Genomic DNA, 144,179 nt, shown 5'->3' on the forward strand with positions numbered 1-144,179 from the left:
ATCTACATCATGTCATGAAGAGAATGTGTAGAAATCTCTATGCGCATTAGGCAAGGCCCAAAATCAATACTGGATCTTCGGGCCCTCACACAGCACTGTATTAAATCATGGGAATAAGTGCAAGGGCCAAAGAAAACTTCCAGGAATCACTGTCTGTGCGTACAATTTATACTGCCATCCACAAATTCAGGTTAAAGCTCTATCGTGCACAGGAGAAGCCATTCCTGATCATGATCAGAAAATTCTGCCATCTTCTCTGAGCCAAGGTTCATTTAAAATCCACCGAGGTAAAGTAGAAAACTGGTCTGTGATCAGACAAATAAAAATCTCAAATTCTTGTGTCATCTGGACTAAAGAGAAGACAGACCATCCTGCTTGTTATCAGTTTTCAATTCAAAATCTCTGATGGTATGGAGGTGCATTAGGGGGATGAGAAGCTGGCACATCTGAAAAGGCACCATCAATGCTAAAAGGTATATACAGATTTTAGAGCAACATATGCTCTCATCCAGATAACCTCTTTTTCCTGGAACGCTTTTCATTTTTCAGCAAGACAACGCTAAACCGCTACTGCGCTTATTACAACAGCAAGTCCAGCTGCTGATGTGGTCTGCCAGCAGACATTTAAAGCATGATAAAAGGAAAAAAGGATGACAAATAAGACCCTGGACTGCACTTAGAATTTCCTATTAAACAAGAATGAAAGAGTCCTCTCCCCAAAGTCCCACAGCTGCCTTTCCTCAGTTCCCAGATTCTTACAGACTGTTGTTAAAAGAAGAGGGATGCTACACAGTAGAAAACATGATCCCGTCCCAACATTTCTACATAATGTTGCATCAAATTGAAAACAAGCTTTTTTTTTTCTCTTAAAATTGTACATTTTCTCAGTTTAAATATTGGATATGATTTTTAGATTCTTTCATGAATCAAATGTGAGTTTATGAGATTTGCAAATCATTGCATGCTGTTTTTATTTACATTTTACACAGCATGCTAACTTTTTGGAATTGGGATAGTAAATGGAATAGACAACATGAGCTAACATGAGCTAAAATAACTTTGTGAGTAATATATATTAGGGGTTGAGCTTTTTCTTTTTTTTTCCACTTATAACTACAGTTAGTGCACCCAAATCATAACACAACCATTTCCTGGCTCACCTCTAATTGTGCAAAGCAGATTCCAGCATGCAACTCAAATTCTGCTGAGGTATCCCCCCCACCCCCTCATATAAGACATTTCTAATAGGTCATGGCAATAAAAGACGTGTGAAAAAATAGTCATTTTTAATGTTTCTTTATTAGAACCGCTTCCAATGAAACCTCTTTGCAGAAGGTCTGTGGATTATTCTGCGTGAGATGGAGGAAGCTGCTCGAGATATTTGTTCCATGGGACTTTATCCAGATACACCTGAACTCTGTATGTTTGTGGGGGAAAAAACTCAGTCATAACGATTGTTTCTTTATGATTTGATGATTTGGGAGGAAATGACACATAGATAAGTACCCAGCAACACTTATCACTTATGTGCAGGAGGTTTGCCTGGCTAGCACGATTTGTAATTATAAATGATGCAAGCATTGTCTTTGTGAGATGAGAGGACAAGCTTATTTATGCTTCACGCTATGCCGCTTTATTAGCCTCGTTCAGAGTTTGTTACATTACAATAAGAGAAGCACATAAATAACCCAGTGAGGATCTAAACGAGTCGTGTGTGTGTGTGTGGGGGGGGGGGTTTAAATAGCCACCTGGAAGCAAAAGAAACGTGTCAGGAGATGGCTCATGCATTCACGTTTTAATAAAGATGCAATTCATTATAAGCTTCTGAGAAGTGCAAACGTGTGAGTGTCCCATTCCCCAGCTATTATAGTCCCTGTGATTGGCCGCCACATGGAGCCAGGCGGCTGGTCTGAAGAGAGAGGGAGAGAGGGAGACAGAAAGGGGGACGCCTCGTCCCTCGGCGGAGCTCGCCAACAAAAGCGAGCCGAGACAGCTGCTCTCTCCACAGTCCACACCATTAAAGCTCTCTGGAACAAGAGATCTGGGGGTGGCGAGGTGCCAAAAAAAAAAAACTTCACTTCAAAGGTCTGAAGGGCTTCATTCATTCATTCATTCATTCGGGGCACGGGGCTTCAGTGGCGCGTCTTAGCGGAAATGCTGCTGCGCAATTATGGAAACAGCGCGTAAAACACGAACTTAACACGCAGCCCTGCATTTACCTGGAAGCTTTCACAGATGCACGCTGACCCAGCCGCTCTGCTCTGCTGTGAGGGTGATCTGAATAAAAATGACGTCAACAAAGCATGTAATAACCAGGCCAGAGGGCTCTGTCAATGCGCCATATGCACGCTCACCAGCAAAGCACCCTAACGAATTCCAGGCGAATGAAATCATCAAAATTGGTATCATGAGAACAGCTTTTTTTTTTTTTTAACTTATTCACAGTAGTGCAAATGTGTATATTGCAGCGTGTTTGCACACAGTTAAAAAAAAAGGGGGGGGGGGGGAAACGTTGCACAGCAGCCAATGTGAGAATGCAGTTGCGCACAAATCAGAAGTCACAACAACAACGGGGAGAACAAACGAGGCGCAGGCCAACACCTGTCGCTTTCTTTGGAGAAGGGCCCTTAATTCCCCGAACTGATTCAGTTTTGGCCGAGGGGCCGCCAGCAGCAGCAGCTGCCAACTGAAGGCATCGCGTTACATCCGCCAAACAGACGGGTAAATCTGCTGAGGCTCGGACACAAAAGCCAGCAGAGAGGAAAAGAGGTCGGGCAGAAAAGAGACGGGGGCAGGGTTTAAATGCCTCGATGTGGTGTAGAATAGCATCGTGCTGCAATAATTTTGGTTGGACTGGTTTGAATAAGTAACTGACTGGTTTATATTTGATAGCCTAAAGAGTTTCATTTTTTTCTTCAGTTAAACTTATATTTGAGGCTTCTTCTAACATATGAACAGTCATACTTAAAATGAAAATAAAAATCAACGGCACTACTCTAGCACTCTACTCTGTGTCTGTGTGCTGATTAATTTTGTGCAGCTGAATTATAAGTGCGAGCAGTTCACTGAAATTAACTGAAAGGGGGACAAAAAAAACGAGCGTTCGCTCCCCTAACCCAAAAAATTGTCTGATTAAAGCCAGTCCAGCTCCTCGGGGCGCAGACCTGGGCTGACCGCAGACAAAGGGGGAGAGCGCTCATTGGCTCCGACCGTGTGCGCTCTGTTGTCCCCCAGCGAGAGCAGCACAGCCCCTATTCACATGTTAATAAGCCCCTATAAATACTAACAACAGCCACTCAGCGCCAGCAGCACGTCTGACTAGGATTACACAATAAACAGAGGGCGCCTCGCCTCGCCTACGAGTTTGTCGATTTTTTTTTTCTGCCTCTAACCGGTTCCGTTTGCCAGCTGCCCCTCGAGGACCACTCAGGAGGTACGAGCAGCGGTGGGAGAAGCCACAGTAACGGCGATCCAACCAACATGGCCCCCTCGGCTCGGCCAAACGGCCTCGGACTTGATGTGAAAGATGAAGATGAGTCCTACTGCGGGAAACAGAAAGCGGATAGAAAGGTGGGGGACCGGTCGAGGCACTGTCCGGAGACACTTGGCAGTGACGCACTTGTCACCCCGCTTTAACGCTGCGTGTGCACAGTTATGAGGCAGGGATGGTTATTTTGAGAGGAAACCCTCAATGATTCAAAGTTAGTTACATGCTTTAGTGAGAGAAGAATGACGCTGGGTTGCCTTTGCGCACCAACCGCGGACAGGTGGACGCTTATGGCTTTGAATGGTGCTTCTTTCCTCATGTCACTGAAGTGCTTTCTTTCTGTGCTCCCGCAGACGAGGAAACCTCTGGTGGAGAAGAAGAGGCGAGCTCGCATCAACGAGAGTTTGCAGGAGCTGCGGACTTTGCTGGCAGACACAGACGTGAGTACGGAGCGCACACAGCTCCTGCACTGGAGTTTCACTTTTGCTCTGCGCCACAATGAAGGCGTAAACTGTTGTCTTGGTGGTGCTCATCTGTTTTCTTTCCTACAGTTTCATTCCAAGATGGAGAACGCAGAGGTGCTGGAGCTGACCGTGAAAAAGGTGGAGGATATACTGAAGAACCGGAAGCAAGGTGTGCCCAAATTTATTCAGCCTGTGTAACTATAAAAGAGTAAAGCTCTGTTTTGTTGCGCGCTCAGAGTGCCAAATAATGCAATACTCAAGCGTTTTATTATTGATAGAGTTACTGTCATTATGGCAAGACAGGCGTTCATTTTCACCCTGCTCTAATACAAGAGCATGTGAAGAGTCAGGAAATGTTTGATTAAAAATATAGACAGTGATGAGCAAACAAGGGCTCAGTGGGGTCTTTTAAATCACAATGTCCGTGTGTCTCATACCATTAACTCTCATCTAAATATCTTATACAGTATTTTATAAGAAAAAGCACTTTTTCTGCAGAATGGTCACCGTCAGAGGTTTGTATCAACATGCTTATATGTAGAGCTAGAGCAATTTGCAATTATCTTATAAGAGGAAGTCATATTTTATCACACAAAAGCTGAAAAGTAACATTTCTAGCTGTTAAGTAATTGTAGTGTAGTGAAGGAGAAACATTTAGCTGTCACGTGTCTGTACTCAATAAAGTAGGAGTCCTTCAGTCTTGTATTATCAATGCTTTGGATGCTGAGCAGTCGTGTCTCTCCTCTCACAGAGGCAGAGACACTAAACCGAGAAGCCAACGAGCGGTTTGCAGCTGGTTACATCCAGTGCATGCACGAGGTCCACATGTTTGTGTCCAGCTGTCCTGGGATAGATGCGACGGTGGCGGCTGAGCTCCTCAACCATCTCCTGGAGTGCATGCCCCTCAATGAGGACCACCTCCAGGACATGCTGACGGATCTAATCACGGACACTTCTGAGGGCAACAGCAGCAGCAGCACTTGGCACGGAGGCAGCGAGGCGCTCTGCGCTTCTCTCGCTTCTCCTGGTGAACGAAGTTTCTCCTGTGGGTCATCTTCTGCCCTCTCCCCGGCCCCTTCCTCCATGTCCAGTGAAGACTTGTGCTCTGACCTGGATGAGACTGACAGTGATCACAACCAGAGCTCTACAGAGGGCATGGAGAACAGGGAGCCTCCCAGCATGCCCACCATGACCTACCCCCGGTCTATGTGGAGACCTTGGTAGAGTAGTGGTGGTAGTTTGGATGGAACACAGTTGGGATGTGTTGAAAAGGGGATTATGGGCTTTCATTTTTATGGTGTGACACAGCACGTCCCACTGAAAGAGAAAATTCTACCCTACAATACAAGAGGATTTTGTGGCTGTACCAGTTTTGGCCTCCTGTAAGACCAGCTAAGAAGGCTGACTACATGCATGGATTTTTTTCTTAGGCCTCCTGAACTCATGGCACTGATGTCCAATAATTAAAGTGTGTTCTATAAGAGACCAACTGAGGCATCAACAAAAGCCTCAGCTGTTCACTCTGCAGTGATTCTGAATACCGGCGTACAGATGGATTTTCTTCACAGTCACAGATGAATACAAGTTTACAGAGATTTCCCCCAATTCTTGGAAATGTTTGGAATCAGAAAATGTAAGAGAACATTTCATCAGAAGTCATTCCTGGAGTACTTTGGACATTTATATATATTTAAAATTAAAAGTGGATTCTCCTTTATGCCATCAGAGGGATCTGCTACTCTCGGGTCCCTTTCAGCTGGAGGCTCAGAAAAATAGCCCTCCTTTTCTTTTCAGTAGTAACACCCTGGCTTTGAGTCCTCTTGTGACTTCTCTTTACACCTGGAGAAACAAAAAGCAATCCCTCTCAACACACTCACCGCCCGACAAAGCACAGAAAAGGCAACAGTGCAGGACTCTCCCTCTTGTTTGGTCTATACTTCAGTGTAAATAGGATTTGTACAAGGAGAAAAGCTCTTTTTAGAAACTGAGAAGTCTGGCGATGCCCCAATTAATATAAATATTTCTATTGTATTTCAGAGGTTCCTGTAGTTTATCGGACCAGTAGTTCCTTTAAGAATGACCATTTTATGTTGTAAAGGTGTTTAGAAATGTCTTGCGAATAAAATGTCTGAATTTTTCTAAATAAAATAACGTAACTAAAAACTTCTTTGTCTGACATGACTCCAGCTTTAGGACAGAAGAGATAAACTGGGTCAACGTGTTTGTGTCTGAAAATACTGATAAAGCAAACCATTTCTGTAAGCAGCAGCAAACCGAAACACTTGAATAAGTAGCCCAGTGGATTCAAAAGGAAAAGTATGTCCTCCACATACACTTTCATGGATTCATACAGTGCGTGCATGCGGGGCTGCGCGCGTAAAGCAGTCGCACCTCTCCGAAAGTGTCTTCGCTCTCACCTCGGTCACAATGACCGTGTTAACAAATGCGTGTTAGATCCTGTCTGGACCAGTCACCCAGACGCACCGTCGGAGGTCCTCACAAAGCGGCACGTCCCCTCACCCGTCCGCATGCAGTAAGAGCCGGGTGTTGTGCCAGAAAGCGATTTCCGGTATTTGCCAAAAAAAAAAAAAAAGATTTTCCCCATTTAAACAGCTGTAAATGACTTGCTGGCGCATCATCTGTCAAACATATCTGTCATCACACCAACAACAACAACAAGTCATTCTTAGCCACAATCAACGTTTCTGTCACCAGGTAGAAGCTGAAATAGGTTTTTGGCAAAGTGATATTTATATATCCTTTATTTATGCAGCTAAAAAAAAAAAAAAGTCTCGTTGACATGAAAATGCCTTTTTAACGAGTGATCTGGCCAAAAGGGCAGCAAAAATTGCAACAGATATAACACAAGACTTCTATAAAGATATTTTCATCCGCCAAAAACGACTGGATTGATTATAGTATAGGTATAATTACGCAGAGCCATAAAGATACTTGCACCTGTTTCTACTCGTAAAAGTAAATAACATCTCTTATTTCACAACGTTGCGACCATTAGGTTAGAGCTAATAACCTGGGGGCGGGGGCGCACGTTGAGCACGTTGTTCACTGTCTGATGATCCTGGATTACTGGAGGAGGAGGCAGGCTAATTATCAACCCCCGGTGGAGTAGGTGGAAGGGGCTTGGAGGCTCAGGGTGTGAGCGTCGGAGGAAACAAATGCGAAGAGGAGCTGATCAAAGCTTTGAGCCACTGTTTGACAGAGGAGCGTCAAAGTGTGTGGAGGTTTGGGGGGGGGGGTTACTAAAAGGGTCCAAGTGTATACTCAGATTCTTCACCAGGGCTCAGCCATCACACACACACACACACACACACACACACACACACACACACACACACTTGCAGGGATATCTGTGTGAGGACGTCTTTTGACACAGTGCACTCCTTTCCCCAGTCGTAGCAAATGCCATATTCTAACCCTAAAACCTTCTAATTCTCAAAGACGAGGTGTGGAACAGGAAAATGATCTAACAATGTTATGATCTAAAGGTTATAGACCGAAATGAAACAAATGAATCACACTAGAATCAAACTCAGACAACTGCACTTGTGCTAGTTAGCTTTCACTTTACTGGTTTCACTCCCTGTTGTCTGGTATTTCTGTTCCTCTCAGTATTATTTTGTGTGATCTAACAGATTCAGCTAAAACATGATGAGGGGGTCAAATTATCTTTAAAATAAGGAAAATTAGGAGCAGGCTGTTTCACAAGCTAGCTAGCACAAAAATGGCTTTAAGATATTCAATATACAGAAAATGTTTCTGTGCTTGTGACTTATGTTTAACAGACCAAAACCTATCATGTTATGATAAATCCAGTGCCTGTCTAATGTAGGACTGTTAGCCAGTCATATCTGGTTTCAGACAGTCCATAAATGTATGCTTGTTACCCAAACACACCTTTAAGATGTTATCAAAGGCACTTAGACACATTAAATTACACCCACACACCCATTCTGTCTACCACAGGACTCCACAGAAATCCCCAAAGCCTTCAGTTAAACAAAACGTACCTGATGCAAACTCACAGCATCATAGGAAATGTACATTTTTAGTCAGATATTTCCAGTAATGAGGTCAGTGTACGTACGAGTAACCACTGTGAATCAAAAGCTCAGACTTAAGACTTTGTCCTTGGGCAAGATACTAACCCCAGGTTTCTCTCTAATGCATCCATCAGAGTTTGAATGTGTGTGAATGTTAGACAGAAGTACTTGCATAGAAAAAAAAGCATAGAAAAAGTGCTTGCATGAACAGGTGTGAGTGGGTGTAAGAGGAAAGTTGCATAAAGCACTTTTGAGTGCTGAATTAGAGTAGGGGAAAAAAGAACCAGTCCACGTACCATTCAGATATTACACATCGTGAATGTGTGGTAGGATTTTATGCTGACACCAGAATTAACCCCTGCACACTGCCTCAATCTGCTAACGGAAAATGACAGCTGATAGGCCGACAACATTAAGGGAGGGGAGGGAAGGCGATCAGTCATGAGGAAGACTTATCTGACCAAATCCATCAGCTGTGGGTTTGCGACTGCGCTTATGAATTCTGAGGTTAAAGGTCAGTGCAGTGCAACAGTTGGTGTGAGAGAGGTTCAACAGCAGAAGAGAGCATATGGTGCTGAAACAGATCCCAGGGGACCCTGAAAAACACCCTCAGGAGTCTCAACTGTTTTTGACTGTTTGAGAGAACAATCGCCTCTGTGTCCCATGTAAGACACAAATTTATCACATTATGTATTTGCTTTTTAAAATAAATGTCAAAATGTCCTTGGAGCCCTTATGCTGCTACGATCAAACCTAATTATTCAGATTTCCAGCTCTAATAGAGGATTGTTACATGAGTTACAGACCCCCTCTCTTCCCTCCCAAATTCACCTGCTTGTCTGAAATGATGCATTTCAGCTTCTCTCCATTTAATACAGTTTGCTTGGCTGCCCTTTGCAAGTTAAAGGTTTGAACAGCAAGTGGTTGGAGCTGTGAAGCTGAGATGAACGTATTAGGGCAGTGGTTCCCAAACTTTTTTTGCCAGGCCCCCTTTTTTACAAGAAAATGTTCGCCCCCCACACACACACACACACAAACACATCCTCCAAACACACACACCCATATTTTGTTTACAAACTCCATTGCAGTTTATTTCACACCTCAAACATTTAGTAAACAATTAAGCAAATACAAGTAAACGGCAATAAATTACAGGTAGTAATAAAATATACTAACTCTTTTACGCTACGTCCACACCTACACGGGTATTTTTGAAAACTCAGCTGTTTCTATGCGTTTGGGCTTTTCGTCAACACGTAAACGGCGTTGCGATTCACCGAAAACGGAGATTATTTAAAACTCCTTTTTTGCGTTTACGTGTGGACGAGGAATACAGAGTTCGTCACGCAACGTCAAAGGTATGTGCCTCTTTTCACGTCACGCTGTGCGCCACGTTATTGTTTACATGAGCTGGATTGCAGAATGGCAGATAGAGACAAAATACTGTTAATCTGACTATCTTCAGGTTTTACACGCTTACATATACACACGCAGTTACTGTCCCTCCATTTAGAAAGGCAGAGGCGTCACGGTGTAATTAATTTACGTGTAGTTGTTTTTTTTTTCCCTGTGTAATAATATTCAACATTGCTATCAATACATTTTTCAAAAAATGTCTCTCTTAAACAGATAAACAGCTGTGGGATACTGTTTGTCCGTGATTTGAACCGGGGGAACAAATTACGGCAGAATCAGCCTGATATTATTTGTGTAAAGTGTAGAAGTAAATTTAAATCTAATTTGATATACAAAGGTTATAAAGCTAGTTATGTAGCTAGTTGGTGGTTACGTGTTTTGATATTTACATGTTTACGCGTTTGAATGTTTAGACATGCATGTTCAAACCAGTAATAAGTATGTGTTATATCTACCTAGTTGTTTTCCCTGTTTTGATCTGAGTATAAGATTTCCTGGCTTCTGAGAGGCCAGTGAAGTATTCATGAGGGCGGTACACAGGAAGTGTTTTGTTGTTGTTGCGGTGTGCTAAGAGTAAAGAGGCTGCTAAAAAGTTATCCGTCTCTCTCTTGCTGTTCCTAATTATTCAGAGAGATTCCAAACCATCTAGTGAACCCTCACGTTACATTTGTATCCCACTGTAACTTTACTGCATAAAGAGCTAACATGTCCAAAATGTCAGGAGTAGTTAGTTATTACAAGAAGTGTTTGTGAACTAAAAATCAAGAATGTGGGATCCTGTTTGTCCGTGATTTGGAGAGCCCAGCCCGTGCTCCCGACGCAGGGAAACTAATTTTGCAGGGGAGACCTACCTTGGCACTTGTGCAGGTGAAGCCAAAGGGAAGATATGCTTCACCATATTTTCTAGTCTTTGGCTTGGAAGGAAGTTGGTTTGGAAACATATTTGGCGATGCTTCATCTCCTGCTTTGCGTTTGTGTGGGAGCCCCGTCAAAAACCTGTCCACAGTGTCCAAGCGCTTTTTTTTTTTTTCCTTTTCATACCGCGCCCCCCCTGCAATGGCTCTGCGCCCCCCCTAGGGGGCGGGCCCCACACTTAGGGAACCTCACTCTTCCTGACATTATACAGAGCCAGGAGTAGGAAAAAAAAACTTGGTGTTAAGAGCAGAGGTGTGGACTCGAGTCACATGACTTGGACTCGAGTCAGACTCGAGTCATTAATTTTATGACTTTAGACTTGACTTGAAAAAAGGTTGTAAGACTTGGACTTTTACACCAGTGACTTGGGACTTGAATTGGACTTGAACCTGTTTACTTGAAAAGACTTGATATTTTACCCAAATCTAAAATTTAACATACATATTATATAAAAAGTGCGGACCATTAATTCACTTTATTCATTCATTCATTCTTACCACACTCCGTATGTATGTGAGCGTGGGCTGTAGCACAGCCAATCAAATTAACCAGATTTGAAAAAAACAAGAACAAAAACGCTCGAGCCAAAAATGCTTCCAAGAGTAATTTCTTTCGGTACATAAACTACGAAGTAGTCAACAAAAACGAAATGCAATATGCAAAACATGCAAGAAGAGAATCACAGACGGAGATGGAACAACTTCCAACTTTGTCCGACATTTGAAGTTGCATAAAGAACGGTAGGTGGTGCTTTTTTTTTTTTTTTTTTTTTTTTTTTTTTTTTTTGCTATGATGACACTACTTAGCTAACTTCATCTTATTAGCAAATGTTCTTCGGGCTACGTTGGTGATACTGTTTGGCTTTAACAGGTATGATATGTTTGTCATGCTATTTTAAATCCGGTCCTGCAAGCGCATCCAAGAATAACATGCAACTTGTTAGCTCAGAATTGTCGGTGAATGGTGAGCAGGGTCCGTTTCAGAAAGTGGGTTCTGTAGCTGTACTCAGTCTCTCTCCGTCTCCTCCCCATCATTAACCCCGTAGATTTAACCCAGTTTAGACTGACAAATATTTATTTTACCATCACATCACAATTCAAAATCACTGTGTTTAATTTGCAATTAGTGTATGGTCGTGTTTAACTTTTGCATGTCTGAGCCAGGAAATTTTTTTTTTTGTTAGAAAATCTGGCCCACCTTAGTGTGTAATTGAGTAGTCCTGCTATACATGGCCTTTTTCTTCTGTCATTTATGTCAATACATCAAATAAAATACTTTGATCTTATATTATTAGCTGTTGTTTATTTGCAAAGGTTATTCTCAAAAGGGATGCTAGACAAAAACGGCGTTTTCTACAGACAGCCTAGCATACGCTCTTCACTTGCGAGTGAAAAGAAAAGAAAACACCCTTCCCTATTGGTGTTAGAGTTTACCATGTCAGCCAATCAAAAAAATGATAAGGCAACATGTGACATTTGGTTGTTTAGGGAGAAGGGGAAGTTTTTAGGAGTGACACCCGCGACGGAAAGCGGGCGAGCGAAAGAAAGAGAGAGAGAGTTTTCATATGTGAGACATTAGTGACGTTTAGCGTGTTTGGAGGCTATAGTTAGTTTGTTGTGTAGTTATTGTTTTGTATTGTGTGTCGGTTAGACTGCTGAATTTCATATTTGATCTAAAAAAGCTGTCAAAGGCAGATTCCAGTGTAAACGCTGTTCCCACATAGAAAACTGGACTGTTGCACCTCCAGTTGTCAGACCTGCAGGGTTTAGGCCTGTGGTGTTCTCCTCTGTCTTATACTGAACACAAACTACATTTTTTGGACTGGCACAAATAATTTGTGTGCCTTCTTATTTGATGCAGCACACCTGATTGTTCTGTAAATAGATTTAAATGGTTATATAAAAAACGCCTGAGGCCTTGGCTGCATTTTTAGGTAAATAGTACCATATAACTTTGTTGTTTGCAAAACTTGTGCATAATTTTTAGAAATGTACAATTTCTATTTGCATTTCAAGTTATGAAAATGATTCGTTAAACATGTAAAAAAATATAACTTTTTTCTACTCGGATTCTGAATTTTTGTCTGAATTTAGATCAACTGTGCTAATATAGTATACCAAAATGAAAAAATAACTCAAATTTCAGATATTTGAGGTTGTGCTGTAAATAATGATACCAAACAAGGCAAGAAAAACATATTTTAAAAGTGAAATACAGAAGTAAAATCAAAAGTAGTCAAGAACGGCCAATTATACCCGGGACCCCAGAGGGTTAAAAAAAAAGACTTGAAAGGACTTGAAATTCAAAGTTTCGGACTTGGGACTTGACTTGAAAGTTGTCTGTCTTGACTTGCGACTTGACTCTGACTTGAGACTTGACTTGTGACTTGAGGATAAAGACTTGGGACTTACTTGAGACTTGCAAAACAATGACTTGGTCCCACCTCTGGTTAAGAGCAGTCTAAACTCTTAAGTTTGAGCTTTTGATTCACAGGGGTTACTCGTACATACACAGACCTCATTACTGAACATTTTAGACATGCTTAATATGAGCATCCACCACCGTAACAGCATGTTTATTACAGGAAATAAGGAAACACATAGGTCCCCTTCAAATTACTTAACTTTTACAGGCTCAAGTAGGATATTTTGGAGTAATCGTACAGTGTGTCATGATGAGAACAGTGCATATATATGTATTTATCCAACTTCTGGAGGGTTGGAGCCTGTTTAAGCTGTCAGCGTGGCAACACAATGCAAAGATAAAATTTTTACTTTCTCTACTTAAAAAAAAAAAAAAAAAAAAAGGATTTTAAGTCATTCAACATTTTGCAACAAGTGAATTTTGATGCACGTTTGTTTCAAGTGTTCACTGAAGCATTAAAAAGGGGTCAAACAATATTTTTTCGAGAATTTAAATGTGATTTGTGTGAATGCCAAACACGAAAAGCCATTTAACTGGGCTCCATGTGCCCTCTTTAGTGTTTAGCTTTATGTATAATAAAGGAACACAGAAAACAGAGTGGTTCCATTTTTGCAGCTTTATTACACAATCCCACTTTCCAAAAATGTTCGAACACTGCATAAAACAAAATAAAAACAAAAGCTACACATTTAAATTTTCTCTCTCTCTCGAGATATATATATATATATATATAAAAAGAGTACAAAGACAACATATTTAATGTTCAAACGGACACATATCATAGTTCAGAAAAGAAAATGCAACATTTTGAATTTGTCTCTAGGATTTGCAGGTCCGTGCTTTAAGTTTTTATTTTAAATTTTAAGCCACATCCCAACGTTTTTGGAAATGGGGCTGTTCAGCATCTGTCAAACAAGGCATCTCACCTCAAAATAAAAAAAAATAAAAAAAAAAAAAAAAAAAATAGAAGCACAGAAATGTGCCAGATTCTTATACCACAGACTCACAGTGGTAATGAGACAGATTTATATAACCATACACGACATCACGTGCCGGTACTGTGTGTACGCATTTACAGGTCAAGGAACGTCCAACAGGTCACCAGTGTTTAAAATCCGTCTCCCTCTTTATGGAGACTTATGAAACAAAGTCAGTTTTAAACATGACTTGAGACATATCCGGTCTTTTATACACAGGTGAGCGTTGCAGGCTCCTTGGAGATATTTTGCACAGAAAAAGAGATTAATGACAGAGAAAGATGCAGTTACTAAAGGTGGTGAGAGGCGCCGGTACTCTCCTCAGGAGCAGTCCATAAACCTCTGCCAGTCCGAGGCAAAGAGTCTCCGTACGAGCCCTCAGTCACTGGAATCACTCAAAGTATCTGACCACTCTGTCCATTGCGCTTTGCCCACAGGTGCACACACATTCCACATACGCTCTGCTTACAGTAACATAAACCTGGGATTTATAAGAGGTAGGGTTCGTCCCCAATGACACTCAAAAAAGCGCTTCCCCAAAGTCACACAAACAAAATAAAGACACACAAATAAGAAAAAAAAAATAGAAAAACAGAATAATATTACATTAAAAAAAAAAAAAAAAAGACTGCCAAGTTAATGTGAAACCAAAAACCATGAAGAAAAACTAAGTTGGTGAGATGTTCTTGGTCCAGGTACACTTGCAAGCCCTGCCAACAGTTTCTCTGCCTTAGCACCAGAGTGGTCTCTACTTCTTGTACGGTTTGTGTCAATTAAGCAGAGGCAGGGTGGACCTGTTTACTTAATACTTCAGGAGCCGATGTTTCTCGGGCCAAAGTGTAAAAACCCCACTTTCACCAAAAAAATAAAAAAAATATTTAAAAAAAGAAGGAAAAACTAGCAGGGAAATATCATCCCTCTTATTTGCTACACATGTAATACTGCCTTCCCACCTTCATGCAGACGTCAGTGCCGATGCTGAGCAATGATGTCAGCGTCGTGCATCTGCTCTGGCCAATAGGCTTCACAGTACTCCAGGATCTGTATTGCTGCACCTGTAGAGACTCATGATTTGAAGTCCTTTCGACATGCATGACAAGCATTATTAAAAAAAAAAAAAAAAAAAAACAAAGAAGAAGAAAAAGGAGGCATTGGGTTCTAATTTTTGATGCAAAAATAGATCCAGAAAAGAAGGAAAAAGGGCTGCATTAAAAAAAAAAAAAAAAAAAAATCCCATAAAATGTAGTTATTTGTTCTAAAAGTGAAATTATGTAGTGGAGCTGCACCACACTGACAGAAAAGACATTACTCATCTTTCTAGAAAATGTATGGCTGCAAGTTTCTCTTTAAAAAGAAACAAAAAAAGAAGAAGAAACTGAGCTTGATTTGGAGTTTGAAGTTTCTACAAGTCCTCGCTCTTAGTGCATCGCTCCTTTGTCATTTGCTTTGTTTTACAAAAATATTTTGGCAGCTTCTTGATCTTTGATGATGCCCACTTTTTGTCATAGCACCTGAGCTGCAGAGGCCTGCAACACTTACAGACTGTGCTGTGAAAAAAGGAGAGGCTAGCTCTGCTGCTTAAGTGACTTTAAAAATCCTGTAGCGTTTCCAAGCTTTTAGAAATGCAATACATTAGTCTTTCAGCTGAACAGATTTGGCTTAAAAATATTCTGGGCAGATCGTTTGCTGGATAATAAATAACACCCATAAACGGATAGCTTTTATCAGGTATAAGATTGTCAGAGTTGAGGAAAGTTCCGGCCAGCCTACGCATGTCGCTCTGCTGGCTGTTGTCTGGTGCTAACACTGCTGCGCCTGCATACTTTGAGTACTCAGGTCCAGGGCGAGCAGTGACATTAAAAACTCATTCAAAATACAAAAAGTGCCAATCCCCGCCCACTGACCTTCATCATCCAATAAGAATCCCCACTATTCTACTATTCCTAACAAGAAAATGATGTGGATCCTGGGCTTTGAAGTTTTTTTTGTCATTTTCCGTTTTTGTTTTTTTTTTTGTTTTTAAATGGGATCATGTGGTGAGTCAGGAATAAACAAACAAAATTGGGCAGAAGAAACTTCTAACAGCAAAGCCCGGCTGATTCTGACAGCTTGACACTTAGAATAATAATAATTAAAAAAAAACATTTAAAAACCTTACATATTTAAAAGTAGTATCTCTCAGTCATTAGCTTTAGTTTTGTACTGTGCTCTGCATTTAACAGAGAAATAAATAAAAAAATAGAGACAAGTCTTTTCAAAGAATGTGTGTGAGAGAGATGGAAAAAGTGACTTGCTGTATGGTGGTCTTTCACACAAAAACCCCCATACAGCACTACTGCCTCCTATTGGGGCGCATTAGGAACTGGACCACAGTAGCAGTCCAACACCCACACACACAAGCAGCGTACACCCTCCTAACCATCACACTCACAACACAAAGTTCTGCTTGTAGTGTGCATGTATGTGTTCTTCAGGATGGTCAGGCACACAGCTGTTTGTCACATCCATAGTGTCTATGTATGCACACGCCCTCTGCTGGCCGTTCAGGAGCCGGATTCCGGTTGAGGCTGAGGCTCCCCGGACTGGCTCTGGGTGTTCTGACCCTCTCGGCTCAGCTCCTCGCCCAGCTCACCCATGTCCATGTCGGGAAGATCCTCCTCGATGGGTGCCGCTGCCGCATCCTCGCAGTACACACACTCCTGAACACAAACACATGCCGTCGTTACCTTACAACATTTATAGATATACATTTGAATCCATTTTACGGTTATATTTTCAATTGTTTTGCTTCATTACATTTGTTTTGTCTCATTATTGGCTTGTCAGTTATCTGTAATGACTTTGAGCAGCATTAACCTGCATGAAAACTGCATGAAATCTTCCCTTTCAAGTTCATTTGCAGAAAATAGTGCACAACTATTGTGTTTTTGCAGAACACAAGTCATGTCATTTTTCATGTGTCAGGTGTACTTTTTCAAATTATTTGAAATGGGAGTGCTGTGTTTTTTAACACTACGCTAAAAGCGTGTTGAGAAACAGTGTCTGTCCCCCACCTTAACGTTGATGGCAGCAGGCAGGCCTCCCCTCCTCATCCAGGGGTGTTCCTCCACTAGCTCTCGTCGCTGGTCTGACGTAAAGTGAGGCTGGCTCTTCTGCATCTGCCTCAGCCTCTCCTTGTCTTCCCTCAAAACCCTTTGAATATCTCTGATGGTCGGAAAACACAAATACATTTGTGTGAACGATATTTAATGGAGTTAAAAGGTTAATACTTCATACAAGTGGTGAAGCTTAAAATATTTAATTCCACTTAGTGACTCACCTGGATGGCATTTGATATGTCATCATGACCTTGTCGTCAACGTTGGCCATCAGCAGCCAGAGGGGCTCCTGTAGGGCATACTTGATGAAATGCTCTCCCTCCCCTTGAGATGAGACTTTGTCCTGCGGCTTGCCGCCTTCAGACCCTCCCTCTCCCCTCATCTTGTTTTTAGACTTGGGGTCGTGCTCAAGAGAGTCGACACTGCCAAAGTATTTGCTGGTGTTGCTGCTCCCTGTTGGGGAAACAGAGACAGAGTCACAAAAAAATAAAAAACATGTATTTATGTGGAAACTCTTGTCAAACTTCAGTGTTCAACTACTGACCTGTTCTGCTGCCAGAGCCGCCGCTAGCTGAGGTACCACAGCCAATGCAGCCTGAGCCTAATCCCGAGCCCAGTCCAGAGCCTGACCCTGAGCCCATGGAGCCAGACGTGGCTGATCCGGTACCAGAGTGAGAGTCTTCCTGCTCCTGCAGCAAGATGTCCAGCAGGTCGCAGGATGATGAGTTCCCGTCACTGTGAGCCCTGTCTCCTGGAGACTCCACCTAAGACACAAGGTGGTGCACACATCAGAGATAATTAATTCCACACTCACTCTCCACTGGCACACTGTGACAAAGTTTGTGTTTAAGTGCTGGCACCTGTACAAGTTAGTAACTTCTTTTTGATTCACTGTGTTAGTATTTGTAAATGTCCTGTGACTCCTACCTGCTGTTGGCTATCAGACTTGGCTGCGCCTCCGTTCTTCTCCCCTGTTGTTCCCACTCCTACAGACGCTGTCGCCGCACTGCCACCCTGTCCTCCAGCAGAGGCTACTGTAGTGTCCTGACGCTCCACTGAGCGCTGCCCCTCCTCCATGCTCAGCAGATTGAGCTGCAGGGGCGAGCTACAGCGGGACTCAAACAGCGGCGGTGATGTGGGGGGCTCTCTCGCCCCAGAAGCAGGGGTTGAAGATCGTGACGCCGCACCCTCTCGAGGCTCCGCTGCAGGAGTCTTGGGAGGCTCGCTGGAGAGAGTGTAGGGGAAAGGTTGAGGTGGAAAGGGGGCTTGAGCCACAAACTGGGCCTGCATTGGGAAAGACGGCTGGGCGGTGAACGGCTGCTGAGTAGCGAAGGCGGCCTGAGCAGCCTGGAAAGGCTGCTGGGTAGTATAAGGGGTCTGGGCAGCTTGGAATGGCTGCTGGGGGGTGAAGGCAGTCTGCACAGGAAATGGCTGTTGACTGGTGAAGGGGGGTTGCGTCTGTATGGTGTAGGCTGGCTGAGGGGGCTGAAAGGGTTGCTGGGTAGCGAATGAAGGCTGCGGCTGGGCCTGCTCAGGGAAAAATGCTGGTCTCGGAGCAGCTCCTATTTGTCCTATTTGGGGGAAGAGGTAATTGGGTAGCACCAGAGCTACCACAGGTGTAACAATGGGTGCAGGAAACGGAGGGGCAGTAGGCGGGGCTTGGGTGCTCTGCCCCTCTCCAAATCCTGTAGAGAGAGAGGGGTCAGGTCGGGGAGCCTGAGCTGGAGCAGCAGGTGTTGGTGGGTAGAGCGGATATGCAGGCACCATGGTGGGGTAGGACACATTAAAAGCGGATTGCGATGCTTCTGACGGGGACCAAGAGGTCTGGTTGAGGCCCTGGAGAGGGGGCCGTGGTTTACGGTTTGACACAGCGCTATCAGATGAATCAGGATGCTTCATCCGTGGCTTCTTGGACTTCCTGTTGCGGTTACCCTTCTTGGCAGTAGTTTCTGGCCTAACGGTGCCTTGTTTAGCAGTGCCTCGTGGTCCAGGTGATTCTGAGATGAGGATATAGACGCAGAGGTCAGAACGCCATTTTTGTTGAGTTGGAGAATTAAAAAAAATTGCAAGTAGATGTGCACTGACTGGAGACCAGGAATTCAAGTATACTCGCCATAAGAACTGGGAATTTGGTAAAATCATCTTAAACAATTATATATATATGTGTTAACTTAATTACATTTACCACTGAAGAACATTTAAATGTAGAATCAACCATGGTGCGAGTCCTCCAAGAGATAAGAAAAAAAAGATAAATTTCAGTCTAAAGGTGAGCCTTATTTCCTCTTTGTAGAACTTTCTTTGTGTTTGGTAGCCTCAGTTATTAATCTTCTCCCACAAAGCAGAAAAGCTAACTGTGAAGCTTACATTACCTTCAACATTGGGTGGACCTCTGTGCTTGTGCAGGTATGTGGAACAGTCCCTCTGGAAGCTCCTGGAACTACGGAGCTCTCTGCATCGGTTCAGGAAGGCCTGCTCCTCTTTCTGGGTATGTGCTGCCAGCACCTGCTTGGTCAGGCCCAGCCTCTTGTAGGCCTCCTTTTCTTGGCTGGGTGGAGACACCATACTGACAGGCAGCGCAGGGGGTGCTGGGCTCTCTGCAACATCTTCAATTATCTCTGTACAAAGCAGTGCCATAAACATCAGTCACATAAAGTCATTAAAACACGGATAATGACAGTCCTGCTGTGTTCTTGTGGACACAGAAACTCACCAGACTCTGGCTGAGGTTTCTTGTCTCCCACATGTACGATGGTGCTGCTATAGCTGCACTGAGAAGTGATGGACACCACACTCTCAGCCTTACTGGGCAGAGTGAGGGGTGCCAGGGGGCCTCCCACCACAGCAGCTGCCCCAGATGGAGGCTTCTTTAGTGCTTTCATGTTTGACAGGCCTGACTGAGAATCCAACATCAAGGGATCTAAATGAGAAAGATTTTGTTATTGCTGAGCCAGTACCTTAGACTGAGTTTGTGTGCACAGATGGCACAGATGCATGATTACTACATGCCTGCATTTGTATCCTGAGGGACTTGCATGCCATCCTCTGAGCCCTTCTTGTCATTATCAGAGTTGGAGGAGGTGGTGTTTGAGGAGAACTGGTATTTTCTTTTCACTGTGATGGGTATATTACAACTCTCCAGATACCTAGGAAACAAGAAGGAGTGTTAAATGAGAGAGCTTTGATATTGTGCAAACAGAGCATGATCTCTCTGCCTTTGCACAGGGATTACTGTGCAAATGACTTCATCCATCAAATCTATGCCTGACCTGATGACACTATCCAGGCAGCTAATCTGCTGGTAGGAGCACACAGTCTGGTCTTTGTAGGTAAAGTCCTCCATGCTGGCTGCAGTACTGTCTCTGGCCTGCAGAGGGAGCGCCGAGTCTTTTGGACGCACAGTTGAACATCTTTGAGCTGCCAATGCTAAAGAGAAGCGGAGATAATATGAGAAACACACACGAGAAGACAGGCAGGAGAACTAAAAGACATTTTGCATGTGTTTTGCTTTTTGCACCGATGTACTTAAATGAATAATCACTTTGTTTATTTTGAAATTAATAGCTGCCAACTGGACTCACTCTCAGAGGTCTTCTTCTGCTCATGTTTGGGGAGAGACGGTGACGGCGTGGGAGATGGGGAATGCAGGCTGATCTGAGGGTCCTGATTCCTGAGCATGTGGACACCTTTACAGACCTCCTGGAAAGTCCTGGCGGGCTTGGTCTTGCCCGTGTCCTCTGCTGTGTTCCCTGCTGTAATGTTCCCATTGCTTTCACTGGATGAGCTGATGCTCACCAGCTGCTCGTGGGAGCCATTGCTGCCATGGCTACCATAACCACTGGAGCCCATGTTGTGGACCGGCTGCAAAAAGAGTGGCTGTTAGAGGAGCTGTCAAATGCCTCGTGTGTGTGTAAAAGTGAACCGTGTGCGTGTGTGTGCATACTTGAAGAAGCAGCCGGTGAATCTGTTCACTGATTTCCTGGACGTCTGAATCCATGATCTTCCCTCCATGGAAAGCCGGTGCTGCAAAAACATCTTCGTTCACAGGACCCCTGAAACACGCAGACATACAGCTGTCACCTAATGTCCTCATAAATACAGATGTCCAAAAAACAACAAAAAGCCTCACCATAGTGGGAGTACTCACATGCGCACTTTGTGCCTGCCAATGACGAAAGAGACCTTGCGGCTCCAGGGATTGACAAAGCTGGACCAGCTGGTGTCGATGGTGATGTACTCTCCGTTTCTTGCACAGAAACGTATTGAAGAATGATCGAACGGCTGACCAGCGTACTGCAGAACTGTTGGTAACAGAAGGTAAAGCGTGAGTGGAAGAGCTGAGAGTATAAGAACGCAGTGAGACAGTCCAGGTATGAATGCAAATTGTTTGTACTTTTGCGATGTATAGCCAGCATTAAGGGTCGGTCGTTTGGGTGTAGGTTGAGCAGCACGGGGGTCCCTATCAGGTCCTGAGGGAGGTACCCCAATAAAGGCACAGCCCTATGGGGAAAACAGTAATTACTTTAGTAGAAAACAGGGCAGCAGGGTGACTTCACACATGGCACCACTGTAAGGATTATGGAAGGATTCAGTCCACTCACCTCTCATCAACATCCTGGAACACACAGTTAGGGGTGTGTGTCGTGGTGAAAATACGCTTGTCTGAAGGTATTCTGGGAGCTAGGTGTGAGAAGGGAAGGAAAAAAAAATGCCAGTAAGCAAAATGATTGTACACTAATCCCCTGAAACATAAAATGGATGATAGCATCTCTTGGTTCACATTAAAAGGATTAAACTCACACTAGCTGGTTTTGAACTTTCAAAACATGAGCAACGGGATTGATCAGAAATAAACTAATTTGATTAAAAAAAAAAGAAAGAAAAGAAAAACAAAGAAAATAAAAACTATGAAACAGTGAACCCATTATTGAATCTTAAGCACTTTCTGGAGGCTGCGTTTGGTATTAAAAGGGACCTGGACCCTTGACCAACTAATGAGATTAATTAAAACCTAATTTAAAAATATGACACATAAAAAAATGTTAATCAGATTAAAATGGCATTGTAGAAAAATTTTAATGCCATTTCCTTGTTTTTCGGGTGATCAGTTTTTATAGTGGCGACAGTATTGGATGGATGATAATTTGTTTATAGAGATAAGGCTCAACATCTGTTCAAGTACATAACATGGATAAAAACAATAACTAAATAAAAATCCCATAAGCATCTTTCTCTGGACTTGGTACATTTCAGGCTGTCATCTCTGATTAACTATACCTTAGTTATACATTCTGTTGCATAGTATAACTAGTATAACCAGTATAACAGTTTTAGACACTATGGTGTCTAAAACTGTGCCAACTATGGTTCAACTTCTGAACGTATGAAACAAATGACATTTTCCATCTGATACATGTCAGAAGTAACTGGTAAACAAAATAAAACTGCATTCATTATTGGGTGATACACTTGAGTGCTTTATTAAAACAGTGCACAGTTCTCACCTTCATATCCAGAGTGCACCCTCTCAGCCAGCAGGAGGCAGCAGAACTGCTCCTCAGCCAGCTCAGTGTCCTGGACCTTCATCAGGTATGGAGTCATACGGAAAGGATAGTATTGGAGGTCTCCTTTGCGGTCCTTGCCACCACTAGAATGCAAACACACAATGTCAAGACCCTTTCATAATAACGAATGATGATTCTTTTTTGGCTTTCAAAATAGAAAAAATAATTTAAAAAATGAAAAATGAGCTAAAAGCTGAACATTAAGAGATCCTTTTACCAGTTTATCTACTAATCATGGAGTGTAATTACTGTAATTATTTAGTTAACTGTGGTTTTAGTCCTTAGCTCATTATTCCTTTCATAAAAACAACATTTGCGGTAGAAAACACTGCATTTTGTAGAAAAATTAACTCAAACTTAAAGGTACAATGCTCAGTCTAACTCTCTTCTGTCACACCAACAATCTTCTTTCTACATCCATGAACCTTTCTTTTGAATCTCCTGTTATTCATGTTCAGCATATTCCTCCTCTATGCGTGTCCAAACCAGCTCAAACTATATTATATAAATATACAACTTTAAAGTTTAAATGAGCAATAGCAGGTAACCCATCTGGCCACTAGATGGAGATGCAGTTCAAAAGCTCAAAGCTGCCGACTTCCTCCCTCCTCTCACTTTTCCCCTCTCCTACCCACCATCCCTCCTCTGACTCAGAGCTTGGACAGGAAACCGTGGATCAAAGCAGCGGCCGGCTGCTGTCACTCACCTGATGCGGCAAAAGAAGGATTTCTCCTGCATGCACTCCGTGGGAGATGACTCTGAATAAAAAGAAGAGGGGAAAAAGGTGGGATGAATAATTGAATTAGCATGAGTACTTCCCACTCAGCCATCTGTCAGTCATCAATATTCAAAATACTCTTCAGCAGACCTGAGAAGTTTGCCTCTCATGTAATAGATAAGAATGCCTCTCATAGATAAGAATGCAAGAGATGCAATTATACTACAAAAGTTAATAAAAAAGTCATTTTCGAGACAATTTAAAAAAAATTATAGACACTTATGAGTGGAAATGCTGGAATTCACTGGACTGATACCAGCTTCCAGTTATTAAAGTGGGAGTGCAATCAACTATAGAACATAAAAGTCCCTTTGGAGAAAATGTTTGAAAGATAATGCACAATTTGTAATCTCTGAAATGAGTTTTTAGTGGAATTTGTACGACTGCTGGACAGAAAATTAACATTACAGCCCAATAATTCACCAACTCTGGGATAAGAAGAATCTAAATGCAATGAAACATGTTTGCAATACAACCTGAAGGTGTACACATCATCAGTTAACACAGACCTTCTGACTGCCAAACATGCCACATTTGTTAGTGTCATACGTTTATTAATGTGTGATTGAGAACGCTAATGAAATATGTGCTATGCGTGTATGAACATGAGTATGTGGAGGAAAAACGTCCATGTGCAGGTGGTGCATGTGTTTCATGTGGGTTTTCCGCATGACCCTATTTTGGAAATTTTACCATCCGTGTCTTTTGTGTGTTTGTGCAGCTCAAACCTGCACTCGTCATCCTTACCTGCTCCTGTGCACATGCTCCATGAGGGCAGGCGGTATGGTGTGGTGAAGCTGTAGAACACGCTGACATCCTGAGGAGTCAAGAACTCCACAAACTTGGCATTGTCGAACACTTCCCGCTTGCAGTTCAAGATGGATGCTGCCTGGTCAGAGATGTAAACAATCTTCCCCGTGATGAGAGACACTGCTACAGCGAATATATCCTAAAGGCAAAAACAAAAGGATATTAATCAATCATTTAGGATTATTCTCACTTTACAAAAATGTCAAAGAATTCTATGGCATACATTTTTAAAAGTTAAAGTTTCTAACAAATTGTACTGCACTGTACAATTTGTTTTTTAATAAGTCTGATCAAATCGCAACACAACTTGTTTTAGTTTTTTTTTTTTTTCTTTAAAAACAACATTCAAATCAGTCCACTGGCTAAGACAAATACAAACATTTGGTACACAAATCAGTGATTTCTCAATATTTTAAATACCTGATTTTCTTTGTACTTCATGAGCACAATTAGAAGTACCTTAGACCAAATGTCCACAATGACCAAATTAGGTAGTTCTAGCCCTCTCAGAAGATTTAAAAACACATCTTCAAACTGACTACTACTAGTACTACAACAGATCGGCTGATCCTTGTCATCCACCCATTGTATTCTTTATCTTACGTCTGTTATTCTTTTTTTCTACATCAACTTCAAGAATCAATAAACAATAAAGTGTGTTATTTTTCTTTTTTATAAAAGAAAAGGAGAAATCTCTGCCTATTCTGGCTTCCGTCTTCGATGTTATAATTAGGTTTCTTGAGACAGACTTTCTCCTGCTTTTGTTGCCTTAACAGTGCAGGGAAATGGGAGTTGTGGTGGTATCCAAATAAAACTGTAAGATTGTAGGTAGTGAGCCTAGAGTCTTAGGCTCACTACCTACGAGTCTATGAATGCATCTGATGTACTAACATACATACATGCACAGCTGTAAGTACAAAATTGACTACTACACATGTGTTCTGAATGTGAAAGTGGTTTTCCATGTGAACTTTGTTCGTGCGCAGGGTAAGACACACACAGATACACGAATAAAAGTGTTGGGCCACAACTCTTAATCCGTAAATTCAGGTGTTTTCAGTCTCATGGCTACGAGTATATATAATCAAGCATCTAGTTATGCAGTTATGCAACTAGATCTTCCTGAATTTGAGTCTGGCTGAGTGTTACTGGACTAGGATGCCACTGTTGTAACAAGTCAGCTTGTTAAATGTCTTCCCTCTAAAGATCTTCCATGATCAGCTGTAAGTGGTATTACTGCAATGGGCGAGTCACAGCATATCAGCCAGAAAGCAGTAGACCACATAAAGTTAGAGAGCTGTATTGACTGTAAGTGCTGAGGTGCATAGTGCAAAAGTAAAAGCCGTCAACAATGTGCTGATTCCATAACTGCAGACTTCCATAACTGCTCTGGTATGAACATCAGCACACAAACTGTGGTCCAAGAGCTTCATGCACAAGCTTTTATGGCTGAGCAGCTGCATGCAAACTTTACATCAACAAGCACAAACTCAACCGTTGGATGGAGCGGTGTAGAAAGTGAGTGATAAATTGCACCTCTCTATCCTGCAGTCTGACACACGAACCTGGATTTTTCAATTACCAGGAAAAAGCGACCGGGTTGACTGCATGGTTTCAACCGTAAGGTTTAGTGAAAAAACTTTGACTGGTCTGCACAAAGCCCTGACCTGAACCCCATCTAACATCTATGGGAAGAACTAGAAATTGCAAGTTGGATCCAATATTGCTATCTAACCTCACAAAGGCACTTCTGGATGAATGGGGAAAAAATTATAGCTTCTCTGCTAACAAGTTAAAAAAAATTCTAAGTCTTTAAAAGACAAAGACTGGTTTAGCTGTTTATCCTTTAAGATGTGAAAAAAGAGCGGTGGTACTTACTGTGTTTTTAAGGGTGTATTCCGAGGTGATGCTGTTGATTTCCTCAATGGTGTAAGATGTTACATCAAACCCTGGTGGCTGACTGTCGTTAATCATCAGCATCTGGTAGTACTCCTCATTGGCTGCAACCAAGACAATATGGATAAGTGCACACATCAGATAAAAGTTTATTTTAATTATGTAAGTAGGTATAATATTCAATTCAATTCAATTCAATTTCAATTCAATTTTATTTATATAGCGCCAAATCACAACAAAAGTCACCTCAAGGATAATATCAGCCATACAACATGAAAACACAGATGAAAACAATGCACATGAGGCAAGTCTTACCTTTCACCTGTTTGATACAGCGCAGTGCATACTTGAGCGTATTGACAGTGCTCGACTTGCCCTTGCTCCTTTTTTCTGACGGCAAGTGCATCTTCAGCTCCTTGAGCGTCTTGAAGAGCTCCTTCTGTGTCTTAGCTTTGGCTGACTGTTCGCTGCTGCAGGACCCAAATGAGACAGAGACACGTGTGTCAAAATGACAAGATCTCACCATTGATGTCACACTCGGCTTTCCAGCAAAGGAAGCAGAACAGGAGGGGAACGTACTGACAAGGGGTTCTAGACCTTTCTGCTCACATTTCTAATTGTTGCTGCATTAAATACCAGTAAATCTGGGCTGGGCTTTTTTTCAGAAGTGTACTAACCTGCAGCCACTGGTTGATGGGTTGTCCTGCTCGGAGCTCACCAGACTGAAAGCGTTGGAGCTGCTTGGCGGGGAGGGGCTATGAGAGTTTGAGCTGGAATCACAAGGACAATGTCATGTTATGAACAAAGGTGTGCAGGAAACCCAGAAAACACATAACAAAAATGAAGAGCAAACATTTTAAGTGATTCAAGAATTTGATGCTATAGGCTGTTCTTAGAGTTGCAGTCATATGAGCTACTCTTTTTTTAAATATGGGGAGGACAAATAAAGAAAGTGAACAAGTGTTAAGTGTAATTAACCAATTATAACCATGTGTGCTTTTCAAGTCACATGAAAATTAATATTTAAAAAGAAAATGTCAAGATGTCCTTAATTCATTTAGTTACCTCTGAGGCAAATACTAAACCTTGACAAGAAGACTACTAGGATAATGTATAGTGGAAAAGAAGAAAGGAAAAAAACGAAGCATTCAAGAAACGCAAAGTGCAATGGAAAATTCTGTGGGCGGTTAAACAACCAGGTCAAGCCACCCACCAAAAGCTTTTTTTGAACAAGTTATAAACTGACTTTTGACATAGACTTTTTACAAACGTGCATTGTAGTCACTTTTATTTCTCTTGGATGTTTGCCTCAAATTTAAATCGTGACACAAAGGTTCACAAAGTTTGTTCTCAAATGTGATAAAGTCCTATTTTGAAACAGAGTATGAAGAGTATGCCAAACGGATGTGGTTCTGTGGACGTAGTACAGTCGATGCACAGACAGTATAAAAGATGGATGCAGTTACCGGGATGTCATCCACTGGTTTCTGATGTACCATTTAATCTCTTAAGTCTCAAGATTAGCACTTTCACCTTTGCCATCTTCTTTTTCTTTTTAAATTTTAGATGACATGAAATTCGTCACTGAAGCAATAAACTCATTAAGAAGGACATTAAGTTAGAAAGACATTTTCTCATATACCTCTAAGGAATAGCGCTTCTAAGCAAGCCCTATTATGAATCCCAAGTTCAATCTATCAGAGTCAGTGGAAAGAAGGAAACACAGTATTCGGTGTTGAGTCTAATCAAGATGAGGAGTCACTGTTGCAAGTATAGCTGACAAGTGCTTCCAGTATTTTTTCCCCCCTTGTGGATGTAAATGGAGATGGAGAAAGCATCAGCATTGGTTATGTAACAACAACCTTCACCAAGTGTGCCATTTTCTTCAAACAAGACTAATATTTAAAGGATTATATCTCAGAATCCCATATGGTTAATCAAAAAAAGATGAGGCCACCAGAAAACTATAAGTGGGAACCGAATTGAAATCAAATTTAATGACATGTAATTATCAGGTCCAATAATGTGAGTGTGAGCTGAGTATTTTACACCCTGATGAGTATGGGAATTAGTGAAATGTCAATAGACTTGAGAGAGTCTGAATGATATTCACTTTTCCTGCAGTTTCTCTTCTTAAAAAACAAACAAACCCCAAAACAAAACACTATGATATGAACTATACAGACACTTATTGTCACTTTTGATTAGTCATGATTAGGAATAAAACACCAATTCCCAGCTTGCTTTCCTGCAGCTTAAGCAGTCTATTGGACTGTAGCAGTGACTCAGCCCAGCAAAACCCAAACTGCCCTTCAATGACTTTAATGAACCTTACTTCCGTGACCCAGTTGGTCCGCTCCCCCACCGTGGTGGGGGGAAAAAAAAAAAAAAAACAACAAAAACAAACTTCATTTATCACGATTCAGTGATTTCAATGAGTTCTCACCTCTTGTTGCTCCCCGAGGACTCCATGAGAGCGGAATCCTTGCCATTGCCATTTGAGCTGCCCACCGACTCGTTGCCGTGGGACTCATTGCCGTGCGACTCGTTGCCATGGGATTCTGTCCCGCTCCCGCTCGAGCCACTGCCACCCATCTCCACATCCTCGTGCAAAGGTGGGCGCGGTCTCTTCCTGTCATCATGCGGGGACCCCAGTGAGGCCGGGTGCTCATGGCTGCTGTCGCTCCCTTCGGAGGCCAATCCTAACTCTGGTTCGAGTTCGACCCCATCTTGCCCGCCACAACCCTCACTGTAGCTGGCCATGCGGTGAAGCTGGCTAACGGAGCTGCAGGGAGTGCCCTGCGCTTCCTCCACGTGCAAGCCTGCCCTTTCCCGGTTCCGTTCACGCCCGTCCAGGGTTGAGTACAGGTAGTGCTTTGGATCACTATCCTCAGACATGGGACAGGTTAGTGATGGAAGATTAAGTTACCTTCCACATGGCAATGCCACAAAGTTGATGGCACTGGAGCATAAATGGGGTTGTCGTCTCAGGAGTGGAAATGCAGTCTGAAGAAGAGGAAAACAAACAAGACAAAAAAAAAAAAAAGAAACAGGTGAAATTACTCATACCAACACTTTACAGCACAGTGCACTTCTAATGATAGAAAATCAATAGCAGAAGGAACACAACTCTAATATTAGAAGCAATCAATGTGGATTAAATCAAAGTACAGTAGCCATGACTTTGATCTGATCAACCTGTGTGGCCTCACATCTCCACATTTTCAAAAGTCAACCATAAATAAAAAGGGCACCGCAGCACAGATAAAATGATCTTGCTGTTACACAAACACTAACACACAGTCACACCAAAGGAGCTGCCATGCATCTTTCAAAAGGTTTGCACAGTAAATAGGCCAGTCGTTTGCCCTTTCCAGGTAGACATCAGTCCCAGACCAGCTTAATCTGGTTCAGTTTTTCTAAAGTGCTTCTTCAAATAAAAGGTGAGTCTACAGAGATGAAACACAGCTCTGCTGACACAGTACAAACAAAAACCTCCGCCGCCTGCACATAATCAGGACCAACTTGGATGTGAGAAGCAGAAACAAAACAAAAGCATGAAAATTGGGTTTTATTGTTCAAGTAGTCTCCTGTATGGATGGCTGCATCACAAATTACATGATGAAGCGGTAGGAGGAAAACCTGACAAGCAGTCTTTAAGAGAAACAGTCGTATCATTAATGTTAAAGATAAAAGGTCCCACACATACACATTAACTGTCCATATTAAAAATCAAAGATAGCCTTATGTAACACAGTACAGTGCCCGTGGATGCACAGTCCTTTTAGCAATTACCTTTATAAAAAACACATTATATTTCGTAATTATTTAAGTGAATATATATGGCCTGTGCTCTCATTCAAGTCAGTGTTAGAACTGACCTGGGCATTGTGTGGCCCCTAGAACACATTAGGCCCTTTAATTGTACCTGAGCAGCAGCTTTCTAACTTTCATTAGAAAGTTGCAGTTTCTTTCAAGCCGTCTGCAGAGCAGCATTCTTACTCACATTCCAACATTGAAGATGCTTCTCTTTGGATTTACCTTCATATGTGAACAAACATTCTCAGTGACAAAGTCCTTTGCATTTCCACCTCAGACATTGAACCTGATATTAATGCACTTTTTCAAGCCCAACACACACTCGAGAACCTGCAGATGAAGTCATTAAATTACAAGCAAAATAGCAATAGCACTTTATACTATATAATATTGAGCAAAACTAAGTTCAGCTTATTGGTGTGGCCCTCCAAAACAGTGGCAGTTTCTCATGTGACCCCTTGAGAAAACTAATTGTCCACTTCTGTGTTAGAAGTTCAGCCATGCTGTAAATAGAGACCTTTTTTCACTTGCTTCTGAAAAGCCGCAATTAGATAAGAGCCTTTAGAAGATCTTGGGGAGTAAAATCTGTCTCCAAACGACAAATACAAGATCCAGTTTTATCAGTTTTTATCCTCCTACACCCACCTCAGCAGTGGTTGGAGCTATTCGTGTCTCTTAAAGCTGAACAGGAAATACCGGCAACAGGTACTGAAGCCAAATCCAAACTATTTTACTGTTTTGCTGCTCTCCAGTGTCAGGTTGCAGCTATTTATGTAAGCGTGCACATTCAGCAGCCTGTCTATTCTTCTCTCTTTACATAAGCACTTTTACATAACTTCTCAAAGTTTTAGGAATATGTTCTTCACATTTTTTTTAAAACAAACCTAGAATATATATATATATATAAAAAAAAAAAAAAAAAAAAACACAACCCAGCAGACTTTCCAAAAACCCACTCCACTTAGAAAATGACCCACTCTTGTTTAAAGGAGGCAACAGCCAGGCGCTGTGAAGAGATGTTTTATTGGCTGCTGGAAATGACCAATCGGCAGAGAGCAAGGAGTTACAACTGGTTAGAATAATGTCACCCAAACAAAAAAGAGACCACAGCTTGTAATCATGGCAACAAACTATTTATTCCTATCATTATTATTATTTACGTTCTCTTTAAGGAAATAAGACCAGCATTTCCTAGAATTGTGTCCTCTAGCTACTTTCTATACATGTCAGCACATATCTCATAAAATCACAAGGGTAAATTTTGTTTACAATATATGAGCTAAAGTTAGTTTTATCGCTTAGATTATTTCACATGGGGAGCCTGAAGAGCTAATAATAAATGCACAAAAAGAGAAGAAAAAAAATTAGGTTAACAGACAAAAAAGTTTAAGTAGTTAAAGTATGTTTATGTAAATCATTCCCCACATGTGCTTATGTGGGAGCGGTACACTATGGATAAACTGAAGCTTTACTAAACTATAAATCGCACACAAACATGACCATATGTTAAGCACTGATCCCTGAAACTCGTGCAAACTGTCATAACACCAGCTTGCCTGTAGACATAACACAGAACAAACCATACATGAAACTGCTGAAGAAAATCTGACCACTATCCTGTACTTTAAAGTGTGTTCAAATTCAATGAAAGACCTTCAATGAAAGACCATGCAGTGCAGACGTGAGCTTACCAGCGACCCCCTTCCTCCATTAACATCGCAAGAAACACCAGCATCCAACAACATCCAAGCGCAAAATTACAACTTAAACCACCAGAAAGTCTTCCCAAACTCTCCGCATCACTGCCAAACACGTCGCTGAGCAGAATAATGACATAATGAAACTGAACTCCCTCTGCTTCCAGCTCAGCCCTCAACTAGAGGGCTCATACAGCCAGCACACTAGCACAGATCTCAGGCATTATACAACCCTGCTCCAGTCACATGGATTTGGCCATAGCGCAGCACAAAGCTATGGTAGCCTTGTTTCATAAAACCACATGGTTTGTCTTGTAAGCAGCTCCTCCTGAAGTGCACTTTTAACTGACATGCGAAACTGAAATCACATGAAGACCAATAAAGGCATAATGTTACACTTTTGACAGAAATAAACTCATCTGACAATCCACACAAAGTTAAAACAGGGGAAAACATGGCTTAACAAATATTACTGGGAGACAACATCAGTATAGATGTAAAAAGATGCTGCACATATGGTGGCAATTTGGCAAAACTTAGAATTTTTACATAACCCCCTACTGTTATGGCCCATCTCAATATGTAATAAAATGACATCAGACTGAGTGAGTTACATCACAGTGTATGCCACCAACTTAAGATATTACTTATTAATGATGACTGCTGACTTTAAGTTGACATCTGACATATAAGTTGTAAAAATTGTTAAAAGAAGACACTGGGGAAAAAAGAATTTGCTAGAATTAATTTTCTTTGATTGTTGTCACACACACAATTTTTTATTTTATTTTTTTACTGTAGCTGCATGTTGCCATGGTATAATCACTGTTTTGGCCTTGTGGGAAACTGCTTTGTAATATGAAAGCCACACGTTTGGGGTGAAAAATAATAAAACAGCTCAAGTGCCATTTTTAGGTTTCAAATAAATGCCTTTGAATAACATGCGCGGTATATATATATATATATAATTTTTTTTTTTATTTTTTTTTTGAATCTCTCAAAAATGTGCAAATGACAAACAATTGTAATTGTGTATGTGTGTGGAGTAGGCCTCTAACAAGACCTAAATAGTTTTGGGTAGAAATAATCTTAATCTGATTATTCTTCTTCCCCAGGTTTGTCAATCCAAACATTTAACAAACACTTTAAAAAAAAAATCTTATGTAAAGAAATTAAACCACTTCCTCCGGCCATAATTGTGCCAACAATTCAAAGCCATTTTGTAAAAGTGTTTCGAGTGCGAGCAGCTGAAAAGTAAAACCTGACGAAGAGCCTTTTTTATACGTCTAATATTACACTTCCTTGCATATGACATTTCTCACATAGATACCCTTACATTAGGTAATGTTTATATTAAAGGAAAAAACATTTAAAATGACCCCCCTTCCCCCATCTAACTCCCATTGACCTGCTATTCGAAATCCACACACACGTTGACCTGCAATCCAGTGCACGGTACACTGACACAGTTATGTAAAAGTAGCCGAATCGTTAAAAAGCCGCCACAAATCCACTGCGAGATGCCCGCAGACGATATATTTCACAAAAGGTAACAATTATCTACCTGTGTGACTGAACAGAAAAAATATAACCGGCATTTTTTGGTTTTAAAAGTACAATAAGTAGAGCAACCCGGGGTTCGCGCATGCGCAGACCGGATTTTTGTTATGCAACTTATTTTTTTCGCTCGTCAATCTTTTTGCTAAAACGAAAGGGCGCAAATGAAAGCAGACCAACCTGAGCAGTAGTTGGAAAAATCCTCTCTCCGGTGGTCTCCAGTGAGATGTAAAATCAAAAGCGACACGTTAAATTCATCCACTTATAACGTTCAGTATTCCTCAATGGGAGCAGAGCGTCAGACGGCTTGACACAGTAGCGAACGGATCCTCCCCGGTTCTCTCCCGCACAGGCCTACCAGCGAATCGCCGAGCCCGGCTCGCGACCTCAATTTAGACTCCTCCCTGTGCGTTTTCCGATTGGCTGGAAGCAAGGGGTTTCCATGGAGAACGTGACGGAACTGCGATAGCGGAAGCTCATTGGCCTAGAGTGCTGTCCGTCGTTTTATATAAACAAGGCTTTGACTGCACGTGGAATCTCATGTTGTGTGAGAGTGGGGCAGTTACGACTGCGTGAGTAGCAGAATCCACAACAACCTATCAAATGTTGAAATTACATAAATGCAAAAAATGCAAGAAGGAAACGAACAGGAACTGATGATGACAGAGAGAAAAAAAGTGTCACAGAAAATGAAAGTCAGTCTAAGTGTTAGAAACTCATTTCGGTAAAGTAAGTGCGAGTTATTGCGTGATTGCTGTTGAAAGCCTTGAAATGTTTCACCTGTGTGAAACATTTCAAGGCATCGATAATGCAATGAAAGTGTTTATCGAAGCAAAGGGTCAGGTCTGTGGTGGGGCAGCTAGACACATTTTCCATTCTTACTTGCGTCACATCTATTTCTATCCTTCAGTTGTGGCGAGTTTTTTCTTTCTTTCAGAGACCACAGATAAACTATGCCCACATATATTTGTTAGTTAACGTACAGATGTGTATCACATGTCATGCAAACAAACCAAAGCAACCTACATTTTAAAAACGGCCTTTACGTCTTGATTGCGCCATTATGCTTTGAAATAAAAGGTTTGCAGTCTTTTATTACTCCTTACATTTTTTCAATGGGATGATAAACGGGACCGTGCCAAGCTTATTCATCACTGTTTTTCTGGGACTGGACAGCACCTGCTGGATATTTTTTCCCACAAGCTGGCATGATAGCCACAACACCATATTTTCTCTTCTCTAGCCAAGATCCTCCACAGAGCAGTTTACCTGCGTAAGCAGGACTCTGAGCTTTGTAACTGCTTGTCAAGTGGCAGCCACCCACCCTGGCTCAGGTAGCAACACAGCATGCAAAAGCCTGCACTCCTTAGAACATGTGAGAATGAACACCCTCCTTCTCAGCCTACACTTTGTAAAGCCCCTTTTATGATATCACCCAGAGCCCAGCATGTGAGGCTCTCCTGTTGGCATGTTTGCTTTGTGTTTTTCTCAGGACATCTTTGGTTATAAGTATAGGTGTATCTGACTCTGACTCTCTGTATAATTAGACTGATTCATGGATCACCCCTCCTTTCACTCCTCCCTAAACTACGCACATTTGCTGGCAGTGGGAGCAGGCTTGGAGATCCTGGAGGTGGGTGGAAGTCCCTAAACAAGAGTGAATCATGCTGTGTATAGCTTCATCTGCTTTGACTGTGGTTCATGATTATCTAACCAGAAATCCTCTTCATTTATTGTCCCACATGTGAAACTACACAGTTCATATTAGCCATTTGTCTGCTTTAAATTTTTTTAAGATGTATATATTTGGATTCTTAAAGATATGGCTAATGAATAAGACAATAAAGTGAGGCTTGAAAAGTGTAGAACTTAACTGTTTTGCCCTGAAATATCTGTTTGGATGCAAATGTAATTTTGTATACAGTGATATCAGGGTGTAAAGGATGACACCACAGCAAACTTTCTAAAAACTGCAGTACCCCTAACTGCCACACGGGCTGGCTCCAAAAGCTATTAGCTCCACTAATCATATAATCTCACGTGAAAATGTCCAGTTTTACAGAATTTAAAAGCATTAAGCATTAGTTTACAGCTAGGCCATCGTACCTAATCCTCTTCTTCATGTACAGGTGGGGAACTCATCCAACTGCATCCATCATGCTGGGCATGGCTGTAACAAGCTATGAAGTCACAGAGGCCTGGATTTTGGACCCTTTTCAAAACAAGACAGGAAAGGCAGGAAAAAATGGCATGAATCAGTGGGTGACACTTTCAATGGCTTTTACTTTGAAAAGTTTATGGTACTCCTACAAAATTATGGCTTTGACTAGAGTCCCTCTTACTGGGTTTAGGGGGCTAAGCTGAAAACTAGGGAGGATGAAGTCCTTTCAAAATTTCTAGTTCTTATTGTGTTGCGACTCTAGTCCATAAGTCTCTTCAGAAGTGTTGCCATTTGTACTGATAGGTGCTACACCTGTTCAGTTCTGGACTTAAGTAGTTCAGTGTCCTGAACTGGACCTCTTCACTGTGTGCTTTTTGGAGCATTTCTAATAGAAGTATATGATAAACAGCGTGGCTTGCTGTGTGGTGCAACCTATCTAAAAGGTTTGTGCTTTAAATTTTGGTAAGAAAATCTACTATTTTATTAGTCTGATACTTGGCACCAATTTGTCTGTGTACTGAATTTATATAATTTATTAATGCAGCTTGCTAACATGGCTAGCTAGCCTTAGCTGATAACATAGCAAGCCACCATCCCATATAAATATGGTCACACATTTGTCTCCAAAAAAACTACCATGGTGGCAGGACAAAATGCTAATGTTGAGCCTCTAAATGCCCACAAACAGTAACATCGAAGTAGCTACATCTATAGTGGCTTGCAAAAGTATTCGGCCCCCTTGAACTTTCCCACATTTTGTCACATTACAGCCACAAACATGAATCAATTTTATTGGAATTCCACGTGAAAGACCAATACAAAGTGGTGTACACATGAGAAGTGGAACGAAAATCATACATGATTCCAAACATTTTTTAGAAATAAATAACTGAAAAGTGGGGTGTGTGTAATTATTCAGCCCCCTGAGTCAATACTTTGTAGAACCACCTTTTGCTGCAATTACAGCTGCCAGTCTTTTAGGGTATGTCTCTACCAGCTTTGCACATCTAGAGACTGAAATTCTTGCCCATTCTGCTTTGCAAAACAGCTCCACAACTGCCCTGTGACAGCCTCAGAAGTTGTCTAAGAGAATATTGGGAGTAACAACACCATGAAGTCCAAAGAACACACCAGACAGGTCAGGGATAAAGTTATTGAGAAATTTAAAGCAGGCTTAGGCTACAAAAACATTTCCCAAGCCTTGAACATCCCACGGAGCACTGTTCAAGCTATCATTCAGAAATGGAAGGAGTATGGCACGACTGTAAACCTACCAAGACAAGGCCGTCCACCTAAACTCACAGGCCGAACAAGGAGAGCGCTGATCAGAAATGCAGCCAAGAGGCCCATGGTGACTCTGGACGAGCTGCAGAGATCTACAGCTCAGGTGGGGGAATTTGTCCATAGGACAACTATTAGTCGTGCACTGCACAAAGTTGGCCTTTATGGAAGAGTCGCAAGAAGAAAGTCATTGTTAACAGAAAACCATAAGAAGTCCCGTTTGCAGTTTGCCACAAGCCATGTGGGGGACACAGCAAACATGTGGAAGAAGGTGCTCTGCTCAGATGAGACCAAAATGGAACTTTTTGGCCAAAATGCAAAACGCTATGTGTGGCAGAAAACTAACACTGCACATCACTCTGAACACCCCATCCCCACTGTCAAATATGGTGGTGGCAGCATCATGCTCTGGGGGTGCTTCTCTTCAGCAGGGACAGGGAAGCTGGTCAGAGTTGATGGGAAGATGGATGGAGCCAAATACAGGGCAATCTTGGAAGAAAACCTCATGGAGTCTGCAAAAGACTTGAGACTGGGGCAGAGGTTCACCTTCCAGCAGGACAACGACCCTAAACATAAAGCCAGGGCAACAATGGAATGGTTTAAAACAAAACATATCCATGTGTTAGAATGGCCCAGTCAAAGTCCAGATCTAAATCCAATCAAGAATCTGTGGCAAGATCTGAAAACTGCTGTTCACAAACGCTGTCCATCTAATCTGACTGAGCTGGAGCTGTTTTGCAAAGAACAATGGGCAAGAATTTCGGTCTCTAGATGTGCAAAGCTGGTAGAGACATACCCTAAAAGACTGGCAGCTGTAACTGCAGCAAAAGGTGGTTCTACAAAGTATTGACTCAGGGGGCTGAATAATTACACACACCCCACTTTGCAGTTATTTATTTGTAAAAAATGTTTGGAATCATGTATGATTTTCGTTCCACTTCTCACGTGTGCACCACTTTGTATTGGTCTTTCACGTGGAATTCCAATAAAATTGATTCATGTTTGTGGCTGTAATGTGACAAAATGTGGAAAAGTTCAAGGGGGCCAAATACTTTTGCAAGCCACTGTATGTGTAATATACAGTCTGTGGTGTAGTGTGAAGTCATCAGTGATGTAATACTAATTAGATTAATATGCAGCTGCTAATACAGATTTGTTCCTTACAAATAGGAGGAGAAAAAAGTCACTTGTTCATATTTTAAGTTGAAAATTTGAGCTTCATTCTATTTGCATTATATATAAATATATATATACACACACACTACCAGTCAAAAGTTTGGACACACCTTCTTTATTTTCATGACTGTTTGCACACTCTTGGCATTGGATGAGCTTCATTATGTAGTCACCTGAAGTGGTTTTCTAACGATTTTGAATAAATCCCCAACAGTGTCACCAGCAACTCCCCCCCATCACACCACCTCCTCCATGCTTCATGGTGGCCCATGCATGTAGAGTCCATCCATTCACTTTTTCTGCATCGCAAAAAGACGGGGGGTGTAACCAAAGATCTCAAATTTGGACTCATCAAACCAAAGCACAGATTTCCACCGGTCTAATGTCCATTCCTTATGTTTCTTGGCCCAGACAAATCTCTTGTGCTTGTTGCTTTTCCTTAGTAGTGCTTTCTTAGCAGCTATTTGAACATGGAGGTCTGATTCACGCAGTCTCCTCTGAACAGCTGATGTGTCTGCTACTGGAACTCTGTGTGGCATTTATCTGGGCTCTAATCTGAGGTGCTGTAAACTTGTGATTTGTGAGGTTGGTGACTTGGATGAATTTGTCCACATGTGAGCCAGTTTTGTTGTGGCGCTTGATGGTTTTTGTGACTGCACTTGGGGACACATTCAAAGTTTAAGCAATTTTCGGGACTGACTGACCTTCATTTCTCTTTATTTAGCTGATTAGTTCTTATAATAATATGAATTCTAACAGTTGTCAAACAGAGCTGTTGGCTGTGTACCAGCCTGACCCCAATAAGGCAAAAAATATCCACAAATGAACCCTGACAAGGCCCACCTGTGAAGTGAAAACCATTTTAGTACATAAGTAACAGGAAGCAGAGAGCTGATTGCTTCATCATCCAGAGGAAGAACACTTATTGCACTCTGCTGCAAACTGAACACGAGATGAAACTGTCTTTGAAAGTCAAATAAGAGCAGAACAGCTTTAGTTATTGGCAGCCAAAGCAACTGTTCTTTTTGTTGTTTTGTGGAAAAGGGTATGGGTGTTGGACACAAAGCAGATACAGGTATGTTATTTGCCCAAATTGTAGACAAAGTTTTGAAACTGTATATGCTTAAATAGAGTGATCTGGAAATTTGTTGAAGGTATATCCCATCAGTTTCTCTTTGGAGATTATCTTCCATTTTTACTTTATATCTTATGTTTTCAACAAGTATACACGATATCTGACACTGTGCCTACAGTCCCTACGACCAAAGCTTCTACAGGTTACTGTATTATGTAACTGCAGTAAAGAACAACACACGTACAGCAGATGAGTCACACAGAGCACTGATTGTAGCCTGAGTGAAAGGGAATCAATAATTGATGATTGCTGGAGGTAGTGACTTTGTTAGCATTGCCCACAGAGCAAAATAAAAATCAGTCCGTGAGTCATCCAAACAGCAATAAAGAGCATTTTTGTACCACTCAGACACAAAAGGAGCTTCATGGTGAGCAGGGTGGCATTTATAAAAATCCCTATTGTCCTCGAACTGTAGAGATAGGAGGTGAAAAACAGCACTACTGACATGTGCAAGTTTGATGGCTGAATTCTATTTAGCTGCTTTTGTTTTTCCACAACAAGAAGCCAAAAAAAAAAAAAAAAAAAAAAAAAATACAGCCTCAGAGGGTAATTTAACATTTAATTTCACTAGCGGAAATATTAATTTTTTAACTACGTGCAAATTTATGCATGCAGCCAGATCATTAAAGCCACCTATACCTAAATTAAGCTCGCCTGCCAGAAAAGCTCTCACTTTTCAAGGTATGTCCTTAAGACCTTGGAGTTGATCTGTTGGGTGAGTCACCAAGAAGTTAATGGCAGATAAGTTGAAAGGTGCAGTGAGACACTTCTGCAGATTACCAGTTCAATCTAATTGAGAGCTGGGGAATTTGGAAACTAAAGCAGCATTAACACAGTCATGTTCCTATAGCTGTTTTTGAACGTTTTATTCAGTGCAGTAAGGGCTATTTTCCTACTAAAACAAGTTTCTGCAGTGGACACGCACCAGCATGGGAACATGGGATGATTCATAATACACAAACTAGTCTACAAAAAGTTTCCTGTAGTTTTTGCAAGAGAGGCCATCACATTTTTGTAAAATTTCAAAGGGTTTGAAACCTTCTGCCCTTTTGACATGTTTCATTTAAATTAAAATAGAGGACAATATTAAATAGTAAGGGGGCTTACCATTTATGTACATACAACTCTCAGAAAAGAGGGAAACTTCTCTTATAACTAGACTCGCTCATTTCTGGATGTATACAAACTGGTTTGACTTTTATATTTTCTAGCAAAAATAGCTGTCGAAAATAGGCCTGTGTATATTTCTGGTTTAGAATCAAAAAGTTCTTGCCTCTTAGAAGAAGAAAAAAATCCATAGGCCTATGTAGGCGCAGAAATCACACAGCCCACATCGAGCAGCAGAATAGAAAAAGACCACAGACAGAAATGCAGCACAGTGGAAAATAAATTTAATAAAACTCCTATGAAAACAGAAACCAGCAAAACATTAAAAGCCTGTACATTTGACAATATCCAGTGTCTGAGACTTCTGAAGGCAGGTAGTGCAAAATGCAGCTGCATCACACATAAACCAGCAGGCAAAACCATTACAGGCTTGGGCCCGGGACCAATGTTTCATATGATTAGATATGGTTCATATACTGGGATATTGCACCAAAAAAAAAAAAAAAAAAAAAAAAAAAAAAATCCAAACAGACACAGATGCTGGTAGAGCACCATCTGTTGAAACAAGGAAATAGCTTTACATTGCAGTGTAATGTCCCTACTGATAAATCCCACCCACACAGGCCCAGACTCCGCCCACATCTGCTTATAAAACCCCGTTCAGAAATGCACTCCTTTCTATTAACCTGTGGGCACCTGAACAGGCCACCATCATGTCTGCTCACTTTACTGGAAAAGTTGAGATACCAGTCTCACCAGAAGCATTTGTGCATCATTATTAACACTTCAGTCACATGACATAACTGGGCTCGTCTTTTAAGCATCCTTGTGAGTTGCTCCGTCAGTAGAGAATGCCCTTAAATGATGAATTTCATGTTTGCCGGTCCAGAAGACACATCTTCCCCACTGGAGCCTGTGTGGGAGGGGTGGGGGCAGCTCACTCAGCAGTACCATGCAGCTTGTCTCACTGACAAGTCAGTCAGTAATGTTACTCATCCCATGTCTGAAAGGGGCTAAATACACTTAAATAGAGCGGCACATATCTGCACATTCGATGGAAACAGACTGTTAAAAATACAGTAGAAAAAAAATAAAGAAACTGCTAAACATTTTTTTCCTGTTTTGGTCCTACCATGTTAAAAGCATCAGTTATTTCTCAGTGTACTTGGTGGCTGTAATGCGTTGAATTCTTTAAAAAGGAGGACAATCTGGGGTAGTGGTAACTGGCAGGCAATAACACTTTGGCCAACAATGCTTTTGATTTGACAAAGAGACTACGCGCATTGTCAATTCAGAATAAAATAAACTAGACTAAACTGTTTAGTTTATTAAAAGACTATTTAAAATTTCTTATACATGCCTCTCTATAAACATTCCAGTGTTCAATGGTCCAAGTGAAGTGAGATTCAGACAGTGGACCAGTAGGCTCAGAGCATCTCTCGCATCAGTCCTTCTCTTTCATCATTTCCCTCACAAGTTGACTTTGTGGACTTGTACTCTGGCACATCCACATCCTGGGATAAATTCTTAAATGGCAGAGGAAAAAGAAATGTCCGAAACGATACAATCTTCCTGAATTTTCTTTTAGGCACACTGAGACGGGAAGCGAGTGTTAAGATGCACTTCCTGTGGCTGTGGTGCACACCATTTTAAGACACAGAGTCAGATGTTTTTTTTCTTGTCTATTTCATTCTGTCCTTTCTACACCCATCTCTTATCTCAGCTCTACTTAAAACAAGTTCAGGGGTGTGGGCACAATATGCACTCCGTCAGGGTCTGTTCAGGCAGAGTTCAAATCCATCTGACATAATTCAGCCACTCCTAAATTTTATTTTGTTAGCCAGTAGTTCAGCCTGTTTTGTGTGGAGTTTTGTCTGAGAAGGTTTAGCGTGGGCACAGTGGGTGCTTCAGTTCCCTTCCTTTGGCTGCGTGCTCCATCGGCTTTCGTGCCTGTGCAAAATCTGCAATGACGTTACCCACCATGATTCCACTGAAATGTCACAAGACCGTGAATGAAGATGGCTCACGGGGCACCGTGCCACTGTGATGCAAGGCGAGGAGGGATACAGCAAGTAAGGATGCAGAGTAGCTTAACTGAAGAATGTAGGGGGCAGGTTTTATTCGGTATGTACAGTACAGGAGGGGGCGACTGCTCAAGTTTTGGATATTCTGCTAGATTCCCTTCTTTAAATTAGGGTCTCTGTCACCCCGTCTCCTTGGCACATCCTGCCCCTTCCCTCACACTCTCACGTTCCCTCACTGCGTCCTCTTGGCACCTCTCCCCTAGCCTTTGAATGGTTACAGCTGCCCTAAGACCGGTTGTCTTTGGCCACATTGTGGGCCATCCAGTTGACTTTGGTTGTCCAGCTCTCTCTCAAGGCTTCATCAAACTTCTGGCGGAACTGCTTGAGGGCCTCCTCATCAGTTTTACCCAGAGCCAGAGAGTCCTGAAGAAGGGGCGGAAAGTAAGACAGGATAAGTCATGGGAGCAGGAGGATGAAGATGTAATCTCCCTGCATACATGCCGACACTCAGTTATTTAAAATGTTATAGATATGTGTTTTTGTAGAGTTCCAATTTGGAGAATATTAATATTTTTATAAAAAGATTCTACGCAAGACAAATCACCCCTATATGACTTTACTTATGACGACATAATGGTCGAAAAAAAGCAAGGTTTAGGAACAATGACTGAATTGCTGACACTGAAGAAATATGTTAGTATCAAGATTCTTACGAAGGTCCTGAAGCTATAAGCAGCTCTTTTTTTTTTAAGATGATTTATGGAAATTAAAATTAAAGGTAGGGGTCTAAAAAGAAAACAGGATGATAGGGATGCAAAGCTAAGCTAAAATATTTGGTTAATCTTTACAAAATACTGTTATGTTGGTGCATTCCACCACCACAACACTACATGCATACTGTAATAGAACTACAGTTTTTGTGCTCTCACTTGTGATTGTCATACCTTTAAGTACTGGATGTCTTTAACAGAGGTGAGCTCAGGTAGTCCAGCAGTCAGCATGAGGGCAAACAGTGTGATGAAGAGGTTGCCATTCTTCCTCAAGATTAAATAGGCCTCCTCACAGTACTGCCGGAAACTACAGGAGCACACAGAGACAAACACATGTTAGTTATTTTGGAACACAGTTTCAATTACTTATTTGCTTTCTAATGATGTCTATTGTATTTTCTTAAAAACAAATAAACAAAAAAACCCCAAAAACCATAAATCAGTCAGATTTTATCTGCACCAACGTGAAAGCAAAAGCTAAAAGAGAACATGCGAAAAGTACCATCCATTGAAACTCTCAATGGAGTTGTTAAGAGGTGGAAAAAGGCATGAGAAAAACTCAGCTCTGCTGTGGCTCTAAATCGCTTCCTTTTACAATTGTGAGATGGGGCTTTAGGGGATGATTCACTCTCCAATCAAGCCCCATCTTGCTTGAAGCGGATTATAAAGGTTTTTTTTCATTCCTAAAACTAATACAATGTTCCAAAATACATTTCAGTTTTCTAACAAAACTTTATGCACAGAATTTCTGAGTGCAGCACAGACTGCTGGCCACTGAACCCATTACAAAAATAACTGCTGTGCCCATTTGATTCAGGTTTTGTTTTGTTTTTTCCAGGAAATTGTAAATACAGACTATAACTGAGGAAAACAAAAAACAAAAAAAAGGAACAAAAACTCAGTTTGTATGCATGTTTTTTGTTTGTTTTTTTAAATGGCAGTTCACTTCATAACTATATTTGGGTTATTTGAGGTATAAAACAATGCTAAATGGTAAATGGACTTGTTCTTGTTCTACTCTACCTGAACACTCAAAGTGCTTCACACAACTTGCCTCATTCACACCAGCACTTTTTTCTATGCTTTTTTCAATTTAAGAGCTTTCTAGCCAACATACGCATGCATTCATGCTCTACCTCCTGAGCTACAACCACCCATGCTAACAAAGTACACATGGTGAAGTCAGTGATTGTGGTCCAGGGTTTTTGTTTACACTGTTTGTTGCTAGCAACACAAATGTGTCTGAGCTAAAGAGTGGGCCAACACGCTCTTCGTAACGTGACACACTTCCTTTTCACCATGCAGTGACTCGCTGCACTCATGACTTTGTCTCTGCTTGTAAGGAGAATTTTGAATCCACCTTTTTCCTTGCAGACTTTTCAAGGACGCAATCAGTTGCTCTTCTAGCTTTATTAAGAGGTTGCTGCATAATTTTTTTAAGCACACAAAGACCACAGAAAGACACCTCTTCTTGTGATCCAGAGGGAAATGATGATCTACGTGCCAACTGTCACATTTTGTGCACAGTGTGCCAGATATTAAACCACAACTGACGCAGCAATGCTCTGCTACTCCACTTTTCTTTTTACAGTATGCTTTGCTGAGCGATAAAGGTTATTTTCAAGCTCATGCTCACGTCACGCAGGATGTGCATCTCTGCGCTGCTCTTCACCAGCACCCTGCTGTACAGATTAGTTGTTGGATAACTTAGTTCAAATGTCACTTCAGCATACTGGGTCTTATGCATGCAGACATGTAGTAATTGTAATTAAACATTTAATGCCTTGGGTTGGTCTTTTAAGCTCTTCAGTAGTAATAAAGACATTTATATCATTGGTTCATTTTTTGCTCAATAATAGTAACTTCAGCTGCAGAAACATTTGATGTTTCACAGGACTTGCTTCTAGGCGTCTACCTTCTTGTGAGACAGTTACAAATGCAGATACGCATATAGGCCACAATAACAGATTACTATACCACACGGGTATTTCCACTTCACAAAATGAATCATCTACTTGTTCCACAACAGATCAGAACTTTGTAAACAACAGGGAGCAATAGCTTTGCTGGTATTGCCCCGTAATGCCTTTGCACACCACCGCCAACGTGCACTTCATTCTGCAAACACAATACATGCACCACTCCACGTGACTGACATGTCTGAGCTTAGGTATCATTATCACTGAGCAATAACTTAATGTAGTATCAAACCCATATTTTTCTTGACTTAGCAGCAGCTCTGCACAGGTTTCTTCTTTACGTTTTTTTCTTTCCTTCAGCAAAAAAGAAAGAACCAGCAACAGTTACCAGAGCAGCTTTTAGTTTACTAGAGAACATAATGCCTTACATGGATGTTTTCTATTATATTTGGATTCTCCAAATTTCATATAAAGGAAGAGTAAAAGTAGAAAGCTGTATGCCTTCACTGAGCACATTTCTGCTCAGTGACGCCTGCTGTTCACCGAGTCTCTACTGCCAACTGCTGGAGGGAGAAGGTACTGCACTGACACTCCTGAAGAAGCTGTAATGTCATTCCTATGGGGCTGTAACCATTTTTTTTTTTTTTTTAAGTTTGCAGATGGAATATCACTTCAGAGTTACTTAGAAATACAAATGGAAATTGAGCATTTTCTGTCATGAAATGTATGTAGCTTTTTCATAACATGATGAAGTCAGTTGCAATTTTCAGAATGGTAAAATAAAAAAAAAAAAAAAAAAAACCCCAAGAAACAACAACTTAACATTTTAGTCTACTATCAATTTACCTATCATACACTTGGGAGTTGCTAAAACCTTTTACTCAGCTCCATTATAGTAAGGGGATGTTTCTAGGTCTCTCTAAAACGCTGACTCTTGAATCCTCACCAAGAACAGGAAGGCTTATCACATCACTCAGTTCTCTGATCTTTACACAGACTTCTGTCAAAGAACGGATTTCAAAGCACCGAATAGCTTTGAGAGAAAATGCATTTCTGATCTGCCCCCAAAGTAAAAACAAAACTGGAGAACCAGTGTTCAAATACATGAAGTGTAAAAGCTGAACTCCTGTAGTTCTTTTAAAACTATTATGTTTTATCAAGTATTGAGCTACCTAGTTTCACCCACTAGACCTCAACTTAGGTTTCTGAGTATGACTGAACACGATGTTTCTGTAGAAAATTCTCTGTAATAGTTGTAGTTTGACCAGATTGTGTAGCCCGTTTGCGACATTTAAATGGACTGAAGAATGCTGTCTTAAATGCATGCTGCCAAAGTCCTTCTGTTGCTGCATCCCTTGTTCTGGCCGCCCCCGATTGTCCACACTATACTGCAACATTTATTCACTTCAGTTTTGTCTTTTAAAGAGTTACATTTAACTATGTAACTCCTGTATGAGTGCTAATAATAATACTACATTTCACCATGATGTACAGGGTGGGCCATTTATATGGATACACTGTAATAAAATGGGAATGGTTGGTGATATTAAAGTCCTGTTTGTGGCACCTTAGTATATGTCAGGGGGGCAAACTCCTCAAGATGGGTGGTGACCATGGTGGCCATTTAGAAGTCGGCCATCTTGGATACAACTTTTGTTTTTTCAATAGGAAGAGGGCCATGTGACACATCAAACTTATTGGTAATGTCACAAGAAAAACAATGGTGTGCTTGGTTTCAACGTAACTTTATTCTTTCATGAGTTATTTACAAGTTTCTCTTTGTTCACAGCCATTGACATGTCGAAGAGGTTAACACGTGAGGAGCGGATCGAAATTGTGTTGATATCTGGTGAACGCAGTAACCGGGTCATTGCAACAGATTTCAATGCAAGACCCCCTACGAGACCACCCATCTCCCATGCTACAGTTAGCAAACTGCTTGCTAAGTTTCGTGAAACTGGTTCAGTGTTGGATTTGCCAAAATGTGGACGCAAGAAAACTGTCACTAATGAAGAAACATCAGTGGCTGTCCTAGCTTCATTCAGCAAGAGCCCACAGCCTAGCACTCACCGCATGTCACTGGAGAGTGGCATTAGTCGAACATCCTTGGCGGATATTAGCTACTCACAAATGGCACCCTTACAAACTCCAGCTACTGCAGCATCTCAATGAGGATGACCCAGATCGGCGCACAGAATTTGCAGAATGGGCAAAACAAAAATTGGAACAGGACCCTCAGTTCACGCAGAAGATTTTGTTCAGTGATGAGGCAAACTTTTATGTGAGTGGTGAAGTTGACAAACAAAACCATCGTTATTGGTCTGACACTAACCCACATTGGATGGATCCCTCCAAGACTGTTGGAACAACAAAAGTGATGGTTTGGTGTGGTATATGGGGTACACCGATAGTGGGTCCATTCTTCATCAATGGAAACCTCAAGGCCACTGGATATTTGAAACTGCTACATGATGATGTGTTTCTCTCTTTATGCACTGAAGCTGGCACGTTCCCTGAGTTTTTCCAGCAAGATGGTGCACCACCACATTATGGGTGCCAGGTCCGAGCATTCCTAGATGAACAGTTTCCTGGAAAGCGGATTGGTCGTCGTGGGCCAGTTGAATGGCCCCCGAGGTCTCCCGATCTGACCCCCTTAGACTTTTATCTTTGGGGTCATCTGAAGGCAATTGTCTATGGTGTGAAGGTACGAGATGTGCAGCACCTGAAACTACGGATACTGGATGCCTGTGCTGGCATTTCTCCTGCGGTGTTGCTATCAGTGTGTGAAGAGTGGGAGAAGAGGGTTGCAACACAATGGGCGGCACATTGAACACATTTTATAAGTGGTCAGAAACTTGTAAATAACTCATGAAAGAATAAAGTTATGTTGAAACCAAGCACACCATTGTTTTTCTTGTGACATTACCAATAAGTTTGATGTGTCACATGGCCCTCTTCCTATTGAAAAAACAAAAGTTGTATCCAAGATGGCCGACTTCTAAATGGCCACCATGGTCACCACCCATCTTGAGGAGTTTGCCCCCTGACATATACTAATGTGCCACAAACAGGACTTTAATATCACCAACCATTCCCATGTTATTACGGTGTATCCATATAAATGGCCCACCGTGTAGTTTACAAAAGGCACTTCTGGTAGCAGTCTTGTTAAAGTGTGCCACACAAACTTTTGCTGGTTTATTATAAGTCCAAACAGAGTAAGCTATCAAATCTAAATGGATGTCAAATTAATCTTAACGATACAAAAACTTAACTGAATTGCAATAAATGGTTGAAGTTACAGTTTGAATCACTTACAGTGGTTTGTGTGAACAGAGGTGCCGGGGCTGGAGGTAAACAGCAAAGTGAAACAAACCTGCCAAACTTTTCTGTGTTTCCAGTCTTGCCCTGTTGTATGACGTGGATGAAGTCGTGTGTGAGGATAAATGGTACACGCTCCCTTTTGATGCCAAACTTGGACTTGAAGTTGCCCAGGATGTGACCGAAGTCTATGTGAAAGAGCTAAAAAACACACAAGGCCAATCAGTGAAGTCTGCGGAATGAGGAAAAACGAGGTGGAGAACGGAAAAAAAACTGTTTGTCTAACCTGTCCAGTGCTGCGGACCATGATGTTGTCACTGTGGCGATCTCCAATACCCAGGACATAAGTGGCTACACAGTAGCCTGCACATGACAGCGTGAACTCCTCGATGGCCCGGTCAAGAGCATCACTGTAAACGCACAATCACAAACAACACTTTTAAAATCATTTCTGAGCAAAACACAATGAAGGCTGTGGTCTTTTATTTGATCACCAGGCTCCAGCTTACCCAGAATTCCTCTCTTTGAGCCAGTTAAGCAAAGCATCCTTGTTGAATGCAGCAGCTGCTGCTACATTGCTGCTGGTCAGCTGGATGTTGGCGATTGTTTCTGCAGATGAGACGACCTCAATCAGCCCGGTGCGGTCGCCTGTTGCCAGGCAACCATATGGTACAATTCTGTATAGAGGGAGGAGAGCGTAACAACATAACATTGTGAGCATATCTGTCACGGACTATTTAGTGGGCAGCAGACACAGAGGATTGCTACTGGTTAAGAATATAATGCCATTTCTTCTTCTTATTTTCAGTTTATACATGGATTGAACCATGGACACTTGAAATATCTGAAGTAGTGACTTTTGTCCTCTAATGAAGTAATCCTCCGATCTTACTCAGTAATACATGTGTGACAGATTTTTGGGTAAGTAGGTAAATATAACAGTGTTTTTTTCAACTTTCTTTTTACACTCCAGTGTGGAACAACACTGGCGATAACATGACCAACCGCATAACAATGTTTTCACTTTAACTTCCTTCAGTTCCACAAGATGGCAGCAGGTCCTCATTTTGTGACGTGGACCTCCTTACAATGACCTCGTCACTGTTCTATTAAACACAGCGCCCTCCTAGTCTTTTAAACCTAATACTCTACACTCAGAGTAGGCTTAGGTTATAGATTTCATTAGCAGTTTGACAGACTTTAATGGAGACCAAATGTCTTAAAGGCGTTTCTTTCTCAGTTTAATTCGTAAATTAAAAAGCAAAGTAAATTTATAATAGAGACAGCTGACAAGGAAGATTGCATGTGATAAAATATCTCAGTTTTTTTATTATATCGTCCCTGTTTTTATTCCCAGTGTCCCACTGCTTTTGAACTGTGAACCCATGTCCCTGTAATCTGAAGCACTGGCCACAGGCTCAACTGTCAAAACACCCCCCTCCACTGCTTAGCTCCAGATGTGTGGGTCTATGTATAGACAGGGTTTTTGCAAAGTGTGAAGTGTGGATTTGATTAAAAGTTGTAACACAGATCTCGTGACTGTGCCTTTCAGAATTGCACAGAAAATGGAATTTCTGGGGTTGATGCAGCTTTTAGGGAGTAACCCCGTGTAACATATATGTACACAGCATGTTCAAGTAATTCTAAAGAAAAATGATGGGGTCATTTTTTAAATATTATTATCTATTAGCAACGGAATATATGGGTCAGGGTGTAGTACATGTGTGCATGTACACAACTGTGTATACATGTTTAGAAAATGAGGCCAGAGGTCTAATTAGCATGGGGAGATTAGCGCTCTCGAGAGATCCTCCCTCCCCACAGAGCACAGGAAGAAAAAAACAAATCTTGACAAGTCTGTCAGTCTAACACACACAAAAACTCACCTGAGGTCCAGATTTGCCTCCTTCCAGAGAAGGTCCATTAACCTCAAAATCTGGAGGGTCAACATGTCTTGTCTTAGGTCTAGGAAATAAAAGTCAAGATGAATACTGGGAAAGTGTCTCAGTTTGGGAAAAAAAAGCTAATATTTAGCCAGAAGGACGACTTTACTCCTTCCATTCCTTCCCCACTCCCTGCTTCTTTTTTCGACCTTTCCAAACCCCCCCTCCCCCCCTTCTCTGATCCCTACCGTCTCCATTCTTAAAGATGATTCCCAGGGTGTCTCCGCTCAGCAGCTTGTTGTTGTAAACAATCCAGAGGGGCTTCATCTTTGAGTCCATGTACCGACACTTCTCCACACTGTAGAGAGAAAAAAAAAGACCCATCAACTTCCTGTAAGAGCAAAGATTCTCACACTCTGGTTATAAATACATAAAAACTTGTGTAGTCTTACTTGATGTCAGACAGCAGGACACTGGGGTTTAGAGGGGAGTGAAGGTCTGACAGAGTCTCCGAGTATCCGCTCTGTCTTAAACATGTCATCATGGCCTCCTTGGTCAACATTGCTTCCTTGGTTTTACTACGAGTGTTCTTGATGGTTCCCAATTTAATCAGCTCATTGACTGACTTTAGCTTACTCAGGGCTTCCACCTGGAGTGTCAAGAGAAGAACCATGTTACAGAACCAAACATACAGGTTTGATTTAACCCTGTGAACAAAGTTCTGTTACTAAGAACTGATATCATTCTCCTGAAATAGACAATGTCAGCATTGTGTCACCACTCCGTATATGCTACCAAACAGGAAATTTGGCCAGATAAATGATAAGGAAGTCACAGGACGATTTGAGAAGAGACTGTCAAAACCAACAGTGTAGGGGCCAAAGGTCAGCAGGCAGGATGGGTGACAATGCTGGCACTGCGAGAGGCTAAAAATACCAGAGCTACCCCACAGCTGGACTTAATAATAGATCGGCACTAATCTGTCAGGTGTGTGCAGATTTTTCAAAGTAAAATTGCAGTTTCGAGCAATAAAACGTTTCTGCATATTTGAGTAACTGAAAACTGTTGATTTATTAATTCATTAAATCCTAATAATGACATATGTACATCATGTCTTGACTGCCTGAATTAACAGTTGCAATACTTTAAGATTTCTGCCTCCAGCAAGTTTTAAGATTTGCAAATGAAACGTGGGAGCCTAACACAAAGACATTTTTTGATAGTGTGAGAGAATAGGTGTGTGTGGGTGCGTTCAGCTTGCCTGTTTCTTTAGAACCTCAATATGAGGGATGTTGCTTCTACAATAGGCTTCTAGGATTAGGGCAAACTGGACTGAAACAGCTGGCATGTGGATCTCTGACCTGTAGAGGACAGCACAGAGGAGGAATGGACAAATGAGAAACATCTAGAGATTTCAAACATTCCCTCTCCTTCTCCCTTAATTTGAATATGTAACTGTTCAAAGCCTGCATGTTTATTTCCACAACACTCAATTGCCTCCACACACATGCGCGCACACACACAACCACACCCACCGTAGATGCCAGAAGAGGAAGTGTCCAATCTGGCGGTTTCTTTGAGCACGCTCTAACAGGAAATGAGTGAGGGCGCAGTCATAATAGGGCTCGTAACGTAACACCTGCACCAACTGTAGCAGGTACTGTGACAGTTCCTCATCACTGATGAGGGGAAAGAAGAAACGGGAAGACAGAAATTTAGAAAGACCGTTTTTCTAAACAGTAATGTAACCCAGTGTATGATTAACAGCATTTAAAACAGACCAAGTGTGTTTGTGGTCAGTTGATGTATATAGAAGAAGAAAAAAAGAAAAAAAAAAAAAAGCATACTTCATTGGAGTGTATAATAAATTTAATATATGACAGTGAAGTCTATGAAGTCTATTGCATTCCATAAAAGTGTGCAAGGATTTACCTCATGTCCTTTAGACAGCCCACAGCATACTCTCTGACATACTGGTCAGGATAGTTGAAGTCCAGCAGCTCCAGAGCATCTCTAGGACTCAGTTTGGGCCAAATCTGGAGCAGTGCCTGGAGCTGAGAGAGACAACCAACTTTAGAAACAAATATACTGACATTTAATCAGTTACATATGACGTGTGACCAAAAAGGACAACAGATGCTAAAGCTCCATTCTCCTGTTTGGAGCCATCTTCACTTCACTGCTGTTATATACACCGTAGAACTTCTGAAGTGCAGAACTCGTTTTCCATTTAAGTTCGAGGAAGCCAAATCTGGCAAGTGGCTTAGGTGGTGAGCAAGACTGGCCAAAAAAAAAAAAACACTCCCATGTTTCCTTAGCACACACTACAGTTGTGATCATTTCGTCTGAATATTAGAGCCGACACCCAACCTCGGAGGACAAATTTACGCTACACATAGCAATAGTGCAGAGATGGAGACGGATACATTTTACATCAGGTAATGCTTTTAGTTTTTAAATGGACCCATCACCCCCATGGGGTCACACATAATAAATATGCTAATAAATTCTACAGTAACAACAGTTATGATCACAATTTTTTTTCCTGTAAATACAGTTGAGTGGGAGTGACTTTATTATGATGCAGTTAATCATTTCAACAGTGATAATCTCGCCCCCAAGTAGAGAATCTATCACAGGCTTTTTGCTTAATCTGTGCCGTGACCGACGGCTCTCTGCTTCTCACGACAATGCTGGCAGCTGTGGGTTTATCATTAAGTGAGATTTTAGTTTCAAGGAGGACAGTTTAAATTCAGTGCAACTTGTCTGCACTCATAGATTTAGAGGTGTGACCACGTTTCATAGGGCCCTCTTAACACTGAACAAAATATCAGTGCTGTGCATTTTTGACACCAACCCGTATCATTTGTAGAGCTCAAACTAATATACATTGAGGGATACTATCACACATTTTATGTCAAAAGAAGTAAAAATGTGAGACTGACATAAGCCCAATTTATGAAATATGACCTTTTCTGAATTGTGTGGAATTGCACTGAATCAAACATAGTTTGCTTTTTAAAGAATCACTTTAAAACTTTGAAACAAGTGCTGACTTAATATCATCATATCCTCAGTAACACTTTTGTTTTTTTTTTTTTTTAAATACCAATGGATATGCTGCCTAACCTGGGCCATGTCCTCATGTTTGCTCCACTTGACAGAGAGTAGCAGCTTGGGCAGCGACTGGGGGAAAGTCTCACGACAATCTTGTCGTAGTGTCCAGATCAGATCCTTTTCATTTTCACAGAGCTGAGAGACCGGGTCACGCTCCATGATCTCCTTCAGCTCCATGTAGAATTTCTTAACACCACGACCCTGAGAGAGCAAAACGGTTCAGAAAAGAGAAAAGGTCAGCTGGGTTTGGGATTTTGAGATACAAAGGAGCAGAAAGGTGGACGTAAGGAATTCAGAGCATGTAGATGAACAACCGCATTTACTGTAAATAACCACATGAGGGCAGGAGAGCATTAAAGTAGTAACTTTCTCACCATCTTTGCAGTGTGCATGAGTGGCGGCCAACAACTAGCATTCATTTGTTTGTTAAAAACTTGTGTGTCTGAAAGTGTCTGATTCAACAAAGAGTGGCAGGATTTTAGTAGCTACAAAATGTAACCCAAGTCCTGACATTCACGTTCTTTACAGGTAAATAACAGCTGAGCTGTATAGCGCTCTATACTAATGTGTAACATGACACGCTGTAACAATGAAATTACAACTTTTAGTCAGCGATAATCTAGTTTCTCTCACGCATAGACTGCATATTTTAAAAAAAAGAAAAAAGAGACAGTGTTCAGGCATGCCCTCTAAGTAACAGCAGATTACGTAACTGGCTGTAACACACCCATGAGTGGGTTTTCAGTTGAGGGGCGGTAAGAGGAAAACGTACATTTAATCTGATTAACGTGCGTAGTTTTGTACTTTTGAAGAGGATTTGAATATTTTTGCAGCTACACCCTGCCAAAGTAATAACAATGGGTTTCCAAGGAAACTAGCAAACGGGTGCCTGTTGAGGTTATATTTGTATTGTGTGACTCTAAGAGTGTGTGAGGAGAGAGATGGGCATGCTGCATCATTTCTCACATTTCATGTAAGCCACCATGTAGCAATCACTACTGTGCTTTCAGCTTCGCTGCACTTTTATGTATTCTGAATGAATTCAATCATCTAAACACATTCACACACAGTCAACTCCTTTTTTGTATATGAACTCACAATGGACACACAGTCAGCGCTGACCATCTCTGCAGCTTTTTCCAGTATCTGCAAAAAAATAAAATAAAGAAAATGCATGAGTGAACACACACTGATACATCAGAGTGGATTAAGCAGGCCGAGCACATCCTGATCCTCTCATACTAACAGCTACCACTTCATCATAATCATTAGGTACCATTTTGAAGAGCACTAAGCCACTCCGCTGACAATTTCAACTAAACTCATGCTATCAAAAAAGCCTATATTCAGTTTTCCATTCGCAGATGAATAGTGTTTATCCATACATCACAAATCTAAGCTAATTGGTATGTTTTAAAAGGGCAAATGGGTATCATCTTATTAATTTGACTGAATATGACGATTGAATGCTGTGTGACCTTGTCGAAAGGAGGGAAGACGATGGGGTGTGAAGAGTACTCTGGGAAGTGGATGTGCAGTGCTGTAGCGTTCTCAGTGTACGGGTTGGTCTGAATGGTTCCTATGGGGTTCAGCATCTCTTCAAGTTCATCTAGGTAGGAGACACACACACACACGCATAGCTGATATGAATTTGCCCTTTAATTATTAAATTATACTGTGACTTTGTACGTGTCTATACCAGGAAATGATGACCAGCAGTGCAGGATGATATCTCCAGTCTTCAGCTGCCCTTTATAGTCAAACACCATGGTGTTGACCCAAGCTATGGGGTAGTGCTGGATCATACAATTAAATGCTAGTCAATATAAGATAGTTTGGGAAAAAAGGCACTTGTCTGATAATGTGCGTCCCTCCCACTCACCACTTTCCCCGCCTTGCGGATGGTCTGATACTTGTTGATGTGAGGATTTTTGGTGGACTTTTGCTTCTTAACCTTGTCCATCACGGCATAGATAGCAAAACAAAGGCGGGTCATGCGGGGCAGGTCACAAACGGAGATTTCAAACTCCAGTGTGTTGTCTTTCCACGTGTGCTCTGAGCGCCCGCTACTCTCGTTGCTAACTGCCGGCTTGCAGAGAAGCTCTGTGCCGTGGAAGAGCCCCGCCCTAACCTGGACCTGTGTAATGCAGGAAGGGTTGAATTTTACAATTACAAGCCAACCTGACAATGGCCATAGATGCAAACTTAGACAAAATATTTTTGCCAATTTGTGTGAAACTGGAAGAGACAGATGGCACAGGTGTGTTTGCAGGGTTTGTGCAGTGACAAACTAATAGGTACACACATGACTTTTTAATAGATGCAAACAAGAAGAGTTTACCTTGGCAGTTTCCTCTGCGTTCACCTTGCTGCCTTTCACAAGAACTATCCTAAAGGGCTTAGGCACGTCCCACACACACGTCTGTACTTGCTGCAGAGGAAAAGTGAGAGGAGGAAAAAAAACAAACAAAACTGAGGGACTGGCATAATGTACTGTGAAGATATACACACCCAAATGCTTAAAAACTAAATAAAAAAACAAAACAAAAACAGCAACAGTTCCAGACACAGGCACAAACAACAGGAAAGGTCAGGCAGGTCAGGCTGATGTCAAGCCAAGTGGATTTGTGAGGGTCAGCAAGTCAGCAGAACAAACAGGGTCACATGACACCTACAAACTATGAACAACGCAGCACACTTCCTGCCCGTCTCTTTGCTCCTATGTGATTAGACTGCTGTAATGTCGATGTGATTCCTTATCAGAAAAGATGGAAGTACGTTTGTTTGATTCTACTGTTGCAGGCAGAAACAGCTCCATGTCAAGTAAAGCATAATCACAAAAAAACCCAAAAACAAACAAAAAACACTCTATACTTCTGTTTTCTAATTATCAGTCAGCTTTCCAACAGCAGAGGATCCAATAACCACTTCCTTGCAAGAAAATAAAATCTCACTTCCTGTCTCAAATAGCCGCAATTCTACAGCAACCTTATTAAAGTCTGCCCAGTGTCCGTTTCTGTCTGCTTCCTCTATTGCACCATTCTTTTCTATGGTACTTTAAAGAACACTGACAAGACCGATATAATAAAGAAAAAGCACAGAAAATATGCAAAAGTCAACAAAACAAAAGAAGTCACTTTAAAAAGCTTTTAGACTAATTAGAACAACAAGAGGAAGTGATAGGAGATGTAATCATCATAGACCATGAACTCATTTATTTACAAGTGCCATGCACTCACACTCAAAATGATTTATATCTTAACTCAGTGGACAAAGAACTTTTTGGATCTATATCTGTCTGCATTTAATACAGTGGAAAGAGTTTCATCCATGAGTTTCCATTACCTGTGATGAACAGTGAGATTTAGCCATTTATATGACAAAGTTTGGAGATGCGTGGTAGCATCATACACTATGCAGTTTCGTACTCTGTGCTCTACTATTAGCCCTTAAACAGAGCAGCATTTAGTGCATTTTTGATGGCAGGTACCCCCCCCCCCCCCCCACACACACACACTTTTTTTCCCCAAAAACTCATCTTCACAATACTGTTAGTACACAATCATCATTGAGAACCACAACAACTACTGAAAAATCCTAATGCTTCTTAACTGTAGTTAAAACCCTGCCAGGTAAAAACTGCGCCATCAGTAAATAGAAAACCTTGATTACACTTTCCATATCAGCCCAGGTCCAAGTGACATACATTTCATCACAATCAAGGCTTCACAGATAACAAGCAAGGTGTTACAGCTGTTTAGTGAGAGCGTGATAACTGAGGTAGGAATTCTCTTGTTGTGATGTTGACAGAAAGAAAAAAAGTGCAACATTTGTTTTGATTAACAGACGTTTACAATCTTCAGCAAGAAGTGTTACAAAAAAGAAAAAATTATAACAAATTTAGAGCTGAGGCAATTAAAACTAATTCAAGTGAAATTAAATTACAGGTACAAGATATCACAGGGAATTGTGTTCTTGGAATAAATGTCACTTCATGATAGGACAAAAATCATGACACAAAATGATTGTGATAGTTCCTGTGCAGGGAGTGTATGCTATATGCAGTCAAAGTGAGAAATGGAAGGGCGGTGAAATGACTGGCTGTTAGTACTCCAGAGGAACAGAGATCTTAAATCAAGCAGGTACAAAGTATAAGGAAAGGTTATGGAGCCGTAGCTGTTCCTGCAGCGTTACATAATAAATTTAACGTGGCAATCCTTCATCAGATGACTCATGGTTGAAATATTTATCAACTTTCGAAACCACACATCACCGGGGCTTCAACAGTATCAGGCAATTAAAACCTCTAGGAGACTAGCTAATGAAGGCCAATGAAATTCAACCTGACATTTAAAATGTGGATACACATTGAGCTGTGATGTCGCTGTGCACCTGCAAGCGGTGTCAAGAAGCTGGCAATGATTTTCTGACAACGTGGCAAATGCTGGTAGTGCAGTACGGGCTGACACACTGCCTCATAAAAGAGACACCTGCCAAAAGTACTTGTTTACTTCCTAAACCTCCACACCTGTGCAGGTGAATCAACTAAAGTGTGGAACTTTTCTTATATTGGTGCGAGAGCAGCAAATGCTGGTGGATATCAAGTCACTGTAATCTAGTGCACATCAGAACGTTTTCTTACATTTTCAACCCCCTCTGTTTCCGTCCTCGAAAACAACATCAGCCGATTAGCAGACACACTCATAAAAATGGAAATTATATTGTTCACAGAGTCATGCATAATATTTGGACTAACCGTGGGAGCCCTTCTCTTAGGAGGTAGTGGTAAAGGTGGGTTGGAGGACTTGCGGCTAACCACAGCTCCAATGGCAGAGATTTCCTTGTCAAACATGGTCTTTACAGCGCTGGTGTGGACCAGGGTGAGGTGGGGAGTCTCCTTTGCCTGCAGGCATGAGCGAATGTACTGCGCACAAGACAGGACAGGAGATTTTAGCCATGTCATGTTAAAGCAGAAAAAGTGCTAAAGTCACTTAAGCTAATGAGCTAGAAACAGAGAGAATAAATGAGAAGTGAAATTTAATCTCTGTACAACTTGTCAGCAGACTTCAATGTAACACGGAAGACGACGTACAAACAATTTCAGATATTTCATTATTATCTTTAAAAAGCACATCATGCAGCCTACCCACATGGATCCAAACACGATTCAGATACATAAAAATTTGACTACTTCATCTTTGCACACACACGTTTACACTGCTGAACTAATAAAAACAGACCTAAGAAATCTATAAAACTAAATATTTCATGATTTCTACCTGGCAGTGTTTCCCAATCGAATTTCAGACTTAAAATAAAAACATTAAAAAAAAATATATCACAGACCAAGCAACCACTTCATTATACTTAACAGAAAAACAAGAACTTATGAGACAAAAGCTTTCACAAAGCATAAAATGTAAATACACATGCATATATTTTTTTCCTCACCTTATAACAGCTACCTGTGAGCTAATAAGGTAATATACAGTGGCTTGCAAAAGTATTCGGCCCCCTTGAACTTTTCCACATTTTGTCACATTACAGCCACAAACATGAATCAATTTTATTGGAATTCCACGTGAAAGACCAATACAAAGTGGTGTACACATGAGAAGTGGAACGAAAATCATACATGATTCCAAACATTTTTTACAAATAAATAACTGAAAAGTGGGGTGTGCGTAATTATTCAGCCCCCTGAGTCAATACTTTGTAGAACCACCTTTTGCTGCAATTACAGCTGCCAGTCTTTTAGGGTATGTCTCTACCAGCTTTGCACATCTACAGACTGAAATTCTTGCCCATTCTTCTTTGCAAAACAGCTCCAGCTCAGTCAGATTAGATGAACAGCGTTTGTGAACAGCAGTTTTCAGATCTTGCCACAGATTCTCAATTGGATTTAGATCTGGACTTTGACTGGGCCATTCTAACACATGGATATGTTTTGTTTTAAACCATTCCATTGTTGCCCTGGCTTTATGTTTAGGGTCGTTGTCCTGCTGGAAGGTGAACCTCTGCCCCAGTCTCAAGTCTTTTGCAGACTCCATGAGGTTTTCTTCCAAGATTGCCCTGTATTTGGCTCCATCCATCTTCCCATCAACTCTGACCAGCTTCCTGTCCCTGCTGAAGAGAAGCACCCCAGAGCATGATGCTGCCACCACCATATTTGACAGTGGGGATGGTGTGTTCAGAGTGATGTGCAGTGTTAGTTTTCCGCCACACATAGCGTTTTGCATTTTGGCCAAAAGTTCCATTTGGTCTCATCTGAGCAGAGCACCTTCTTCCACATGTTTGCTGTGTCCCCACATGGCTTGTGGCAAACTGCAAACGGACTTCTTATGGTTTTCTGTTAACAATGGCTTTCTTCTTGCCACTCTTCCATAAAGGCCAACTTTGTGCAGTGCACGACTAATAGTTGTCCTATGGACAAATTCCCCCACCTGAGCTGTAGATCTCTGCAGCTCGTCCAGAGTCACCATGGGCCTCTTGGCTGCATTTCTGATCAGCGCTCTCCTTGTTCGGCCTGTGAGTTTAGGTGGGACGGCCTTGTCTTGGTAGGTTTACAGTTGTGCCATACTCCTTCCATTTCTGAATGATCGCTTGAACAGTGCTCCGTGGGATGTTTAAGGCTTGGGAAATGTTTTTGTAGCCTAAGCCTGCTTTAAATTTCTCAATAACTTTATCCCTGACCTGTCTGGTGTGTTCTTTGGACTTCATGGTGTTGTTGCTCCCAATATTCTCTTAGACAACCTCTGAGGCCGTCACAGAGCAGCTGTATTTGTACTGACATTAGATTACACACAGGTGCACTCTATTTAGTCATTAGCAGTCATCAGGCAATGTCTATGGGCAACTGACTGCACTCAGACCAAAGGGGGCTGAATAATTATGCACACCCCACTTTTCAGTTATTTATTTGCAAAAATGTTTGGAATCATGAATGATTTTCGTTGCACACACACACACACACACACACACTTTTGAGTCATCCATCATACTGCTCAATATCTCAAACTTTTTCCATGCTTAGTTCATTCTGCATATGAAAGAACTAACAAGGAAACTTGAGCTTGCAATTGATTTCTCTGAAAAATTAATGTGCAAAACCCCCCACAAAACACAGTATATAATTCTGAAGGGGAATAAAGAGTAACTAGCGAGCAAACATTTCAGCAAGTAGCTGTAATCGTGCTCCAAATTGTCTCCGAAATAGTTGAAGTGAGTTGTACATAAACACACACTTTATTTCTATTTTTTTAAGAAATAGAACCCACACATAAACCTCTACTGAAAATATTTCTTAGAAACCAGTTTGATGCTGATGGTTCGAGTATAACCTTTTACTAGTTGAACTTGTAAGCATCTATCTTCGCGATCAGAAAACAGGCTTTGGTGTGTTGCTGTCACAGTAATAACACTGAGACTCTTTTTGACCTTCAGTTGTGGTGGTCTCCCTACAACATTTTAAGAAGACTGCATCTGCTATATCTGTGCATGAACCTGAAAGTGAGACACGTAAGTTGATGTTGAAGTTCATCAGCCACTCACAGACACTTAAACAGCTTTGATATGCAGCCACTGACCTTGTATTGAATCAAAGGATGGTCTCCACCAAGGAATTCCAGACATTGGCTGACCCTCAGTATATACTGACCCCTCCATACCGCGTCCTCAGATCCGTGGGTGGTCAGCCACTTTCTCAAAGCCTGCTCCATCAGCTCATTGGGGGTGCAAGACAATGACACCTTCAGACTGGCAGAGTCCTGCAAGAAGGGAAACTAGACAGTCAAGTGTTTATTACTGGTCAAAGTGTATATGGGACCCTCTGAGAATAAAATAGCTGTTTTTTTAAAAATCATAGTTTGTGTGTATATTTGGTCATATCTAGATGACAAAATGCCAGAAGGGTAAGACACGAGAATGAGCTGCAAAGGGCTTTTATAGTTAAATGTTTTACTGCTATTTAATCACTAAACTCCACATTTGGTACCCCCTATGATTTAAATACAAACATTTCATATTTGTATATAAAAACCTAGAAGCTGCATTTGCTTGTGCAGCTTAAACACTACTGTTGGAACAGCACAGTAAAACACTGAGAAACAATAATATAAGCTCTATAAGATCGTAATATAAGTCTCTCTCAATTTTCATGTGTACAAGTAACTGACACAGAGTGACTGAGTTCATATACATGTAATCACTTGGTACAACTGATGGCTGAATTCATTCAGGATTTCCACTGATATGTGTTCAAATACGTGTTAGCCTCCATCGCCTTATCACAGGGAATCTACCAGGTTTGCTGTGTGACAGCGAGGCTCACTGCGTCATGCCATTTATAGCACAGCGCTGACCCAATACCAGAGATGGAATTGCTTTTAATTTCCTGGCGATTTAATAAAAATGTCCTTCATTAGTAATTAAAAAAAGCGACCTTAGCTGCATTATTGAGGACCTACACACAGCAGAGATACTAAAAGTTTTTCCAATTACATGCTGGTAACTATAAAAGCCATATTTTAACGCTAAAATGAGACTTGATTTGGATACTGACGTAATAATCTGTGTGAACAAGAAGGAGGAAGTCGGTCAATGATTTAGACAGTTCACACCAAACCCTGGTTATTTCTGAACAATAAACGACACCACCGCACTTCCTGACTATAATGTAGCTTATTGTGTGTGATCTCTCAAAATAAGACTTCCTGTCAATGTTCACCTGAGTGCGGTGGCACAGATGGTCAGTCTTTGTATTATGTGCATGTGTGTGCCTGTGATGTTGATCAAAGCTGATATACAGGAGTCTGGAGGGATGTGACCATCTGTTTTATTATTAAATAATATTATTTCTATTACAGAGGCAAAGAGAAAGGCCGAGACAGATGGAGGGACATAGTCAAGTGAGTTCAGAGAAAAGAAGGGAGCTCATTTTAATCAGCATTTTGGTCCCTTGAGCTGCCATGCTAATGTGTGTGCGCGCGCATCTGAGAGAATGGCATAATTTCACTGATGGTTTTGACCCACTTAGTGTTGTCACATGTCTTGCTAGTTGGGCTCAATCACGTGACTGTTGTGAAGCTGCCAACTGTGAGAGCAGGAAAAAAAAAAAAAAAAATTAAAAAAAAAAAAAGGAGAGGCTGAGCTACAGTACATGTGCCTGCGCTGGTGGAGTCACATGGTTACTTTAGCTTCTAAAACAAGGTGGTTTTGTCTTCTGTAGTGGAGCAGTAAGTCACACGGTTATTCTCAATTCATTATGCATGCAGAGATGTCGAACAGACAAAACTTTACACGTATATTGCTTTACGTGTCTTTTTGTGTCTACTCTTGCCGATTGCAGTAGAAAAAAAATGATAGAATAGATGCACAGAAATTAGCCACAATTCACTGAGGATCCTTCTCAGCACAATTTCAGACAACATTAAGAAACACGAGGATACATTATATGAACTTGTTTTGATAATAGAAATTAAGAATTAATGTCAGAGCTGTCAAAGCCCTCAGGAAAGGTCTAAGATCATCCAAAATAAGTTCTCTTTTTGACTTATTCCTACACTGCTAGGGCAGAGCCTGTTTAGAGGAAGTATAACAGGTTTTATTGATGCTGTAAAAATGATTAAAAGCTGCTGTTTTGAAAAGAGGACAGCCGTAAGAGGTTCAGTGATTGTGGCAGAAAGACCAGACTGGATGAGGCGTTCTAAAGAAAGCTGCAACCTGTGAACTACATGATTGAGTTTTTCATCACAAACCTTGCATTTATGAAATTACAGGACTACAACAAAGAAAACACTTTTTTTACAGAATGATTTTGAAGTGAAGGTAAAAACATCTATTAGACCGTTTAGGCCCATTTTGAAACAGAATGGCTATAAAGCTGTGCGGGACTCATTTATTCCAACCCATGTTTGTGCATCTGAATGAAATGAAATAGTAGTCTTCTTTGATAATAAATAAAACAAAGACTAGTAAAGACTAGTTTTCTGTTCTACTTTACAGGCATTTTTAAAAATGCTTTTTATACCCAAATTTTCTATGTAACATTCACACTCCAAAGGACCAACTTGAGGTTCAGTATCTTGCCTAAAGATACTTTGGCATCCAGACTGGAGCAGCCAGGGATTGAACCACCAGCCTTTTGATTAGCAGACCTGCTCTACCTCCTGAGCTACAGCCAAACCCCCAAAATGCATCTATAGTTCAGTGTATCCTTTTTATTTATCCTACATAAACTGCCACTGATTAAACTACCCTGCACTGTAGCGTCCTGCATTACAGACCCTCACCTGGGACTGATCAAAGTGGATAATGACTTTCAGGTCCACCGGTGCATCGTTGACTCCAGCTGTGATCGCAGTCACTGCTGCAGGCTCCAGCTGTGGGGAGTAGCAGGCCTGCACCCACTCCGAGAATGTCATCATTTGTATTTGTTGCATCCTCTCTTCACTGATCCGAAACATCTTACTCCGAAAATCCTTCACCTCCTGGTCATTTAAGGCATCAAGTTCATGGAGACCTAGAGAACACGAGTAAAGGACACCGTTACAACATTGCAAAAGAAAGCTGTGTTACCACTTTTACATCATACACAGCATATCAGTCTTTAAATTGAACCTGTTAATGGTCAAGTTGAGTTTTTATTAAAGATGGCAATGTGGATTCTTGGTATGGAACAAAATTAATCAGCATTTTTAACCAAAGTCAGTACAAAACTTCTGAAATAAGAGAAATGAGTAGGAAGATGGTGAATATTCCTAAAGCATTCTGTTCAAGTAACACAATTGAACACAGAAGCTTTAACATTAATAGAAAATGCACAACCACCTGTGGGATGTTCAGTGCCAGACACGAGCAGTAATGAATGTGCATAAAATGATGACTGTCTCCATGTTGGATTACAGCAGAGCCCCTTAATATTCACACACAGAGGTATGAGTTGCTGTTGGGCTGATCACAGTCCACCCTCTGCTTTTATCCCTGGATTATTATTACTTTTTTTTTTTTTTTTAAAGGGTGCTTTTCATTCACTCTTGGGTAATGAAAACATGTTGACATTTAAAGGCATTTAACATTCATATGACCCTCAGCATTCAAGAAGGCTCTGAAGCACATTGGCTGTGTAGACCAAGTTTGTGTGGCTGCATTACTGGAGGGGGAAAACATGGTTGACACGTGTATGTGTGCATGAGTGTGTGTGCGCGCATGCGTGTGTAATGACCTTCTAGACAAGCCTGTGGGGTTCCCTTTGAAACACCGCTTTACTCTTTCAAAAGCCTTTAAAAGATCAGGTCAGACCAAAGTGGAGTCAGGAGGGAAGAATATCAATATCACCCGAGTCTTGATCAATTACACTCAGAGCCTCTTCTCTTCTTCTTTGAGGAACAAAGGACTTCCAATCCTGAATCTCTTGGTTGGAAGAAGGCTGAATGTGTCTGTGTGTTTAATAATCCAATGGGGCTACACTACTTCCCTTTCATTACTGATTAACCTCTGTTATTCTCTTCACTAGTCACTGCATCATTTTGCCTTTAAAATCTCTGAAAAGACTTTCCACTATAGTTTACCTGCAGCCCGCTGTAATGCGTTTACGTTGCCTGCTTTCAGGAATCACTCCCCAAACTCAACGTTACTGTGCCTTCTTTCATGTATGATAAACTGAGTGTTGATCATGAAGCAAGGTGAAAGACCTAACACCGCTTTTCCTTCAAATAGTTAATCACCTCAGAGGACTGGGCTGTTATACAATAGTGACAGAGCCCCTGTGTTCTTTTAAAAGGCCTAATCTTCAGAGAAAATGCAAAGTGACATGTGATGGAAGGCATGTCAGGAACACGTCCAGTCAAACATCACGCTTCTCTATCAGTTAGTGATAGAAGCCATCTGCACAGGAGCCTTGGGTCTGAATGCTTGGGAGAGCTACTTAGCATACTGGAGGAGGTGCTAACGGCTTGTTGTGCGGTAGGAAAGATTTACTGTCCCATTTACCAGATCTTAAGTGCTTTTCTTTATTGGAAATGTCAAACACTGAGAATAAAGGAATCCATCAGGAGGGGAGGAATGCATGCGAGGGATCTTGTGTGATAATGTACTGCTTCAAACCGAGGTAGAGTTTTAAAAGTGATGCTGCATTACCCTTGCCGATGAGCACGCCGATCTTTGAGTCCAACAGGCGCTCTGCTCGGCCACAGTTGCGCGTCACCAGCTTGAGAACGGGCAGGAAGGGGCGAACGTCGCACAACCGACGCGTTTCGTCTTCCAGCTCTTCGTGTACGGCTGCCTGGTTGACACACTCGAACATGTGGCTCTCCATTTCGCCGAGTGCGGGAAACAGTGGGAAGCTCTGAGCCTGCTTCCATAAGAGCTAGAAGGGAGAAGAACAAATATGTTCCACTAAGGTATTTTTACCCCACAAAACCACACGGAGAGTTTTATTGTAGCCATTAGCCCATATTAAATAAATCTGACATAAAATATGAGCAACTGTAATAAACAACATCTTTTTTTATGTGACAGTTTCATAAAACAAGGCTGAGAGCATTTTCAGGAATGAGGAATAGATGTGACTCATAACTTCACAACACTGTTTCTGGGTGAGGCAATCAGAGTACGACTCCCCTGCCTGCCAGCCCCTGGTGGTACACTTCATGCCCCTTTGCCCCCCACAGCATGATCACAGGATGGGTGTCAAAGAGCGAGTCTTTTTGTGAGGAAAAAGAGATGCACTCTGGCAAAACAGAACAAGCCTCCTCTCTCCTCTCCACAAACAGTGTGGTCTTCACAAACACAAAACATTTCCCACAGTTACTTTCTCTGAACTGTTTTTGTGAGCAAGTCATCTCAACATGTGACAAATGGAAAATAAAGAGTTTCAAATGATAACTGTCATTTCCCAGAATCGCTGTAAAACATTTTGGGGAGCTCGGCTGTAGTCTAAAACATGAATGGAGGCTTATGAATGAAAGAAACAGTCATTCACAAGCCCGCTGCTGGCCGTATGATCACTAACAAAGTTTTGTACAGACAGTCTGAAAGCCTGCAAAAGGTTAAAGAATATTCTACCCTTTAGCTAAACTAACAGCCTCTGGCCTTTCACACATACAGCCTCTGTTTGATTCACAGGTTTATGTGCTTTTTAAATGCAAACACATGCATATATGGGTTTATACCAGTGTGCAAGGATGCAGACCTCAGTGAAAAAAAAAAAAATTCAAATATCCATGAATTTCAGAGAGAAATCAGGACTTGCGGTCAATGAATAGCAGACACTCTGTACACACAGCAACAACCCACCTCCTCTGGCTTTAAATGGTGCCCTTTTTGGGGAAATAATGACTTTGTGTTTCAGTGCAGCACATGTTTGTTTTACACCAGAATTATAAAAATAAATATTCTGCGCAATCCAATAAACAGCCCTGTACTGAGAGCTGTAAATGCTACCTTTGCAGAAGCTGGTACAGCTTAGGGCTGAGCATCTGTGTTCTCATGTAGTCAGTTATTACAAAAGGAATCTGATTGTGCTGTGAATGAGGGCCACACGCACACAAACACCTACGCTGACACATGCCTCAAAGTTATTTTCTTAGATTTTTAAACCTAATCACATCTTTGACTTCTGACCTCCACTCACATATGGCATCATCACCTATAAGCTGACATCACAATTTCAGCCATTTGCAAACAGAAAAACACTCTGCCAGCCACAACAATCACCTCTGTCAAAACAGGCATTGGATAATGTCTGACTGACTGACCAGCTGTCTGAATGTTGGGCTGCAGCTTCCGTTTTCCCTTAATGTGACAGCAGGCCTACAGGCATGGAGAAACAACTACACAATAAGGAAAGGAAGTCCTCAAAGTAAGTTCCCAGTTGATTTTTATGTGAACTGATTAAGTATTTGGTGTGTAATATTAACACTGGTAAAAACAAAACAAAACAAAAAAACCTTTAAATAAACCCGTTGCTTAGGAAACCTGTGCTGTAACCAACCCAATGCCACTCACCAGTTTGATGTGCTGAATTGTAGCCTCGCGTGGAACGTCCATCTGGATATAAATACCAGTGGGAAGCAGAAAGTCCACAGTGATCTGGTCCGGAGCGTGTCCGGCCAGGGGTGAGTGTGCCGCCCATATGTCCAGGAGGTCTGTCATGGCGGGAGGCATGGCAAGAGGCAGTTAACACCACCTCAACCATAAGGACCTGGAGAGACAAACAAATTGTACACTTAGGTTCACTGTTGCTATTCTACTGTAAACAAACAAAAACAACTCAACCACTAACAGATGCCAAATAATGAGTCATTCCTCACCTAACCCAGAATAAGCTCGACTAACTTAAAAGGCAAGCTGATAGCATTTTGAAACTGATGTATGAGAGATTTGAATATGGCCAAAAGGAGATGTTTAAGGCTTTTCGAGAATAAGATGTACACGCATTAAACTTGTACTGCATTTCAACAACCCAGCAAACAGTTGCCACAAGTTCAAACTGGCATTCGTACAAAACTTAAAAAAAAAAAAAAAAAAGGCTGCTTCTTAGACTCCAAAAATAATCCAGCCTCACCAAACAACAACACCAACTTTTTAATCAGAGTTCCAGTTATACACACACAAACACGCCCCACTATTGTGCTGTTTTTACGCTCACACATTCATTAACGAGAAGTTGACAGGCGCAGATGATTCAGTGTCACTGTGTCCCTGTGACGGAAGCGCTGCGCCGAGTCCAGTGGGAGGCCGCTGCTTTAATTTGGAAGAGGGCCAGAGCTCAGAAGAATGCCCACTAAGCAAACAGAACAAAAGTTCAGCCTGCCTTCCCCTCATCTGACAATCTGGTGCCTCCGGAACAAACCACACATACAATGAAAACACTTGCAACGGGGTTCTGCATGCATAGGAATGCACACAAATATGAATCATGTATACAGACATTTACTGAATATGTCAGACTCAGAGGCTGGTGCCAAAGTGAAAGTGAGCATGGTGAGGCTATTTTTGTAACAGTTCATTACTGGCAGATGCAAAAAGTCCCCAAGCCATGTAATCGGCACATACTATGTATATAGTCAATTCAAAGACAGGTGGACAAACTCATGCACCCTCCCAGTTTACCTCGTAAAGTTCCATACAGATGGCATAAGTGAGTTTCCATCTTCTGGTGTTAAAAACAAAACAAAACAGAAAAAAAATAATATAAAAAAAAAAAAAAATTCCACAGTCTGGTTTCCATTTGGGCCTTTGCCTCAACCACAGCTGCACCATCGCACCACTTCCACCTGCATTCTCATTACGTTGTCCTCGAGTGGCCCAGGACATTAACTCTTCCTCCAGGCCACAGGGCCATCTCCATTCCAGCTCCATCAGCCCATTAAAAACAACAGCTCTGATTGCCTCTAATGGTCTTTCTCCTCTATGTTAAGTGCTCATGCAAGCCGTATATGAGCAACCATTTTGCCACGTGTCTGAGTGTGGTGCAATATCTGCGGTGCATTTGGAGCCACGATCCCAGCCATTTAACATTATCAACCATGCAAATGGCATCAGCCTCGTGCGTGTTTCTGTATGCTCTGGAACTATAGGCCATTGCCTTGACATACTTTAAAAGAAAAACAAAACCGAGATACTCCAGACAGTCTGTGCTCGTGTTGCTCTGCGTTCTTACACGACAAACAGAAAACCACAAGTAGCCACTGAGACTAACAGTCACAGGTCAGACAATGGCAAACTTGTTACGCCACAAAGGTGTGCAGTTACAAACACGAGTAATTTGACACCATGTCTGTCTGAAACACTGACAGCACAGCACCATGTTATCAGGGGTGGATGAACGAGTGCATGTGCAAGCTCATCTACGCATGTAACACCCCTCTCTCTAATTATATGCTTCAAAAATGACGCTTTCACAGCAGACAGCTTGAATACAGTCTCATCCTGCTGTGATGCAGACACACTCAGCCGCTTTCGCTCTCACATACCACACACAGGTGAGGAGGGTTATTGAGGATGTGGTGGCAGTCAGCCAGAGGTCTGCTGCCAGGTCAGGTTTCAGCGGGAGGATCAGAGGAGAACAAGCGGCTTTGCAAGCTCAGTTAAAGAAAGAGTTTCATGTGGCAACAAACAGAGAAGCCTGAAGGGGCACATCCAGTTAGCCAACTTTAGGCCAAGTAAACAAAGCATCACGATGTTAGCCTCCATTCCCAAACTCCACAGGCAAACTCTGATGACTCCTTATGAGTGGAGGTGCAGAAATATGATCCTACTTGGATGTGCTTTGTTTTCTGTGCAATATGAGGAAGGTTATTGGGCAACACTTTAAAAAACAAACAAACAAAAAAAAAAAAAAAAAAAAAAAAAAAAAAAAAAACAAAGCACAAATTGATATTTCTTGTCTAACATGTCTTTATTTCGGAATTAACCTCTCACAAATGTAACAAAACAAAAGAGAAAACAAAAGAAATTGCCTGGGAAGAACATGGCTACAATCTCTATTCACATCCCAGAATCCTTTAGTCTTTTGATCAGACATCTGCCAATGCACTGGGAACGGGATTTGTGGGTAAATCAAAGGAGACCAGTAAAACAAGAGAAGTAATTCCTTTGTTATGATTTTTTTTTTTTTAATAAATTTAATTAACAAAAAGGTAGAGGAGAACCCTGACTAACAACTTCTGATATTTAGCAGACACCACAACCAAAACAAGCAGTCACTGAGTTCACGCCACAGAACTAGTCTGAATGTTGTGATGCTTTCATGCCCAGATGCATTTAACAGTAACACTGGTATTACTCAGCACTCCCTTTCTAAAGCTCTCTCTGTTTAACAGTAAGAAGCCTGTGAGGCTCTCTACAATGGAGTGAGTGTGTCTGTGCATCTCTGTGTACAAGTAATTAAAAAAAAAAAAAAAAAAAAAAAAAAAAAAAAAAAAAGAAAAAAAAAAAAAAAGAAAGAAAAAAAAAAGAGCAGGGCTTAAATAAATGGTGTATGCGTAAAAGGTCATGCCTGGTGATTAAGGGTCCTGTGACACATTTTCCTTCACACTGTGCTAAGAATAAAAATTCACAAAGAGGATCTAGGACCTCTTCACCTCTTAACTCCAAACCACTGTGCTCCTGTAAATGACTATACAGACAAATATATGCAAGACAGACGCTGCCTGAGTCAGCTTTTCCACTTCTGGGCATGCAGTGTGTACGTGTGCGTATATTTGCCTGGATGTGGGCGTGACTATGCACTGTGATTAAAAACAAGAGTCTTTAAAAAACAAAAACATGTTCAAAAACTATTAAACATTACTTTAGGCTTAGTAATTTTCTATAGATTTCAGATATTTTATAAACTAAATGGCACATTGATTAAAAATGATTTGGTGCTATATAAATGAGTCTTTTAGTTATAGTAAGCAAACGGAGCTTTAGCAGTGATGCCAGCAGTGTTGGTATACCGGTGTACAGTGTACTACTTTGCATATTAGCACCTGCACCACATTTCTTGTTTCAGTTTCAGCCACAAACCACAATGGCACAGAATGAAACTCAGCTTGAGAAGCTGTAGAGTATAAACAAAGATTATTCCCTCCCCACAACCCATAGACAAAACATTCATATCACAGATGGCAAAAAAACCCCTAAAATTTGAATCAGCGGTGGGAGATAAAGGCATTTATTTTTAATAAATGGGTTACGTTTACTTAAAAAGCAAAAAAACAACAGGAAATGACTACCTCAGGTATTACAGACTGGTATGCTGCCACAGAGGCAGGCATGAATCAACTGTTTTTCATAACTTTAACGCTTGCTTTGAATCAGCTACACAGTCTAGTCTGTGTGTAGGTTGACTGAAAAGCTGTTAAACTCATACTACGGAGCTTATCTGGCAGCTGTGTGGATAAGTGGCCAGCTGAGGTGTGTAGTCCTGGCTGTGATTCACCCATGAAGTAGTAATAGTAGTACTACTGCTTACTGTCATTAGGAGTGGACATAGGTGGTGGCTGTAGACAGTAAACACACATTCAGGCATAACGGTCACTTCAACTGTGACACACTGTGACTGTGTCGGTGGTTAGACATGTTTGTGTGCACACAACTTTTCAGACATATTTCCACGGAAGTGACTGCCGAGTAATGCAGCGGTGTAATATTTTAGGTATCCAGTGAGATATGACACTTTCTTATAAACACTTCATCTTTAAAGCATTCAATTTCTAACAAAATCAACATCCTTTCTTTTGTAATGAACACCTTCTTGTTCATTGTCCACATGACTCATCTGATGATATAAAACCAAATCCTCTTCACAACATAGGAAACAAGCAGGGACCAGAAATGAAACCAACTCACCAACAAAACAATATTCTCAGTCACAAGACAACATACATACTGTATCTGGGAGAACACATGAATGAAGTAAGTGGCCATGTGTGCGTATCTTTACGTTTGACATGAACAAACCACATCCGGTCAGCCAAGAGTGCGCCATGTGCCACTGGCTCCTGTGACACAAGGGTATACACCCACTTCTTAAAGAGGAAATAATGACACCAGACAGGAAGTGAGTGACAAAAAAAAAAAAAAAAAAAAAAAAACAACCCAAACAACCAGGGGAAAAAGTCCCAACTAGCCATTCATAAAAACTTGTGGACGGTGAATCACAGACTGGACAGTTTTTGTGTTTGTTTGTTTGTTTTTTTAAATCACTACAGAACCAGTTTTTAAAGAGGCATTTGCTGTGTAGTAGACTACCCAATATACAATACAATACCCAGTATATGCAATGTACTATACAATATGCATAATAATGCTTGTTTATGCATAGAAAATCTGTCACACACACACACACTTTACAAGAGTGTCCACTCTTGTCATGTGGCTCCATAGAAAGTAAATTAAGCAAATCCTTCCACAGTATGTTCAAGAGCGATATCTTGGCCACCAATGAGGCCAAAACACTGCTGTTGAACATGGTATCACTTGCACTGCCTTATTCAGGGCTATATGAATAAATATTAGAGAAACAGAGAAGCCAGAAAATGAGCGTGACATCGCGATCACACCATCTTTAATAACAGGTTATTACATCTTCACTGAGCCACTTTTTGACAAACTTTTTGATGCATTACAATAAAGACAATTACTAGTAAACCTGGAATCAATGTGACAGATGCTGCATCACCCATCATCCACCTTGACACTAATCATATCCAAGCCGTTATGACACGGTTACATCACAGACAAGAAAAGAAACAACATGCAAAGCTCCATCTTCTTTAATATCCACGTCTGAGAAATCTCTTGCGACAACTGTGCACAACCACATCAAACTACATCCATCTGTGACATCATGACGTGCCACTCTGCCAGATAGATTGTGACTGTGCAAGACTGCGTTCAGATGGTATCAAGTTTGAATGACAGCAAAAGGTCTAATATGCTCTCCTTGCATTCTATTTGTGTATCAGGAAGACCGGGTCATTAGCTGAGTGGAGGAGAAATGAAGCATGACAGACAGAGCAATGGAAACATCCTTTTCCTGTGCACCACAGATTGCTTTTAGATCAATGCATAATTCTTCTCATATTCCTTCCCAAAGGGAATGAGTAAGACCCCAGGGAATTTAGCTCATTATGTTCAGAATATAGCAGAACGGAATGAAGATTTGTCTTCTGATGTATGATTTAACCAAGCTTAAAAAAAACTGTGCAAGCCTCAAGGGCTTTGAAGGGATTCCCAAGGTTTACAAACAATATTGAAATCACTGTTTAAATGACTGCATGGTAGCTCCAGGTCCAGGTAGCAAAGCAGGCACAAAGCATGATGCTCCCTCCACCATGTTTCACAGTTATAAGGTTTTGGTGTGCAGTGATGAATTTCTGTCAGAGTGCATTCTTGTATCCCATGTGTCCACCACACAATGTCCGGGAAGTGTGCTCATAGAAACATGCTTGAATACTTTTTCTGAGACTTTTGTGGTACCCTTACATCTTTCCATTAAGACTCTTAGATTAGATTTTGCAGGATGACCATTCCTTAGGAGATGGTCATCTGAAGAGAAAGTTGGTCTTACTCTGAGTCCATGAATACTCAGGTCTTTATAAGTGTTTTTAATCCTTGCTTTGGTTCGTGCATCGCTATTAATGAGAGACCTGTGAAAGTCATCACAGTTTTGATTGCTCTAACCAATGACTTTATCAGTAACCCGATTTTGAGTGGAAGTATGGGTTGTAGAGATGATCTAGCCAAAACCCTTCCAATCTCATCCCCTTAATCAACAGGTACCTTTTAAAAGAGGACACATTTTTATCCCAACTAAAACAAATATGTTCAATGAAAGTACAGCTGGTTCTCCTAGGTTAGTTTAGTCACATTCAGCATGTCTGAGTGTAATAGAATATTTACATTTGAATATTCATGTATGCAAGATGTAACTATATTATGACTTTCATACATGTAAAGATGCAACAAGCCTATGGAGTGACTATGCCGGGTGGAGAGTGGCTGTCTCATTAGCACATGGTCTGTGGTACACACCCTAGTTTCTTGAGTCCATATAGCAAAATGTCCATGGCAAAGACACTGAAGTGCCCACCCCCATTCCACCAATTAGTTTTCAGCAGTATATAAATTGGTAGGTGCCCAACTGCCAGAGAACAATGAAAATACCTGTAATGATGACCATAATCATGCTTCAGTGGTGCATCATATTGGGATAGTGGTGAATCACTGAGTACATTTTCCACAAGAAGATAACAAAGTAGTAGAAGCAATAAAGTGAGGAGGGAGCAGTGAATAAAGGAACAAATACGCGGTGCAGATCCAACAATTACTCTTGTAACGCTGTTGATCCTTGCAAAATACCAACTGTGTTAAGTAATATTAAGTATTAAGTAATAATTACTACAAATGAAACCAGCATAGTGAAGATTTTGAAACTTTGAATAGGTGTTCACCTTTTTAGCTTCCATCACAGTCGGTGTCTGTGAGGAGGCAGGTGACAGAACAGTGGGAGAGTTAGTCTGATGTGCAAGTGTGATGTTCCACAGAGCCTGATTCACTTCTCAGACACGAGACGAATGAGGAAGTTATGTACGGATATAAATACAAGCAGCGCCAGCACAGATCTCTGTGACTATACTGTCAGACTTCAGGGCTGAGAGCAAAAAGAGGGAATGTTAGAGACTATTCAGGGGGTCTGAGAAGCAGTCAGTTATGAGATGGTTGGAAAAGAGAGGAGAAAAGATGATGAATTAAAAAGGGAAACAGGTGCAGTAGAAAATAAATGGGAATGTTAAGTTCATGAGTTAACTTATGTTAAAAAAAAAAAAAAAAAAAAAAAAAAAAAAAAAGGGGGGGGCAAAGACAAAACAAAAAACAGACTAATCAGTGATAGACAATGAGATAAAAAGATAGAAAGAGATAAAAGGCAGAGATAAAATGCAAAATGTGATACAATGTGTGACTGTAGTGGGTGGACCAAACTGGGCCTGGCATCCACAATAAGCCTCTGTTTTTGCCAAGTGTGTGCGTGCATGTTTGTATGTGTACGTGTGTGTCACCAAGGCCAGTCCCGTGCCCTGCACAAACACTGCCCTTGTGTTGCCCTTGCCCTGCCAGCTTGGCCTCGCAGACCAACAAACACATACTGAGCAGTAAAAAACAGAGGCTGAAGGGGGGCATCGTCGTCACACGGTGCTAGCCATATTTTGCTGTGTGGGATGTGCAGCCTCAGGCGGCTTACTCACACCTTCAGTAGCTTTCTCACACACGCACACCGGGGTCATCAGCATATGTAAATAAACTGCTTTGTAAGAGATGCTTTAAATACAACACCGTAAATCCAGCTTTCATATGAGACATGCAAACAACATACCCAAACATAGCTGGTGCTAAACATACTTTTGCTGAAGAGCTAAAGATCTATGCAAACTCTGAGCACGACCACATACGACTATTCAAAGCAAGCTCTGATACTAACTCAAAGGCAAAAGGAAGCCCTAGAGGGGAAATAAACCCCCATATATAGAGTGAGCCTTGCCAATCTAATTCTGTGAAAGAGGAAATGAAAAAAAATTAATCGCAAGCATATCTACACAAACTACTACACCTCTTGTCCCCTTCTCTTACAGAAATTTTTTACACAGACAAAGCATACTCATGGAAAATGTTTGTTATGCAAAACCAATTTGCATAACAGAAGCCTGAAAGTTTGACTTTCTTTGGAATCACCATCCATTAACTCATAGACGACGTACACGGCGACTCGAGGTGGCCCGGCTAATTCTTCCCGTTTTGTGGTTAGCTGTTCTACAAGCTGCTCTGTGAGGGTGACATAAGGATTAGCCTTTGTTCGATTTGACACAACAGCTTCTGTTTTTGAAAAGAACAGAGAAAGCTTTCCTTGGAAACTCTGACAAAGAGGAAACAATGAACAGCTATGATATGAGGGAGTGAGCATGTTGGACACCTTATTTATATCACTTGGGGTCAATTTATTCCTGATTACAACATTTACCTTCCTTGAGAGCACATCTTCTCACAGTTGCCACTGTAAATGAAATTCACATGGTCATGTCTCCACTTTATCCAATAAGGGCTTGGATTTACTTTTAGATGTGTAGCCGTATACCCGAGATTTATTTATACATCGTTATGCATCTTCTGGACTAGCTGCAGAAAACATAAGACAAGTGCTAACTCACACATAGCGCAATGCTCCAAACTTAAGCATTAAGGTGTCGATGCTGTAAGTGCCGCCTGTGTTAATAAATGTGGCAAATAAACAGACAAACCTACAAAAACTAACCTCCCACTGCTTTTACAGCACCTGCATGTGGCTGTTTTTCTTATCTTACCCAGGATTCTTGTTTTGCGTCTCCCTCCACCCACAGACAGTTCCACCACAGCCCCCTGGGAAGGCCATTTGCTTCAGCTCTATTTATGATAGGCCAAATGTACAATCATCGGGTCACTTTGTCTCACAGAATTCAATGAAACAACAAATTTATCGACAGAACAACACAGCTTACTGCGGTTCAGGTGACTGTCAGAAGAACAATTGACTGCAACAAGATCCTTTCACAGAGAAAAGCCTGAAAATAGACTTGAAGAAAATCCCAGCCTGTCACATAGCCTCCACAGGACTGCAGCAACTGATTATTTTGTGAAAACAGTGGAAAGAAATGGACAAATATAACACTAAGCTGCTGTGAAATGTAGCAGGGACGGCACACACATACACACATAGAGAGCTGAGTTTTCAGCACTCGTCTCCCAGCCATTTATCTCCCTCATAAACAAAGAGCCACACACTGGCAATGAATGAAACACACACAAGCCTGGAAATGGAAGACATTTCTTGGCTCCAGCTATCATGTCACTGTAGAGGTGACTGAGTTGCTGGGAACACTTAGATCCGGAAAATGACACGCTGATGTCCGCCTCTTCAGTTTATGCATCCATCTGTTTCTCTGGGCAGCTCGACTCTACACTCGCTCATCTGCAACTGCATCCTTTTTGGCGTCTATTAATACAGAACTCAAGCTAATGCTACCAACAACAATCAATGCCAAGTGTGCAGTTATCAGTTATCTACAGAGACACACACGTTGTGGTGACAGAAAACATCATGTAGCATGTGAGGGCACTGTCTGTCTTTACGCCCATCTATAATTAGATAAATACAGAAGTTCTCGTCCTATTGTTCAGATTAAAATCACACACCAGTCTAATTATATGCAACCTCTGTAATACCACGGGGAGCAAGGTCAATGCCATAACGATAATGCCAAGCAAACACACTCCTAAGAATAAGCCCAAGGGCTGGGCTTCCTAGGATTGTGTGTTATAGGGTTATAGCCACACTGATGTTAATATTTGAAGCAAGAATGAGAACACTTGAGGTCATTTCTGTGAAAAACAAAAAGGTCAGCACAGACTGACCCTCAACTGGCTTCTGATGAAAAATGGAAACCCTCTAATACAGTCGTGTTAGTGGAAAGATATGGAGAAGGAACACAGCATGAGTAATTGGATCTAGCTATTTTTCCACATTTGAGTGGGAGTGAAGGGTGAGGGGGAGGGGAGAAACTCAGTGCAGGTAGGAGGCAACCGTACCAATTACTGGTGATTACTGGCCACAGACACTAACAGTATGAAATGTGGTTATTAAGCAGACAGATGTCAAAACTGCACCTGTAAAACCCTAGTTATACAGTGCTGTGATTGAGAGGACAAGGAAGTTAACCCAGTGTTTACTCTGTCAGCATTTGCAGCTAGCACACGTCATTGCACACCCGCAGATTTAGACTGTGTTTGTACCTGGGCTATGTTCATATCCAAAAAGCAGGAACTCCAGCAACACTTGAGGAAAGAAGAACAGCTTTAATAATTGACCAATGCGTTTCGGCTTGTGGCCTTCATCAGGGTCATAGTAAAACATTGTAAAAAAAAAAAAACAACAAAAAAACAAAAAACAAAAAACCTTAAATACAAGACAGGAAACAGAAAAAAATTCAAATTAACCAGTCAAAACTTCACAGATAGGTCAGCTGATATATCATAAGTAGGTATTGGTTAATTGGTTAAGTCACGCCCAAGTAGATGTTGGACTAGAACATTAATGATGAGGAGGAGAGGGGGGTGACATAACCTCCATATGTCTGAAAATAATACAGATCTCTTCTCCATGCACCTTGGAAGCAGGTGAAGTTGTGCCAGGATTTTTTGCTATGTTCATATCCATACATGTGCACGTATATGTACGCTGCGAAAGGGGACACAAGCTGTGTGCAAGTGCAGCATCAGTGAGCCTGGTATAGAGGCATGTGAGCCAGTTATTCTCCTGTTTAGAGTGGCCTGCCATTTCACAGTGGATCTCCAGAGCAGAAGGATGTCTGACCCTGGAATAAGACCCTATCTGAAGAAACAGCTGCACAATTTCCAGGGCCACTATAACAGCCAGGGAGCCAGGCAGTAGGGGGCAGACAAGATGGGAAGAGCCAAAATAAGACCAAGAGGACTTAAGAGGTTCACTGGTAAACTGATTGAAATTGGATTAAAAATGCTGAAACTATTTGCCAAAGCTACTTATCAGGCCGTTAATAAACCTAGGCAACCTGCCTGTCTAATGCCTGTGTGTGAGAAACACTGCATTTTATTTCTATTTATCACCTGGACTAGCAAGCGCCATCACAGATCTGCTGATTCTCAGTGGAGAGCTTTTGAGAAGGCTCACTTTAAGACTGATTTCTGAACAATTATTTTAGACTTTGTAAAAGAATTTTGTCAAACTGCTTCATCTCAGTCTGCTTGTAAAAGGAAATGAAGGCATGAGCGAGGACAGAAACAGAACAGTCAGGGCTGGACTGAAAATTAAACCACTAATGCTGAGTGCACTGCGTGCCATCAAACGGTTAATTTTACATACTGCTCATCAAATCATCATGTGTGTTCTTAAAAAAAGACTTGCAGATCAGCTCACAGAGCCACCATTTCCTGCACTGAGGACACTATTACATAAACAGTCTCAAGCCTGGCTGAAGGTTGTACAGCAAGGAAATGACTGCCAAGGCCAGCGGCACCTTAAATGATTTTACAACATTAACTAAAGTCAAGTGAGATGCAAAAAGGGGGGGGGGGTTAAACACCATACCTAGCTGCAGCGACATGAAAATAAACAACGCACGACTTCGATTTTGTTGTATGTCCAGACAAGATCCACAGTAATAAAGCCCAGAGAGGAGGATATAAAGGATCATAAACCAAAAGCAGTGAGTGTACCAACATGGTGTAACACTGATCTCTGACATGGAAGTAAGGTATGCTGGCTGGCTTCCACACATTCCCCGCCTGTCAGGACGAGGCCTACTCTCCCAGATTCCAGCTAAGACAGAGCGCTATTCCTCCTCTTCCACATGCACAAAGCAGCATCACAGGTAAAATAGGTCAAGAAAATTACAAGATACAGCATGTTTACGCGCACATGTATTACCCGTTTCCTGAAGTCTCTTATTTCCTGTGGCTCAGCTCCTGGCTGGGGGGATCTGGATAGCTTCTGGGACACTGCATCTGATAGAGAAAAAGAACAGTGTCAGGGTGAGGGGAAAGCATCGCATGTTGTTACTCATTTCTGTAGTTGTTTTTGTGGACTGAGAAAGTTAAAAAAAAAAGAAAAGAAAAAAAAGATGTTTAGGTGATGGTAGATAAACAGAAAATATAAAAAAGGGATTTAATACAGAAAAACGGAAACAGAATGAGACGGGTTCTGTAAGTGAGAAATTATACCATAAACAAGTCTGTCAACCTGGTGTTACCTCCATGGCCCAGCTGACCTGCAACTTGATATAAAACAGAAAAGGCTGAGCACTGAAACCAAAACTTCCTTACTGACCCTCTTAACTGTCCTTTTTCTTAGAATCTTTTCCTCTGCCGCCTCCATCTATGACAGGAGTGTCAAACTCATTTAACACCCTGGTCCACATACAGCCTACTTTGAGCTTCAGTGCCAGACAGGTGAAACTCCCATCAGTCGGTGTGAGGAAGTTATATTTCACAGAGCAAATGTGTAGTTTAAGAAAAAGGTTAATTTCAACAGTGTGTGTCGGTTTCTGTACGTGACAAAGGAAGAAAGTGAAAAATCTGTAAGCACGACTCTTTGGGCTTAAATGATAAAAGTGTAAAAGTTCTTACATATCATTGCCTTTTTTTTCTTATTTTACTGCCAATCCACTGCAAAAACTGAATTTTCTATATCAGTGAAAAACATTTCTGTCATTTAACCATTTCTATAAATACCCATGAGGAGGAATTTATAACTGGGAAAAGCTGTAAAACCTATGAAAACACATTTGCTGGGTTGGAGTCTCTTCTGGGCTGATACTGGTCCCTAGGCCTTATGTTTGACACCCCTGTTCTATGACGACTAATCACACCTCATGCTCCCAGGTCCTGGAGGAGACAGTTTGACCGACAAGGCACACTGCCTGTCAAGAACACTCATCCAGCAGGCATTTGTAACTTCTGGAGCAACAAGCACATGTGTCATCTTTTGAACACTGACTGAAAAACAGCAGTGGATGACTCCCCTCATCTAGATATGTTTTATCAGTTTAAACAGGGGAAATTATTTTGAGTGGAAGGATAAGGTTTGACGTTTAAACAAAATATCGGTCAATATGATAAGATACATTTTATTTATCCCAAAAGACGGGAAATTACCAGAGTCAGTAAGCATAAGCCTTCAAGACGTAATCCTGAGTGTTGCAAAATAAAAAATTAATTCAGTAAAATAAAATAAATAAAAAGCAGATTAATTCTTTCCCACTTTTCATGGCAAAATATAGAAAACTCTGTGGTACCTCAAAACCTTCAAACAAGACTTGAAGGACCTGACCTCTGTTTGCACTATATATATATAACACCCAAAGCAGTGTTGTGGATGGGTCTCTGTATCTGTACACTCTGTCTACAGTTCAAAGAGCTGTTACTATGGAAGCCAAGATGTGAACCAGGCGATATGGCAAACAAACATACAGCGTCTAACAAAAAAAACAAAAACAAAACCCACTGATGACACGCAATGCACACAATGACTGAAGCTGGTAAACTTCCGTTTTTGCCCCCTGTGGTTAAGATGCTCTTGTTTACTAGGAGAAGAACAACTGCACCGAGTGTGTGTGAGACTCAGACGTTTCAAGTAAGAATGAGTACTTATGAAAGTGCAAAGAATAAATTAATAGAAAGAGGTAAGACTTTGCTTTTCACTACAAAATGTGATAAAAATGTTGTGTGCGTACTCGTCGCACACAGATACAGAAGAAAGGCACGTGGGGTGACCAGTTCCAGGAAGTGTGCTGTTTAACAGTGATAAAATCTCAGGCCAGAGATGGTCAATGTTTAACTCCTTGACTGGATTTGACTCAAAGTATCACATGATTCACAGCAAGCGTGTGTTTGAGATTTTAGGAAAAAGTTCCAAACCAGCACAGAGGGTTCACTATGGAGTGATTCAGGGATGACGTTTATGCTGAAGGGCAAACCCCAAACTTAGCCCTTTCATTGTTCTGCGCAAAACAACTTCACTGTAATGCCAGTGGCTGCCAGTTTGTTTTCGGGACAGAGTCGAAAATAACGTGTTTCATCGCAGACTCCAGAGATATCATTCAGCACAGATCAGCACAGATGCTTAAGTTTGGACTCATTAACTCACCAGCACTCGTGTGATTTTCCAGGAACTATAAAATTCAGACAAATAATGTTGCGTTTAATCTGTAACACTCATTCAGGCGTTTTCTTCACTCAAATGACAAAAGGGACAAATGACTCAAAAGCTCATATCATCTTGACATTTTGCCATCCTCTTGCACACGGAAACAAGACCACTGTAAAACAATTGCAGTGAGGACAGTAAGATTACAACTACAGCTGACAAACAACAACTAAATAACAACCAAGCAACTATTCTCACACATGAACAGATTTTACAACTTCACACTGAGTGAAGGACACTGATTTCAGTGAGAACTGAAGATTACAACTTAAGCCTTTCATTGTTAACAACCAAGCAACTATTCTCACACATGAACAGATTTTGCCTCTTAAACATTCATTTTAACTGAGTAAAGGAGACTGAACTCGTCAAATCACTGATTTCATGAGAACTGATATTTGATCATCAATTCTGTAACATTAATGGCGTTTGTTTTTCCCTCTGGTGTTGAAGGCAACAAGGGCGGTGTAAGCCCTGCACACAGTGCAGAGCCTGATGGAGGAAAAGTGCTGAAAGCTGTAAAGGGATTCACCGGATTTATAACAAGACAAAAACGAGGGTATGACCGTGAAATGGAATGCAGAACAATGATCGTTTTATTCCGCTTAACGCTGGTAGAGAAGACTAAAAATATGATTAAATTACAAGCTCAGAAGTAAGACACCCATCATCAAATTCTTGCTATTGTGGCATTGCACATGAAACAATGGAGCATAAACAGAACCATGTCTGAAAATGATGAGAAGAGAAGGCAGAACACTCAAGATTAATAAAATAACAAGTTCCAAGTCAATTAATAATAAAAATTCCAGACTGGCAATTTTGATTGAAATAGCCTCTTTACTTGAAGCTACAAGTTTCCAGCTACATTATCAGGGTAGTAACTAGTTTGTTTAAGCAAATAAGTACCTCAGCTTCAAGTTATTTTTGTAAGATAACTGCACTGGGAAAACAATCCCAGCGCAATGCAGAGTAGTGAGTGACGTTAACCTCAAGTGTAATGTGTACATCTTGCGCAAAAGGGATTAGGCTATGGTACACACAGATTCCTAACGCAGGATTTTCTCATCTTCGGAGACTCCCTGCAGAATGATAAGAGTGACAGAAACACTACAGTGGGAGTTTCTTTCTCCTCGTATAACCACACACCCTTCCTCTCCTCCACCCATCCTCTGGTACGGGAATGCGAGGAATGCAGAGTCTTAAAACGGCCCGGGCCGGGGGGCTTTATCACCAGCAGAGTTTCTCACAGTCCTCGGTAAGGAGCATCTTATCTGCCCAGATGTACTCTGACCACATTGATTACACTGTGAAGTTATTTGAGAGCCAGGATAGCAGCTATCCTGTTGCTATTCTTCTTAGTATCCTCCTTGCAACCTCCAGTCCACAGAGACCAGCGAGAGCTCAGATTTTAATCAGGTGTTTTACTTTATTATGCAACCCTCAGGGCACCCAACAAATGTCCTACAGGGCACTCCCTGTCTGACTACACAACTATGTGTTTATTGTGCCTTGCATTGACTTAACCCCAGAGCCAACACATAAATATAGTGCATGATGTATGATGTCAGCAGACCGCTAAAAACAAATGTTCGCTGTTAACGACAACTACAAACTGCTGCTTTGAGATACGGGCCGAAATGGTGCCAGGTAAAGAATTCAACAGCTAAAGCATGCAGAAGGAATGCACTAGTATGCACATTTTTAGCACTCCCCAAACCAAGTGTGGTCTGAAGGGGCCTTACATTTGACCATGCGTCATCACTGCCTCACGGTAAACAATAGACCACTGTCTGTCGCCTTCTAAAAACAATACACACCCACTCATTAGCACAGAGGGATGTTTATAACCCTCAATCACCGATAAATATGGGAGACTCACACACAGGCTCATTTTTTACAGTCAAAGTTGGGTTTTTGCTGTTTTTTTTTTTGTTTTTTTTTTAAGTGTTTGATGAAATCCCATTCAGTCGATGTTTTAGCCTTTACCCACACCTTCCCCTTTTTTTAAGCCGCTTGCTTCAATCTCTATTTATAGTGGCTGTTTGTGAGGCTGCCCTCAGGTGGGTGGCGTGAAAGAGTATCTGTGCATTGAGTCTAAAAAAAAAAAAAAAAAAAAAAAAAAAGTTCCTCTTGGACACTGTAAATCAGTTACCTTCTGTCAGGGCTGACAGAGCAAAGGTCCCTCCCTGCAGCTCACACACTGGCACAAGCCAAAACAAAACAGATACTCTGTGACCTCTGACTGAGATCACTTCGTTTACTGGAGAAAAAGGAGAACAGAAGCAAGAAACAGACCTCAAGAGACAGAAGACCAAAAGTCTCGTCATTATCTGGAATTTAAGGACACAAGGACAACATGAAGACAGCAGGAAGTTGGAAGACATCCCTTTGCAATAAAAGGCAGTTAAAACCGATGTGATCGTTTACAGATTATCGGCTCTTTAATATGTGTATGCTAAACAGCAACTTATTCAAGCTGCCGTTCTAATCATTACAACTCTTACCAGTTTTAAGCATTTGCATGGATGTGTGGGTGAGGGAACATTGGTAACATGTGAACGCACCATATGCGTGCATATGCAGATATGTGTGCACACACACCAAGCCTTGTGAAAAACAAATGCCACCGTCTGTGCACGTGTCATCAGCTTTGGCAGATATGAACCAGCGCTGTGAGAAAGTGTTGCTATAGAGACATCGGGCTAAGGTTTTGACCTCAGAGGTTACAGAATGGAGGCTGTCAGTGTGAAATAAACCTGAATACTAATAAAAAGAAAAAAAAGATTTTATTTGTGCTTATTAGGCAGAAGGTCTATTTTTTAATTAAGCCTAAGCCAATATAACAATTTAAATATTGGGTAAACAACCACTAGAAACCTGTCAGTGTCTTCCAGTTAGGGAAATGTTAGAATGTCACTACAACCTAGAAAGCTAACAAAAACAAGACAAAACACACTGACGGACATCTAAACCCCCAAATTCTTCTCTGAAACATACTGAAATAACAATCCTCAGTCTGATATCACAAATTCAATTTATCATCAGAGCCTCAGCTATTTAAATGTAGTGTAGTAATGTCATAACAGATAATCTAATTTTCTGCATAGATGCTCCCCTTACTGGATGTGCTATGTGGGCAGACAGTAAGAAAATAAGCAGCCTTTAATTCCCGTGTTTGAAATGAACTCCCGTGTTTGAATGATCCACCACTACAGTGTTCACCTGAAAACACAATTAACTGAATCATAGCTTAGACATTGCCATGTTTTCATATGGACAGTCTGTAGCTAGGAATGCGCTCCAGAGCTCATCTCAGATTAGCTTTTCACATCCACTCAACATCAAACGTTTTCTTTGCAGGGATGTCAGACGAGTGAGCACTTCATGGAAAACTTGTTATAAAAACATGTTACATCAAAAGTGATCATTTTATACCCAGCTTTAACCTTTTGGGACCATCTTTGTATACATAACTTGCCCAAATACAATCAGGTGACAGGTTTAAGCTCTTGCATGCATGCATGCACGCAGGACTGGATACGCAATGGTGCATAACACACTTATCTCATACTTGATGACCTGTAATGCAGATCAACTGAATTCTACTCTTTGTCTTGCCATCAAATTGGCTTAGGGACCGCTTTTCAACACCTGACTAACAACTTTAAATGCAAGAAAACACCAGATTTAAACTCCTATTTTCTCAAAGCTTTTTAGATCTGTGACTTTCTGACAAGTGAGCATCTAAATTAGATTCTAATCATAAAATTTTAAGTCAAAGAACATGCACTTCCTTTGCACAGCTGACACTATGTAAACATGTTTGCATATAGAACAAGGTTTATTGATGATTCAAAGGATTATGTCAAACCTGAGTTGATTTATGGCACTTGACCATTAGATTTAACAAGGGTAAATATGTCTCTACCCACCCCAACTATGACCCTGAATTGGATAAGTGAAAGAAACTGGATGAATGGATGGATGTGTCTAACCACATATGTCAGTGACCACATCTGGCTTGGGTACAGACAGATTTATCTCTCATATTTCAATCTGCTCATTTCTTCCCCCTCTAACCCTCTCCTGCTGTCTTCCTTGCATTCCTTGGCAGGTCCTGGCCTGCTGTGCAGCAGAGTGGAGAATTCCAACAGGCCACTCTCACCTCACAGTCAGTCACATTTCTAGCTGTGGCAGTTTCTTTTCTATGTATAGTTTTATAATGAGCGGTTGGGACCAGCTAGCGGCATTGAACATTTTCATTGACCATAATGTCTTAAATAGGGCTTATCTAATGCAAGTGTGATCCTGAAAGCTAGCAGACAAACTGGCGTGCCACACCAAACACACCTACTCACACACAAATGAAAGAAGACTACTTTTACTGGCCATCTTACATGCTGCTCTTTGAGAGGATGTTATGCAAGCCATTACTTTAAAAGTATAGCAGCAGGAAGTGTCAAAGAGATTGTGGTGGTGGGTGTGCGTGTGTGTCCGTGAGAGAGATCGAGATAATGGGGGATGACAAAAAGAAAATTTACAAAAAAAACAAAACAAAAAACAAAACACAACCCCAAAACTGCAAACCACAACTATGTGCTCCATTTAAAGACACCACCAATAGAGCAATTCTGGTTGCAAAAGCAGGACACATGCACACACACTTCTTATGAGCATACTGTGCTATCAAACAACATATTATACTCTTTGACATTTTCCAGTTAAAGAGGATAGTATGCAAAAAAATTACACAAAAAAAAAATAAAATCCTTGGGAATCTTGCTCAACAGCTAAAATGGGGTATTTAGACAGTTGAAGAAAGGAAAGTCTGAATATTTTCCATTGTGTTTGCAATCACAATGTTTACAGTCTAGTACAAATTGGCAAACTAAAAGGTAAAAAACAAAAATACCAAAAAAAGCATTTTGTTGATAATGAAGCGCAGCATCTGCAAAGTCAAAAATGATGTCATATCTTGTAGAGGTGTTCAATAAGTTGAGAGACAGTAACAGTAAAGTTCACACATGGGTTATCCTTTCATCCTCAAACCAGTCAGTGAACCCTTGTACTCTATTGAATGGGGCTTCGTGATCCTGGTCGTCAGTTTTGCTCAAGGATAACAATGATTACTCATAACTGTGCTTTAATTTGGGCCATACTTGTCACCTTCCAGAGAGGGACCATACTGGCAACAAACAAACAAAAACAACAAAAGTATGATGCAATGGATGATGCATTTCAAATTAAACTACGACTTGGGAGATTTCTCACACTGCTCACACAGTGGATGTGAACATCCTGATAGCTGAAAGTCAGCATGTTCACCTCAGAGTCATTGTTTTGCTTGAAATCCAAGTTGGTGGAGTAAAGCCAAAGCAACGAAAAACACCACTGTCTAAATACTAAGACTGCACTGTGTCCTCAGTTCTACTATGCTGCTATATGCCAATAAAACCTTGATGTTATGGTGTGCACTAATCCAAGTGTTGGAGTGCCACTGATCACTATGAAGAAGCTATGACAAAAAGGATTTGAAAACAAACCCATTCTGCTTTTATGTAAAGTAACTGACTATATTAGTCACATTCGTCCTTTAAACTGGGCCTTAGCTACACCACACCATTTGACACTGGGACCTCTAATACACTCTTCCTTCCACTTGTAGTCCACCTGGCTTTGTCTCCAATTTAGCTGTACACATTAGTATTCATCATTTATTAACCAGCTAGCTAAATCCTCACAGAAAACAGCCTCGGTGTACAATAGCTTTCATTCTTGTAAGTAAAATGATGTGTGACACAGGCGCCACCACAGTTGTAAAAACTTTTTCTTTTTGTGAAAACACTTGCTTAGAATTCTGCCTTCATTTGTGCCCCCGTTTCTCAGGGGCCTGCTTTGGAACCAAATCTGGCTTGGAATAAATAGCTGCATTGTTGGCTCATGTCTTTGGAGTGACGTCAGTTAGCCTTATCAGTGTTCTCCAACTTTACCTCAGAGGGAACCTGACAGCAGACCTTGCTCAACACACGGTAGGCAGGAGCATTGCCCATTTTAAATAATATCAAAATACATGAACTGGGCATCAATATTTCCCAAAGTGCCACAGAAGCAGCAGCAAATACTGCTCAGCTCCCCTGGGAAATTATTTCCCCCTTTTTATAAAATGTTGTGTAGGTCCAAGATTTACTGTCTGCAAAGATTTAGATCTTCAGCTGCAAGTTATACACTGCAGGTGTAACTGTGTGGGATACATAAAATAGGACTCAGTAAGGCAGCATTTGCAATGCTTTTGCTTGCTATGAATATTGTGTTTACATTTTTGGGGGACTCAAACATGGACACTGGTACTTAAATTTCTAGATAATCTGAAAAACCAAGTCCTTTGCTTACAATGCCCAAAAGAACAAAGTGACTTGTGGCCGTGGCTGCATGCCTGCCAGCAAAGCTGCGTGTTTGTATCATCTGTTTTGCTGCCTGCAATATATCACCACTGAGCTGCTGATTAACTAGATGCACATAAATTAAACTCACAATAAAAATTTAAGACTGAGCTAAAGGATATGTAATGACTTTACTAACACTAAGGTGCACATACACAAACACAGATCTCAGGTTAATTGGAAAGAAAGCCATTGGTTTACTAGAAATGCCAAAACCTGAATGAAAATAGGTCTAAGGAAGTAGCCCAACTGTTGAGTCGTACATTACATGATCAGTAGGTTTGGATGCAATTTCCTGCACCTTTGGAAACACCGCGATTTCTGCACTGATTTCTTAAAAAAACGAAAACAATTTTTTTAAAAAGTAGTTCGCTCTTGGGGAAATCAGTGCAGGGTGGAAAAAGTAAGGCACATCTTTAATTCAGTAACTCACAGAATTTTCTTTAACAGCAGTAACTCCCATCCGACAGCATCATGTCGGATGGGAGTTAATATTTCTGGAACGTCTTTGTTGAACAGCATTTTCTAGTCACAACACACCATGTCAGTTGTGTTAAGGCCAGGTCTGCCTTGGCCATCCCAAAGCATGCATTTTCTCCTATAGGTTATGTACTTTTGTGCTTTGGGTGATTGTCTTGTACTTCTGTACAGTTGTACTGCTGCCCAAACTATAATGCAGTCTCTACCATGCTTTACAGTTGGGATAATGTTACACTGTAGATATACAAGACTTTAAAAAACAACAACAAAAAAAAAAAAAAAAAAAAAAAAAAATTCAAAACGTAACATTGTGCATTTTATCCAAAAGGTCACTGAAAGTCAGTCCACAGAAAAATGTTAAAGAAACACTTGACTCTAAGTAGCAACACTCCAGGGGATTACTTGTGTTTCCCAGTGTGTACTATAAGTGATAGAGAACACAGCTGTTTTTGTTTATTAATTTAGTCTGATTGCAAATGTTGCCAATTGTGACTTTTATCAAGACTGATCACATTTTATTATAAATGAATCCAGTGGGTTTGTGCATCTTTCAGGTAGACATCATGCATGGTCTCATACAACCTCTAAAGCACATCTGACTAGTTGGAACAGACATTATGTTGGGTGGACAGTCAAACAAGACTTAAAATAAAAAAAACAAAACAAAACCCACACAGGTGTCAGATTATCATTTAGACCAGGGGTGGGCAATCTCAGTCCACGAGGGCCGGTGTCCCTGCAGGTTTTAGATCTCACCTTGGGTCAACACACCTGAATCACATGATTAGTTCGTTACGAGGCCTGTGGAGAACTTCAAGACTTGTTGAGGAGGTAATTTAGCCATTTAAATCAGCTGTGTTGGATCAAGGACCGATCTAAAACCTGCAGGACACCCGCCCTTAAGGCCTGGAGTTACCAACCCCTGATTTAGACTGACGTAGCAGCTTTACCCCACTCAAGTTTACCAAATTACTGAGTTTTTTCTTTTTCTTTTTTAAGATTCATAATGACATAAAAACAAAAAGGTCATCATGCTTATTACAGAAAAGCTGACTGTGCGAATTGCTCCCTTAAGTTTCACATCCTCTCTGCTGTCGGTCCATTTCTCAACAATGAAATGCACACAGCTGACAGTTGCACAGAGACTACAGATCCGTTAAAGGTGCGGGCAGGTTCCCGACTTTAAAACTAACAACACGATGACCAAGCGTCAGAGTCCCCCTCAGCTGAGGAGTAATCACTCCGGAAAGCTTCATCCCTTTCTCGTATGGAGAGAGCATATGATAAAGCCAATGTGTTACTTGTTTTGCTTCGAGGATGAAATCAACTACCCCTCAAACAACATCTAAACGGTTAACACACCGACAAGGTCTTCTGTGAACATCAGAATAACATTTCAACTTAAAACTATGGTTGTTTTTCCGCCGCCCACCACACCGGGTAGGCTGATTAGTTAGCTTTAAGAGGGGGTTAAAAAAAAATCGATAACCTCTTTATCGGGGTTAATTAAAAGATGACAGACTAGACTGCTAAACGGGACTGCTACGATTAGCTGAAGTTGTGATCGTTCTCCATGGCAGGGCTGGGATTCTAATGCCTAAATAAATAAATGCAACACTAGACGAATTGATGAACTGAGTTTGGCGTGATGACGTCCTCACTCCTCGAGCGAAAAGCCCACAGCTAAAAAGAAGTGATTTTTTTTATAAGTGGGACTTACCTTTATTAATTTTCTCCTGGGAGGTCGTTAAAAACGCAGAGGACACGCCAGAAGAGCTGAAAGTTAAAAGTGCTGCTTTATCTTCACGACAGAGTGGGCCAGGCTACTTTCACGCACAGCGAGTCCGCGTTTCTGACAACACCGCTCGACAGCCTCTCCACGAATAGCACGGATCCCGCAGGTGGACAGGAGGTCTGTGTGCTTCCTGTTTGTTTCAGAAGGTGAACAGCCACCACCAACACCACCTCCGCTGCTGCATTTCCCTCCGCCACCGGCTTTATTAAGCCCGATCAGTAAAACAAGAACAGGACATCCGGTAAATGTTCAAGAATAAAAATCGTATCGTTCATGAATTCGCGGTGAAATACAAATTTAAGCCATACAATTAAGACATGACGTTGTCTATGTGGAAGTTAAATGTCTTCAGATAACTTTTTGTTTGTTTGTTTTTTTCTTAGATGTGATAAGCTATTATTTGGAGGGGGAATTGCAGTTTAGTTTAAAAATATGATAAAGAGACAGAAAAGGAACTCATATGTTGACACCCAACGCCTCCCTGAGAGCATTCAGTGCAGCAGCATCCACTGATACGTAAATTAACAGTGTGCACAGTGTCTCATCTAAAGGCAACACAAAACTGCTCTTATCTTGCTTTACTTGAAACACAGTCTTGCATTTAAATACAAATTCTTGTAACATAAAGATGATGTATGTTGATGGAGACTGCATCTTTTCAGAAACATCCTGTTGTATGCAATAAATGAGCGTTGCTTATAACGAGGACCACCACGTGTAACCTGGTGACTGCCTCTTGCCCTCCTTATGGGGCCTATGAAATCCAAATCATGTTTCAGTGTGGGGTTTACAGTAAATTCATCCCGATGATGCAGATTAGGCCTACAGGGTCAATGCAGGAGTTGGTCAGTCTGAACTATTTTACATGTAAAACAAAACAAATATTCAGTAGGTCATCAGATGAGTTTTGTGGGTTCGCTTTTTCAAAAACTATTGCGTGTACAGTATTTTCTTTGTTTGTGGCAAAATATGGGTACAAAATTCTGCATTCAATGCTGTTATTTTTTATTTAAAAAATATAAATAAAAAACAAGCACATGTGGCGACACGGCTAGGCTTTTATTTTGAAGGCGACAACTTGGCGATTTGCTTTGAGGCTTGTGTGATGCAGCTCTCCGGATGAGCTGTGAAGGACACCGGGCTTTTCACCAACAGCCGCTCACAGCATGTACAAAACGCCGAAGTAATGTCACAACATTTCTTAACATCCTTGTTGAGAAATAGCTTGCCAGAGTGAGTGCAGCCTATTAGGCAAGCTCCGCATTCAAATTGCGCATACTATAACGGATTATGGACAGGATCCATGCGACTCTTTAGTCGTCATTTATTTTTATGTAGCCCCCAAATCATTCACTCAGGCCATGAAGCGTCATTATTAAACACTGTCCCTTTTCGTCGCTATAATATTCACAAAACCTGCACAACTACAGTGCCAGTAAAATATTGAACTTTGCTGCCATCTGGCGAACAAATCTATCATTATCTATGGTTAATGCGTCAACCAATAAACCCAACTGTGGGACCAGATTGTTACTAAACGTGGAATAAAGAGGTTGTTTTAACCGAGACAGCTTGTGACCTTAATAACGCTAATAGACCACTGTATGAAACTGTGTTGTAACTAACTTAGAAATCACACATAAGCTATACGTGATTTAAGTTATGCATTTAACAAAAAATTCAACCTGAATTATTTTATATTTCCAATGACTGGTAAACATTTGCGTACCAAATAAAAACAAACAAACAAAATAATACATACATATATACATAGATACATTTTCAAAGATGTCATGTGAGGCATATTTTGAATTCCTAAAGAGGGATGCCAGAAAAACAATTGAGTGCCACTGATCCAGAGGTCTGGCAATATAAAAGTTCTGTATTTTGAGAAACACAAATCAAAAAGATGTTTTAAAAAATCTCTTTTCTTATAAATATGAAGCCACAGCTGCTCCGTATTGTAGGTCCAGGTGTAGACGACAAACCTGCTGCCAAAGAAGTTGACTGCTGAGTATCTCACACTTAAGTAGTTTTGGAGATTACCTTTCATATTTGACCATATTTTTAAAGAACAAATTTACATAAATCATTATCTCTTCCAAATAATCATTCCAAATAGCTCTGTTTTGGTCAGGTCACCCAGCAAGCTTGTCATTGTATTATTATAGATAATGCATTTGTTGTTGTGAGTTTGAAATGTTAGTCAAAGGATGATTTTGAAAACCAATAAGAGGAACTGGGTGGAGGCAGAGGCAATGATTAAATGGTTGAAGCTAAAGAAGGAAGTGCAGAGTTTAGGGAGGAGTAGACCGGAAGAGTACAGCTGAAGTGTTGAAGGAAACTGCCAAGAAGGTGTTTGTATGTCCTCTGGACAGAGGAAAAAAGACAAGGAGGCAGGAAAGTATTCAAAGGAAGAGGTTAGCAAGAAAAAGTGGGTTAGTCTGGGAGATAAAGAGGGCATGAGGTTAGGTGTACAGCGAGATGGCAAGAATTTTAATGATTAGCATGTGAGGCTGGATAGTAAGGAAGGAGAAAAGGACTTGTATCAAAAGACTAAGCAGAGAGATCGAGCTGGAAAGGATGTGCAGCAGGTTAGAGTGATATAGGGTGGAGATTGAAATGTAGTAACAAGTGTGAGAGAAACAATGTATGGATGGAGAAAAGTTAGTGAATCAGGAAGTGCTGAGAGTTGAAATGAGGTATGGAGATGTCTGGGACAGACGGCAGTGGAATTTTTAACCAGACTGTTTAACACAATCTCCAACAGCGATGAGGCGGCCTACATGGACGAAGTGAAGAATTTGGCATCATGGTGCCAGGACAACCACCTCCAGCTGAACGTCAGCAAGACCAAGGAGCTGGTGGTGGACTTCAGAAGGAGTCAGCACAGAGACTACAAGCCCATTTTCATCAATGGAGCTCCAGTGGAGAGGGTGCAGTCCTTCAAATATCTTGGTGTCCACATCTCCTCAGACCTGACATGGGCTGCCCACATTCAGGTCCAGACCAAGAAGGCTAGGCAGCGCCTGTATCACCTCCGACAACTAAGGAAGTTCAGGGTCTCTCCAAAGATCCTCAGGATCTTCTATACAGGCGCTGTGGAGAGCATCCTCACACAGAACATGACAGCGTGGTTCGGGAACAGCTGTGTGAAGGACCAAAAAGCTCTCCAGAGAGTGATCCGTACAGCAGAACGCTGCTGCAGGATTGCTCTCCCCCCACTTCAGGACACCTACACCAGGAGATGCCGGACTAGAGCAACGCAGATACTGAAGGACCCGTCCCATCCTGGCAACAAACTGTTCCAACTTCTACAATCTGGTAGAAGGTTCCGCATCATCCGGGCAAGGACAGAGAGACTCAAGAAGAGCTTCTATCCTCAAGCCATCCGGACCCTAAACCAACCAACCCACACACACACACACACACACACCCCGCCATCTCACATCGTCTATAATTGACTGAGACTCTCCTCCAGACACTCAATTCCTTTAACTTCCTTTAACTTTAAATATGTTTATAGTGTCCATTCTGTAAAATAGTCAGATGTCTATTCATATTAATGTACAGAATTCACCTGCTGCTGCTTCTACTGCACATTCACCCAATGTATATACTATATATATATTTATAATGTTATTCCTCTACCCCCCCTTTTTGCACATGTCGAGGATCGTGTCAGGATACATTTCACTGTGTGTTATACTTGTATAACTATGCATGTGACAAATAAAGAACCTTGAACCTTGAACCTTGAACAATCTTGGTGAGTGAGAGGATGCCTGAAGAATGGAGATGAAGTGTACTGTTACGGATTTTCAAAGAACAAGGTTTATGTGCTGAGCTGTAAGAACTACAGAGGGATAAAGCTGATGGACCATACCATGAAGATATGAGAACGCGTTGTTGAAGCTAAGTCAGCAGAGGTGACTTCAAAGCGCTACAGATGCGATGTCTGCTTTGAGAATGCTGATAGAGTATAGAGAAGATCAGGAGTTGCACTTGTGTCTTTTGGATCTAGAGAAAGCACATGTTAGGGTGCCAAGAGAGGAACTCTGGTAGTGCAGGAGGGCATGTATGAAGATAGCGGTGAGTTACATCAGGAATCTGCTCTGAGCTGCTTCTTGTTTGCAGTGGTGATGGAGGGTTGAATAGATGAGTTAAGGCGGGCGTCTCCATGATGTTTCCAGACGACATTGTGGACGTAGCGTTTTCCAGATGAACTGAATCAACTTTTTGGGATTTCCTTACCTGGATGTTTGAGCACGTATCAACACAACCATATAAGGTCATTTTCTTTTTTGGTTACTGATAGCGCTAATATTACATTTATATTTTCTATTACTTTATAAAACCTAGAGGATTTTTTTGTTTGTCTCGATTTACACTTTACACTTTACACTTTATTTCTTCAGTTAATCTGAAAGGAGGCAGTGAGTTATTTTGTTAAACTGGTACTGGAGGACATTTTCTCCTCAACTCTCCAACTATCACAGGGATTAATAAAACAAATGAAATCAACTTAGCATACAGCATAATCCCTTAACTGATATCAAAAATCAATTTGGCGTGAAAATGTAAAACACCAACAAACTTCACACACACACACACACACACACACACACACACACACACACACACACACACACACACACACACACACACACACACACACACAGAGAGAGAGAGAGCGAGAGAGAGAGAGAGAGAAATAGTCTGCTATGGTGCGTTTCTTTGTAATGGCGTTATTGGGCCACAAGGGAGCAGCATAGAGCCACACAGCAAACTTGACCTGAACCATGACAGTTCCCAAGAAGAGCCAAAACGGAAAAAAAAACAAAAAACAAACTCGTGAGGGTTTATGAAACTCAGTGAAAGCTGACGATATTCATTGTCACCACATGATGATCGGACCTGCTATGAATTAAAAGCATTTCTTCCTGGGTGTATAATCTTAAACATCTCTCTGTACCTTTATGTTTGATGGGCCTCATTAGAGATGTAGAGGTTAGTCATGTGCCATGCCTATGACCTGTGGTGGGCAGGGGTAAAAGGCTCTCCCTCAGAGTTCCCCTCATAATGTTCTCATTGTCTGAAATTTGCTAAACATAAGCTGGGCTCAAAGACAGCATCTTAGGCAGTGAAGCTTTGGGTCCAGCATGCTTCCATTACGTCTCCTCTTATTTGATTAAATGTACTCTAACTCAGTCCAAACCCACACTGTGCGTAATCTCATCGCGGATGATAAGCATGTAATAAAAAACACATTTAAGTTGAAAGGGCACCTTATGCCAATGCGTACAATTATGGATTTCCAAGTATGATCATTCGTTTAATTGTGAAGCCTTGCCAAGAGGTATGTAATTGCTTGAAAGAAATATGGCTGAAATTGGATTGTTTTGAGATGTGACCTGGGATTGTGTTTGGCATCCACATAAAGGCGGGGCCAACTTCCTGTTTTGTATACGTATATTTAAACCAAACCGGAGGAGGGGAGAGGGGGGGGGCTTGATTCACAAATCTTATTATTTAGAGGAAATTCGGCGAATATTAGAATGTGACATTGCAATACACAGTTGTTGACGAGCATTACAATAACAGCCCGATAACTGACTGAATCCATTTAAACGTAGGATGTGTCGTTAATCTCATGCAATTTGTATCCTAACAGGCTTCCTGAGAATATAAATTTGAGAGCGTCCAGAAGATGTTTTGGTTTAAATAAGCTCAGTGTTTGGCATTCATATCCGCGTGGGGTTTCTATTACTGATAGTGGGCTGATGTATAACTGGCTTTCAGTGATTATGTGTCTCACACCATCCCCAGAGGTCGGTCTAAGTCTGACCATGAAGTTGCACTGATTTATTATACAGCCTACAGTATCAGAAGAACAGGTGCTGGGCCTTAATGATCCCAGTGGGAATTTGCTTTCGTCTTTGATTAATTGAAATGTTAACAGGAGAAGAGTTATCCTAATAGCTTCTTGTTGCCAACCCTGCGGAAGTTTTTAGAGGGGTGAGAAAGGAAAGCGCTTTAAAAATAGACTCCATCAGAGCACGCTGGGAAAAGACCTGCCATTTAAATCCCGACAAAGCAATTTGCAGCTCATAATCAAGGGAACGGAAACCGTTTTTTATCGCATTTCCCTTTACAGTATAAGCTGGTCAGTTCCGCCACATTCACAGCAGAAGTTAGCGTGAGGCAAACGCTGGTAAATCTTGACCTTGTGTGTACGTTTGTTTGTTTGCTTTAACAGGTCAGCTGGAGCATAACCAGTCGTTGCTGAGAGGTGATATTCCGTCACGAAAACACGGTTATTTGATAAGAGCTCGTGACTATCACGTTGGACAGAGTTTATCATACATGAAATGACAAATTAAACAGGTATATTTTTAGAGCCTCCAAAGTGAGATGAGATAATATTTAGCCCGGTGACTGCTTATTTTCAGGCGCTCTTTGTCAGCATCTCACCACCTCTCCTCTCAAAGGCTGTTAGACTCAAAGGATGGCGTGTGTGTGACATCTGAGTGGCCCCGTGGTGGCTGGAGGGTAATCAGAGGTCAGTGCGTGATGATTTTGCTCTGCAGATGGATGACTGTCTTTTCCTTGAATAGATGACACTCCTGTGTATTTATAGATATGGTATTTCTAGATATTTTGTGGACCTTTGTTGCCCAAAGGTCCAGTTAACAAACGCGCGGTTCCTATTTATAAACTGTGGCGGTGTATCAACACACACCATTGCAATATTTTTGGCTTATTAAAGGAATTATTATATGTCATCCATTGTTTCGCCGGGTTGTCATTAAGATAGGGATCAGCAGTCACTGAAAACATCACGTAGATCACCGTGGCAAGCTGGAGATTCACCAGAGGACGCGCTCAGAAAATAAACAACTCCAAATTCAGTTATGGCGTGGAAATAGCACAGATATGTGGCAGACAGGCTGAAACTTTGAGTTTTTCTACTCTGACAGAAGAAGACGAAAAAACGCATGCTGATTGGAACAATTGCCGGATTTTCTGCGAATCAAATCTCTGCATATTTTCCTGTTTGGAGCAGATGTATACCAAACAGTGGTGACCCCCACTCTCCTTTTCAATGGGTTCGGGGTGATGTGCGCCGCTTCTAAGTGGAAACTGTTGCTCTTCAATCTCAAACATTGAGCAGAATGCCAGGAATTCAATTGTGTGCAGGCATTGGGAAATCTGCAACCTGCGTGTGACTCGACCTGCCGGGTCGCATCGCCGATGCCCCGTGGAGCATGCAGGCTGTCATACGCGGAACGACTCCAGGTACGCTCCAGCGTGTGTGTGTGTGTGTGTGTGTGTGTGTGTGTGTGTGTGTGTGTGTGTGTGTGTGTGTGTGTGTGTGTGTGTGTGTGTGTGTGTGACGGAGAAGAAGCGAGGGTCAAATGCGTTGCCTCCACAATGAGTTGACCTCATTCGTCTTGTTGATTATAATCTGTCATCTCTGAGAGCACAACAAAGGATACAATCATGGTTATTCAGAACGCGCTCTGCGGAAAAGACGCGTGAAAACAAACCGCACATTGCGCTAAACCTTTTCACCTTGTGGAGAAATAATTATGATTGACAGAAATATTCACAGATACAGAAATGCACTCGACTCACATTTAATAATAATTAGCCAGTGTTATTTTAATTCTGACTGCACGGTTGCTGTTGTTATTCCTGCTAGTCACTAAAACGTCACTTTGCAATTAAGATGATACGTAGGAGATGTGTCCATAAGGCTGTGCGCGCCATAGTTAAATCGTTGTTCTTCTTCAGGTCTCAGCAGCTCTAATGTCATTGCGAACTCTATTATTGTTTCCGACAGTCACATATAGATATATATGGGCTACTAAACGGGCTCTTAGTGTAAAGGCCTGAAGGAAGCTGCTCTTATATGTCTAAAAAAATTTCCACCAATTCATTCATAATGAATTCGATATATAATAAACTCCTGAGGTCAGCGTAAAAGAAGACTATATTAAAGCAGGCCTGTGTCGCCTGGGCTGAACCTCGGCTGGCCTTATCTGTCTCAGCCCCCCGAGACATCCTGTATGCAGGCCCATTGTTCCCTGCCGCCCTGCTGAAATGACAACCTTTCTGCGCAACTGCACACCTGCCGCGACCGAGTCCGCACACGTCTTTGTATATTCGCGCCTTTTATAGACGAGCTTTTTGGTCCTCAAGTTTAACTAGAAAGGTGTGTGTGTGTGTGTGTGTGTGTGTGTGTGTGTGTGTGTGTGTGTGTGTGTGTGTGTGTGTGTGTGAGAGAGAGAGAGACAGAAAGAGCGATGTATGTTTACTTAGCATATGGAAGCCTTTGGTGCAGAAAGGCTTTCGCCAATATAAAGCGTAAAAAGCATTGTCATATAAAATAGACCTATACTACTACTACTACTACTAATAATAATAATTAACTTTGTTAATAAACTAAAAGTTCCACTTTCCTTTAAAAAAAAACCCAAACAAACAAACGCACAAATAAATCAATTAATATATGACAAAAGCTGCTGTACTGATTGATGGATTCCAACTTTAAATCAGGAGGAAAACAGAAATAAAATAAACTCCACCTCTGGTTGGACAGTTTATGTAAAGGGTTGCACTGGTCGAAACATTATTTCTTGTTAAACCCCTGTATTTATTATTTCTGGAAGCTTGTTTAGAATACAGTTGCCTTTCAAAAGCGCCCTTATCTCCTTATTGTTTACAAAACATTAATGTGAGGAAGCTGAGAACGTACACAGCTACATTTCAGGCTTGCCTCGACGCTCCCTCTGCACACAGGAGGATGGAGAAGTGTCTGGGTGAGACCCGGCTGATGGCATTTTCATTCTGTGTTTCTGTTCCCGCAGTTTTTATACGAGCTTTGGGCAACAATGTTAAGAGGTTGTCTGAGCTCACTGATCCCCGACAGCTGCCTGCTGCTGAGCAAGAAGAAGAAGAAGACACGCTGTTTACAGTTGGGCCGGGTGTCAAGTCAATTTATCTGTGATTATGACTTTGTGCAGAGTCTGTCTGTTATGATGAAATGAAGTGCTGTTTTCTCGCTGGATTCTTTATGCGCTTGAATAATAAATGAAAAACAGTTATCATGCGACATGCGCTGACTTTTGTGTCTGAGGATTATAAGTGAATTATGCGCTTTATCAGCAGCCAATACCCATGGGCGAGAATTCCTTGTTTATGCAGTCCTCAAAAAAACCCAACCACCCCCAAAAAACCTATCGTTTGAATTTCGTTTATATACTTGCAAAAAGTCTATGCGACGTTTTCTGTCAATACATGACTTAAATTATCCATGACTCACATACATTTTGTACATGTGCAATGAAATAATTGCCTACGATTAGCTTACTTTAGCAAAACCTCATGTAATGTGCATGTCCATGGCGCCGTAAGTGTGGCTTTCGTTCAGACACCGATGGTCTTTGCAGTGGAAAAAAAAAGAATTTTTTTTTTTGCGTCTTATTTTGGCGCACCAGGACGATGACCCTGTTTGACCGTCCCTGTGACGAGTAAAAGCTGGAGCGAGGTGAATGCTTGGATGCGCCTCCTGTGGTGCCCTGAAGTCATGTGTTGGGAGTTTGTCATCTTTAAATGATAATCCAATAATTAATTTAGGAAATAATATATTTATTATATTCTGACGATTCCTTAATAATTCAATGTGCGTGAAAGCTGTAACCTATTCAAAAGAGAGACTTTATTTGCAGTGATCGATCACTCAGATGTAAACGCCGACAGCAGATAACGCCAATATGTCGATGCTTTGTGATAAAAGCAGGGAAGAGGTTGAGATCAAATTTTACCAAGAGGGTATTTCAATTTTCTTCATGGATGTTCTTCTGGGCTTCATGGAATTTTATTTTCTTTAGTTCTGCAATCTCTCAGTAAAACAAAAAGAAGGGAAGAAGGAGGAGCTGTCTGAATGAGCCCCACTTTCACCCTTCAGAGAAGACTGTCAGCAGATGTCAATATTTTGTAAACTACATTTGGGATGAATGACTTTATCTTTTTTTTTTTTCGTCGTGTAACGGGTTACTATTACTGAGACAGTTATAAATATATATCTATATTTATAGATATATCTATCTATACATACATACATACATATATACCTTAACTGAGTTTGTTTGTTTAGTAGCAATACACATATCTAAAAAAAAAAAAAAAAAAAACGCAAACAGAAAATAAACTAATGCCGTAAATCAATTCCACCATCATATCGAGATTATTATTATTATTATTATTATTATTATTATTAGCGGTAGAAGGCATTAGTAGTGTTGCTGCACTTATAGAGAAAGACTATTTAGATGTATACGTATATTTAGATATTTATGATCATAAATTACGAGCGGAAATTTTTCAGTTTATGTGTGTATTTTGTTTCTTTGTCTGTATGAAATTAACTAGTAAAAAAAGAGAACTGTTACCTACACACAACGCCACTGGATATGGGAAAAATATAAAATATTAAACATATGGCATTAATTGTCCTTAGCGGGCATAAATAGTAATGAATAAGTCTAAATGTGTTTTTATTGTATTGCACACAATGCAGACACTGGTCCTCAGTTGAAAGAGAAAGTTTTTACGTGGTCACACTAATATAATAAATCGATAATTTTTTAAATGTGCATAATTTGAGCCAAACAATTCAATAAAATACATATTTAATTTTTTAAAGCGACACTGAGTGCGCCTATCAGCCATTTTTATGTAAGCCTATCCTCAGCCGACCCCGCCGCTGTAATTATTATTATAGTGTTATTTTCTTTCTTGAACAAGCTGTGAAAAAACTCCTGCATCATAACCAATGTGGCACTTTCATGCCGTGTTAGGTTCACAGATTTGTTTATTGCTGATTGCTCGCCTACTGCCAGCAGTGGTTACTATAATAGCCTAAAGCATACAACAGATTACTTCATGACCACTGAATTATTTAAGAAATACAAGTTTATTAAGAAATTGACAAACCTAAAAAAAAAAGAAAAAAAAAGGGAAAGTGCTAATTAAAATGAAACATGGCCCCAACATTAATGAAACATAACTAATCACATTTATATATATACATATATAAAAACGATATTTAGAAAGAACAAAATCTGACACTGGCTGGCGTCATTTTGGAATTTACATCAGACATACATGTAATCAAAAAGTATGAAAAGCCCTGAATTGTTTTTTTTTTCTTTTGGTAGTTTGCTGGATCTCTACCCACACCTTTTAAACCTAACAGCAGGAGGTGAAGTATCACCGTGCAGGCCTTTCTCGGTGCAGCTTACTAAGAAAGCCAAAATTAGCTCTGATTTAATCACACATTAAAACTCTGACTTCATTAGGACGTCTTTCGGCAGTAAGCCGAAGGAAAGCTGAGATAAATCATTACGCACACCAAAAATACAGCTGGACCGATGTCAGCAATGTCTATCCATTAAAAATAATCAGTTTTTCATTCCACAATTTTGATTTTACAATACCGAGTTATGGCCATCAGTCCAAGTGTAATACAGGCGCACGAAATGGCTCCCAGAGGTTGTGCTACCTGATGAGTGAGCAGCCGATGACTCCTTTACCTCCTGTTTCCATTTCATAAAACTTTCTCAGCATCACCTCGTGCATATAGCTCCCCGTCGGCATTTAGATGTCAGCTTGGAACCGAAGAGATCTGAGTCAGAGTGGTCTCTTCAAAATACTGTCGGCTCTGTTTTGAAATCACAGGAATTACCTCTCTGTCTCTCTCTCCCAGAGTCTTCATTTTTTCACGGACCAGTTGGTAAACTTCAAATATCAATCCTCGTGTGTAACGCCGAGTGTTTGGTCTCGTGTTCCCAGTATGAGCAGTGCATCATGGAGAGCTCCGCGGGCTGGCGGGAGCACGCGAACTGAAGGCCGGCTCCGTTACTGGAGGAGACCGGAGGTGGTGCCGCGGTGGCAGGGCTCAGCTGCTGCGTATGATGGGGATGGTGATGGTGACTCATGCCATTGTAAGAGTTCACCATGCTGGGGAGCGCCATGCTCTGCACCCGGGAGTAAGGGTTATATGATGAGGGGGCTGACAGCCCCTTGACGTTCACCGGACTCACGTTGCCGCTGGCCATCTGACAGGATGTGTAGGACATCGGAGTGGGTGGCTGGCCCAACGACCAGGAGTTGTTCATAAAGCTAGACTGCAGGTACTTGGGTGGAGAAAGGTAGCCATAGCTGTCCCCTCCGAACAAGGCCTTCCCCGGCTGGAAGTGCGTTGGTGGGGGTCTGAAAGGCCGCTTCATCCTGCGGCGTCGCCTGTAGTTCCCCTTCTCGAACATGTCCTCACAGGCTGGGTCGAGGGTCCAGTAATTCCCCTTTCTCTCGCCGCCGCCCTCCCGCGGCACCTTTATGAAGCATTCGTTAAGACTCAGGTTGTGTCTGATGCTGTTCTGCCAACCTTTCTTGTTCTTCTCGTAGAAGGGGAATTTGGTGATTATATACTGGTATATGCCGGACAGCGTGAGGCGCTTCTCGGAGCTCTCCCGGATAGCCATGGCAATGAGAGCGACATAGGAGTACGGCGGTTTCTGGGACGGATCCGGCTTCTCAGAGACTTTGTCCTGAACCGGCTCCTCTTTTGGGCGCTCTTTCTCCTTGGTCGTGTTGGTGTCGTGGATCATTAGGGCCATTGCGTCATCCTCCGGGTTTTGGTAAGTGGCCATCATTGCGCACACACCAAAACAAACAAGTCCTGTCTAAACTTTGAAAAAGAACACCTTTCAGACGCTTCTGTCTCGATCGGTGAAATGCTGCGCTGCCGAATCTCAGGATGCACCAGTGGGTCGAAAACTGTCCTCCAAATTGCGCACGTAGAAATCTTAATTGTAATTTTGCGGATCAGTACGCGACACGCACCAGACCTTCCTCTCTCTTCAGCTGAGATTTTTCTAAGCTGGTTTCTGATGGACTCGCAACCCAAGTTTTGGACTGTGAGTCAGTAAGGCCAGCCCTTTTCCCTGTTTTTTTCAGGGCCACTGACAGGCTGCTTTCGCTCCAGCGCTCTACACCGAGCGACGTAGTGCTTTGTGATTTGTGCGTATTTTAGTTCCGCCTTCCGTGGTTCCAGTCAATGAAAAAAGAGCTCTTCTTCACTTGTTGAAAATTGTATTAATCAGAAAGGGTTCAAAATACTAGTATTAATATGCGAGATAAACACCTATTTACAGTAAAATGTAGGCATAAAACATTGTAGGAAAACTGAAGCTGTTAGTGCGTAATGAAAATAAAAATACAGGTATTCGTTGGAAGAATACAATTATGCTTATGGCTAGTGAATTCGTTGCTCAAAATATTATATTATCATGATTGACTCTGCTGTTTGAGTCAGAAAGGAAGCAAGCTTTTCAGAAAAAGGGGTGGAAAATATTATTATTATTATTATTATTATTAATAATAATAATAATAATACTAATAAAAACAGATAAAGAAATGTCCTGAAGTATGTCTTTGCACAAAACAACCCCAAAATTAAATATTTGGAACAAACGTATTCCAATTTTCAAAGTAATTCTGTTTAATATATCTATATTTTTCCACGTTTGAATGTGAAATATAAAATTTCACTTTTTTGCAGTAAATTCAATATATAGTCCAAAATATATGATCTGGTCCACACATTCTCACCAGAGTCATGCATATTTGAAAACGGCTGTAGAGTCTACATAATTCTTACAAAATCCGGATAGCTAGTGCTGCTTAATTAGCTCACCGCGGAGAGGGAAGTGCGTGGTGAAGTATACATTTCTCTGGCCACCCATGAGGGTCCCCTCGGCTTTCTCTGGGAGTGTATTTCCGTGCTTTGGGAGTCTTTGCAGGTGGAGCAGCATTGCCATGTGTGTCATCACCCTGCACCCAGTCTGCAGCCAGTCTGCAGCAGCTGAACCGCGCTGAGAGCCAACCATCTCTCAACATGCAATTACCGCCGACTCACACTTTCGAGCGTTACGACGCGATGTTATTTCTTACTCCAATGTCTTTTTCACGTGTTTACGACGGACAGCACTTCCCGATAATCTCTGCACCGCCATTACAGGTTTGCTTTGCAAGTATATGGCTTGGTTAAAACATGTCATCATCATGTTACAAATATTATTCAAGAGAACACACTGAGAATTCCTACTTACCTGTCCGTAGAGCTATAAAATCATAAGAAAAAAAAAAAAATACTTATGCAAAGAAATTGCCCTAAAACATAAAAATCAACCCTGTCTCAGAGCAATCAGTTTTAAATTTGAAATACCAAAGACTGAATGCTTATAAATGGACGTTAAGTTACACTTTAAAAAGTTATAGGTTTATTCCCATTGCACTTGAAGGCATATTGCCTAGTGCTCATTTATACAGGGCATCTATATGTGGAGTGGTTTGCGTTTAAGCAAATAAAGTAGAAATCACAAAAATAAACCCTTTTGTCCCGGCTGTGAAATGTTTAGGTTTACCTCGTGATTCCAGGACTTGTTTAGTCTTCTTTTATTGTTCCACAAAAAGTCTGTGGCTTTCTTCTGTTTTCTGCTTCTGCACTCAAAGGGGGGTAAAATCATTCAATATATATATATATATATATATATATATATATATATATATATATATATATATATATATATATATATATATAAAATTAATTTGAATTTAATTGGAAATAAGGAACTTTTACAAAATATAGCCCATTATTATCCCTTTGAATTATCTATTGTAGTCCTCTAACCCTTTCAAACTTCCCCGGTGGCCCCCGTGCAGCACCCGTAAAACCCTGTATCTCACCGCTTTTAGGCTAAAATGCTAAATAGCAAAACTTAATCAGCAATTTCTTTCAAAACGGGTGTGCTTATTTAAATATAGCCTTTTGATAAGGTAATTCCACAGTCTGTTACCTTTGTAATCTATGACGTCTTGAAAATAATAATAATAAAACGTTACAATTTATGATAAAGGTCAGCTGCTGTCACAAAATAATTAGCCTAAACGACCCCACGTAACCCCGTTAGGTTCCGGTTCAGGTAGTCTGGCTCTAAATGTTTTTTTTCTTCTCTCTCTGTGTTGTAAGAGGACTTACTTGACATTTGTCTCTTCAGGTTCAAGCTACTGGTCTTAGGGCAATTTTATTATTATGCTCCGTCTCTCTCCATTAGGCTACCTGTAACCTAATAGAGGAAGGGTTTGTTGCGCGCCGCGCACGCGCTTCACGTCACATAACAAAGCTGTAAACAGCATGTCTACAATCCGTAAACAAAACAAGGACCCTGAAACCTGAACTGGTTGTAGTAGTTACAGGCTTCAGGACAGCCCTGAGGAATGTTAATGTGAGAGCACAGCCTGTTTTTAAGGTAACTTTGACATACAATAAAAACAAATAGACTATAAATAACCTCGCCTGTAGACTGAGAAAATAGAAAAAATAATAAAAGGGTGTATAACTGAAGAGTAACAATGATTTTTTTAAAATGTCTTCCAATTATTTGAAGTTTTCTTCTCTGCACGGACACGTTAGCAATTGTCAAAAACTGCTTTAAAAAAACCCCCCACGAATAAAAATCCACCTCACAAACACTTTTTTGTTGTTTCGTATTATTTCTGCCTGTTTTTAATGATAGCAGATATGAATACTATCCCTGCACATTTTCTGGATCCGATGGGCGAGATAGCGGCGTGCACTCCTGAGACTCAAAAGACTGTCACAGAGAGACAAGAGTAGTCCGTGTCTTCTTCCTAGATAAATACACATCCTCCAAAAGTCTTTTCAAGTTATCGCTTGATCCCAGACACCTCGCGGAAAAACTTCCCAATAAAAAGCCTCCAACTCGCCGGCCCACCACCCACACACAGTCCGATAGACTTCCATAACTTCTAAAAAATATTTCATTTATATTCATGTAAATGCACCTAAAGTTAGGAGCATGTTTAGTATGTGTATTACAAGCCTGCGATATAGATTTTAGCCCATATCAATTTAGTCCATCTTCCTGATGACTACAGAAACCGACATTATCCAAATCACAATAATTCTAAAACAAACAGTGTTTAAATGTTTTCCTCTTTTAAGTTACTTTTACTTTAGTTTACTTTTTATGATAGACTCGCAGCCACAACTTATTTCCCACATAGGTACAACTCCCAGGCCATAGTTTTCCTATAATGTGAGCGTGAGGCAGGCCTCCAGTGAGCTGAGGAGCCATCATTGTAACGGGCCTCAATCTAATTTGAAAGAGTGGAATTCCTGTTCTCTTGCACTTCCTGCACTCGCAGGTCTGGGACTAGGATGTTTATAATTGCGCATGCGGGTGGAATGTGGCGAACGGAACCACCAGGTCAGGTCGGGACCGGAGAGCAACCGACCGGACTGGAGACGACCAGCCGGCTTCTGACAACAGGCAGGAGCAAAAACAGTAAGTTTTCACAACATTATTATTCTTATTATTCTTATTATTCTTATTATTATTCTTATTGTTGTTGTTGTTGTTGTTGTTGTTGTTGTTGTTATTATTAGTAGTAGTATAAAAGTATAAAAGTATTTTTTTCTAATTTATTAATTTAATCTTAACTGTGATAGCGTCATCATCATCAATAACAATAATAATTATATAATAATTGTTGTTGTTGATAACGTTATTATCACAGTTATGATTAAATTAATACATTATTATTATTATTATTATTATTATTATTATTATTATTATTGCCTTAGTTTTATTTTGAATTAATTTGAACCCTCATATTGTTAAAAATGGTCTATTCTTATTTATTAAGGCTTTTTAAAATGTCCCATTTTTTCTACTATCCCTTTTCCCAATATATTCTTAAACCATCCTACATTCCCATTTTCCCCCAAGGGAGCCTCTGCTTCTTAAAAATAATAGCACAATGACAGATTAAGCTGTGCTCTGTGCCTTTTGTGTGCATATGTATTTTGATATGGGTGAATGAAGAAACACTGCCTTTAAGCACTAGCAAATGAAAGCATGTTATTCTGTTTCATAAAGTTGGGAATTTAAGGTGAAAAATCCCCAAAACAAAGCTTATGAAGAGGTTTTTAATCTTACTTAACACTATCAGGGACTCTTCATATCTATGGGAAGAAAAACGTGAAATACACATGATAATATTTGACTTAATGTGTTATTTACAGTTATTATACATTAAAATATGGTTAATAATCTTATGTGAGGTCAGAGGTTCCTGTCTTCCATAAGCAGTGGTGCATCTGTCCTGGACAGCTGTTGGGAGAGACAGCTCTCACTGCTTGTCCTAGTTTGATCTTACTGGGCTGGTTTCTGGTTCATTTGCATCTAGCTCGCCTGCATTATTAAACATCAACAACACGCCGCCGCTCTTGAATGGAATCCTTATGAGGTGCAGGAAAGAGAAGGGAGGGGTGGGGGTGGGTTGAGGGACAGAGGGAAGAGATGAAGAGGAAGGAGAAGGATGTACCCTCAGCCCTCATGTGGCGTCCCCAACATGGCTCTTGTTCCTCTCAGAAAGAAGAGCGTGAGATAGAGCAAATAAACACTGACCACCAGAATCTCCCCCTGCATCTCCTTTTGCATCCCTGCCCGTATGAATTAATGTTTGAGTGTGGAATGCAGAGAGGCTGCGTGCAGATATATGCATGCACCGTACTCTTAGTTTTGAGGTGTCAGATGTGTACTCACGAGTTTGCACAAAATGGAAATGGCTTATTGTGGGTGTCACTCCGCAGAAGGTTTAAGAGACACTTCCCTTCTTTGTACAATCCATCCCCTCACTTTGAAACATTCAGACAATTATATGAGAGCATCCCGCATCCCCACTCATGACCGTACATCGCCCTTCATCAGACTCAGTCAGCAGTTCTTTTCTAAACATAAGTCTGTGGGAAACTGGATGGTCTGCCACTTCACTAAGTCCTGTGTAATGGACATTCATCAAAAAGGGAAGAAGCAGTGAGTTTGGTTTTGCAGAAGAAGTTACTGTAAAAAAAAAAGTTTTGCAATGACACAATAAAAAGAAAGGAGGAATAACATTTGTAAAACTGTTTAATTTGGATACTTTGTGTTATTGCATACTTCTGAATGTATCATGATTAAAAATTAAGTGAAAACAGTGCATATATATGGACTGGGCTGGATTAGAAAATGTGCTTCCACTCACCCGCCTCAGGTGAGAGGGTCAGTGGGGAGCCATGGCAAACTTTTGCAATCAGGCCCCTTAAAGCCGTGTATGTGGGTATACAGTAATGCAAAAGAGCATGAAGATTGATGCGTGATAAAAAGGTGGGGGAGAAGGAGACTACTGGACAACTCCAATGATGAGTTAAAGCGTAGAGGGAGATGTGGAGAGAGGTGAAAGTAGAGTCCAGGGCAGAGGAGAGCCTCATTGTGTTCTCGCTAACCTTCAATGAGAGGTGAAGTGCTGCAGCCTCCTGCCAACAAGATTCTCTTTGAGGTTTTCCTGGTCTGTTGCCAGACCTTAAATGATTCACAGGATCAGCAGTGTGTATGTACTGTATGTGTTTTTTGAGCTAGGGGAGAACTTTTGAGCTGAACTGTAGGTATGCTTAGACCCTCAGAACTGTGCATAAACTTGTTATATTTATGTGAAAGGCAAATAGACTGGCATCACGGGAAATAAACAGGGCTTTAACAGTGACAGTGAAAGCACTGGGTGGATATGAACAGTAACAATCCAAACTCACATCAAGCCAAAATTGCTGTCCTCACAATACAGCATTCCTTTTAATACTCACCGGCTGAACCTCTTCACCCTCCCTGAAACAACCCAGCTAGTCACAGCCAGACTCCCACTTCAAAATCCCCAAGTAACCTCAAACCCATTTCCACATCTTCATCCCAGCCGGGGGGATTAGATTTCAGTCCAAATCAAAACAAGTCACTTCGTTAGAGGTAATTACACAGGTAGCCTACCTCGCTGGGCAAACAAACATGGCTGCCAGCTGACACCCCGAAGACAGATCAAAGCGCGGGGGTGACAAGGAACGGGAGGAGAACGCTCAAACGGCGGCTTGTTAACCACTCTTAATTTTTTTTCTTTTCTTCCATGTGCACGAAGAGCTGTGTGAGCAATGTTTTGAGACTTCTTCACCCACTTCCTTCATACAGACTGGGGTAGGGGTGGGGGGTGGGTGGGGGGTGGGGGTGGGTCTGCAGCTGAAAGATGGTGAAGAATCAGAGGTGAACAGAATGACCTTTACAGTAGAGCTGCGTGTGAGAACAGTGCGAGTTAATGGTGCAGAACGGCAGAGCTATACTTCATGTGCTGTGCTGGTGGCACCCCGCTTTTGGTGGTCTCTGTGTAAGCTTGGTGAAGAAGGACAGAGGATGTGGCAGGTGTGTTGCCTTCTAATCTGACACTTCTGGAAGGAGAAGTCTGTCGTAATTCCCACTTTTATGCCTATTTCCGCTTAATGCTTGCTTTGTGTAATCATATAAGCCTTTTTTTTCTTAAATCTTGGGAATTGCTTTGAGGAACACAGTGTCACATTTTGTTTGCACCAAAAACTTAGCACCTCTTTAAGGAATGCTAAAAAAAATATTGGATACAATTTTCTGCAAAAGCACAAGCCCTGCATAAATAGCCCATACTCTCTCTTTCTCTTTCTTTCCCACCTCACAGCCTCTCTTTGAACCGCAGTGTTGTTAGGGCAACCAGGCAAGGTTGTTCTTCCTTTCCTCAACATGCCAGTCTACCCGTGTACAATAGAGCAGAGACTATGTGGGCTGGAGTGAATAAGGTAAGCGATGTTATCTAATCTCCAAATGGAAAGACAGCAGTGGGAAGCCAGGCAGCCTCGTCTGAACGCCAGCTGTCCACTATGGTCTATTTACCTGCTTTCTCTCCCTCTCTCATTACCTTTCTGTATTCTTTAGCTTCTTCTCTATCGCAGCATCTCTTGATTATTCATAAATGGAGTGATATAGCATGCTTTGCTAATGATTGGCAATTTTACTATTAGTCTAACAGGAACTGCTGGGTCAGATGGGGGGGGGGGGGAACAAGCGTTGAGTTATGGTCTGAAATGAAAGCAAAAATCACAAAAGAATACAAAAAGAAACGCTTCATTTTGGCTTCGACTCTTATTTTCTTTCTGCATATTTTACACTGAATAGATGCTAGGAGATGATTCTCGAGGCCACTGCTGACGACTTCAAACATGTCCAGTAAACAGAGTCCGATGATGATCTCGAAACCACACACACCACTAAAACACACTATGCTCGGCCAACGGCGTGTCACTCTCTGCATATGGCACGCCACACAAACCTCTCCGATTCCAGCTCCTCAGCCTCCGTTCTGACCAAAATAACAAACAGGAAAATCACGCAATGGGACACACACACGGAGAGGCAAAATCTCGCAGATTTGAAAAACACTTTGCACTCACTCACTGACACACACGCATAAGCAGCAGAAACTGTGGCTGTGGTAACCTCAAGGATGGTTAAGGGGTGGGCTACTTGGGAACGGAGAATGAGATGAGAGTTTAAGTTTAGTCTTTCCAAATGGAACACAGAAGAATCTCTTCTGGCTCCCATTACAACCCGCTATTCATGTAACTTTACATAGAGCTGAAAATGTATAGCAGGAGTATCCACTTTGCAACAACAGGCATGTGTGAGAATAATTATGATAATTAAGAATCTTCAATAAATATAACATGTTTGATTTTTTTTCTCAACACAAAATCTACTGGCATTAGATGAGATCTGCACAGTGTATGGTAACTACTGATATGAAGTTATCCAAGGTAGATACTTTGCTACTATTCACTAATGAACCTTGCAGTCAGCATCTGTCTTTTATAAGTTGACTTAATAAACAAAGCGCATCAAAATAATTACATTCAATCTATGGAAAACAGGCAGCCATCTGAATATCCCCTTGTGCAAGGTGACATCCATCACTGTTTAATTCAGAGTGGTGGAGGAAAGGAGGAGTACTAGCGAAAAGGAGAACATGTCCCAGAGAGAGCAGAGCAGGGCCAGGGCAGAACAGGGGGGATAAAAGGAGAGGGCGAGAGCGCTTCCTTTGGTGAGTTTTCCCCCCGAGGGCAGAGGAGGAGGAGAGGGGCTGCTCCCCTGACAGATCTGAAGATGTCCTGTTTTGCTTTTCCTCTGCTCTCCCTCTTCCTGCAGGAAGCAACATCACGCTGGGCACCAAAGCCTCGGCGATCTGCGGCTGTTCATGTCTACTGATGTGTGCCGTGTACAGATTTGATGATGCAAGAATGGAACGGCATACAGATGTGAAAAGTTTAATGTAATGAACCCGAAACTTGACTGCAAGTGGACGGGCTGGATTCAAGGCTTTGGGAGGATGTACTTTAATTTTTTATAACAACTGCAACTCTCTGAAGACTCTGTGGCTACTAATAAAACACCCGAGGACCACAGAGAAAAGCTGCCATGTAGCATATTTTTAAATAAGAATGAATGAATCCCCAAAAAGCTTTAAACCATATACATTTAAAAACACAGGAAACCAGACTGTTCAAGGCTAATATTTTGGAGTTTATTTGATCAAAGCAGTTGAAGTGGGAAATCTGAAACAAGTCTCAGTGTAGGCACTGAAACAAAGCCTTTATTACAAGTGCTTAGTGTATTAAACATTTTAAATCTTGAGAAAAGTTGAATTACAATTACTGAAAGACGTTCAAGTGACAGCTAAAATGAAAAACCTAAAGTCTTAGTGTTAGATAAGCAAGTGTCAGCAGGATTATCATCATTTAAAATGAGTGAGGTGCAAGCAGCAGTGACTTTTCAGGGCCGAAATCAAGTGAGCTGTCAAACTGAGGAGTAAGAATTAGAAAGCAGCTAAAATGTAAGTTGATATGCAACCACAAAATGCAGAAAAGCACATGCAAAAAGAAAACAATTTCACAACATTAACAGAATTCAACCCATAACGTCTTCCATTAAAACAGCAATAATAATGCACCGTTTCCCAGTTTGCATGTACGTGTGCCACACATGTTCGTACAGATGTCCCAATCATTCATAAAACCTGAAGATATAAAATAACACATACTGAGGCCCACAGTGACTTTTTTTCACATGTCTGTCCGCGCTGTTGTAATTCACACTGACATCATCACCCACACACACCCAGTGTCGACTCTATGCTCAGGGGGTCTCTCAGGACCCACTTGTGATCTTTGCATCTCTATGCGTAGCCAGAGCGAGTCGTTCTTTTTCTTTTTCTCCCCTTCATACGTAAGAGCCCCGTTTCTCCTTCTGCCCTGCTCGCCTCTCACCATTCATTCGCACTGGCTGCCTCCGTGCATGTGTTTTCCTCTCATTCTTAGTGTGAGACTTTATCTGGGGATCAGATAAGGCTTCGGTACTGGTCTTAAACCTTCAGCAGATCTGTCCAAACACATGAGCTCATGTCAGAGCGCCGCTGCTGCCTGTTAACTCCATGAGCTAATATAGGGTCCATGTGTTCGCTGGTCATGCTGAGTGGAGGTGTGGTGTGGCTTTTTCTGTCTCCATCCCTGACTTCAATTTCCTATCATTTTCACATCCTATGATTTTCCTATTTGCCATCCCACTGCTTAATTTTTTTTTCTTTTTCTTTCTTTTCTATTTTGTGCTCTGCTTGTGTCTCCGGATCAGCTACAAGGCCGAAACAGCTTGAATCTGATCATGTTAACACTATCAGATGTGGAGATCTCAAACACGGGGCGTCGTCAAGACAACAAAGCTGAAGCCACACAGGCAGAGCCGGGCTCAACCAGCATGACGGTCTCTTTTGGTAATGCGTATGTGTGTGTCTGGTAAGGGGAAGGGTGAGCAAAAGGGTGTGAACGTGCGTGTGTGTATAGAGAACAATGGCCTGGGTATGTGATTTTCGTGTGTGCATGTGTGTGGCTGTTTGGTGACTGGCTTGTGTCAGTGTGTGTATATTACATCCCTGCGGGGGAGGGGGTGCATTAGGAGGGGGACTAAGGTTACCCCCTGACAGAGGCAGCGAGGGGTCATCCCGCGGCGGGACACTTCTCAGGGGTGACCCCGCCGCCCCTTGTGGCCCCCCGAGCAGACGGGACTTCTGAGGAGAGGAGAGGAAGGACCAGAGGAGAGACCCCCAGAGAACAGGACCCCCGGTCTGTCTCCCAGACCCCGGACCCCAGACCCGTCAGGGCCCGACCCAGGCCCAATGTGTTCCCAATCAGGAGAAACACAAACAATACTTTTATTAAAGAAAGGAGACCGCTGAGGCCAGACACACACACACACACGCACACACACACACATATTTCTTCCCACTAGATAGAAATGAAAGGCAAACCTATGTTACGTTAACAAAAAGCTTTAACTGTGCTAAATCAGCATTTCCAAACAGCCGCTCCCCACACTCGCCATCAACCCCTGACGCCAAATCCTTGCCTTCCCTTTCCTCCTCAGCCAGCTCTTGCCTCCTCTCCTCTTGGTCTCTATCCGGGAAAACAAACGGAGGGATTAGGGATTTGTGGAGAGGTAATGGAAGCCAGGTGGAGGAGTGTGACTGAAGGGGTCTCCTGCCAGATTAGGGGGTGAGTGGGTTGGCGGGGGGTGCACGAGTGCCCCAATCCCTCGCACTCCTTCCTAAAGACAGCTAATGTTTCTTTTGAAGACATAATCCCGTTTGGCCATCTAATAGCACTTGGCAATTATGAGCCTTTGTGGGGCATGTATGGTATTACCAGGTCGGGCTACCAGTGTGTGGAGGGAAGGAGGGAATTTAATTTGAATTCGGGATGGAGATTCAGAAGATACATCTGATCTGACATGTTAATAAACCAACTTAAATGATCAAAATGAGGCATTTGACTGTAAAGTCTGATAGGAACACTATTCACTTTCTCTTCTTCTTCTGTGGTGTTTTGTTACTGGAAGTTGCAACTGAACTTTCTCCAAAGGTGTGCAACATTTTTAAAATATACATTTCACTTTGCAGAGCATCGTGTTTACTGAAAGTTGTGATTATTTGTGTTGATATCACTTCCCACATCGCCTGTGGCTTATTGAGCCTGTGGGCATTCTTCTTCATAAAGAAAAGGACGGGAGAGAGTGGTGTACTGCAGGAACTTCAGCTCCTCCTCCTAAAATTAGTCGCAAACAAACCCTAATCTATGCTACAATTTTGGGGCCGATGGATAAATATGATACAATATCTGTAATTCACCAGTATTGGCAAATATATGTGTGAAACCCCGTATCACATTCCATAATAAACAGGACCACATGATAGTCTGAAGTACGCTATCTGATGTAGCACTTTTACACTGGCAGAGTGCAGAATAAAATAACATATCTTGACAGTTACATTTAGGAGTTGACTGAATCTTTCTTAACGGTTTATTTGACATTCTAAAGTCAATTAAAGAATTTAAAAAAATGATGGATTGGTGATCCAGTGCACATATGAGCATCAGCCATGGAGCAACTTTCTAGTGCTACCATCAACTGGACTTCAAAAAGAGCCAGTGTGATGTCTTTTCAAACATTTAATACTTGTTTTTTCCCTCAATCTCTCTGCAGCTATCTCACCAACACCCTCACTTTATTAAATTTGCACTGCTGTGAGCGGCCTCTCCTATTCCTCGGTGCATTATGGGACGGTTTAGCACATCAGCATTCCTCTCTCTCTGTGTTTTTCAGCTTGCATTAGGAGTATTTGAGCGCTTGTCACCTACAAGTGAAGTGCTCAGATCAGTATGGATACTGTATGCAGTGCAGGTCAGGTCACATGTGCAGCCTACAAATGTTGCCCCCTTGTGGACTGCTGCAGAGAATAAACAGCATTAGTGACTGTCTAATGGAGTGACTGATCCCAGCCTGATAACAGTCTGTTTTGTTTGTTTTGTAGATGTGTTATTCCAAACAGCTCCCGCCTGGTCAGAGAGCCTGGCGTGAACACAGAGAGCTTATCAAGCAGAGAGGAGAAGGGGTCCTTCTGTTTGAAATAGGTGTCCATATTTAAGTTCAGCTGACTGAATAATTACAAAAATAAAAGATTATGTCGGATGTGGAGGACGAGTCAGTCTTTAGGGAGATATTTGGCTCTGAAGATCTGAAGAAGCCACTTCAGACCCCCCTTTTGTTAAATCTCAAGTAAGCCGGATAGGAAGGAACAATTAACCCCTATGCAGAAAGAGGTGAATTAGAAGTCAGACTTTTCACACCTTTACTGCTCTGTTCACACACATCTACACACATCTACACACACACACAAAACTCTGGCATTCTCTATGTCAGCTGAAGCGTGATATCCAGTAGACGATGGAGAAATGTGTGTATGAGCTCCTCACTTTGCAGGGGCGGGGAAGCGAAGGACTCATCGTGCAACACCGTCTTATCGGCGTCGTTCTCTTCATCAGCTGTCTGTCTCTTTATCTCAGAGAGGGGACTCCCTCCTATCGGGCGATCGGGTGGTAGCTTTCTTTGCCTTGGCTAGTTTTATATGTTCTGACAATGCTCGTGTACCTTTATGTGATTCAGAGTCTGTCTAGACAAATAGCACAAAAAGAATGCTTAAAGTTTCCTGTGATCAGCAGCTGGGGTAGGGAGGAAAAAAGAAATCATATTGGCATTACGAGTCTAACTAGTTTGAGCTAAACTTAGGAATGGCCCACATCACCACTGCATTGTTGAGGTTGAAAAGTTCAATGTCACGTAAGCTGATTGCACAGAGCTCAGATCTGAGTCGAGCTAAATGAAAGGCTAAGACATTCAATTGTAGAAAGAGTTCATCAGTGATTGAGAGGGAAGGAAAAGACTTCTCCTCTCCTTTGTAAACCCTCCCGTCTTCTTCCTCTCTGCGTGCTGCCGCCGAGGGGCTCGGATCGTTCAGTCGGCGAACGTCGGTGTGGTATACATCAAAGGCCAGCGCACGCACACGAAGGAACACGCCTGAAATAAAAGGCCTGCACAAAAAACAAACAGCGCCCTTTGTTCTGAGAGCAGAGGCCTGTTTCGCCCGTGATTAGAGAAAAGAGGGAGGGAAGAGGAGGCCGCGGGTGTGCGGACGACGTAGTGAGTGGCCGGAGCGGCTTCATTTGATTCTTTGAGAGGGATCTGAAAGAGTGAAAGAAGCGGAGGGTGTCAGTCAGCAGGGTCCCAGGAGCCAGGAAATGACACTGTGGCGGGGTTGTGACAGTGGCACGACATAGCTAATCACTAATTGCTGATTAGCCCTTCCGTGCATAGTTGTAGTGTGGGCGCTTGAGTAAGAAAGTCTTTAGAAATACAAGTGAGCAGGATTTTCTGTCTGTCTACGCATGAAAATATTTATCTTTCACTTTTGTTAATGATTGTCTGTCTGCTTTGGTGGTTTGTCTGTGTTTGTTCCAACTGGAATGCAGTTCTTTCTAGCTTCTGTGTTTGTAGCTACCAGCTACATGCTAACCACAATGGCACTTGGAAACACTTTATAATTATTGTTAATAAGTGTGTGAACTGAAGGTGGCATGTACATTTGTGAAATGACACAACACTGTAAATTGTTAACATTGATAAACATTACTTTGATGGCTATCGCACAGTGGAAACTGACACTTAGATTAAAGAAGTCAGCAGCGTGGGAAAACCACGAGATTGAAACTTGAAAAACTGGTCCATGTTCTCTCACCGTTTAGATTCGTCTCCACCCGTAGTTTAAACTTTTGCCTTTTTGGTCAGGTTTAAGCCCCAGCATTACTTGCTTAGGACAAGAAATAAATGTGGTTTGGATTAAAATGCAACAAGCAGGGAGAGAGGCTCTTTATTTCTGCTAAAAACAAGACAGATGCAAAAGCTTAATTTGACATTATTTAATTGACACGCTGTGAATGAGGCTCGCTGAATAGTAATAATACAATAATACAATATATTTTATCTTAAAAACACTACAATTTGATAATTGATAATAAAAATACAAATAAAACAGATTATATAAAATGTTTTGGGTGAATGTAATTGTTATGGTACACTGGATACTCATAAAATATTTTTTGCACTGCACAAATTAATGGAATAAGTAAACAGAGAGCATACCATTATATATAAACAATAAACATAATTTTAATCTGGTTGTTTGTCACTTGCAAATCTATCCTTTACTTCGTTACTTATTGATGTTTAGTATAAAGTCAGTTTTACCTTTAATATTATTTTAATGCTTTACTGGTTTCTGATTTTTTAATAACAAATAAAGTTTGCAACTGTCTTTGGAAGAAAAGCTGCAATGGTGAACTTTGAAACAAGTAATGGAGTCATGCATGCCTATCTATATTTTATATGTATAATATATATGACACATATATATAATATAAAAGTATAGAGAAAAATAATACAAGTAAGTTAGGGACTTCCTTCTCGACGGTGGAGGGTGGTGTGTGACCTTATTCTTACAAACAATATTTAAGAAACAGCAAGGGAAATCTCGGGATCTGTGTTTCCATGAGTGTTTCCAAGAGTAAGATGGTCAATTCTATTGCATTGCCGACCTTTAAGGTTTTAATTGCAGGTACACATTACAACAGAACGCTCTGGCAGCGACTGAATTTATCTTTCTTTTACAAAATTTGACTTTTAATGTTCATTGCTGAAGTTGCAATTTTAGGCCACGTCAGCTGAACAGATTAACAGTGCAAATAGTTTTTCACCTCCTTTACCCAGCAATACACTTTATCTTTAAAGCCAACATAACAAATCGGAAACATTTGAAATTTCTTCGTCTTTGATCTCTGAACTGCACAGCCATACGTTTCCTATAGTGCGATGCCATTACCTCCTTTGTTTCATATCTGTAGTCGGATATCAAGAACAGGCCTCATCCTATGTAGTCCTGTAGAGCAGATCGATCTGAAAAAAGAGTTGTATCTCTCCCTGGTCAGGGAGATTATATCCGACTGCTGTAAATCAGACACAGGTGGATGAACTTCCTCCTTCCTATGTCTGCCTCTCAGCTAACCTCTCCTTTACCCTTCTTTTCTTTTTCTCTTTGTCAGTCTCATTTTTTCTCCACTTGATACACCCCTCTTTCTGTATTGCAGTTCAGGGTATCGTGAAAATAAAAACATAACTGAAAGAAAAGTAAAAGTTTAGCTACACATAAATATCTGTGCAGCAACATATTTCAAGTGTTAGCAATCCAGTCCTAGAGGGAGAAGATACATACTCATGTAAACATGGACACTGATTACTAAGGACAAGGAGGTGCAGATTCACGGCAACACTGATACCTTATCTCAGAAATTCTATGGAAAAAGGGCGGCCTTTAGGGGAGTAGCCTACCATTTGGTGTTTGAGTGCACAAAAGCCTCAGTGACACAGAACATCTGCTGGAGTCCTGTTCAGCTAGCTTCACAACTTCTTGTGAGGCTTATTTTTGCACAGACGGTCACAATTTTACAACTAGCACATGTAAGTAGCAGTTCCACCATTCAGTTACTGGAGGGTAGCTAACACACACTCCTTTAACTCTTCAAAAAATCATAATTTGAGGGAAAAATCAAAATCTGCTTTTCCTAAATTCCGTATGATTTTAAAACCCAGAGATGGTGAGAGCAAAAGGGCTCAGCTTAAGTTTTCACGACAAAACTTCAGTAACCAATGTGTGATGTCACAGCGGCTTCGTCCATCTATTATATACAGCCAGTAAAACCAAAACAACTCATAACTACAATATCATTACATCAAATATCAAAACATGTAAAAATGTAACTTCTTATTAGACACTTTGTTGCATATAAATAACACACTGCTTCATGTATGTGTCACATGTCTATGCATTTTTGGCTTTTCACATGTCAGTATACTTACTGACGTGAACACTAGGTGATCAGAGTTACATTGTAAAAAGGGACTTTAAAAGCAAAAGGTGTGTTATGATAACACACAATTTACAAAATGATTTCTGGCAATTTTTGTGTTTTTTATGTGTCTCTTCATGATACTAGGCTGGCCTACCCATAGTTGTCAGTAATCAGGAAAACTGAGTTACATTAAAAGGTTTTTATGAACAATTACCACTTATCCCTTTCCTGGTGGTTGTGCTTATCTCACAATATCAGTCTTTTATCCCATTTAGCCCTTGCTCTAATTCATTGTTATGTATGGGACAATTATTTTTAAATGCACAAATATTTTCCCAAGATGTTGCTCATGAGATAAGGCTAAACATTCTCCAGTGAAGGCCATTTTCGGCCTTGTCGGTGTCTCCAAGGGACGAGTGGCGCAGCGGTGGTGTGACTGAGATTGGCGCAGACGGCAGGTCAAAGAGGAACCAAATGTTCCCCAAATGCCCCTCAAGGGTAAAGCCTTGGTCTGCTTCTTCTGTCTGTTCTAATTTACTGTAAATCATTATTTTATAGTCCAAATATCATTAATGATCATGGCTAAGTTCACTGGCTCTTTTCTACAGCACAGACTTTTTAAAAAATGCCAAAATTTTAAGGGTGTAATTTATTGTTCCTCATAGTTTTTATTAGTATTAAACAAATGATGCTGTTGGAAATTTAAACCAGTGGAGTAAACCTTAACATAACAGTCAATAACAGACATCTCTACAGTAACATGTCATTTATAACATGTACTGTACTCTTACCAGAACCCACTGAGCCCAGAGAACAAGAGGGTTTGTTGCTGTTTTATAAAATGTACAAAGTTGATGAAATGATTGCCAGGTAAATCTGTACTTAAAAAAAAAAGTACAGTAGGGATAATATACCCCTGCTTGTTGTGACAGATGTAACACTAATATTATGACAGCACCATGGAGTGGTTTAAAAGGAGTAATAGGATAGAGAAGATAAATCTGCCGTTCCAATCAATTTGCAATGTGTCGGCCTTCATGTACGGATGAGTAGAAACGACATTTTTAAAAAAAAAAATATCCACAGAAATCTATTAGTGCATGACAAATGCTTTGGGAATGTATTTCCAAACACTGGAAACCGGCACGGTATTATAGAGATTAAATGCTAAACTTCTGACATGTATGGGAAAGAGTTAATTGTACTCTTCTCCTTTAAAACACTTTTTACAAAGATGACAGCTGGAAGTGGAACTTTTGAATGTCAGTGCCAGGATTTGGACAGAAGTAAAAATAAAAATGAACAGCAAATGTTAAAACTAGATTGCAATGCTGAATAATAATACATAAATAGCAGAGAAAGGGTGGAAAAACAAGCAACAATGATAGCAGGCGTATCAGGGTTGAAGGAAGGCAATGTGATAAAAATAAGAGCATGTTTAGAAAACAGACAAGCAGAATGTAATGCAATCATATTCCACACTTACATTTCACAGACAGAATTAAGTAAAACTACAGGCCGGTTCTCCTTAGCTTAGGTTTGTTTGTCACTTGTGATTTTTGTGTTATTTCAAGAGCTTAAAGGGTCCCCAGAATGTTTTCGCACCAGGGCTAGATTAAGCTGCTATTGGACCTTGGGGCAAAAATGAGACGTGGGTCTTAATTAAGTCCTTAAAATAAACATTTACCAAACCCTTTTGCTTCAAGAAATCTACTAATATTACAAAACTGTGCTATGCTCTGCCTGTCGCGTTAGTTAGTTTGGTTACACAAAATGCTGCTGAAGGACATGTACCATGTAAACACAACATGAACTAAAAAATGAAAGCTATTCCATATTATAAGAGTAGGTCACTGCAGTATTTCATGCTGCGTTTCTGATATGTTTGGCATGTCAACAAAACATTTCACATGTGATGATGTGATCAGTGATGAAGCAGTATCTATAATAGATATTTTGATTAGTGGAAATTAATTTTTATCTTATTTATAATTGTTATCAGTATCAATAAAATTTCAAACTTTTACAATTGTACCAGTTTAAATGAAATCCATCTGTTTTCTTACATTTTTCCACATTAGGATTGTAGGGGGGCTATCACAAAAGGCAGGGAACATCCTGGTCAGGTTACCAGTCTTTTGTAGGACTAGAATAGACAATTCACACCGATGGCTAAGTTGGAATTAGCCAATCCCCTCTGCATGTCTTTGGGTTGTGGCAGGAAGCTGGAGGATCATGCAAGCACAGGGAAACCTCCAGAAAGGCCTCAGTCGGCTAGTAGACTTGAACTCAGGAGCTTCTTGTTGTGAAGCAGCAGGGCTAACCACCAAACACTGTGCTACACAACACTGATAAACTGTTATTTATGAAATTGAAAATGCAGATATCTACACTTAATATTGTTTTTAGTGACAAGTGATTTTTCTTTTTTTACTAGTGAGCATTGATTTGTTGGAAATAGATTGACATGTAATCAAAAATATTGATATTTTGACTTGAATTGTAACCGAATTATAACAGGACAGTGTATATCTATAAATTATATTTATAAATATCTATTACTACCACTGATATTCCCTCTAGTAGTAAATAAATTGCTGATATCAAGAATTAATATTGTGACAAGAGGATAAATTATAGCTATGTTATGTAGCTATGTAAGTATTAACATTGTAATGCTTTGGAAACTAGTTAAAACACGATTGTTGCTGTAATAGCTACCAATTAAATATTGAAAGGTTTTGTCTGGTGTAATTTTGGTCAACTGGACTTTTAAAAGTTTTTGTTTCATGACTTAGGTCAATGTATCATAATGAATCTGTTTCACTACATTAAAAAATAGTTACATGAATGGCTCCATTGTAGAATCATCACCGTCTATCACTCGTCTGTCACATCCTGACCTCACTCTATCTGTCCCTCTGGATGTGTTGACACTCACCATGTTCCTGATATCTGGGAACAACCAATCCTGCAACCCCCTTCTCACCCCCATTGCCCCACAGCCGAGGCCACGGGCCTCATGGGAACCGCATATCTCAACCTGGTGCACACATCAGATTGTTGACACGAACAGATACCCTGGCAATGAAAATATTTTGCTTCTTCTAACACTGACATTGGCCTACATGGACCTACATCTCTACCCCCATTGGGATAGATGGCTCCCGTGTAGCGAGAACGTGTGGGTGGGTGCAAATTCTTGTGGGTGTCCGCATTTGCTGACAGGTGCATTAAAATTTCAGCTCGGGGATTATTGCTATCACAGCAAGTGGCATGTTTGTTTATGGCAATAAGGTAAAGTGGATGTCAGTTGAGTGTGTAAAATAGGGGCATAGGTTTAAAGGTGGAGGTTGCTATCTGTTGTCATGAAGTAGACGAGGCACTTTAACAATAGCCACTTAAAGGAGGTCGCGCAATTATTTAATCCTTCATAATTAAGACCTTTTCCCCAACGTTTTTGCTGCAATTTACGTAATTTTCATCAGTGTTTCAGTACATGCAACACTTATCAAGAACAGAGTTTTTTTTGTGACCCTCGGACCGCTTGTCTTTTCAGCAACAGAACATTCTCGAAAACATCCTTTGCACAAAAAAGTAGCTCTTCAGCAATAATAGTTTGTGTTAAAATATTAACAGTTTGGGTGGTGGAGCAGTTAGAGTCTTAGAAACATCATTCCTGCTAACAGAGCAACTTTCATTCCACGTGTAAGCAAGAAATGAGCATTTAGCATAACACACTGGCTAGCTTGCTGTCTACAGCTTGCTAGCATCACATACTTTTTTTCTACTGTTCAAATATTTAAATAGCTGCATTTAGCAGTAAAATTAGAATCCTTAAGAGGTGTTGACAACATTCTCTACTCTCAAGCTAAAACCTAAAGTCACTTCCTTTTTGTCCTCCTCTCCATCCAACATGTCCCCCTAGAGAAGCTGCAATAAAAACAAGTCAGCCATCCAGGACCCCAGAGGACCCCGGTGGCTAAAAGCGTATGTGGAACTTCTCGATTATTTTTACCTGACACAGGAAAGAGCCCACTCATAATAAACGCAGGGCCGAGGTGGTGACAGATCTCGTTAACCCTATTATGAATGAAAGGGGGTAATCGGTATAGGGGGGGGCGGAAGGGTGAACGTGTGCCTAGATGTATCCCTGAGCTTCACCCTGACCTTTAGCATAACCCACAGAGGAACACACACATGGAGAATGTTCCAGCAAGGGTACACGTGTAATCTTTTGCTCTGACTTCTGAATTTGCTTTAATCACATGTGTAGTAATATATGTAAATAAACCTGAAAATGCATAAATGACCACATAGTGTTGGCACTGAAGTCTGGTAGCCAAAAAGTATCAGTTCAGCCCAATGCACTGCAGCTACATCAGCAGTAACCTTAGTCAGACCATCACTGAGAGAGGTGTGATGATCACACCTGATTGTAGCAACAGGACAAAGAGCATATGGAGACATGTGATGACAGACTGACAGGCCGCTGTGTTTGTCTGTTTATGTAACATTTTCAGCGCTTCAGCAGTCATGGCAAGTGATTTATGAGTAATTAAAAGTAGATATTTTACTTTGTCATTTGAATAGAAATGACAGGATCACATTAACATTACAGGGTAAGCCTGTCTGCTAGCGCTTTGTGCTACTGCTAATTCTTTAGCTGATACCATGAAGATATGGGGCCAGTATTGTTGATGCAAATACCGATACTTTTAACCTATAAAGGCAGCTTATGTAGGGAAGAGCAGTGTGTCATGACTTATTGGAAGAATCATTATCAGTTCGCAAATACATATGACACATTTAAACTGAACCTTTTGGAGACCTGGAGTGTAAATGTGACTGTCTCTAAAGCAAAATCTCGCTCAAACTCTGTTGTGTGGTAAAGGCTGTAGAAAACAGATGTGACAGTCACACAGAAAGGTTCAGACATTTTTACATTGTACATGTTTAAGTTATATTTTTCATTTCCAAAAAATAACTCAAAACAATTCAGTGGGCTACATACTGAACTTAAAAGATACAAGCAAACAAAGTATCAGTCCTATCATGCTAGTATCAATTTGACACCAATACCAGTGTTTGTATCCATACTATTAATATTTAGATCAATTCGCCCACCTCGACGATTGCAGCTGGTTCTAGCTGCTTCTATTCTTGGTGTCCTATTTAGATTTTAAAATGGTTTGCACCGGGAGTGCACAACCCATTTTACATCATGGGATACATACAAACCAATTGGTTCTCAAGTAAGTTAGAAAGACTATTAAAACCGCTGCTGTATAGCCAATTAAAAACAAAACAAAACATGAGCCCTACAATAGACCGATGACCCGACCAGGGTGCACTCAGCCCTCACATTATGACAGCTGGGATAGGCTACAGGCCAAAAGCCATCCTATATTTAATAAATGGAAAAAACTTCCAGGATTTTCCTTGTCTTTCTATAAAAAGTATCATGTTTTGTGGTTATTCTGACCTTTGGCATGGATGAAATGAAAAGTTTGGAGAGGCACAGACATTCTTATTGACATGGAACACTATATTTAAACAAAAAACCCCACCATCAAGTAGTATTTGTACTATGAGCTCAGGCCGTGTGTTAAATATTCCTGATTTACACTTTAAATCACGAAACTACACCAATAAGGGTTAAAAATTAGAACCTCAGGAATAGCATAACAACTTTTTTTTACTGCTTTATTTTTTCTAACTGTCCCCCTAATCACCAAATACTCCAACTAGAATCAGTTCTTAGTGTTTTTGGGAAAAATCTTGTTATTTTCTGCATGTGCCTGCTCAGGTTTAAGGGATTACCAAACTGCCAGTAACTTAAAAGGAGCGACCACCACACTAAACAGGGTTAAAGACCTTTTAAGCAATGGTTAACAAAGTTTAGCTTCCTTTAAGCACAACAGGTGTTGGCTGACTGATACATGTCATCCCCTCAGGCCTGCCCAAAGCTGTATATACTCACAACTTATCATTTGGTTGTTCCATGTCTATGCTGTTCCTGGCTCTCTGTATTCACTTACAATTCCCTCTTTTCTTGTGACTGAAAAATATGAACAGAGCTTTGAAATAATGTAAGTTCAGTATCTAGAAACTTAAATGAAGATTGTTTATAAAGATTTCTAGACCGAACATTTTCTCATAACAAGCGATTTGTAATGAGAACAGTCACAATTAGCATGTTGGTTAGAACCAAAAAACAAACAAAAAGAAAGCAAGGAAAAAGTGGGAAATCAATCACAATTAACAAGATGAAGGAAAAGCAAATGTTAAACTGAAGCAATTGTGGAGTTGGCAGATGACTGCTGTTCTAATGAGTGCCCATTAGGAAATAAACTAATTCCCTCTCAGAAACTTTAAACAAATTTCCTGAGGCCTACTCCTTTGATGAACTTGGATGCTAACAGTCTGCTAAGAGGCTGCGTGTCACTGGGTCACCAAGGTGACGGGACATCCTGGCAGGAAAAACAGGAAATGAGGGTAAAGAGTGACTCTGATTGGACCCCTCCTTGTTGGCGTGCAGTCCGATAAGGAGGCATTGAGTGGCTGGTGGTGTCCCAGCCTCTTTCCCCTCGTTTTTGTGGTATGATCGCTAATGAGAGCAAGCGTGCAAAAGCGTTACTGCGTATACGCACAGACATTTAACTCGTTTAACAATTACTTTCAAATTTTGAATTCAGCATTAATTCAGTACAATTCAGAAGAAAATTAAAGGTCATCCAGGTCTTTATGCCTTAAGACATTCCTGGAGTTTAAAAAACTGGTGTGAAATAAATTCACCTATACATCCTTTATCATGTTTGTCTAGGCCAGTATTCAGTGACATTTTGCCACCTTCTGACCCCAAAATGCACCAATAAATGATAGGGTGAAGGCTGTGGATGATCCAACTCTCCATATTCTCTGTGCTTTCCTCCCGCTTTGCCTCCCTACCAAGTCCTTGGGCTGTATCAGACAAAACACCTGCTTGTCTACTCAAAAGACAACTTTTATAAGTTCACAAGGCTTTGAGAATCCAAACAATGCAGGGGCTGGATGTGCAAAATGGTTCACAAGACAAGTATTTATCTTAATCTTATTCAAAGTCTTAATATTTAGTTAAGTCATGGCTCAGTGTCTTTTTGCTCAAACAAAGCCTATTTGAACCACTTTGACTGATGGACTTTTCAGCCTCTCTGAGATCAGTGTGACCCAGCTTGACCTTCTGTAAGTTTTTAGGTAGACAAATGTCAAATTATTTTTCTCAGAACCTTCGTCACTGGTCTCAACACTCCTCTGAAATCTTTGTCTGATGTGTATATAAAGGACATTGTGTATTCCTTCCTGGAAGAAGTCATACAGGTTCGCAAAATAACCAAACGATGTCTATTAATACAATAACAAGACATTTACAGGCACATACTGTAATTGCACTGGTAGGCTGCACACAACACAAGATGCTATATTTAGATAAATTTGCGCTATCAATCAACAGGTTCTAGCATTTTTACAGCTTTAAAAAAGTGTGTGCTTCAGAAAAAGGCCATTCTGCATGTCCAATACTAAGTATACTTTGATGCTACAGCTCTTGTACTATCTAGTATTAGATTTTTTACTTTAAAATATTTGTTTTCCAACTTTGCATTACAGTTCCTCAATGCTAAATGTGCTAAAAATTGCAATTTTTCAGGGCAATTTACACCAAATTTACATTATTATTATTATTATTTTAGTTAGTGACACCCAATTGCTGAAATTCTAGAAAATGTCTTGTTTTCCAGATATTAGAATTAAAGGGAAAACACTGAATTTACAAAGTTGCATGGAGTTAGAGGTATTTAGTTAAGGTCTGAAGAGAATATGCTATTTTGTTGGTGATGTATTTCAGAAAAGAAAACATATATATACAGTAGAGAGAAATGTAACCAGTTTGGCTTGTAATCATAATGATCTGGCACCCTGCAACCAGACACAGAGGTATCGTTATGCTAATATAAAGACAAGTTTGTGGTTTTGGGCTAATTTGTAATCCACAAAAGTACCTGTTGGTGTTTGATTGGCAGAAACAAATGCTATCATATGGCACAAAGAAGACACACAAAACCTACAAATCTATGTGGCAGCAGCTGCTGCTTGAATGTCGTTTGAATGATTATTCTACCAAAACTTATGGCCCTAAACTTTACTGTCACACTGAAATCGTAGCTGTGCTGGCACTGATATATTTCTTAAGTCCAAGTTAAATGCTTTGACCTCTCAGGTGTGAAGTAATCCTTAATCTTTGTCTTCCTTCCCAACGAAGTTCACCTGAGAACCCTGCTGCACCTGAGAGAAGAGACGTTGGGGTGTTTAAGGGTCTGAGGGCTCGTCACAACATTGGGTTGCTCACACATGTCTTAGGACAAAGACCTCAACACCTGTGGGTGCAGAGGTTGGGGATAAGGTGGGGAGGGGGGTGCGTATAGGTGGATTGGAGGGAGATTGAGGGGAGTGTATGAATGCTACGGTGACATACACGGTAACTGAGCTAAGTGCTCAAAGGCATTTAAGAGGTTCTGTGTGTCTGTGTGTGTGTGCTTGAAGCATAGCTAAGAGAGTGAAATGAATGAGAATGTGTTGAGGAGCGAGTGTGCTGCATGTGTGGATGTATGTGTGTGTGTGTGTAGTTCTCTCCACGTCGCTGCCTTTCCATACAGTCCAGGTGTGCATTGTGGTCTATTGTCATCCGACTGGACTTATCACCCCCTCTTCTCCCTGTCAGCTACCTGCCCTTTGATGTCTGGGAAGTCTTTCACCCTCTTTCCTTTTGGGGTCAACATTCCAGCAACACACAGACACACACAGACACAGAAATACATGCGCATACAAAAACACACCTGCACGTACACACACAGACTTAAAGATACATAAACACATAGAAGAGAGGCGGGGATGAGGAGAAAGAGGGAGAGGGGAAGGGAGAAATAACAAAGGAACAGAAGGAGAGTGAAGTACAAGTAAACACTTGTTCTGTATCAAAGAGATGGACTTAAAACTGAGCAAGTCAAATGCAGAGAAGGATCCATCACATGATCACTGAACTGATCATGTATTTAACTACACAGAAGAAAGCTGTGAATCACTTTACATGCTTTTTATAATTTGGAACTTCATCAGCTGTGTTTTGTCCAGCTGGGTGTCAACAAAGCTCTTCAGAAAAGAGTGAGAAATTGAAAAAAAGAACATCAGTGGTCCTGAGAGCACTTTAATGTAGCACCATGTTTAATAGGCTAAAGGGCAGTTTGTAATGGATTCTTCCGTTGGTGTTGCTCTACCTGTCTGCCAAGTTGAGTGAAGCTGAGTATTGGTGGTTTTTTCATAATCTGACTGACCTTTGCCTCAGCTCTTGCCCTGATGGAAAGAAAAATAACTCAAAACAAACTTCTGTTGTCGTCGAAAACAGAAATGAAAAATTAGTTGTCCAAATATTCTCATTTATATGGTGCTAAGAAGGCAAAAATTAGATCATAGTCTCCAAAATGTCGTGATGTGGTATTTCTTAAAATTCAACTGTGAAAAATGCTACAAAAGAAAAAAGAGTAAAAGTACAAAAATACACTCACAGTATCATCTCAGGCCTAACTCGTCATGCATTTCATGAAGTCGGTTGGTTCAGGCTTGCTGTGTCCACATACTGTATATAACCACATATTTAGTAATCACAAACACAGTGTTTAACCAGAGTTATGTCTGCTGCAGCAGCCCTTGCTCCTCACACCAAGCCTGTCTCCATCTGTGGTTGTTTTCTCAGAGCTCTTGATGACTAGTGCTGACAGATGACAGACTGTCAAGAGCCTCTGAATACACAAACAACTTCCCCAGTACACTTTCACTGACTTTTCTTTTTTTTATGTACTCAGCTTGACTGGCATGTAAAATGTATGAATGCAGTTTTGTTAAAAAAGAATTCTTCTCCTATTTCTATTTCTGCTAAAAGAATTCAAAGGACCTGTTTTAAATGGCTTTTTATGAGCAGAGAAACACAACGACGGTGAAAAATATCGGTTTTGTTGTGTCAGGAAAGGAGAAAAAGCGGGGTCCTCGAGTTCAAGTTTTCTTTTTGACCTTTGTACTTGATGGTGTAGTTTTACATTTCAGGTTAATTGGTGCAGAGATGACGCCTCTGCTTGTGTGCTTCTGTGCATATGTGTGTGTGTGTCAGGGTTTGGATCATGCCTGTATCTCCATCCCCCGTTCTCAGCCAGGTGCATGGCAGTGCTTTGGAGCTTTTATCCCAAGCCGATCCCTGGGAATGCAGAGAATTTCTCCCAGACGCTCCTGGTCACAGTGCCCCGGCAGCTCCTACTCACACCCACAGATACACACACACATACACATACACACACATCTCTTCCGCCTCTCCTTTAACCCCGACACCACTGACAGACACAGCCCAAAGAGCAGACACCTGGCTTTGCACACACACACATGTGCACACACATATGCACATACATGCGCGCATACACACACCCTGGGGAACTTCAGGGAAAGTCGGGGATCAGCAGAAACACTCTAGAGAAACAGGAGAAGGCAGAGGACACCAGATGCAAGATAGTACTCAACAAGAAGGAGAGAGAGGTGGAGAAAAAAAGTGAGACTGAGACAAAGGCAAAGGGCAAAGGTCAGCTTGTCAAACTGTGAAATGGATCCTAAAATTCACAGAAAAGCTACTCGTAAAACTTAAATAAAATAATAATCATTACACATTACAGCAAGTCATTTATGCTGAATATCATAGTTAACATCGTAACCTTCTGTATGACATTAATCTTCTTTTCTAAAATTTTTTCCCCCATTTAATGGTAATTAATATCATCACTTTAAAACAAATCATACATAATCTGGGCGGGAAAGAGTTAACTTGATCTGTCAGTGAGGGTGCGGCCCGCCTGTCAGTCAGGAGTTAACACCACCTGAGAGTCCTGTCAGCCTCACTTCCTCTCCTTTCTGCCGCCTGCCAATCAAGCTGCCGCGGTGCAAAACCGCACCTGCGTGCATGTGCAAGTGTGTAGTTTCTATGGATTCAAAGTGAAGGAAACACAGCAATAACAAGAGGTTTTCTTTTTTTTTTTCAACTTCGCCAGAAATCCTGCCAGTTAAAGTCTGTGGGATGAATAGGGAGCAAAACATGTGAAACACTCATCGGACAACGTGATAACAAAACCCTGCGGCTGCAAAAACCTGTTGCTCGCAGGCCTACTGTGGCATTTCTCCTTGCTGTAGTGCTGAGTGGCATGTGTGATAATGTCTACTCTCAATTCACACGCTGAAAGAATGAAAATCATTTAGCTGCTGGGAAGAGAAGCCGCATGCTTCTTCGATCCTAACACACACAGACACACACACACACACACACACACACACACACACACACACACACACACACACACACACACACACACACACACACACACACACACACACACACACACACACACACACACACACACACACACACACACACACAGTTCATTATCTAAACACTGCAGGGCATGGTTCTTCACTCCCCTCTCTTCTCTCTCTGACTGTGTCTGCACCTCTGAGGCCAAGGCAAACACTCGGTGTGTGTGTGATACACTCATATCTCAACACACTTCTTCCCCCCATGCCAATTCTCCAGATGTTCTGCAACTTAAAGTTAGGTGGTGTGTCTCAGGAGTGGTGTTTATCGGATCATACCCACTGAACTTCAGACCCCCCCCAACTCTTCTAACACATCTAATTCTCACTGTTTCCTCTGAGTAATTATCTGCAATAGCATCCGTTCCTCTTGCTGTCTTCACTTGAGCAAGTGCATTAAGCAGGAGGAAGTGCACAAGATTGACAACAAAGGAAAATAAATCGAAGACACGGAAAGTGAGTCTAAAAAGGCAGCAAGTAGAGCTTGTCAGCAGTGCTGCAGCAGTGCAGCTGTGTGGTATCTCTGTCACTCGGCTGGTCTCTGTTTCACATAGAATTCCTCTGCGGCTTTCTAACAGGAGGAAAGCCCTCCCTTAGTCACACAAAGCTGATCTCCTATTGGCTCCCCAGAGGCCCCCGGACCTCCCTGCACTCAGACAGATACAGAGACTGCACTTAAGAGTGTGTGTATAGATGTGTGCGGGGGCGACAGTAGAGACAGTGTCAGTGTACACCTGTCTTCGTGTCACTGCACTGGTCAAAAAAATATGGTGCATAAAAGGAATGTCTTTTGAACAGCTGTTCAACACAACGAGTCGCACGAGTGTGGAAGTCTGGCTGAAGTTCGGATGCCAAAATGAATAAGAAAAAGTACCAGTCCTCTGAAGTGGAGAATTGTTGTGGTGGTATGTTTTTTCTGTGGTCACATGCAGTGGGAATCTGCATCTTTATACAGCAAAATATTGGAAATGATTATGTATGCAAGCAATTATTTTTGGTTGATGCTTCAGGGACAGTTTTTTAATTCTTGGGTTGGGTCCAACACTGCAGTGCTACTGCCTTTTGTAACATAAAAAACATGGTTGCTGTTATTCTCTATATGTGAAGGGCTATTTGAAATAATTCCACTAACACACTGGCTATGACTTCATAATAACCACTCTGATAATTACTTAAATAAAATAACGATTAATTATAGCTTTTTGTCATTCACTTGTGTAATATAAAGGCTTTTATATATGATTATTATTACTACTGCTACTACTAATAATTATTATTGAATTAAATACTACAATTATATGAGCAAATCTTTGATATATTAATATGATTATTTACTTATGATAAATCATTAGTAAAACATCTATAAATGTTGTAATTATCCATCCATTGCATTCGTACATCATATAATTTAGTTTTAATGGATAATATGTAAATAAAGCGAAATATAATACAAATAAAATAAAGATGTTGTAAAGCATCTAATATTATAGCTTTAAATTGCTCATCTCATTTCTTAGCCATAATTATTTATGTAAGATGTTATTTAGATTTTTTTAAAACTGCAATGACTATCCTTTATCAAGTAAACACTATAGTAAAATTACAAAATTAGCATAACAAAAACACTTATAGGTTTTCCTGATTGGTTGGTACACCACCTACCTTTTAACGGTTATGTACACTCACATTTTTTTTCCTGGCTTCACCGAGCGAGAACATTTAAGGGGGCTGAATGGAGCCTTGTTGTGTGGACATGTACTGTGTCATAATATGTGAACCTGGGTTTGATACAGACTGATACGAGACAGTAACCGACAGCTAACACAGCGACTCAGGGAACCTTTGCTACAGATGGGTCGTAAGAGCCACACAGAGTCCAACAATACTGGGCCAGAAAATGTCCGTATCCTCAGCAGTTTATTCTGCAGAGTGTGTCCATGTACAGTCATGTGAAAAAGGACTCTTTGCAGTCCTGTGAAAAACTAAATATTCCCCACGATATCACAGTTTGTTTAGCAACAACCTGAAGTAACTGTTTACTGTATTGCCTGAACAATACAGACTTTATCAGTCTCTCACATCATTGTGGAGGAATTTTGGCACACTTGTCTTTACAGCATTACTTCAGTTCATTGAGATTTGCAGGCATTCGTTTGTGCACAGCTCTCGTAAGGTCCAGTCAAAGCATTTCAATCCTGCTGAGGTTTAGAGTATGACTTGGCCTTTGTTGCATGACCAAATTTCATCCAAGCTTTAGCAGACAGATGCCTCACATGTGACTATAGAATACTTTGGTAAATGCAAAAGTTCATGGTCTGCTCAGTGGCTGCAAAACAAGCCACTTCTCTACCGCTCTGTTTGAGTTTCTCCAAATGTGGAGCTGGGCATTATGGCCAAACATCTCCACTTTGGTCTTGTCTAGCAGAGGTCATTGTTCCAGATATATTATTGGTTCACATGCAGCTTTGCAAACTTAACCCCTGAGATGCAACTTATGGATTTTTTTTTTCTGCCCTCGGAGTGAATTTGCTGGGATGTCCACCCCTGAGAAGATTATTGCATTGTGTTAATATACAGTGTGGGCCATTTATATGGATACACCGTAATAACATGGGAATGGTTGGTGATATTAAAGTCCTGTTTGTGGCACATTAGTATATGTGAGGGGGCAAACTTCTCAAGATGGGTGGTGACCATGGTGGCCATTTAGAAGTCGGCCATCTTGGATACAACTTTTGTTTTTTCAATAGGAAGAGGGCCATGTGACACATCAAACTTATTGGTAATGTCACAAGAAAAACAATGGTGTGCTTGGTTTCAATGTAACTTTATTCTTTCATGAGTTATTTACAAGTTTCTGACCACTTATAAAATGTGTTCAATGTGCTGCCCATTGTGTTGGATTGTCAGTGCAACCCTCTTCTCCCACTTTTCACACACTGGTAGCAACACCGCAGAAGAAATGCCAGCACAGGCATCCAGTATCCATAGTTTCAGGTGCTGCACATCTCGTACCTTCACACCATAGACAATTGCCTTCAGATGACCCCAAAGATAAAAGTCTAAGGGAGTCAGATCGGAAGACCTTGGGGGCCATTCAACTGGCCCACGACGACCAATCCACTTTCCAGGAAACTGTTCATCTAGGAATGCTCGGACCTGGCACCCATAATGTGGTGGTGCACCATCTTGCTGGAAAAACTCAGGGAACGTGCCAGCTTCAGTGCATAAAGAGGGAAACACATTATCATGTAGCAATTTCAAATATCCAGTGGCCTTGAGGTTTCCATTGATGAAGAATGGACCCACTATCGGTGTACCCCATATACCACACCAAACCATCACTTTTGTTGTTCCAACAGTCTTGGAGGGATCCATCCAATGTGGGTTAGTGTCAGACCAATAACGATGGTTTTGTTTGTTAACTTCACCATTCACATAAAAGTTTGCCTCATCACTGAACAAAATCTTCTGCGTGAACTGAGGGTCCTGTTCCAATTTTTGTTTTGCCCATTCTGCAAATTCTGTGCGCCAATCTGGGTCATCCTCGTTGAGATGCTGCAGTAGCTGGAGTTTGTAAGGGTGCCATTTGTGAGTAGCTAATATCCGCCGAAGGGATGTTCGACTAATGCCACTCTCCAGTGACATGCGGCGAGTGCTACGCTGTGGGCTCTTGCTGAATGAAGCTAGGACAGCCACTGATGTTTCTTCATTAGTGACAGTTTTCTTGCGTCCACATTTTGGCAAATCCAACACTGAACCAGTTTCACGAAACTTAGCAAGCAGTTTGCTAACTGTAGCATGGGAGATGGGTGGTCTCGTAGGGTGTCTTGCATTGAAATCTGCTGCAATGACCCGGTTACTGCGTTCACCAGATATCAACACAATTTCGATCTGCTCCTCACGTGTTAACCTCTTCGACATGTCAATGGCTGTGAACAAAGAGAAACTTGTAAATAACTCATGAAAGAATAAAGTTACGTTGAAACCAAGCACACCATTGTTTTTCTTGTGACATTACCAATAAGTTTGATGTGTCACATGGCCCTCTTCCTATTGAAAAAACAAAAGTTGTATCCAAGATGGCCAACTTCTAAATGGCCACCATGGTCACCACCCATCTTGAGGAGTTTGCCCCCTGACATATACTAAGGTGCCACAAACAGGACTTTAATATCACCAACCATTCCCATTTTATTACGGTGTATCCATATAAATGGCCCACCCTGTACACCTCAATGCTTCATACAAGCAACCGGCCAAAACCTCCGCTTTTATGGTGGAGTTTCTTTTCTTTTTCTGTGACTTTTTTAGAGCAATTTGGCTTCAGTTACCTGTGAAATCTAGCATAGTTTAAATCAATAAAAGCTTAGCTTTAAAGATAATAACTAGATTATCACAGAAATCATGCATATCAACATGAAGGTTAAAAGCACACTAAACATTTCATGTGTTGCATTTTAGGCTTGAACCTAGACAGCGACATACGCTATACATTTGAAGTCATGTAATTTTTATTTTAATTAAAGACTGAGTAAACAGTAAGTGTAATATCTGTGACTTTTGTCTGTGTTTCAGAACCAGAGGATTTACTTCAATCACAGAGACACTATTATGAGTGGTCTTTTTTCCTTAGTCCTATATTCTAAAATCTATCATAGGAATTATATCTACAGCAAAACTATGTTAAGTTGGGGACTGCTACTCCTATCAAAAAAGAGAAAACGGTCAGAGAGGAGAGAGCCTTTAGGACAGGAGTCTTTACATGATGCACTTCCAGTACAGAGATCCTCTAGAGATACTGACACAGACTGTTCAGACAGAGGAAGAAATAAAACAACACTCTGCCCTACGTAATGCAAGCAGCTCTAATGAACACAAACAGGAACCAGGCAGACGGATGGAGAGGCATGGAGGAATGAAATTAAAGAAGGGAACACAAGAATTCTCCTCTCTGGCTCCACATCGAGTGCTTAGCAATCTCTCCATCATCATCATGTCATCACTCAATTAAAAGGTTAGGCTCTGTTTATTCTTTCTATTAGCAAGATTTGGAAAACATCAACAATCACTTATTACCAAGACTCACTGCCTCCGGGCAAAGCCATTGCTAATTGTATTTTTTGTGTGTGTGTGTGTGTGTGTGTGTGTGTGTGTGTGTGTGTGTGTGTGTGTGTGTGTGTCTGTGTGTGTGTGAGAGAGAGAATGTGTAAATAGCTCATTTAACAAGACTAGCTGATAATAGAAGAGCACTCTGTCCTGACTTGTGATCCAAACCAATGTTTGTGTTATCATTAAAAAACAGACATCTTGATCAGTGATTTGTCTTTAATGACATTTCTTGGAATTTTCTGTGAAAAATAACTCAATGTTGAAAAGTTGCATTGAAAGTGCATGTGTAGAATAGCTAACTGGAGAAAGATTCACTGTTGTTTTGCAACAGCCTGTAGTGTTTTTGGCACATTGGAGCACCAAGAGCTCCAATCCAATATCGCTACAGTGTAGAAATCATCTAAAAAAACAACCTGCATGATGATCTGCTGGAGAAGTGGCACAATCACTGCTTGATGCATGACATAACAGGACCCTTGCCACTCACCATTTACCGTTTAATTCGTTGACTGCCTCTCTTTCAACATTAATGACAACAGGTCAAAATGATAGACTGTAAAAGAACAATACAATCTCTGAGTAGAAGTATGTTTTCTTTCTTCCATGTTGGACTTTTTATCTTCCTAACAGTTTGAATGACATCTTATTCAAATTTACAAGCAAGGATCCACCTATTTTCCTCATCATATTGCCCAACAGGTTTAGATTACAGGATAATATAACTGTATCACTGTTACAGATCTTGCACTTACTTTTGTAATAAAAAAGTTGCAATCCAGCAGAGCTTCAACACTGAACTCAGGGAGGTGGATATTGTTGAATTGTTTTCAAAAATTTTCAGTCTAATTTCCACTCTTTACACGGCACGTACACAGCTTGAAGCCCTTAATGCATTTTAATTCTCACTGACCTTGGATCAGCCTTTGCTAACAGCAGCCCTTGATATCATAATCAGCTGTCTGAAAGAAACTTTCTTGGTAGTTGTGATGGAGCTCTGAGTTCTTTGATTTCTTATCTTTCAAACAGGTCTTTCTCTGTTGTGCTCGGCGTTGTCTTTTCATCTGCTGCTCCTTTATTTTCTGACACACCCTACATGTTGGCCCTGATCAAAATTAGAAGTAGAGAGATTCTAAATTCCATTGCTATGCAGATGATATGAAGTTGTATGTCTCCATAGCTCCTGATACCAGACCACAGTACATCCTGTAGAAACTTTTATAGCTGCCTACAAACTGGAAGCAATTCCCTTGTCAGGCATTGTTTTGAAGCTAACTGCTGGTCACTTCCAGGTTCTGGTTGCCTAGGCGATCAAGTAATGTATCTAAATCCAGGTCTCATGTCAATCATCTGCACTGACCACTTTCATTGGTAATCATTCCAGTGTCACAGTCTCACCTGTTATAGTGTCTAATTGGTAAATTGACACCAACAAACAAGATAACCAAGCTCAGTTCATTTTTTGGAGGTTTTTGAATGTTTTTGTATCTTCCAGATGTTTGTGGTGCACTTTACTCTGTTTTATGCAGGTAAAACTCTCAGGTAACCTATGAGTTTAAGAACTGATTTTTAAGATTTCCCTGCTTGTTTTTAAAGCACTGGATGGTCTGGCTCCTGCTTATGTCTGTAATTTGCTTACTCCTTATGAGCCCAACAGCTGCTGGTGATCCTCCGCCAGAGCCCCACTCATATTTCCTAATTATTGACTTGGCTTCAAAAGTGAACAGGGGTTTTGCTATAATAGTAGGTTTTGTTTTAAAAGGTAAAAGTTTTTATCATTATGACATCCAGGCCAGTGGTTATAATGGTAGGACGAATAACATAAAATAGGGGGCTATATAAAAATGACTGAAAAGAAATTTTACTCAAATGAAAGGTTCTTTAATTACATCCTGTTATGTAACTGTGTAAGTTGAAGCCCTGTTTTCGTTGTCTTCTGTGTTTTGTCACCACGTCAGCACGATAAGCAGGTAAAATTGGAAGCGGATGATAAAACACCTCAGTGCCCATGTTTGTCTCTCTACTCCCACTCCCATCTGCTGTCTGCTGAACTTGTCCCAAAGAGTCCAGATAGGCATCTCCCCAAAATCTAAGACAGGACCCACACACAGAGCACCACCACCATCAAATACCGCAGAGCAAGTGAGTGTATGCTTCTGTCTGAGGCATGTGTGTTAGATCGTGTGGGTAAAGTTATGTGTGATTGAATCTGGGCAAATGAGATAAGGTTGGTGCTACGATAATGATGTTTGTGAGAAAAGTGCGTTGTGGCAGTTCTGTGCGCACTCGGTCTGCAAGTACATACAGTAGTACGTATATGTGTCTGAGCAAAGCAGGAAGCAAAGTCTTCTGCACTGTGATGCTGGCGATAAGGGTGGTGCATCTGTGTGTCTGTGCATATGTGTGTGTGTGTTACCAGGTAGGTGGGACGGGGTTCAGTGGTAGGACATGTTCATCCATGCTGGTATTCGTGAGAGGCTCCCAAATACCAGGGCGGGATTGGAGGAAGGAGATGGTAGGGTGGAGGTGGGGGGTTGCCCAAATCCTGGTACTTATCTCTAAGCATAAGTGAAGAACGGTGGCGCAAAACAATTCAAGAAAATTACCTTTACATGCATCAAGAGCAGAACATGGCATTTCTCACTTCCGTTGTTTTTAAATTTGCAGTTGTGCATAAATCAGATTTCTCAAATCCTCAACTAAATGTCTAAAGATACTGTGTGATTTTAAAAGTCACTGGAAACACTAATGCCCCTGCTCAATTGATGCTGATTTCTAAGAGGAAGAGTGAAAAACTACGTCATTAAAACTAACAATGTACATCCTCCCATGGCATAATCCTTTGCTGAACTTCATGCATGAAATTATGGAGGGTGGAAGGTACCCAGCGTATCAAGTGACGGTTAACAAGAGAAACCTGTTGGAACTTGTTCCTTATTTTATTTCATCCACAGTAAATACACAAAAAGTAAATACCAAGTAAGTACGTTTAAATGCAAAGTCAAGATAAATAAATGAAAAGTCAGCGTTAGTAAATAGAAAGTAAGTATAGGTAAATGCAAAGCAAGTTTTTTTGTCATTAAGGCTCTATATAAACAAAACTGAAGTGACGTGAACTGAATTGAGCCCCAGTAAACAAAGCCAATGATGTATGGCAAAGTTATAAACAGTCAAGAGGGGACGGCTGTAGTTTTACAGAGCTCCAGTTAAAGTGCATATTAAAGGTTTCCTTATTTTTTCTTATTTTCTTTCAAACATGTACTGAATATCTTACTTTTGCATTATATATGCTAATATCAAGGACAGAGAAAGTTGAAATAATGAGGTCTGAGGTATATTTCTTTATGCTAAGATGCTTTTACTATTAGTTTTTTCTAGTACTGATGATGGTGAGGAGTTACCTCTCTAGACTACTTGTGTGTGTGTGTGTGTGTGTGTGTGTGTGTGTGTGTGTGTGTGTGTGTGTGTGTGTGTGTGTGTGTGTGTGTGTGTGTGTGTGAATGAGCTGGTGCCAGTAGCGCCAGGAGGGAGAAAGTCTGAGCAGACTTTGGCTCAGAGCTAAAGTGTGAGATGACACTAACTACTAACAGTCCCAACTTAACTGCTGTTACTCGCAGCTGTTCGTCAACAGTACACACGCATGCAGAATATTCCGAACGTCTGCATGTGCTCCTGAGCAAACTCATAAAGCAAAGGAAGCACAGAGGCAAAGACTCATTAAACGATAAACGATTAAGCTGCTTGTGGATTTGCACAAAAAAGTGTCACTATATGTTGTAACTGCTCAAATCTGGTCACTGACAAAAAATTACACAAATTTTTGACCTAGAAAAAGAAAGAAAAAATCACAGCCATTCGCGCAAATCCCAGGGCTTGCACACACATACACACACACACCCACAGACATACACACAGACACAAACATTACGCACATGACACAGGAAGAGAATGATGAGGTGACTGATAGGCACAAACAAAAGCTGTGCCCCTAAACAAATACACAAACACAATGAGCACTGAGAGAGCACACACACACACACACACACACACACACACACACACACACACACACACACACACACACACACACACACACACACACACACACACACACTATAAGTAGCTCTGTATACAGCCGGCTTATCAGCAGCTGGCTTTAAGTGTAAATCTGTGGCTATTTAAACCAAAGCATATCCTTCCTTCTTTCACCTTTTAAAAAGCAGCGTCCAAAATGTGTGTGCACATATGTGTGCATGTGTGTGCACTTGAGCGAGAGTAAAAAGCTCTAAAGCGCTTTTGTGTGCAAGGTGCAAGTGTGTGTGTGTAAGACGATGTGTGTGTCTGCTTCATTATTTTGAAAATGAATATGAAAACAAGTTCGGTGTTGCGTCTTTTGTGTATTTTAAGTGTGAGACACCTGTAGACAGCTATTCACTCTCTCACACACACACGCGCGCGCGCGCATACACACACACACCCATTAAAGCACAATCCAAAACACTGTGGGCTCCTTATATTCAACCAAATTATTGATATAGCCAGTATGTGATAGCCATCTGCCGGCGTGTGGCACTGCAAGGTGAAAGGCAAGCTGAACAGAGGGATAAAGAGGGGCGAAAGGTAAATATTTGGTCTAGTTAACGTGCTGGTGTTTACGTTAAAGAGTAGCAAAGCTGTTATTTTTCTTTTAAGCCTCGCTCTCATTCCAGTTTGTAAACTTGGCTACCAGATAAAGACTCGGTCCCGCTCGCCTCGCAGAGATGAAGAGAAAAAGAGTGAGGGAAGGATAACAAAACAAACATAAAACAATCGAAGGAGCGCTCTTGGAGCAGCTCCTATCTCTATCAGAAACATTTACTGTACCGTGGCACAACAAATAACGAGGTGACAAGTGAGCAAAAACAAAACTACCACTGCTGTGGACTCACATGGATAAAGAGAAGGAAAATAGGAGGGTGGGCGGTGGGGGCAGTGACACAAAGCCAGAAATAAAGAGATCATCTTAAGTAAAATAAGTCACTAAAAAAAGTGTTTTGACTAAAAGAGAAATGAAAGAAAAGATGATAAAATGAGAGGGGGAAAAATTAGAGGATGGATGGTTGAGGATTAAAAAAAACATGCCGATGGATGAGAGAGAGAGGCAAGGAGACAGAGATATAAAGATAGAGAGCAGGCCAGAAAAATTGAGAGGTGCAGCCAGGCCAGAGATGAAGAGATAGCAGAGCCAATAAGGCCCAGAGTGTGAAAGAAAGAGGCTTTTCTGCGGAGTTCAGACAGGCTGTCATTCCAAGAAAGTCCACACTTCAGCAGAATACTTATTCAGCAAATAGAATCAAAAGAGGGAGGTGAGGATGGTTGGATGGACCAACAGCTTGTTTGTGTTTATTAGTGATTCTATTTTTATGCACCCGGGTTGTGTAATGTAAAAAAACCCTTTTTTATGTTTCTGAAAAATATTAAAACCAACAAACATGTTTAAATCATATCCCTTAGCCCACATTTACACTTTTGGCATATACATATTGGTGTTTACAGTGTGCAATATTTGGATATGGATTGCAGCATTACATCATTCACAGGTTTCCACAAATTGGAGCCTCTGTGTTTAGTGGACACTGTGATTGTTTTTTTTTTCTTCAGAAGGTCAGAAGGTGCCCTGCTGAAAATTCAGCCTAGGTTAGCTAAGGCTTCATTAATGAACAGCATGTTTACGACCTTCTGTTAATTACTGATTAAAATAAAAATAATACAAAGCAATAAGATGTCATTCACCATAACTGTAACTCACGACAGGCTGTATTTTTTTGTCAGTTAATCCCATTAAAATGCTCTAAAGGCACAAACATGTATTAATTTCATTACTGGAGTTGGCCATTTTAACTTTTTGGTTGTTTCTACAAGGATTGCCTCATTTTTGGAGACTCAGGAGAGCACTGGATGACGTGCACAACTGCGTCATCCCTGACAAAGCTAAAGAAAAAAATCTAGCACTCAGCCAGTCAAGTTAACCAGCTAATTTGCTTAATCGAGTTAAAGTAATTTCTTCAAATAACAGCACACTGACACAAGTCATCACATGTGAATAATAGTTTTTCTAATTACCAGTTCTAACAGACAGTGGAGAGTAACAAGACTGTTGTGAGGCATCCATATTTTTACTGTTGGCATGAGGTCAAGTCACTTCAACAGAATTGTGATTTTCACTGTTAATCGCCACATTATCACATAAAAATTGCATGTAATTGCCAACTAGTAGAATCATACAATTACACTAATAACTTTGGCTGTGCCATAGTCTCCCACCACTGTTTTCTCCAGTGTGACAGTAACATGAAGAAGGAAACAGCCAGCATTCAGCACCTTCAAGTGAGCAGTCGGTCCTGAGCTTATATTTTGTCAACTTTGAGCTGAGAAGCTTAAACAATTACCAAATCCCACATGGGGGGTTGTAAATAAATCAGTTCACCCAGGCAACAGAGCCTGAAATAGCTATGAAACAATGGGCAATCAGAGAATTTGTTTATATGTAAACAGGGCTTAAAGGTGGATGCTGGGGCTGATGGAGGGGTTAAAAAGCAGTTAGCAATGCAGTGCTGCAACAGCACTGAGATCATCCCTCAAAAATAGCACAGCTAAACAGGCTGCTGTATTTTCAAATACAACACGCTCCACTCACACTCATACCTGCAAGAAAACATTAAAGTGTTTACAGACCACACAGACATCTAGAAAGTGAATCCTGTCTTCATTCTTCAGAGATTCATTAGAGGCTCTTTGATGCTGATGTATTTTGATTGGGAATTAGTCCCCCCCACCCACCCGAAACAAGAGCCAGCTGTACAAGCCTGCAACTGCATCTTATCTCCCAGCGCGGTTCCCGTCAGCAGGCTTATTGCCCCCTTTATTAGTAAATAGGGGCAGAGCTGCAATACCATAAAACTGTGTGCAGAACAGTGCAGATATTTTTTACAACAGCATGTGTGTGTGAAAAAAATAAAGCCTGACCGGCTCTGTATATTTAAACATTGGCAATAGTGACGAGTGTACAAGCAGAAAGAGAAAGAGGACTGGAGTGTTCACCCAGAGCGAGCCTTTGCATTCTCCAGATAGTTGGAGTGCTCCTATGAAAGGCCCTCACATGGCGGGGCAGCACGCTGATTCAGCTGCAGGTTATTGTGCCTCAAAGACACTTTCTTACAGTGAAAATATTATGATACATCTGCACATATTTAACTCTCGGCCGTACTCACACACACATGCCTCTAGGGGCGCGCACATCAAAAAAACACACCTCACATGTCTGAGAAGTCAAAGAGAGGAGCCTTGGAGAGCTGTCAGATCTGCTAAAATGTTGGTGGGCGCTCAAAGCAATACAAACAATATCTGCACATCATCAACAGCCCGGGGAGGTCTATTGATCAATGCTGCCGCTAACCTGAAACCGACTAATCTGCGGCGATTTCCTTCCTTCCTCAGCTCCGCTCGCTGACGTTTTACCTCTATAATGCCCAAAGAAATCCACAAATGTTTCTCACTACCACTCAGTACCACTTTCAGTGTTGCTGGTGGAAATAAGAAAGAACTCTCAATGGGCGTGCAAGTCTTTGAAGTACGCTCACTAGGAGGTCAGCGTTTCTACGCCAACATGCACGCGCACATCCTTGCATTGTTAAGCATTCTGTCGACTTATATTGTCTCTTTAACCTCTTGGCTTGACATGACAGCATGACAGCACTCCGCCTAACCCCGTCCTTTACCTCATTTTAACCTTAATTCAGCTCCATTAGACAAAAATAGCTTTGTTGACTCATGTGGTCTCGCCAGTGTCGCCATAATTGGCCACTTACTGGGTTCTGAGGCTATTTGGACCCCACGGAAGAATCCTCTGTAAACCACAAGCACACAGTCCTTTGAGAGAGTTGGGACAGCTGGAAAAAAAGGGAATTTTTGCAACATCCAAGCAGCATCATAATATAATGACACACTTCATTGCATCTACTGGAACTGTAAATAGACCTGGGGATAACCCCACGTGACCCTCTGGGCTTTCGGACAGAGGCGCCATGAAAAGCAAGGCCTCACCAGTCGCCTCTTTTTCCCTCTCATCTCTTGTTATTTGTTCAGTATGTAGTACAAATTTCCCTGTGTTGCAGGCATATAGGGATCAACACGGCGAACTGTGCCCAACCTTGACTTACCTTATGGACCTCGTTACCATGCCACAGAGTTCAGGCCTGACAGATCCAATAACCCCTCCACCGTTGTTCAGAAGAGAAATTGCTCCAAGCAATCCGTGCCGGAGAACGCCCCACGCCTCACCCCGCGTTTAAAGTTATGATCCTTATCGTAATTAATTCAATAAAGCGGTAATGTGCTGCAAACCCGGCACCCCCCTCTGCCTCGTGCGGCGTGCAGAGGGATATAAGCTTTCAGGTCCGGCCTCTCTCACTGACTTCAGTGTCGAAGGTAATAGAGAGCAGACAGGAGTTAGACAGCGATAGGTATGTCTGCACCGGTGCGAGTAAAGAGGCCTAATCAAATTTGTTTTAGACTTTAAAAAGATACTTTCAGGGGTTTGCGTTAATAACCTAATAATAATAAGAAATGGAAAGCCGATCCAAGGTCAACAGTGGAAGGAGGCCATTTTTAATTTAGAAAACTGGAGTGGGCTCCAAATAATTGGCTACCATCCTGTGGATGCACACACTGGCTTCCAGGACGGCTACAACATCACAGGACTGGCGGGAGATGAAGAAAATTACTGCAACAACTATGAAAAGATGTAAAGACTGTGATGCTAGTAGAAAAAACAAAACGTGTTCAAAGCTCATTTGATCACATACATTTAGTATAAGCAAAATAAAAGGGGAGTTGAGTGAATCCAAACACTTTTCTGCGGATGTTCTGCTGCAAAACAGCTTTAAGCTCCTTTTAAGAGTGACCATCTTCTTCGCTTCCCCTGCCGAGACCCATTACCTGGAA

General features: G+C 41.1%; 4 protein-coding genes and 1 long non-coding RNA gene across 6 annotated transcripts; 2 read left to right on the forward strand and 3 right to left on the reverse strand.

The window, feature by feature from the left end:
- Positions 1–3,191: 3,191 nt before the first annotated feature.
- On the forward strand, positions 3,192–6,114 carry her13 (hairy-related 13). The gene is made up of 4 exons (XM_031741577.2): positions 3,192–3,570; positions 3,841–3,927; positions 4,039–4,120; positions 4,703–6,114. The coding sequence occupies exons 1-4, from the start codon at positions 3,481–3,483 to the stop codon at positions 5,173–5,175; spliced, it is 732 nt and encodes a 243-aa protein (XP_031597437.1). The 5' UTR covers positions 3,192–3,480; the 3' UTR covers positions 5,176–6,114.
- Positions 6,115–11,029: 4,915 nt separating this feature from the next.
- LOC120432875 lies at positions 11,030–20,517 on the forward strand. Its single transcript, XR_005608154.1, has 3 exons — positions 11,030–11,083; positions 17,402–17,618; positions 20,407–20,517. It is a non-coding gene; the product is annotated as an uncharacterized LOC120432875 (long non-coding RNA).
- LOC116321631 (period circadian protein homolog 2) lies at positions 13,365–33,298 on the reverse strand. Its single transcript, XM_039598208.1, has 22 exons — positions 33,144–33,298; positions 28,337–28,896; positions 26,568–26,660; positions 26,206–26,360; positions 25,873–25,994; positions 23,932–24,133; positions 23,113–23,164; positions 22,347–22,489; positions 21,444–21,522; positions 21,236–21,342; positions 20,990–21,143; positions 20,786–20,894; positions 20,424–20,703; positions 20,112–20,268; positions 19,852–19,988; positions 19,556–19,762; positions 19,215–19,460; positions 17,770–18,839; positions 17,387–17,606; positions 17,064–17,295; positions 16,798–16,948; positions 13,365–16,443 (listed from the first exon to the last, which is right to left on the reverse strand). The coding sequence occupies exons 2-22, from the start codon at positions 28,786–28,788 to the stop codon at positions 16,288–16,290; spliced, it is 4,524 nt and encodes a 1,507-aa protein (XP_039454142.1). The 5' UTR covers positions 28,789–28,896; positions 33,144–33,298; the 3' UTR covers positions 13,365–16,287.
- A 6,792-nt stretch (positions 33,299–40,090) lies between these two features.
- pik3cb (phosphatidylinositol-4,5-bisphosphate 3-kinase, catalytic subunit beta) lies at positions 40,091–90,032 on the reverse strand. Of its 2 annotated transcripts, none has more exons than XM_031741519.2 (24): positions 89,759–90,032; positions 78,839–78,915; positions 66,862–67,057; positions 64,993–65,221; positions 63,147–63,376; positions 60,444–60,623; positions 57,614–57,781; positions 55,199–55,288; positions 54,740–54,994; positions 54,557–54,653; positions 54,336–54,466; positions 53,956–54,003; positions 52,870–53,058; positions 51,673–51,794; positions 51,276–51,419; positions 51,002–51,101; positions 50,193–50,389; positions 49,989–50,098; positions 49,744–49,822; positions 48,367–48,534; positions 48,144–48,267; positions 47,913–48,058; positions 42,792–42,924; positions 40,091–42,270 (listed from the first exon to the last, which is right to left on the reverse strand). In XM_031741519.2, the coding sequence occupies exons 3-24, from the start codon at positions 67,018–67,020 to the stop codon at positions 42,133–42,135; spliced, it is 3,237 nt and encodes a 1,078-aa protein (XP_031597379.1). In that variant the 5' UTR covers positions 67,021–67,057; positions 78,839–78,915; positions 89,759–90,032; the 3' UTR covers positions 40,091–42,132. The 2 variants fall into 2 exon arrangements, with proteins under 2 accessions (XP_031597379.1, XP_039478762.1); XM_039622828.1 differs by having other exon boundaries at positions 60,444–60,638.
- Positions 90,033–100,795: 10,763 nt separating this feature from the next.
- On the reverse strand, positions 100,796–102,863 carry foxl2a (forkhead box L2a). Its single transcript, XM_031741555.2, has one exon. It carries the CDS (start codon positions 102,550–102,552, stop codon positions 101,641–101,643), a length of 912 nt encoding a protein of 303 aa, XP_031597415.1. The 5' UTR covers positions 102,553–102,863; the 3' UTR covers positions 100,796–101,640.
- Positions 102,864–144,179: the final 41,316 nt, after the last annotated feature.

Source organism: Oreochromis aureus, linkage group 14 (assembly GCF_013358895.1).
Source record: "Oreochromis aureus strain Israel breed Guangdong linkage group 14, ZZ_aureus, whole genome shotgun sequence".
NCBI lineage: Eukaryota > Metazoa > Chordata > Actinopteri > Cichliformes > Cichlidae > Oreochromis > Oreochromis aureus.

Coding starts and splice junctions, on each gene's coding strand:
- LOC116321631 (XM_039598208.1), bottom strand. CDS start 28,788: ATGTCTGAGGATAGTGATCCAAAGCACTACCTGTACTCAACCCTGGAC. Junction 23,165..23,931: donor GAGCATGTGCACAGGAGCAG/GTAAGGATGACG, acceptor CTTTTTATTCAG/AGTCATCTCCCACGGAGTGC. Junction 21,343..21,443: donor TTCCAGGATGTTGATGAGAG/GTGAGTGGACTG, acceptor TTTTCCCCATAG/GGCTGTGCCTTTATTGGGGT.
- foxl2a (XM_031741555.2), bottom strand. CDS start 102,552: ATGATGGCCACTTACCAAAACCCGGAGGATGACGCAATGGCCCTAATG.
- pik3cb (XM_039622828.1), bottom strand. CDS start 67,020: ATGCCTCCCGCCATGACAGACCTCCTGGACATATGGGCGGCACACTCA. Junction 54,995..55,198: donor ACGCAGAGGAAACTGCCAAG/GTAAACTCTTCT, acceptor TGCATTACACAG/GTCCAGGTTAGGGCGGGGCT. Junction 48,535..49,743: donor GAGGCAAATCTGGACCTCAG/GTGAGTTTTTGT, acceptor CCCTCTATACAG/AATTGTACCATATGGTTGCC.
- her13 (XM_031741577.2), top strand. CDS start 3,481: ATGGCCCCCTCGGCTCGGCCAAACGGCCTCGGACTTGATGTGAAAGAT. Junction 3,571..3,840: donor AACAGAAAGCGGATAGAAAG/GTGGGGGACCGG, acceptor GTGCTCCCGCAG/ACGAGGAAACCTCTGGTGGA. Junction 4,121..4,702: donor ACTGAAGAACCGGAAGCAAG/GTGTGCCCAAAT, acceptor CTCCTCTCACAG/AGGCAGAGACACTAAACCGA.